The following is a 120,755-nucleotide window of genomic DNA, read 5'->3' on the forward strand; positions in this document are numbered from 1 at the left end:
GAGCTGCCGGGATTAGAACCGGCGCCCATATGGGATCCCGGGGCTTTCAAGGTGAGGACTTTAGCCACTAGGCCATGCCGCTGGGCCCAAAATTATGCATTCCTAATATGAATGTAAGTGTGCCTCATGGCATTTTAATGCCCATTCCTGAAGTTTTATCGCACTATAACTCAAATGCCATGGTATTCATGCAGTTAAGGGGTACAATTCAGTGATTTTTAGTATCCTATATCAGAAGGCAGCTTCACCAGAGTCAGTTTCAAAAATGAACCTATACTTATTAGTATCAACCTTCTAGTCTCTCCTTTTATTGTTCCTTCCACTGGTAAGTGATGAATCTTTTTTCTTTCTGTACAGACTTCTCTGCTGTGGATTTTCAGAGGAATGGGATCATAGAAAACATGGACTTCTGTGGCTGGCGTCTTTTGCTTAACAGGTTTACCAAGGTTTACCAAGTTGGAGCATGTCTCAATCCTCATTCCTTTTTATGGTCGAATATTATCCCATTGTATGGATGGACCACACTTTCTGTATCACCATTCATTAATTAGTTTGTTGCCATTTGGGTTGTTACCACCTTTTGGCTATTGTGAGTAACACTATGTGTCCACACTTTTTGATATATGTGTGGCATATGTTTTCATTTCTCTTGGGTATGCATTTAGGTGTAGAATTGCTGGATTTAATTGTTTGAAGAGTTATCATACTGTTTTATGAAGTACCTGCAACATTTTAGAGTTCCACTAGCAGTGTATAATGGTTTCAATTTCTCTCCAGCCTTTTTAAAAATGATTTTTAATTTTTATTTAACAGATTTACAGAGAGAGAGAGAGAGAAGGTCTTCCATTGGCTGGTTCACTCCCCAAATCGTCGCAATGTCCAGAGCTGAGCTGACCCAAACCTAGGATCCAGGAGCCTCTTCTGGGCCTCCCACATGGGTGCAAGGTCCCAAGGATTTGAACCATTCTCCATTGCTATCTCAGTTACAAGCAGAAAGCTGGCATGAAAGTAGAGCAGGTGGGATACCGACTGGTGCCCATATGGAAAACTGATGCCACAGGGTAAAGGATTAGCCAGCTGAGCCACAGCACCAGCCCTATCTCTCCATTCTTGCTAACAGCATTTTGCTGACTTCTTAAAAATTCTAACTATCCCAATAAGACTTGATTTTGGTGGCCCAAATGTCTACAAATTAAAGCTTGATTTCCCTACCCAACTAAAGTGCTCTATTGGCTCTCTCTTTTTTCTTATATAATATATATATTTTTCTTACATAATATTTATACATATTGAGAGAGAGAGAGAGAGAGAGAGAGTTCTCCAAGAGATATAGATATATGATATAGATAGATAAGTTTGTATAAACACAGAGAGATCGCAATACTTAGAGTTCTTCTCATGGGGATGGTCCATCCAGTTAATCATGATATTATTTAAAGTAGAAGTCTGTTCTTTTGTTCCTTTGGTTCTTTATATATTATGATTAATAATCTGTTTTAATTATACATACTGCAAATGTCTTATTTATTTCATGTGGTTTTTTCCCTTTTAATAGTATTTCTTAATGAATGACGTTCTTATTTGTTGGGGTTAGCACTGTGGTACAGTGGGTTGAACTGCCACTTGCAATGCCAGCATCCCAGATAAGAATGCAGATTCAAGTCCAACTTCCTACTAACGCACCTGGGGGAGCAGTTGAAGATGGCCTACCTACCTGAGCCCCTGCCTTCATATGGGAGACCTGGACAGAGCTCTCACCTCCTGGCTTCAGTCTAGCCCAGACCTAGCTGTGGTGGCCATTAAGAGAATGAATTAATGGATGGTAGGCCTCTCTCTCTTTTTCCACTCTTTACTCTTCTCTCTCCCTCTCTCTTTTTCCAAGTAAATAAATAAATAAGTCTTTTTTTAAAAGAGAGAGATGGAAAAGGAAAGCTGCCAAGTGGGAAATGATTTGCATATGTACATCCCAAAGTACTCAGGTCAGTAGCAAACACAAGAGCCACCAGCTACAAGTCCAGCGGAACAAGGTCCTGGAAAACATGCAGCAGAAGAGGTCATCCAAAGAGCAGTTACATGTATTCAACAGGAAATCAATAGAAAGAGGAAAAAATTCTTGGTTATTATATAGTTAAGTTCATGAACCTGTTCTTGTACCATATCATCCCTCATACCTATTATAAGAATTGTATGGATGTCATATCATTTGGTCTCTAGTTGTAGATAGTGCCTTAGAAATTCATACCATCTTTTTCCGTGTCAAAAAAATGGATGGGGAAGACAATGAGGACTCTTGGACTAATAATGTTTTGTTCTTCATATAAGTTTGCTCAGAGTGCCAAAATTATTTATCTGCACACCTACATACACATTTCTGTATATGTGTATTGTATTTTGGTAACATGTTTAAATAATCAAAAATATTGGGCCCTGCGGCGTGGCCTAGCGGCTAAAGTCCTCACCTTGAAAGCCCCGGGATCCCATATGGGCGCCGGTTCTAATCCCGGCAGCTCCACTTCCCATCCAGCTCCCTGCTTGTGGCCTGGGAAAGCAGTCGAGGATGGCCCAATGCATTGGGACCCTGCACCCGCGTGGGAGACCTGGAAGAGGTTCCAGGTTCCTGGCTTCGGATTGGCGCGCACCGGCCCGTTGCGGCTCACTTGGGGAGTGAATCATTGGATGGAAGATCTTCCTCTCTGTCTCTCCTCCTCTCTGTATATCTGACTTTGTAATAAAATACATAAATCTTAAAAAAAAATAATCAAAAATATTTCTATAAACGAAGTCATGGGAAACGAGAATCATTGCTTTTCCTCAGAATGGTGAAAATGCTCTCACATACCTTTTCTCCTGTATGTTTTAGTGTCTTGCCATTCCTATATCAACCAGCAGCCATGTGAGTAAAAGTAAAGTATGTGAATCGAGATTCAGTTTCATGATTGTATTCATATAAAAAATGTCTCCCAAATATTTTCTGAATATTTCCATCTTCACCAGCGACATTTAGTGCCATCCATGCCATGTGTCTGTTTTTATATATGAGGTCTCTCTTCTTTTTCTTGTCTATATTTATCCATCTAATCCCCAACACTATATTGTTCTATAAAGTATTTACAGGTTCATACCTTAAAAAAAGGAATGCCACTAGCCACTTGAGTTATTTGAGTTCTTTTATTCTTTTATATATTTTAAACCAGTGCAAGACTTCTTGTAAAATGTTGCTGAATTTTGGTTAAACTTGCACTGAATGTGCAGATCAATTACCAACTGACAGCTTTTCTTCACCAAATCTTTCGATCCCTGAATAGGCTCATTTCTTCAGTCTTATTTAAGTCAGACTAAATTCCTCTGAATAACATTTTAGAATTTTCCCCACAAATATTCTTCACATATTTTCTGAAAATTATTTTAGTAAGTATCTAATCTTTGAAAAAAACCATTTTAACATAGCATGGTTCAGAATAATATTTGCATGTTTGTTGTAAATACCACTGTAAGGCTAATGGGATTCTTTGTTACATAACTAAAAAGGTTTTTAGACATCTGCTAAATTGCATTAAATAAGCTGATTATAAATTTATCTTTGAGATTAATCTTAATCTGTGAAGCTTTGACAGCCTCAGGTGACACTTCCTCTGAGGTGGGAGGTGTCCCCTTAAGCCAGAAGCCAAGGCCCACAACAGCTTTCATCTAGCTACTCAACTTAATTCAAGAAGTTTTAGTACATCATCATCCTTGTGGAAAATCTCTGAGCACAAAGTCTAGTCTCACAAGTGAACTCAACATTGACATTAGCTCCAGAGAAGTTTTTTCTGCAAAATGCAAATGAATCACTTCAACCTCAGCAACACTGAGATCTTTTTATTGTCCTTATTGACATCACTTCCAATATTTTCTGAATTCTGTATAATATAAGTTATAAAATTCTTCTAATGCACACTACCACCTATGGTCTGGGCATACTCCAATGGTTCAGATTAAACACCCAGAATGGTCCTGTTGGAAGGTGCTGAGACCGTTGAGCAATGGGTGGGTCAAAAAGAGCATGCCCTTAAGCAGGGTCGTGGGACCCCAGTCTTTTCTCTGACATGCTGTTTGGATGATATAAGTTTCTCTCTCTTGCTAACCTGCTTGCTCTCTCACTCTCGCCTATACACACACACACACACACACACGGCTTCTACTGGGCGGTATAGTCATCAGCCACCTTTAACAGAAGCCAAAGCAATGGGCTGCTAGGCCTAACACTCAATCTCTAAATTCCATGAACTAAATAAATCATGTCTCTATAAAGTTGACGGCAGCTTAGTGACAAAAAGCTGATTAAAGTACATACTTAAATGTACTAAGTGTAGTACACAGTGGTAAAACTGTAGAATCTCCATTCACCAACCCTGATGGAACTGATACATTTCTACAAAACCTTTCCATTGGATGTCCATCGTATACCTGGAAATATTAGTAACACTGGGGATCTTGTCTTTATGAGTGCTACACTGTACAGAGAAACACAAACCATCTCACTGAAGAGGTGTTCATGAGTAAACACTGGAGATGAATGAGGGAGCTGGCTCTTGGGATCTCCAGGAGAAGAACATTGCAGGAAAATGACCTCAGTCAGAGCACAGCAAGTGTATTCTAGAACAGCAGAGGCCACTGTGGTCAGAGAGACAGGAAAAAGAGTGAAATTAGTAGAAGGTGGACTCAGAGTGGTTAAGGAGAAACAGGTTACATTGGACTAAAAATTGGGACACTGTTTTTCATTTGAATTAAATAAAAAATATTGGAGGAACAGAAGTTTAAACAAGGTTATTACAAGATACTTGATTTCAGGACAATTGCAAGCAGAAGACTCGGGTTTATCAGGTTTATATGTTGGTAGGCAATGTTTATTTACAAAAGAGTACATTTTGAGGGGTGAGAAATCATTCGTTTTTGGTGCTTATTATACTTATGTCCCACATCCAAGTGCCTAGATTCCAGTTCCAGCCCCAATTTGGAGCCAGGTTCCTGTTAACACAAACCCTGCAAGGCAGCAGGTGATGGCACCAGTAACCGAATCCCAGTCACCCACAAGCCAGACTTGGATGAAGTTCTAGGTTCCTGGCTTTGGCCTGGCTTATCCTGTGCTACTACAGGCATTTGGGGAATGAATAAAAGTTGAAATTTTCTTTCTTTCTTTCTTTCTTTCTTTCTTTCTTTCTTTCTTTCTTTCTTTCTTTCTTTCTTTCTTTTCTTTCTTTCTTTCCTTTCTTTCTTTCTTTCTTTTCTTTCTTTCTTCCTTCCTCCCTCCCTCTCTCTCTCTCTCTCTCTCTCCCTGTGTCTGTCATTCTCTCAATCTGTCTTCCAAATTAAACACATACACACAGAACATATATTTTTGAAATCCAGAAAAGACACAGGAATAATCCCCAAATGTATCAGGAATCTAACAGCAAAATAAGGGAAATGATTCAAGTGCAAGAAGAAAACATGGACAACTTCTGTTATAACCTGGGTATATATAGAGAGACAGATAAAGAACTTTGAGTGGTTGCTTCTAATCATGACATAAAGAGGATCAACTTGATTGTGTAAAAATAGAAAATGTTTGCAAAGCAAAATCACACCACAAACTCAAAAGGCAACTGGCAAACAAGAAGAAGCACCCACAAATGACATCACAGATGAAAAACCAATAATCCTGTAGAAATGATGAAACATGCAAATATGAAGAAGGGAAGGACAAAAATACATGACAGAAAAAAAAGATGAAAGATTGACCATGGAATTCACAATAATAATAATAATGCATATTAAACCTATAAAGACACGACCACATTTACTTGTGGTAAAAATGTAAATTAAATTCCACAGGATGCAATTTCTTTATAAATCACCCAATCTGTGGTTTTCTGTTACAGCAGCAGAAAACGGATGGCGACCATAGTGAAGTGAAAGACATAAAAACCTAAGTACTCATTTGAGCAAAGGCAAAGACAGATTAACCAGAAACTACTGGAATTAAGTACAAATAAGGGGTGGATGAGAATCAAAGGGCTGGTGAGAGGTGACACTCCAGTGATCCAATCTCCGTATGTGTCTCTGATATTGCAAACTATGTTAATGATTCATTTCTATAAAATAAAAAAATTAGAAAAAGTAAGGAAAACTATACTGGAGAACAAAGAAAGACACATCAATCTGAGCATACTGAAATATTAATCTAACGAAGTTTCAAATGAGTAAGAGAGCTACACCAAGGGAGGTATAATTAAGTCACTTTTGAACATGGTGATGTTTTTATACTTCCAGGCTGTAAAAATAAAATAAACCTTAAAAACCCATTAGGTTTGGTTTCTGCCATGGTATGGAGTTAGCCATACTAAGCCTTCTGCATATTCCAGCATTGAGCAAATGAGTGAACATACTGTGGCCCTAGGGGTCTCACTGTTGGAGAGGGAGTTTAACAAAAAAGAAAGAAGGACAGAAAGAAATTCATGGTAACTGACTGAAATTGGAAGAGTATGTAATTTCAGATGGGAAGATTTAATAGATATAGGAGTGGCCGTGTGACATACATTTCCTTGCTCTGCCTAGAAGGCATGGAAGTGGCAATCCATCAGTAACTACAAACACAGTTCGCATCCAGATGTTGGTTTCCAAATTTCGTTCTCTGCCAGATGGAACCAGCAATCCCTGCAAGAACAGCAAGTTTTGGTTCTGAAAGTGCGAAAGTACAAGGTGAGCCTGGGGCCTCACATCAAGACCTGTTTAAAAATGGCAAGAACAGGTCGAAATGACACGGGAATTCTGAGGGCTTCCTCTCGCCACATCAGGGGCAATATGATCATTGAAACAAATCATGATAGCAACGACCGAAGAAATGAATAAACTGTATATTGATGTCGACACTGACACAGATATATATATGCATAAACAAGCAGAGAAGAAGGGAGAGGTGTTTATTTTTGTGAGAATGCTAGCTAACAAACCTAGAAACTGCATAACAGTAATTACTGATTCAGGGAAGAATGAATTATGGATGGATGCTAACGAGAATGGGGGCAAATATGATGAACGATGAGGAATTGGTACAGTTTTAAATGACTTCCTCGCAAAATACTAAAGGAAAAATAGCATCTATAGAAAAATTATATAGACCACACAAAACACAGGTCCAGCATACCACATGTGGCTACCACTGGGACCACAATATTCCTACTTTGGGGTTTCCTGCCAAAGTCCATATAACCTGAGGCAATCATGAAGAGACAGTATAGACGTACTCCAGTTGAGTGAAGTGGCAGCTAGCCTCCAGGACGGTCCTCAGGGATCCTTGCTCTCCTACATCAGAAAGGGATAATCAATGGAATACTCTTCAGATCAGAATACGAACTCTCAGGCTAAGATCACAAAAGATATGCAGTTTCTGCCTTTCCTGTACGGGAAGAAGCCAGCTGCCATGCACCATTCACACTCAACGGCAAGTTCCACTTGGTGGAGCCCTGTGGTTGAGCTGACTCTGACCATGTCCTCTGGCCCGGTCAACAGTTGAGATGACTGCAGCTCTGGGGGACATCCTGACCATGATCTCATGACATTTCTCACATCTAACCAAGCTGCTCTCACACTCCTGACCGCAGAAGTGGTGTAAGATGACAGATGTTTCTTACCCCTGCCACTCAATTAAAGGTAGTTTGTGACGATGCAATAATTAACCCATTTAAAAGGCGTAGCAGCATTAAGTCTCCACTTGCAGTGACAGAGGCACAGGTTTGAGTCCCAGCTGCTCTACTTCAGATTCAGCTCCCTGCTAATGGGCTGGGAAAGCAGCAGAGGACTGCTCCACGTGCTTGGACACCTGTACCCAACATGGGACACCCAGAAGGAGTCCAGGCTCCTGGCATCAGATTGACCCAGCTCCAGCCGTTGTAGCACTCTGGGGAATGAACCAAACGGATGGAAGATTCCTCTCTCTCTTTCTCTCTGTAAATCTACTTCTCAAGTAAAAATAAACCTTTAAAGAAAAGTCATTCTACAAAAATGTCCTTTTCAAAACTGCCAAAGATTAAAGAAGAAAAAACAGAAACTGCGATCAAATGGGACACATGTTCTTGGAATGATTCTGAAACCACACACACACACACACACACATTGGCTTTTGCTGTTCTTTTAATACAGTGAAGTATATTGAGTTGAATATTGACATTTAAATAAGCCTATAGCTTATAAAAATAGCTCTGGATCAATTGCACCATAGATGAGGATGAGCATTCCCACGCTTGTGGCAAATACATGCTGAAGCATTTGGTGGAGGCAAAAATGTCAAAATAACAATTATAGAATTATAATCAAAGGCATATATAGCTGCCTGTGTGTATCTTTATATCTAGAAAGAGGGAAAAGAGTGGTAAGAAACTTATGGCAAAACGCTAACATTTGGAGACTGAATGGCAGGTTATGGGAATTTTTCTAGTAGTCCTGGAATTCACCTGAGGTATCCAAGGTAAAAACAGCGTACAGCACGGTGAGCTGCTAGCCCACAATTCCACAGGAAGTAAACCTCACCTGTTCTCTCAAGCCACAAGCTGCGCTCATTAATGGATGAGGACAAAGCCTAGGGCTGGATAGCATTGCACAGCACAGCATAGCAACACTGCAGACTGGGAAGAATGAACGCTATTGTGTGAAACTTTTGTTTCAGTTCTAGAAAGAAGCAAAAGTTTCCATACAGCGTGGCGCGCTCCAAACTGGAAAGCCACTGCTCTTAGGTTGAATTTGAGCCAGATTAACCTAGGCTTCCCGTCCGCCGCGGGGCTGGGGCGCCCCTCCTGCCACTTCCACCTTGGCGGGGCCCTGACGCCCGCCCCCAGATCACCTGCAGGTGTGAGCGCAAACCTAGCACACGTGCCAGACGCTATTTAAGGGTCCGCCTGTCAGCGCGGCTTGTAATTGCCGGCTGCTCCACTCAGTGTCCGCCAGCTGTCCCAGGCTCGAGGGTCCCAGAACGCCTCCAGCAACTAAGGCTATAAGTTGTGGCATGGGCGCCAGGATTCCGCTCTGTTTTTTCTGGGCTGTCGTCGTTCAGGGGGTCTTCGGTGTCTTGGAAGGTAGGGACGCGCCTGGGGCGGGAAAGGGCTGTGTGCCGTGATGCATAGCAGAGAACCAAAAGGGAGATATGGGGTGGGGTGTGAGGAGCGGAGAGAGGGAGGCGGGGAGTGCCGGGCACCTGCTCGCCTCCCGCTCCTTTGCGGATCGGCTGCGATTTCCAGGGACTGAACTCCCTGCTTTGGGGACTCGCTGCTCTCGGAGTGAGACAGCCAGATTTAAGAGACTACACAGAGCACACTGGGTGAATCTCCCAGAGCGGCCGGTGGGTAGTGAGCTAGCTCACTCCTGTGTGTGCCCCTGGCTCCCTGGCTGCCGCAGGTGCGCCAGTGTCACGCGGTGGAACTGAAACCCAGGCAGACTGAGTGTGAAGATAGCTCTGCTTTCTTCCCACAAGGAAGGTGATGTTTAAGCACAGTTGTTAGAGTTTTTGTTCTGTTTTGTGTGGAAGTTTGATGTGGCAATTGTTAAATGGCACCTAAACGTTAGACTTTCAGAATTACTTTTGAGAAACTGAGACGTGAATTTTAACTGTGGTTAACTTAGTGTTAGGTAAACCTCGTGGAATGGTGTGGGTTTCAGGACCTGTGGCCGCCGCCGCCGCCGCCGCTGCTTATTCTTCTTATTCCTTCTGCTCCTCCTCCTTCTTTTCTCTCTGCCTCCAGATTGGATTAGTTTTAAAGTTTTCTAACTTGTTCAGATTGGTATCTCTAGGCTGTCAGATGGGGCTGGGTTGGTATCTACACAGCACAGTGAATTCCCGGTTTATAAGTAGCTGGGTGATGTGGGGACAAGTCACTTAGCCCCTGGTCTTTGACATTAACATGAAGCCAAAGGTGCACTGCCTTGCCCCTTTCAGAGTTGCCCAGAAAATGGAGTGTTGGTTACTATCACAGCTCAGTCTAAGTTTTTCATAAATCCAGTGTCTAGGTGACCATCTGACAACTTGTCAAGGCACCTGGGATATTGCAAGTACAGGCTCTGTTACAATGCACCATTTGTTCACCCAACATTTATCTGTTGTTGGCCCCTAACTGAGCGTTTCCCTCCAATCATTTTCTTCATTTTTCCCTTTCCCACCTGCTGACTCTCTTAGTAGCAATGTCCATCCACCACTTTCTGTCCCACACCTGGATTCTCCCAGCACTGCATCCCTGCATCTAAGTTGCACAGAGGATGTTATCAGAGAGGATGGAAAACACATTCCTCCCTGCCCAGCCAACTCATCATCCTCTCCAAGTCCACACAAAGCACTGGAGCTGGGACATTGTCCAAGCCCCTGCACTCCAGACACATGAGGACCGACTGCTCAAGCTGGCATGCTGCACTGCTCCTTTTATCCTTCCTATGCCAACATCCTAGCCCCAAGCATTGTAAGTATCCATTAACAGTCCCCTTTCCCGGGTTAGCTACCACTCTCCAACCTCTCTAATCAAGAAAAAAAAGTGTGTGTGCGTGTTTATGTATAAATATATAGTCTTTAGTCTGCATCTTTGCTCATAAACCTAAACTGGCCCCCTGCTACCTGTGTGAGAAACTCCCTGCTCTTCAGCCTTTGAGGCCTGTGACTGGATCTCATCTAAGCCTGCTCAGCCCCCACTCCCTTCTGTGCATGTGATGCTCATCCTCTGACCCTCTTGTCACCCTGTTTTTCATGCATGGCCCACCAGCCCTTGCTTCCTTTTCCTGCTGCTATGCACCTTCCACATGTCACTGCATGGCTCCTAACCAGTTCCTGTAGAGCATGGCCCGGGGGTGCAAGCTCGAGCTCTAGAAGATCCTGAAGGAAATATTTTTGCTGTGCATAGCTGTAAGCAAGGCCAGGAGGATACAAATGGCCTTTGGAGAGTGTTTTTCTACCTTTTGTTTTTGTCTGTTTACAAAAATGGATTCAGATTTCCCAAACTCTTTTATTTCTTCATGTCTTTGCCAACAAGCTAGCTTTATCATACACCAAGAAAAAAAAACCATAGAATAGGAAAACCTTCATTTTCCGACTGGTTGCTCTACAAATCCTCCTCCATGTGGAATCAAATCCCTCTCAGCCTGCATAAACCTGCCCAGGTCTCCCCATCATGCCCAAGTGAATTCCATTCCCCCTCTGTGACCGTATCTATCTCTGGAGTTCTCCGTGTGCCCCTCACTGCCCCTGCTGCAGCTGCTCTGGCATAGCGTGTCAGCTGGCCGCCTGCACCATGGAGCCTCCTCTCACAGGGAGTTCTTCCAGCATAGGGTGCCTTGCCTGGCCCCTTTTCGATGTTCAAGTCTCAGCTCACCGTTACTCTTCTCTGACTGCATCCTAAGTAGTCTGTATCTCAAATCGCTATGCCACACATCACCCTGTTCTCCACTGAGTGTCTATCACCCATCTGAAACATCCTTATTTATTTATTTACCTACCTATGTCTGGCTTATTCCCTCGCTGGAATATATGTTCCATGACAGCAAGTTTTGTCAGTCTTATTGTCTCCTCTGAATCTTGAGCACTAAATTCAGTAACAACTGGCTGAACCATTGTTTTCTTCCTTTCTGCAGCAATGGAAGACATATCCTTTCCCTTGCAAGGTGACTCCTCCCTGTGTTCAGGGGCATTCCCTCCTGTCTTTGCAAGGACTTAACTCCTGTGTTGCCTCAGTCATTTTATCCTCTCTGTTGGCTCAATCCCATCAGCATTTAACTATGACCCACAGCATCCTTTGTCAGGGAAGGCTTCTCACACCCAGTAGTATACTATTCTCCCATATCCCATCCTTCTCAGCAAAACTTCTCAGTGATTACTTGCTCATGGTACCTAATCTCCTTAACCTACTTCAAACAAGCTTCAGTCCCCTGAAACCACTATTGGCAAGGTCACTACTGACCTTCTTGCTGATAAATCCAGTGGTCATTTCTGTCTTTGTCTGTCTCAACCTTTGAGTGAAAGTGGGGTACTTCTTCAGTATTGAAACAGTTTCATTCTCATTTTCCAAAACAGGACACTCACATCTGTTTTTGTTTTTTTTTCTACACCACCCTGGTTACTGTGTCTCTTTTGCCTGTATGATGGAGGTCCTGAAGTTCAGCCCTGGGCCTCTGCCTGTTTGGTTTTCGTCTGAACTCATGGCTTTCTATACTATGATATGTTAATGACTTATTATCTGTAGCACTGACCTGTCTCATGAACTGCAGATTTGTACATCAGATGCCTGCTGGAAATCTGCATTTAGATGCCCAGTGAGTGTGTTACATATACCCAATCTGAAATAAAACTGAGTCTGCACACATGCCCCTTCCTCTATAACCTGTATACATGTGTGTACGGCTTATTCCTTTGCTGGACCTTCCCATCTCAGTCCACGCTATTCACATCAAACAGGTAGTTCAAGTTAGACTCCTAGAAAATCTCCCCCTTTTCTTACCCCATATCAAAGAGAGCAGAATATCATGCTAATTTTAATTCTAAAATGTTTTATGTTTTCCAAAATCATTCATTTTTCTAATTACCTCATTTTGTTTTTACTTGAATTTCACTCTAACTCATTCTCCCTGCAGGTGCCAGAAGAGTCTTTTAAGGTAAATTGAGTCCTGTGACTTTTCTCCTTGACCCCACCATGTTCTCAGTTCAGGATAATCCCCAGCATCTTACTATGGCCCAGGAAAGCCTACCTGATTTCAGCTACCAAAGTTTCTAACTTGATCTTGAATCGTTCAGTTTTGCCTACTATGCTCCAGCCATTTTCACCCTCTGTCCATCCATAAAGCATGCCAGAACATTCCTTCTAGGAGAATTCTGCCTGAAGCATTTTATCTAGTGGTTTGCCTGGCTGGTTCCCACTTATCATTCAGTCACAACTCAAATGTCACCTCACACAGGCCATCCTGAACTGTCAGGACCGAAGTTGCCTGCTATGCTGTTTCCTCCTGCAGATCATTCTGTTTATGTGACTAACAGCGCTGTTTAGTTGATATCCTAGTTTTTTATTGATGGCTTGTCTTCCTCTATTGGAACATAAGTGCTCTGAGGGCAGGAAGCTGGTCTCTGAGGACCACTGAGGCATCTCCTATGCTCAGAACCATGCCTTGGTTAATGTGCATAACTGCCACTCAAATTTGTTTACCAACTAGCCAGGAAATCCAGTATTATGGTATTTGACGATCATTCTTAATGGTTATTTCCCTTCTTATCTACCTTTTGGCCAGCTTTTTTGGTTTTATGTTTATTACCATACATATCTATCCTTCATTTCAAAGTAATTTCTAAGTTGTTCAAGAAAATATCTGTTGGAAACAAACTGAGTCTGGTGCTCTGCCAAGTTAGTTTTTCAGCATGGTTTGAAGGGTGTATGTGATGTCTCACCATCGTCTTCTATTTAAACCAAGTCAGGAGACACTATGATTGTTACTCCTGGTTTAGGAAGACGGAAGGAGCTTGCAGTGACCCACAAGAAAGCACTATATCACCTAGTGGATTGACCTTCTCTTGGCTGATAGGATAAAAAATGGTCTCCACAAATTCTGCGAGCAGCAGTTTTGGAAGCCTCATTACCAGCAAGGGCAAGTGTCACCTCCCCACCCCCCCAAAAAACAGATATTTTCCAAATCTCCTAATTGGAGATGACACGCTCACTCAGTGTGTCTTGTCTCTTCCTGCCATGAAAAGTCATATGTGGTGCATTCCGCCTTTGCTGTTTCTAGGTCTCACCCTGTGTCACTGCTTCTGATTAGATCTTGTGAATTGAAAGTGTTTTGCCAAAATTTGTAGGATCATTTAGTATTGATCTAATTTGCACTTTTTAGTTATTGGTTCTTCTACTTTTTAAAAAGATTGACTTATTTATTTGAAAACCAGAATTACAGAAAGAAATACAGGGCCCAGTGTGGTAGCCTATTGGCTAAAGTCCTTGCCTTGCATGTGCTGAGATTCCATCTGGGCACTGGGTCATGTGCCAACTGCTCCACTTCCTATCCAGCTCCCTGTTTGTGATTTAGGAAAGCAATGGAGGACGTCCCAAAGCCTTAGGATCCTGCGCCTGTGTGGCAGACCCAGAAGAAGCTTCTGGATTCTGGCTTCAGATCAGCTCAGCTCTGACCATTGAGGCCACTTGGGGAGTGAACCAGCAGATGAAGGATCTTTCTCTCTGTCTCTCATTCTCTCTCTAAATCTGCCTTTCCATTTTTTTTTTAAAAATCAATAATTTTTAAAAAGAATTACAGAAAGGGAAAGACAGAGATGTTCCATCTGTTAGTTTACTCCCCCAGGTGGCCTCAGTGGCTGGAGCTCAGCTGGTCTGAAACCAGAAGCTAGGAGTTCTCTCTGGGTCTTTCATGTGGAAGCAGGATTCAAGTACTTGGGGTATCCTCCACTGCTTTCCCAGGAGCATTAACAGGTTTGGAAATGGAGTAGCCAGAACTCAAACTGATATCTGTGTAGGATGGCAGAACTTTGCCAACGTGCAGCCCCTCATGATTATGTTAAATCATCTATTTGGAGGAACTGGTAGCAATGGTGTCAGGACCTGAAATCAGTCTTTGTTGAGATGAAAACTCGAGTTTTTGCGTAGAATCTTGACCTTTTTTTTTTTTCAAGAGTGTGTATTTGGAGATATTAGACAGTATTCGTGCAGGAAATGCAAGGAGTGGAGACACAAATAGAAAGGGACCTACAGTGAAACCTGGATCCAAGAGCAATGGCAATTCTCAGATTCAGTCTGTGTGATATCCCCTGTTGCAGGCTGGCCTATGGAAAGGCTGAGTTTGGGTACCATCTTGTGAGCTCTGTGCATGCCCTGGTGCCCATGCATCCTTGACTTTCACCTGGACTTGCCTCAACTTGGTTTGGCAAGGAGGACAGACAGCTCTAAGCTTGACATTGGAATTTACTGATATTCTTGGAGGGCTCCACAGCTTCATATTTTATTTGCTTGGACTAGCATCTGAAGTGCATAGAGATGTAGGGAGTTGAAATGTGAACCTCTCTGCCCTATCTAGAAAAATAATAACATCTCTAGGGACTTCTTGTAGCATATGGTTTCTGAAATTTCTTGCCCATATCCTAGACTAATATTTATTGTTGTTGTTAAGTCACAGGAAACTGTCTGAAAATATTTACTTCCTTTTATCTTGTGCCCACCAGTAAGTATTTACTTAGCCCTCTTTGGAGGCATATTCTTGTAATTTGATGCAAAAAATACTGGAAAAAAATAGGTTTTTTTTCCTCAAGGCCCTGAAGTTTTAGTGACCATAATAGTTATGTAAATTCATGAGAGCAGATTTGAGGGGCCACGCATGCATGCTGCTTTTACAAGATCTCTCATGTACTGTAGTTTCTTGTACTATCCCAGAAAAGTTTCAACTTGTAAGATTTTTACTTATCAGTTTTTAGTCTTTACTTATGAAAAATTAGTATTTTGCTACAAACTCATTAAACAGTATTATGCTCTGTATACCAATTACAACTCAATAAAGCAAAGAAACAAATATTTTTCTTCAACCCCATTCTCCAAATAAAAGCAAAATAAATTATATCACAGCATATGTACCCATTGCTCAAAGTCTTTGCCACTGCTTTTCCTGTCTACTCCAGACTCTGACAGAAATCCTTCACCTGTTTCACCTCCCAAGATCCTAAGAAGATGGATTGATCTCAGGATCTTTCTGGAATTTTACGGAAAAAAAAATGACTCTAGTCCTTCTTTTGAATGCTATCCTAAAAATTCTTTAAGCTCCTGTGCTAATTTCTCTGCACATTTTCCCATGCTATCAAAATTTATATTCCATGTTCCAGAAAATGTTGCCCCATTTATATTTACTTTGCAAATGTCAAAGCTGTCAGAATCTTTGTTGATAAAACAAAAGCAGAGGCATGTTAGCTTCTTTTCACTTCATTTTAATACCATGTGGGTTTTTGTGTTCTTTATTTTTGTCTCTAGGTTAGTGTACATACCTAACAAGGTAACCTTCTGATAAGCCTGAAATTCAGAGTGCTCACTCTGCCTTTGTTTGGGACATGTTACAAATAAAATGGTCTTTCCGTGTGCATGACAAGACCATTCTTGATCATCGGCTTGTAGATCCATAAGTGCTTGGATGCCCAAGAGCCCTGCAAACATGAGCCGTCCTGTCATGGATGGAGCATCTTTGGGCCCATCAGTGTATCTACATGGAGAACCTGTTAATTTCCATTGAAAGACCATTGACTCAACATCATACACCAACCAAAGCAGACACCTTGATTCTTTTACTCCTAATGACTAGGATTTGTGGGTATTACACTGTTACAATGGGTCAACCCTATTAATTCTGTACCTCTGTAACTTGCTCCTATAGAAGTCACTATAGAAGGAAGGCTAGTTTTACATCCTCCTTTATTCAATTAAAGAAATTTTTTTATTTAAATAGTAGATATGAAGCCTTGGACTAGACAGTGAGTCTTGGGAGAGACATAAAATTGTTTCTGCCTTTGAAGAATGAGTTTGTACACTATCAATAGTGACTCTTAAATTTGTACTTTGTCATCATTTATTTACTGGTAGAGAAAAAGGACTGGGAAATTGTTGAGAAGTAAATAACACGGGTGATTTAGGAAGAATTACAGAAATCTAGGCTTCTTGTGTAAAAGATGTTTGTGCATATACAAAGGCATAGAGATATAAAACAAAATCATGTATTAAGTTCGTAGAAAAAAATCAATGTGGTTGGAGTATAGGATGTAGGGTGAGGAATGTAATGGGTTAGGCAGACGTAGCTTAATTATGAAAGGCCATTCATTATTTTTTCCTTGTAAATAATGGCAAGATGTTGTATATTTTTAAATACTGGGAGCAGATTGACTACATTTGTGCCTTAGAAAGATAATCTGTGTAGTAGTATAGAAGGTGTACAAGACCTGGGAAAATCAGAGATAAAAAGGGATATGTCATTCAATAATCAGATGAGAGATTAGAGAAGCAACAAACTAGTTGATTTGGAAACACTTCCAGATTCCAGTCTTAAATTTGGTGACTAATTAAAAGAAGGATCTGTAGTAGAGGGTGAATTAATTACAGAAACAACATTATGCCTCTGGGGTTTTTTTAAAACCAAGAGACTTGGCAGATGATGGCATCAACTGGCAGAATGTAAAAGGGGAAATGGAAATGGTGAAGTATAACTGTCCACAAGTAAAGTGCACCTCCAGTCTCAGAAGTGTAACTGTGGACTTTAAACAAACAGCATTCTAGAGTTGACTGATCCTTTGGAAGGCATATGCTTTGTAAATGTCAAAAGTTTCTTTGAGTGAATGTAAATAAGCTTATCATCAAGTCCAATCAGGTTAGGGTTTATCATCAAGTCCAATCAGGTTAGGACCTGTGTCACCTAGGGTCCACAGCTTCTTATGAAAAACATGATCTCTAAAGAGAATTCATGTTTTGCTTCCTGATCTTTTCCTCTCTGTTATTCTTAAAATCAGTAAAACCAGCTCTGAAGGAATGATTTAGGGTTCAAGAAGAGGAATTGGGTTGAACTTAGAGAATGAAGTCTGATTTTTTTTTTTCCTCTGGGAACTGAGGCTTACTTCTTCAAGCAAGTAATGATAATCTTGGAAGTTTGGATGCTAAAGTGAAAAAAAAAAGTGTGTTTTTTTTTAATTGTAAAAGAATTCCCTTGTGAAGGCTTTCACCAAACCTGAAGTCATCATATAGACAAGCAGCCTTTGGCTTTTTCCTTAAGCCAGAAATGCTTAAAAATACTGATCCTATGAAAATCATATATTTTAGAAAACTTATTAATTCCATATAACCAAGAATTGGTTTGTGCTAATGAAGATTTGCTACCCACCTGCACTCTGAAGTTCCGGGTAAATGGCAGACCTTACAGTGTGCCCCGGAAGGTAGAGGAGTACTCAGGATTAACACATTTCCTGCTTGTGAACATGAATGGAAAGCAAAAGTCATCAAATGCAGACCTTGCCTCTTGATCTCTGGTGACTGTACATTAATATGACAACACTTATCTTTGTGTGCCTTGAGCATGTATTTGCCTCTCTTCTGTACATTCTAGAATGGAATATTTGTTTGTTTAGTTGACAATACATTACTCCACATAGTCTGTATTTATAAATATCAAGGCTTTTGAAAGTGTCCCTACTAAAACCACATATAGCAGTGATGTGCTGAAAAAATTTGCTTGGATTTTCCTATGCCATTTTTTTTATCCAATCTGGAGGATGGCAATTTTCCCTTTACTCTGAAACTATCCAGAAAAGGTATGCATACACCAAAGGGACCACAAAATGAATATCCTTCACACCCATTAAGAATACGAGGCTATGATTTAAAAGTTCTGCTCACTTCCTATGGCTTTTCAAAGGAGTTCAGCATGAAAGGGTGACAGATGACCCATAGTGAAGCTGTGGCATCATTAGTGGCCGCATCAGATATTTTCACACCAGTTGGGCTCCAGTTGTGCGACTGTAACGGACATTGTTGTGTGGGGGCTTGGGCACTGTGGTTGAGTCACCACCTTGGATCCTCATATCCCGTCTCAGAGGGGCTGAGTCATAATTCTAGCTCAGCTCCAGATTCTAGCTTCCTACTTATGCCCCTCCTGAGAGTCGTAGATGGATCAAGTAGTTCAGTCCCTGCCATCCACCTAGAGGACCTGTATTGAGTTTCTGGTTCCTGGATTTGGCATGGCTCTAGCTGTTGTAGGCATTTGGGAAATGAAGCAGTAGATGGGAAATTTGTGTGCGCGTGCGTGCACATATGTATATGTGTATCTGTCTTTCAAATACATAAAATTATTCTACTCATTTCTTTTACATTTTTTGTCTCTCTGGATTCTCACATTATGAAGTAGCTTGAATAATATCATGAACTTGGAAATTGAGGCTCACAGACGGTGAAACTTGCCTGCTGTCACACAGCTATTAGATGACAGCGGGGAGTTGAAACCAGTTCTACTGAGCCCAAGTTTTTCATTAATCTGTGGCACCTCCCCACATGTAATTGGCATGTCATAAATGTGTCATTTTCATTTTTCTATATTTGCTTTGTATTGTTTAAATTGATTGGACTTAAAATAGTTGAATAAATTTTGATTTTGTAGATATTGTGATTAAGAAGATTCATATTGATTTACTTACTAAGGCTCAAGAGAGAGAAAAATTTAGGGTTTTGGGAATAGGGACGTGGGACTATAAGTAAGAAATTTGCAAATTTCTAAAACTCTTCCTAGAGATGTGATATGACTTATATTTCAACCTTTTATCTAAATTTTACTCATTTTATTGTCATGATCAGGTTGCCTATGAGCTTCTTTTCTGCTTTACAGGGCCTTTTTGTGAGCCTCTTCCTCCTATCATCAATGGTCGAAGGAGTGAACATTCTAGACCAGTCAGTCTGCACACTGTAGTGAAATACTCTTGTATGTACCCTTTCCGCCTCATTGGAGAAAAAACCCTTACTTGTGTAAGTGAAGACAATAATAAGGCAGTCTGGAATAGAGCTCCTCCTGTGTGTGAATATTACAATAAACGTGCCATGTGCCCTGATCCCAAAGTGCCTGGAGGATACATAATACAAGGAACCAAGCCACCATATATACACGGTGATTCTGTGACATTTACCTGTAAAGCCAACCTCACTATGAAAGGAAGCAAATCTGTTTGGTGTCAACAAAATAAAGAGTGGGGCCCAACGCCACTGCCAAAGTGTGAGAGTGGTGAGTACCAAAGGGAGTGGAGATGTTGTGTCCTGGCTTCCCTACACACTATCCTATAACCTCCTAAGCAAGGACAGTGTTGTGGTGTGAGTACTGGGGGTGGAGGGAGGAAGCCAGGGAAAAGGTGCAAACTGTAGTCTCCTGTTTGCTTTCTTTTCTGAGTTGTGGAGGAATAAAGCTTCATTCGAAGTGCATACATTAGGTATAAGGGGAAAATGCAATTGAACTTCCCTTAATTACTGAATGGAACAAGTTTTTACACGCGTTGAAACAAGTTGTGGGAATTGTGTAGTTTTATATTGCATGTATTAGTTATGTAACAATGAGAAGAAATCAGTGGTCAATAGCAAAGTGTACACAAAGGAATTAAAAATTATTAATAAACAGCTGTTGCTGGAGGCTGGCATGGAGGATGCTCTGCTCCCTATGACTTGTGCCATGAGCCATCATATTCTAAATCAAATTACTGAAAACCGAGAATCCTGCAAACTCCTTATTTCCTTACTCGAATAGGTTTATGTGTGTGGCAAAAATCTGAGTCTGAATTTCAATGACATCATTATAAGGATGCTAATGTTTAATAAAAGTTATGTCATAAAAATCAGGCATATATTTTATTAATAAAGAACAGTATTATGCCAGCCTGGTGGCTCAACAGGCTAATCCTCCACGTACAGGTTCATGTCCCAACTATTCCACTTCCCATCCAGCTCTCTGCCTGTGGCCTACAAATGCGGTAGAGGATGGCCCAAGTCCTTGGTACCCTGCCCCCATGTGGGAGACCCAGAAGAGGCTCCTGATACCTGGTTTTGGAGCTACTCAGTTTTGAACCTTGCTGTCATTTAGGGAGTGTCTCTTCTTTTCTCTGTAAATCTGCCTTTCAAATAAATAAATAAATTCAATTTTTAAAAGAAAAGAACAATATTGAGCAATTTTAAGTGGATTAAAAAGCCAAAAAGCTTTTGGCTTTGAAATATAATCCCATTAGTTGACAGTAAAAGATATTAAGATAGTCTTAAATGAAATGACTCTAGAAAGCAATGACGCTTTTATAGAGATGTGGTTAAATCTATATAAAGATATCCTGGACATACTCACTGTATAAGAAAAGGAAGCAAGGTATAGAATAATGTATCTCAGTTACCCTCAATATATATGTGTGTGTATGTATCACACATGAGTCCCACAAAACTCCAGTATTAGTCCTAGAAGGAAAACTTGTAAATGATAATATGCTAATTTGGGAGCAGAGAATAGACTTAATAATAGAGTATGAAAATGGAACTTTTTGTAATGTAATTCATATAGTATTACTAAAAGTGAGAAAAAAACATACTAGTCAATGTAGAAAATGGAGGTAACTAGGCAGCATCTGTTTGGTCTGTAAAAGGCTGATTTGACAGTTAGTGGTGATTGGCTGCCATAGATTGTGTAGCATGGGTTTGCAGTGCTGTCCTAAACCAACACCTGGATTGTTGAGGAAGTATCTAACTATTGCCTGATGACTTTTTCCCTGTTGTGTGTGTGTATAAAGATTTTCCTATAGACTGTCCACCACTGCCCATGATCCCCAACGGACATCACACAGGGGAGAATGCTGGCCCCATTGCCTCAGGATCATCTGTGACTTACAGCTGTGAGCCCGGTTACTTGCTTCTTGGAGACAAGACCATTGACTGTTTGTCTTCGGGAGAATGGAGTGCTAATACTCCCAAATGTAAAGGTACTCTAAATTATCCACCTGTTTTAGGGACTTGCATTGCTCTGTTGGTTGTCATGTTTTTCTCTTCTGTGACTGTTCATTTAGAGGCACAATGTGAATCTCCCCGAGGGTTACACAATGGGTATATCAAACAGCCTCCAAGCCTTCTGGCCGGTGCGATTGTGAACATTTCTTGCAATGAAGGGTGAGTATCCAGAGGGCTTGTGAGAGTTAATTTGCTTGGATTGTATTTGCATGGTGTGAAAGTGCCTGCTGAGTGCTCCTCTGTGCAGATGTATGGGTAGTATAGTGTGAGGTGCTAAGAAACTGTGCTGATCAAAAGAACTGGCACACATCAAGGACACTTGCCGTGTATGTTTCAGAAGGAGCTATTCTTTCACACACCCTGCCTAACAGTTCTAAGTCTCTGTCAAACCTCTGCCTCCAGGTATCGATTAAAAGGCTCGCCATATAGTCAGTGTGTGATTGCTGGACAGCAAGCTGTTTGGACCAAGATGCCAGTATGCGAAGGTAGGAAAGGCCATTATGATTTTGTCAGAGGCTCAGAGAACCCCGTGTTCTAAGTTGACTAAAAATCTTGGTGCAGGTGTTATTGTAGAAAATCTTATAGATCCAAGAACTGCTTGGGGACTTTGAGAGACCATTTTCACTAAGGCGCCCTTTGGTGACCTATTTATGTTCTGTTTCCTCTGGCTAAGTGAGGTCCTAGACTTTTCCTTCTCAGAAAGCAAAGTAGACTTTCTCTTTTTCTTCTTTCTTTTACAACTTTTCAATGTTTTGGCACGTTCACTTCAAATGTTGATACAACATATGTCCACGCACACACTTTTTCTTGAAATCCCACATACTAAAATATTGCAGACTGAGGGTCTGATAACAATGATCATAACATAAGGAAAAAAGGGTGTAGTGTCAATTGCATGGTGTGGTCCAGTGAAACAATATTAACAACTATATACCAATTGATACAATACTCACACAATTTTTATACTCTGTATATTCACTTCCTGACATTTGTGACAACATGGACAAGACTGGAGATCATTAAGCTAAGAGAAATGAGTTAGTGCCAGAAACACAGATCACAGAATTTCTAAGTTACATCAAGAAAGTTGTGACTTTTGGTAAAAGAAACCAAGGGTCAGCAGAGTGGAATCACTCAGGAATGAAGCTGCTAAATCACACTTTTAGATCAGCTTACATTAGTTGCCTTGATTGATTCATTATGGACTGAAAGATTGCTAACCTTGGACTTGGGCGTGGAGGGTGGTATCAATATCACAAAGCTTCTTTCATCTATAGCACATCTGTGTTCTTATCATTTTTCTCTGTTATTTCTCTAGAAGTTTTTTGCCCACGGCCTCCTCCTATTCTCAATGGAAGACACTCTGGCAGCTTTTCAGCCACTGTTCGGTATGGAAGCACGGTCACTTACACTTGTGACCCAGGCCCAGAGAAAGGCGTGAACTTCATCCTGACTGGGGAGCCCACCATCCGTTGTACCACTGATAGTCACAATACTGGAACTTGGAGTGGCCCTGCCCCACGCTGTGTGCTTGATACTGCCACCATCCAGTGTCCATTTCCAGAAGTTCAAAGAGGTCAAATGTTAACTGTTCAGAAAGAACAATTTTCCTATAATGACACCGTGGTGTTTGCTTGCATATCTGACTTCACCTTGAAGGGCAGCCCGCGAGTCCGCTGCAGTGCCCAGGGCACATGGGAGCCACCAATACCAGTCTGTGAAAAGGGTAGGTGTTCCAGAACTCAGAAATGTCAGAAATGTACTACTGATCCTACCTTGTAAGAGGTTATGGGCTTTACAGATGGCTTTTCCTAGTTGTTATTCCCCTCATGCATACCGAATAGTGAGAGTTCCATGGAGGACTCCCCTAACATCCTCCCCCTGCTCCCAAATACACACACACACACACACACACACATACACACACACACACATACACATTTCATTTTGTGGAGCTATGTGTGGGACAGAATATTAGGGATCACATAGTTGCCTGCTACTTTGAGAAATAAAAGATATGAAGAGGAAAATGCTTATTGGTCTAAACAGTGATTTCTGCATTTGATCTTAGCTCCAAAAGGCTGAAAAGCGATCAAACAGCGATTTCTTTAAAGAGACCTCATCAGAGCTCTCCTCCCAGGGGTGTGCCAGAATCTTCCATGGTGGGAACACAAAAGACAAGAGTTACAGCACCAACTGGGAGTTGAAGGGAACCTGCAGGGCCTGAATGCAGGAAAGGACCAAAGACTGAGAAAAACTCACCTGCAACTATTCAGAGTGGGGCCACGAGATGCTCTCTGTACTATTCAGTTATAACCAGAGGGGACTTGCAGCACTACTGGCCATGTCTGTAGTTGTTTCCTTTCTGTCACCATTTACTTCATGAATGTTTTCCTTGGTTTTGTTTTTCCTTTCCCTTAGAATGCCCACTCCCTCCTAAAATCCTTCATGGGCATAGTGAAGATAAACGCTTGGCCCGCTTTGACCCTGGAACATCTATAAAATACAACTGTGATCCCGGCTATGAGCTAGTGGGAAAAGAATCCATCCACTGCACCCCTGTAGGGGAGTGGACACCCAGTGCCCCCCAGTGTAAAGGTATTCATCCGTATATACAGTTGTTTTGATGATTTCAAGTTTGCCTTGAGTTAATTTCTCAACCTTTTTTTTTTCTTAGTGGCAAAATGTGAACCTATTGGACAGCAACTCTTTAAAAAGCCCCAGAGTAGATTTATCATACCAGATGTTGACTCTTCTTGTGATGAAGGGTGAGTGAAGGCTGTTGCAGTCTGAATGCTTTGACTGCCATGGATGGGCAGTGATGAGACTGGCTGTACTTCTGCTCCTGTTGCTTCCTGTCCCGGAAGTAGTGAGCCTGCTGTGCAGCCAAGAGCTCTTGCTTGGGCTACTGGTCACCAGATGGCCAAATGACTCTTTATCTCTAGGTACCGGCTAAGTGAGAGCGTCTATCAGAAGTGTCAAGGTAAAATTCCTTGGTTTATGGAAATTCGTCTTTGTAAAGGTGAGTAGCAAAGATGACAGATGAATTAAAATAATGTGAGATCTGTGCATATCCAGCGAGATTTGTATCAGAAATTAGTCTCAGATTCCATTAACCTTGTTGACAGAGGGCATAGTTTGGTATATCTTTTTTTTGTCACCCTTTTCTACTTTAACAAATTAAATGTACAGTATACACTGATTCTACTTTTTTGATTTAGGGTTTATAAGACTAATGATAGTTATAATATATGAGCTCCTGCCCTTAATTTGGGGTCTGTGATGGTTCAGTGAGAGATTGGGGAATGGTGTCAGATTTGAAGCCAGATTTTATTTCTTTTACTTAACTGTATATCCTTGGACAGGATGTCATCTCTTTGAACAGCAGTCATTTGTAAAGCTAGTACAAGCCTCCAGACATCAAAGCAATTAAAACTGAATATTACTACCCCTTCTTTTTGAAAGATAAAACTAACTGGCATGAAGCAGGCATAATCAACAATATATATTGTTAGCTAACCCCCAAAATGCTCATCTCACTTCAGCCCCAAAATGGTATTCAAAAAGCAGAATTTTATCTCCTGTGTCTTTTATTCCCTAATTGGATGCTTTAAAGTAATCATTTTTAATTAGCAATTGACTGTTGGGCCTTACTGCCTTATATCATGTTGATTAGCATGTTTGCATTTTAAAAAACATTTTAAGCATTATTTACATTTTAAACATTGAAAGGCAGGAGACAGAAGGGAGGGGAGAGAGAGGGATCTCTGTCATTGGTGCACTTCCCAGATGGTTGTACCTGGCCAGGGTTGACACAAGCCAAATATTAGAGCTTCATCCCAGGTCTCCCATGTGAACATCAGGGACCCAAACACTGGGGCCAGCTTCCACTTCTTTTCCCATATCATTAGCAGGAAGCTAGATGGGAAGTGGAGCAGCAGGGATCTATAAAAAATGCTGGCATTGTAAGTGGCAGCTTAACATTGTAAGTAGCAGCCACAAAACTGGCTCCAGCATATTTATTTTTAGTAAAGATATTCTATTTCTGTAATATCTGCTTAAATAGATTTCTGCATATGTAGTGAGTTTTGGCATAATTCACAGCATGTAAACTCACCCAAATCCTACTAAAATCACATGGTCTTGATCAGCTCTGTTTCTGTTCTTTGGGGTCTAACACAGCAACAGAATTGTACAGCTTCTTTTCCTCTCTGCAGAGATCACCTGCCCTCCACCTCCTGCCATCGACAATGGGAGGTACACAGGGAGTCTCTCAGGAGATATTCCATATGGAACCACGGTCACATATACATGTAACCCTGGGCCCGAGGCAGGAATACAATTTGACCTCATTGGGGAGCCCACCATTCGCTGCACAAGTGATGATCAAGAGAGAGGCACCTGGACTGGCCCTGCTCCTCTCTGCCACCTGTCCATCCCTGATATCCAGTGCTCACACATCCACGTGGCAAATGCGCACATGATATCTGGCAAAGAAGCCCCATATTCCTACAATGACACCGTGACATTTCAGTGTCAAACTGGATTTACAATGAAGGGCAGTGGGCAGATTCGTTGCAAAGCTAATAACGTTTGGGATCCTGAAATACCAGTTTGTGAAAAAGGTAAAAACTCCAATGAGGGGAAGACAGGTGCTTCCTTTCCTCCTCTTGTTTCTTATTTTCCATCTGATGTTGAAGTCAGAAAAGGCAAGGGTGGGGGCGGGACAGATGATCCCTGCATTTCTTCTACCCTGTAGTAGAATGTTCTGGATGTTTTGAATGTGTTGTTTGTGTAAGTGGCAGCTTGTCTCTGGAACATACTCGGGGTAGCTAATGGAAGGATCTTCTTCCTAAAGAGGCCTAGCATCTTTGAAAGAAAAGAATAACACTGATGACTGAACAAGAATCTCTCAGTTGCAGATGGCCTATGGTCAGATGTTTGAGTTGGAATCTCTCTGTGCTGGTACTTATGTTGGCGGCAGGATTGGGCCTTTTCTTCCCCCACAGGTGGCATACAGGTGGAAACACGGTCCTCTTTGTCTGTGAGATGACTGTAGATTACACTTCTGACCCTGGTTATTTGCTTGTGGGAAACAAATCCATTCACTGTGTGCTTTTTGGAAAGTTGGAGTCCTTCTGTCCCGTGGTGTGAAGGGTACTTTCAGTCCCAGAATGGTCTTTCCCTTGGCTAGGAAGCATGTAAAGGTAATTCCAACTTTGTCCTTCTAGAGGCATGCCAGCCCATGAGAGATATTCAACAGCTTCCAGATGATGCACTTGTGGAACTAGTTAACACGTCCTGTCAACAGGGGTGAGTCTGAGCAGATCCATTCTGAGACACAAGGCGCCTCCCCCAGGGCTGTGCATGAACTTCACCATCAGCCTCCCTTTGGAGGGTCCTCATTGTTGTACTCACAGAGAACGGGAGAGGTGGGGGAGTCTGACATCCCTAACCTGCATCTCTGACTTTTCAGTCCTTTCCTACTAGTGACTTTCAAGTATGATGCAGTTTTCTTTCTTGGAGGACTAAGAGTTTTAATATATGTGATTTGAAGGAACCAGGTTGTAAAAACATGGTATGGGAAAAGAAAAATGCATCATAATCTGTTTCTGTTTAGGTACCATTTGGCTGGGCACACTTACCAGAAATGTCAGGATGTTGAGAATGGAGTATGGTTCCAAAAGATCCCACTCTGTGAAGGTAGGTTAGAAAAATGCTGCACAGTGGTGGAAGGGGTCAGACAGCAGCCCCTGAAAAGCTGTTGACTGCAACTGTCTCAGTAATCCATGGGTCCTATTCAGTACATGAGGAAAAGTTCAGTGTTGAGTCAGCATTGATGCTGGAAAACAATACTGGCAAGTAGGAACTGGGCATTGGCCAGTACAAACTGCAGATTTTTGGGTCATGGGTACATAGCTGTATTCTTCTACTGTACTTTTTCTGATTTGCTTTAGAATGAGTATCTATTATACACGTAATGACATTTAATGTAACTATGTTTAATATAGCTATATCTTAAAAAGTACAATCTAGGTTCCAAAATTCAAATAACTTTCTATTTAGGTAAGGTATATGCAATTGCATGGTGCCACTGTACCTAAATAAAGACTGTCCCCTTGGATGGGATGCATGAGCTGAATTGGAATTCCTTGTATCTCTTTCACAGTGATTCTCTGCCCACCTCCACCCGAGATTATGAACGGGAAGTATACCAGCAGGAAGACAAAACAATTTCACTATGGCGATGAAGTGTCTTATCAATGTTATGAAGGCTTCAATCTTCTGGGCCAGAAAACTTTGCAGTGCAGCAATAATACTGAAGGACAGGGGTTCTGGAGCAGCCCTGCCCCCCAATGCCTCCACGATCCTCATTGTCCCGACCCAGAAGTCAGAAATGGATACAAACTCAGTAAAAGTGTCTCTAAATATTACAATGGTGACACAGTAAGCATTGCCTGCAATTCTGGCTTCATCCTGAATGGCAGTCACTTGATTAAGTGTCATAGTAACACTTGGGTTCCAGGCATACCAGCTTGTATTAAGAAGGGTAAGATCTTTTAAGGGATAAAATGTGGGAGGTTGTACGAAATTTAAATTTTCTTCTACCTGAAGAAAAGCAATGAAAGTCCAAGAGAATTGTATTGTCTATGGAGCTCTGCCTTTTATCTTCTTGTGTGAACATTTCCTTTTCATCATTCAAAGTGTTGAGTCATAGTACATAAAAGAACATCAGTGTTCATTTTTCCAAACTGTCAGTCTTCAAATATAGTATTCTAATGATTTTTTCACTTTATTTTTAAAAATTTTACTTCTTTTCATTATTATCATTTTATGATACAGATCCCAAGGCCCTAGGATTTCCCTTATCCCCTCCCCTCTAATGAATCTTTAAATTGGAATATACACAGGTTCATTTTGGGGCAAATGTTTGGAGTAATGTTGCTTGATAAATGGATTTTGAAGGCTGTGATTTCAGCCAGAAAGGGAGTTTTGGTTGTTCTGGAGGCTTAAGTTAGCTTTCAAACTCATTGCAGTGTGTGTGTGTGTGTGTGTGTGTGATATTTTAGTTATCAGTTGGCAGCCTTATTCCTGTGAATGACCATTTATGATACAGGCTGCCTGTTGGTGAACCAAGGAGTGAACTGCACTGCCCAGAATGGTTTGCTTTGGCTGGTACAGTGGTCTTCATTTATGTGACAGTAAACGGCCCAAGCTAATAAACCTGTGAACAGTGAGGGCCCGCTTGCTTTCCCACAAGCCACTGGCAATGTGAGCTGAGCAGTGGCTACCAGGTTCACGAGGATGGGGCTCTCTGATTTGTCTTATGTGGAATCTTCCGATTCCAGCTCTGGGAGACATTTGAATGTGTGACCCTCAAATGCAGTCTGTCAGCTATTTAAAGGAGAAAGAAGAGAATCTTGTTGCTAAGATTCCAAATGTAGACCACAGTCATCAGCATTTTAGTATCTTAATTTTGACACTTTTCTTCAGATCATACCTGATATAGTTCAGAAATGCACATCTCTATAAGTATTGCCCATCTGGCTGGAAGGAATGAGTGTGTCTAGATGCCAATTCGGTATCACTCTTGTATCACTACTAGTAGTATTGGCTAGATATTCCTCTGTGTTTAATTAAAGATCCTTTCTTATTGGTCTCAAGCTTCCTTAGGGTGTCAACCTGCATCCAAAATCCTCAACGGGAATCACAATGGTGAAAATATAACTCGATTTCCCCCGGGAAAATCAATCACATACAGCTGTGACCCAGGTTACCTGCTGGTGGGAGAGGCGCACCTTCTTTGCACCCATGAAGGAACATGGAGCCACCCTGTCCCTTATTGTAAAGGTGCATTGTCTGTTTTTTTTTTTTTTCGCTGTTCTTTTTATATCAAGTTTGTCCTAATTTGATATATCCAGTTAGGTAAGCTTGTTTTTAACATAAAACAAAGAAATGTAATCATCAGATCATTCAATTAAGTTCATTTAACTGAATTCAATTCAAACAAGAACTTTTCTGCATCTGTTAACCTAATCATGTAGTTTTAAATTTTCCTTCAATTTGTTATTTCATTGAAAGATAGTCATTGCTGGTCTAATGGTAAATCATTTCATTATAAAATGTTTTAATTAAAAATTAATTTAAACATTTCAAAATAAGAAGAATGACTTAGGCTATTAACTATCTGGTAAAGAATCATTTATGTAATCATTTATATTTAGAATGTTGAAGTACTTTTGCAAAGTAAACAACTAAAGTAAGGTTGTATTTATACTGTGGTAACCATTATGATAAATGTGCATTTGACAAAATACTGATAAAAAGTGCAATGATATTTTGATTATATTTCCTATAAGCTGTGGTATGGATATAGGGACAATTTTACAAAAGAAAAATTCAGAAGTCATTCTCATTGTCATAAACAATGTAGATGAAAAATGAGCAATGCATTAGCTCCCAATATTTGTTGATCTATGTTTACTAAATGTCAGCCGTGGTACACAGCATTATCCATGCATTACCTCCTTAGTCCTCACGAAGACCACAGGAGGTTAATGCCATTATCCTCCCTGTTTTATGGAGGAGTTCCAATACCAGGGAAACACTTGTGACCTACACAAATCACACAGCAAGGATGCACTAGAGTCATCATTCAAATCCAAGATCTCACATTTTTGACTCCTACACTGAAAACATGGAAAAGAAATAAGAATGTGTATGTGAAATTATGAAGAACTGGAGTAAGACCAGTAGCAGTAATTCAGAACAGCAGTTCAGAGAACATAACATTACCTATTCAGCCCTAATCATTTCTCTAGGAAGCTGTATTATTCAGGGAATACTAATAAATAAATAAATGATAAATATGAGAGAGGCAGCCGCCACTAAAAATGTGTCTAGGATGTTGTCTGATGTCATTGAACCCTTGTTTATCAAGGATAAAATCCCCTGGTATCAGAAACCTTCCTATGCAGGAAAGGCTCTGCTTTCTTGGTAAAAGGATAACATATGGCTCTACTTTAACTCAATCCTTTAATTTCAGAGGTAAACTGTAGCTTCCCAGAGGATACAGATGGAATCCAGAAGGGGGTGGAGCCTGGGAAGATGTATCAATATGGAGCCATTGTAAGTCCAAAGTGTAAAGATGGGTATACCCTGGAAGGCAGTCCTCAGAGCCAGTGCCAAGACGACCACCAATGGAACCCTCCCCTAGCTGTTTGCAGATCCTGTAAGTACGGAGGGCTTCCCTGCAACTTGGACCTGACTGATGGGGAGAGAAAACAAGCAGGGCTCAACAGTTTGTGGATTTTTAATGACATAGATCATTGTGACTAAGTGGTACAGTAATTGATGAGCTTGAAGTTGATGGCCTGTTCTAGAAAAAGCACAGCTTTCATATGGCAAGGGGAATAAATAAAAAAGAAAAAGGGTGTGAGCAAGAACTGAAAGGTGCAATAAGGAAAAAAGATCACCTTACATTTTGCCACAGAGATTTACCTCTTTGGTGAATTTTGATTTGTAAGTGCTTGACCATTTGACAGAGAGCTCTGAAAATATGTTAAACTAACCTTTTAGAGAATCTAATATTTGCAAAAGAACCCATGGAACCACTGACTATGATGCTAATTCTGATTTGGAAGATGATTATGTTGGCACTTTCTCAGTGGTTAATTCCCATAATTTGCCTTATTAATGTGCAGGTGGGAACAGAATCCACTGAATTGTTACATGAGAAAAGAATGATAATTCAGGTTTCCAGGATCTTTCAAATAGGCTTAGAAGGAAGCTGTGTGATTTTGCTGCTAGACTGAGCTTTTCAATTATTTTGTCTTCTCTTTAGATGCAGTTGCTCCACGTGCTCCTCTTCTTGGTGGTAAGTTAATTTAGAAATTTGAAGCTCTTAGGATGTTTTGTACAACTAGTTGCTGAATGTTATTGTTAATGGTATGCTAAGTCTATGAGTATAGGGATGGACTTAGGGATGGACTGAAATTATGTTTTTGCAGAAATTAAAGGGAAAAGGAAGGAAGAAAAGGTGTTGAGGGAGAAAAAGATGGCAGGAGGGAAATATAGTTTTCTTCTAAGAATTGTACCTATGTGATACATGAAATCTGCTCTTTTATATTTTTAATAAAAAAATTTTAAAACTCAAGACAGCCAAAAATGTTAAAGGTGCTATATTCTACCTGTTAATTTTTTCAGTTTACCTCACAGGAACTTTTATTTTCTGATGTTTTAAGAAAGTTTTAATGTGTACCTCACATTACAAAATTTCCCATTAGCAGACAGATGAACAATTTAAACAACCAACTATTCCTGGTTTTTAAATTGTTATTTTTGATTAAATCTTGGTATTTTACATGCTCTACTGCTATCAAAATAGGCCAGTTTATTCTGCCACAGAAAAACAGGTTTCAGTAAGAGTTAGATGTAGTTATGAAAAATGCTGAAATTCTTGTGCACCTAATTTCACTGCAGTAATAGGAATGTCACTAAACAAAACTGAAACAGAAAATTTTAATAGAAAGTTTCCTGGAACTGATTAAACAGAGATTGGATCAAATAATAATAGCAACAAGCCCAAATATGATCCATTCAGGACTTCAGTCTTTATGGCTGAGAATGTTTAAGTATAAATGTCATTTAATATTTGCCCCAGAGTCAGTTCCAAGCAGCTTAGGCCACAGTTCTCTTGCAATTGATATTTGCTCTCTTTTTTTCCCAATAGGTATTATTGCAGGTTCCATGTTTCTTATCTTCTTGATTAGTGTTGCCTTATTCATGATATCAAAACACAGAGAACGGTAAGTTCAAATGCATGTTTGACCAAAATACAAAAAGGCACAGGTTGCATGAAATGAACACTGTAATGTGATAACCAAGTAGTGGGAGATTCATAAGAAGGATCAGAAAGTGAGGAACTAAGTTAGATTCAGTGATGTGTAATTCTCCAGTGCAGAGACTACATTGCTTCCACATTTATTTTGTTAGTGAAGATGAGGATGATGAGGAATGCCTTTGCATAAAATTTGTCCTCTATCTACTTATTTCCTTAGAATAATTTTCTACTTAACAAGGATGCATGTACGGGCATTTAATGCTTAGTAAATATCACCAAAGAACCTCCTAAAAAGCTTGTTCTTGCCTTATCACATATCAAATTTTAATATTTATGCTTCATTGGTCTGCTTATTCTTCTACTACAAATCATTTATACTTAATATAGTTTTATTCTACTATTAATATCTGGTAGGACAAGAATTCCCACTATAATTTTTTGGTTAAACATTTATTTTGAATGTTTGAATTTTATGGTACAATTCCATACAGACTGGGATTCCCATCCCCCCCAAATCCCACCCCCTAACTGATTTTCACCACGTTGCTACAATAGTATCATCCTTTATAATGAGTCATGATTCTATCAGTCTGTTATTTAAGTGTGCCGCTACATTGCTGGTACAGACAATGTCAGACAGCCCAGCATCCCACTGTCTACACATTTCCAACAGTTTCACTGGGAGTCCATCTTTGATTTGGAAGCAGGGATGCATATTGCATTGTATCCCCATGTCTAGATATGGTAATCTGTATTACTCCATCACTATATTATTTTAAGGAATTTCATCTCTTTTGTATTATTCTTATAAGTGCATTTTAGAATCATCTGTTATTCCCTAAAAGCAGAAATATTATGATTATATTAAAATTATAAGTCAATGAGAAATTGACATCTTTCCTATGTTTCTCATTCTGAAAGATGATACACCTATTTGTTTAAGTCATCTAACAGAGATATGAAAATAGATTTTGTTCAAATTGATCTGCCTGCCTCTATGAACCAGAGATGCTCTATTAATAATCACAGTATTACAATGATTTTCTGAGATAGTTCAATTTTTCTCCTCTATTTAAAAATTCCCTCTACTTACTTTTTTTGTATAGATAGGCTATAGGGTTGTTCACACTGTAACCTCTTCCTCACTCACAGCAAGAACAAGATTCACTTTCTCAAATAGGGCTTTTCATGTTACTGGTGTGCCCATTTAGCATATATTAGGGAAATCTGAAAAGGTCAGCAGGTGCCTGATCATCCTAAGACTCTTGCTCCTGACAAGGAGCTGTAGTTTATTCTGTAGAGTCTAAAGCAAGGTGCTCAGGTGTTCAGATTTGCATGTTCGAAAGCAGAGGCCAGACAGGGCTCTCAACCAACAGTGGCAGGGATGGGAATCAAGAAGATGGAACAGACGCAGGAGTATCTTTGCTCTAAGAGGACAGGATTCCCAGGACGTGGTGATCTGCTGCACGTAGGAGAAGGGGCACACAGAAGGACTCACATGAAGGTGACTGGCTAGACCCAGTGATTCACCCAGGGAGCAGAGGGGCAGCTCTGTACAGGAACAGCTCAGTTCTGAACTATTACTGTGAAGCACCATGATACAGGACTCAGGATAGGGGCCTGGACTCAAGTAGGTGATGCTTAACCCACTGCAGATGCCTTAAGACCAAAAGGCACAGAAAAGGTAAAATGGGGGCTGAAACAAGGGGGAGCAGAAATAGTCAGAAGTAGGAGGAAAACTAGGAGAGCTTTGCAGAATTCAAGAGAGCAAAGGTCTCAGAACAAAAAAAAAAAAAAAAAAAAAGAGGGTGCTATTTGCATAGCCTTCCTGAAAGGAAGCTAGAAGATAATTTTAGTAAAGAGTAATTGGAAATTTAAATAAATAGAAAATGTGGTCTCTATCTCTTTCCTTCATGTGCATGTGTAGGATGTTTAAAAGCAAAATGGCTAAGTTTGTGTTGCAAATATGGCAAATGCCTACAAGTTCGACTAACTTAAATATTTTGGTTTGGTTACTATTTGTTAACATGATTATATGCTAATCATGTATTTAAAAGCTTAAACAAACACAAATCCAGAGTGTTGTTAACTTAAATTCCTATATTTCACTCACTTTTATTACCTGTTATGAGCCACAGACTTATGGCCATTAGACTTGGCCTACCTGACAACCTGTTGCATTGCAAAGCCTGCCTTGGGCAAGCAGGGCCACAGCAAGCAGGATATTAGGCCAGAACATCCTGTGTAGAGCAAGCAGAATAGAACCTCCACCTTTGTTCCTGTTCAAATAATTAGTTCCTCCCCTGTTTCAATATAGATGATTAGTTCCTTCCCTGCTTCAATGAAGATAATTACTTCCAGGAAACCCCTCGCCTTTCCCTCCTCCCCTAGAGAAGAAGATGTATATATATGAGGAGTAAAATAAAGAGCAGGAGACACTCCTTTCCACCAAGTACGTGTGTCCGTGTGTTTCTTGGGCCAGCAGCCCGGGGGCTAGCAGCCCGGCATTCCCAGTCCACCCTCGTGTTTGAGCATCATGTCCTGCAGGTCGGGACAATTACCATTTTCCAACTCATTTTCTGATTCACTGGCATAGGCATTTGAACTTCCTTAAATATTTTATAAATGAATGACTAACTCATCTTTTAAAAATGAATGTCTAGTGGGACCAGCATTATGTTGCAGCAGGTTAAGTCTCCACCCGTGACACCAGCATCCCAGTTGGTCAGTTGTTGTTTTCACAGTAGTGAGGTAAAGTTCCCCCAGTCTGCTGACTTAGACACTTCAAGCCTACCAAGTCACTGTTTTGTTATTTTTCTGTGCCTTTTTTGAATAGTTGAGTCCTAGTTTACCTCATGAGATCCTTAAAATAACAAAATGAACTCAACTATGCAAATTACCTGCTATAGGGAATTATGAAAGGGAAACAACTCTTAAGTCTTAATAAAGTAACTGCAATCAATAAATAAAGATTTACCTTTTCTCTCTCTTCTCTCATTTAGCAATTATTACACAAACAAAAACCCTCAAGGAGCTGCTCATTTAGAAAACCAAGAAGCATACCCTGTTGATCCATACAACCCAGCAAGCTAATCAGAAGACTGAATGGTACCTACTGAAATTGAATTGCTTTTACTAATTTGTCAATACTACCTCCACTGTGTCCTTATGAAAAGCAAAGTACTAAATATATGTGGTTCTGAGTATTATGTAAATCTTTGGTATTCATGGATAGCGATTGCTAATTTGCTTAATATTCCTTGCTAAAATAATGTTTCAATTTTCCTAAATTCATTCAAAAAATATTTGACTAAGGAGCAAAATGATTAAAGTAGATAAGAAGATGCTAAGCACTGGAAAAGAAAGAGTATAGGCCAGAGGGATAACAGGAACAAGGGAGATGCCAGGAAGTCCTTACTAAGAAAATGGTACTGGAACAAAGATCAGAGGAAGTAAGTATTCAACTATGTAGGTTTGAGGGAAACAATATTCCAGAAAGAAAGAATAGGATGTGCAGAGAGTAAACACAATGTGCACCTGCTGTGTTGGAGGTACAGAATGAGGTTAGAGTGTCCTCCAGCAGGATGACTATGGAAGACAGTGGTAGAGATGAACTCAGAGAAAGAAAGAAGGGATAGTGAGGAGGAGATAATCGTATATAGGTCATGCTAGGTCAGTGTGTTGAGTTGAGCTGGGCTTCAATCCTGAGCTGGGAAACATTAGAAGATTTTAATAGAGAAGCATTACAACAATCTTAATTGCTGTGATAAGTGAATACAGGAAGCAAAGGATGGGAGATGGGGTGTGTTGGGGGGAGTGAAGAGTGAATTGCAATAATCTAAGCAAGAAATCATGTGTGGCTACCACCAAGTTGAAGAGGTCAGATTCTGTAGATAGTTTCAGAAGAGTGACAAATGACCCATCATTGTTATACTAGAATCTGAACAAAAGAGAGTCCCATTGATAATGCCGGGGGTTTTGGTCAGATTGAGTGGAAGAATAGAAATGTCTTGATTGGGAACATAAAGAGCAGGGTTGGAGGGAAAAGACTTGCATGTTGGAGAAGTTGAGATGCTTAATAGACACCCAAGTCAAAGTATCAAAAAGGTAGCTGATACAAAGCCTGAATTTCAAGAAATAGGTCCAGGCTAGAGACACTATGGAGCCTTGCCAGCACATGGCTATACCTAACAATGACACTGAGCTAAGGGGGAGAAAGAAGCTAGATAGGAGAAAAAAGATCCAAGTACTGAGCCTGGATCCTTCTACATTAGAAGCCATGGAGGGCCAGCAGAGGAAAGGAGCCACAGCTGCTGGTACAGGAGAAAACCCCAGGGCAGAGCACCAGCAGTCAAGTGCAGAGCTCAGTTAAGCAGGAGTGAGGAAGCAACTGTTTCAAATGCTGTCAACAGGCCAAGAAAGATGAGTAGTGAAAACTGACCACTGGATTCACCAGCACAAAATGGTTCACTAAACTGTGTAATAAGAATCATTCGGCATAGAGGAGGGATATAGGAGCCTGGCTAGAGTGAGCTCAAGAGAATCAAAGAACAGAAATTGCAGGTGTTAACTACAGAGAGCTCTTTCAAGGAGTCTTTATTTAAAAAAAAAAAAAGATGATCAGATAAGTTGAGTGATAACAAGGGCAAAAGGTAAAGTCAAGGAGAAATTTTTTTTGTTTAACAATGGAAACATGATGATGATGAACTTGACTTAGAGACTAGGAAGGAGATGTTAGAGGTGCAGGGGAAAAGCAGAATGTACTAAATGAATGTATTCAGACTGAAGACTGAATGATAGGGAGTAGAGTGAGGTGGTCAGGTTCCACCAAGATTTAAAGGAGAAGATAAGGAAGAACATCGTGGGGTTCATTGTGCCAAATCATTATACCAAGGCTCTTTCATATCTCATCTCACTTAGTCCTCACTAACATCTTGAAAGGAGGACAAGATCCCCAGATGATTCCAAGACGCAGATACAATATCCAAGATGGGAAAACCACAGCTTGACCAAAATCTCAGGACTAATACTTGGCAAAAGTGGAATTCAAACTCAGCTCTGACTTCAAATGTATTTCTCCCATGTAATCTGTAAGACATAAAGTTATCTTAATCTCTTTCATCTTAGAATTGACTTGACTAAGAGTGGAAACCTTCAACAAGGCTCTAGAACACTCCTGTGGTCATTAAGGAAGAAAAAGGTTACTTGTTGCGGTGCAAAGGAAGGGGAAGAACAAGGGATATCATGCCAGCCAGATCTGCAGTCCAGACCAGAGAGGGCTTGAGAGGCAAGCTTTAGATACACAAGTACTGAATGAAGGCACAATATGAAAATGTTGCTTATATACCTTCATAACTAGTTTTATTAACAGTCATCAACATAAATTATACTCATTATTTGTTCCAGATCATCATATTTGAAGAAGGACCTCCTACTAGAAGGACATCTAATAAACTCAGTATTTCATTGGATGATAGCACATAGAGAGCACATTAAGAATCTCATTGTTTAAACCTGGAGCTGCACTGCTGCTATTGATGCTGCCTCCTGAACACAAATGATCTATTTCTGTGTACTACATGCTTGAAATCCAGCTGAACACGATTGGAAAGAAACCTCGCTAATAGCAACTCTGTGTGGTCTCAGCATTGATGAAATCACTCATAAGCTGTAACTGCCAAATGCACCTTTTCTCAAGCAAAACAGAAGGAGTTGGCTTCATAGTGGAGGGGGAAGTCTGGTTTCACTGCCATGTGTTCTTCAGGGACTTTCTGAAGTGTCCCACCTGAAGCCAGCAATTAACAATTGTATGGCTCTAGACATGTCACTTTCTGAAGGAAGACATGGAAAAGAGATCTGCTCAAATATAAAGTCTTCTTCTTTTCGTAAAAAAAAAGATGCTTACTACTACCATAGGCTTTGACTTATAATGTGGTTGCAATTGTTTAAATCAAGTGTGAGGTGTTGCCCATGGTTATGGAGATCATACTCTTATTGGGAAGTGTGCCTGGGTTTTAATAGCAGCTTCCTTCTCCAAAATCACCAAACATTTCATTTGTATTTCCACTTGATCCAAATTTCCTCACAATATACACTTTGCCTTTCTACAATCACTCAGTAATTCTGATTTGCACAAGCTTTGTGAAATTATGGAAGTTAAGTTTAAATTCTAAAGATTTGACATAAATTTAAGCTTTGGATGTTTCCTTAGCAGTTTTGTCATAAGCTCCACTTGCTTGTAAAGTATCATTTAATAATGTGCATATTAGCCATTCAAATAAATTATATTCATTAAAATTGCCTTCCATGATTTTTTTTTCTGGAGCCAAATCTTAAATGACAACAATGGTCATGGGGTTTTCAGTCTTCATAATTTAATATTCATTCTGGATCCCACCACTTGTTCATTATAGCTTTACTCTTAACTCTCAAAGTTAAATTTCCTTGCCTTCAAGATTCTCTCTTAGGGTTTTCCACCCAACACCTTCCCCTAGCCATCTTTTCCTCCTCTATTGTATCTGAGATCCAGCTGCTAAGTTTGTCCCAGCACAAACTTATATGTAAAATTAAAACTTTCTCACTGGTAGTCACAAATTCACCCTCTCTACCTTCTCCTAGATTAGGTATGCAGTCATCATCTACTTTTGTTTATGTGATAGAAAATACATAGCATCTATCATCTTGCATTTTTAAAGTAGAAAATGTTACAGTTCAGTGGGGTTAAACACACATGCACATAGTTGTGCAACACATCTCCAGAATTGTTTAACATCATTTAATATAATAAACTTGATACTGTCATTGTCATACTAAAATTACATACATTAAATAACAACTTTCCCAAGTTCTGAAAACCATCATTCTGTTTTCTGTCTACAAGAATTATTTGTAAATCAAATCATACAGTATTTATCTGTGGCTGGTTTATTTCACTCAGTACAAAGTTATTCATTTATGCTGTAGCATGCGACAGGATGTCCTTGCTCGCTGAGACTCAATAATTGTTCATTGCTTGTAGCTGCCACGTTGGGCTTATCCTTTCGTCCACTAAAAGACCCTTGTGTTGCTTCCACCTCTTGGCCCTTGTGTATGAGGCTGCTGTGATCATGGTCATGCAGACACCCCTCCAGATGTTGCTTTCAATTCTCTGAAATGTCCACCTACAAAGGGAGCACTGTTCAGCCCTTTTATTCTTTGACAGCACCATTTTCAATTCCCAACATTACCTATTAACTCATCTCAACCCACGTACTCCATTCTGCCTTTGTTCCTCCTTCTCTGAGCAGATGTGAAAACATCGGAGGACAGTTCTCCAAGCTTCCTTTCCTTTGACCTCCATGCTTGCCTGCTGCATGCACCATCCTTCCTTTCTCCCTCCCATCTGTCTCTCCCAGTTCACCACTTCATCAGTGATACCCCTCCCATCTCTAGCTCCTTCCACCCACAACCTTCTTAAGCCATAGCCTATTCAGCTGCAAGTGACAGAAACCCATCTCATAATGGCTTAGACCAGATTCTAATATTACAGCACAAGACATAATAAAAGGCCAAGAGTGAACGTGTCATATGTCAAATGAGAATTAAATAGTCAAACCATGTCCTTAATCTGTTCTATCTCTTGCTCTCCTTTCCCTTGACGACTTCATTGTTTGACAGGCACTTTAAAAACTAGCAAAGTATTTGTTGACCGTGTTAAATTTATAGCTATCAGCTTAGCATTTCAGCACAAATAGCTTTCTTGTCTAGTGTTTCCTGTAAAAGTCACTTCAGCAGCTCATTTCTCCAAACAGGGTCCCATTCCCCCCAATGAATCAATGATTAATACAGTGACATAAGTAGATGACGAGAACTGGGTTGCCTGCTCTGTCATGGAACTGTGGTTAATTTTGGTCCCATCTCAGTCATTTTCAAATATGGCAGTTGTGTTCCCCAAAGAACAGCTGGCATCATCTGGAGGCATATTTGGTTGTTAATGGCTGGCAGAAGAGAAGGGACTGGCATCTCACAAGTGGAGGCCTGTGGGACCATGAAACATCCTACAGCTCACAGGGTACCCCTAACAACCAAGGCCTATCTGCTCCAAAATGTGAAGTGAACTGAGGCCAAGAAACCACAGTGGACTTGACCCACACTAAGCCACAGCAAAGAGGGGTATTTCCCAAAGGAAAAGTCTAGGAACAAATTTCAGAGAAAAACACTAGAGATATCCAGAGATATCCACTACATCCCTCCACTCAAATTCTTCCCACACCATACATGTTTCTGTCTCAAACTAAACTTCTGCACCACCAAAGTATCTGAAAGAATGTTTGACCTCAGCTGTCTCCGCCATTGCAGCCAATCATTTATTCAGTAAATGCTCAGGTAAACTCCCTGTGTGCTAAGCCCTGATTAGATCACAGGTGGTGACAGTGTCAGATCGATGCCTCCTCATGCAGCGTGTATTCCAGTGGGTAGACAGGCATGTTGTCAGATGGCAATGGAATGAAGAAATATGCTAAACATAACCCAGGGGAAGAGCAAAGGAAGTTCTGCATGAATGTATCATTTTAAACAGTGGCCCCAGGAAGTTTTCATTGCTAAAATAACATTTGAGCAATAGAATTCAGGCATGTCAGGAGAGGGTCAGCCATTTGCACAGAGACTCATATAAAGAGCTGTCCAAGTGAAAGGGACATTAATCATATTAGAAGATATGGCTTGTTTCCATGGCAATGGTAGATCCAGAAGAACAGAGGGAATCAGTGATGCTGGAGAGAGGAGAATCTTTGCAGTGATCTCTTTTGGCATGAAAGAGTATACTGAATCCAGTTCATGAGTTCAGAGGTTATTCTTGGAGAAGGGTGTGAATGCAGCATCATATGAATGAGATGAACAGCTATATCAGCCAAATACAGGTATAGGTATATGGGGGCGTGGAGGGGTAGTGGTGCTAGAAGATTGTAGAAGTTCTTTTTGATTGCTTCTGTTTTCTCAGTAAAACAAGCAAAAAAAAGCGGCAAAGTTGTAAACAGAGATTAAGAATAATGGAGGCAGTGTGAGCATTGAGTGCCAAAATTATTTTTAAACATTCCTTCAGGAAAAAGTGAGAATAAGTAAATTAGATAATAGTAGTGGAGCACCAGACAGAATGACAATGAAATGAGGTGTCATTGAAGTAAGACTGGTCATTGTGCACATGTTTTTTTCTTGAACCACATTCAGTTTCTTTGGTCTAGGGGTATCATACCAAAGAACTGGATGCAACTAGGATTGCTGTTTTGTCTAACAAATAGTGTAAGAGTGAGAGAGCTGAGGATGTGTGCAGGATAATGCCTATCCTGAAGGAAGATGGCATTTAACATGATGGGGATGAAGGTGAAGTACATAGAGCGGTGTGCATAAGCGTTTGACCTCACGATGAAAACGTTCACCTGGATTCCACATTAGAGCTTGTCCATGTTGTAGTGCCTGGGCTCAGTTTCTGCCTCAAGGTTCTTGTCAGTGTAGTCCCTGGGAGATAGCAGATGATGGCTCAGGCAGCTGGGTAACTGACAACCATGAAGGGGAAATCTCAATTGAGTTCCTGGCTCCTGGCTCTAGTCTCAGCTCTTACAGGCATTGGATGAATGAACCAAAAAGTGGAAGCTTTGTCTATCCATCTCTGCCTCTTCAATAATAATAACAGAAATAATAATAATAATAGAATATGAAGGAGTTGGAGATTGAGAAGTGGTAACTGGATAAATGGGTTACAGGTACTGAGAGATGCAAAGATATTTGGATCCAGAATACAAGGGAGTGAACTCAAAGTGTATTTGAAACTACCACGGCCGTGAGTGTACAAATCAATGAGGACTGTCACAGGAGTAATGACAGAACAGATGCTCAGGAGTTGGCTCAAGCTTCAAGGAATGATAAGAGCAGATGATAGGGGGTGTGGCCAGAAGAAGAGGTCTGTTCTGACAGAATATGACATAAGACATTTTCTTCTCACCCCTTTTCCATAGCCATGTGAGTGACTTGAAAGAAGAGGCTCAGCTCCCTGAGGAAGGGTATTGGATGTACTGAAATGCAAAGGTGATGAGTGATCAAATCAAAGTACAGATTTCTTAGAATTAAATCTCCATAGAGATGCTAAAGGAGATTAGTGAAAAACGCAAAACATACTAGACCTTTGGCTGATGGTCCCTTCTCAGTGAGTGAGGGGAGAAATTTAGACTCAAATAAGAGGGCTGGATGAAGCCAGGCAGTATTCCAGAATGTTTGGGTAAGATAGGGCTGGGCACTCTAATGGCACAGGTGCTCCGAACTGCATACACGTGGATCTCCATATGTGAAGATATGCTGAGCAGAGAACTTCTCTGCCTTGGGCATCTGTACTCCTCCACAAGATACATTTCTGTGTAGAGTACAGTGGAATGAACACATTTACTAAAATACTCTCTACACCACTCATCTCTGCTCCACCCTCACCTGTCCCTTCCAGAAGAAGCTCCTGGCTTTGGATCAGCTCCACTCCAGCCATTGTGGCCACTTGAGGAGTGAACCAGCAGAAGGAAGATCCTTCTCTCTATAAATCTGCCTTTCCAATAAAAAATAAATCTTTTAAAAAGTAGTGCCAGACCAGGTGTGGCTAGGACAATACACATCAGTGAGAACCAGAATGGGTGTGAGCTGGCTGAACAAAGTCACCGTTCCTGCTAGGACAAGAGATGGACAAAATCATCTGGGGCCAAGGACCCACTGTTGTGCGCAAGATCTTCCACTGGGAGGAAAATTGACAGAGGACCCTGGAAAATTCCTTTGTAAGGACACAGTTCATGTAGGTGAACACAAGAACCAAGTCAAGAAGCAGCTCTGACCATGCCAGGTTATAGTATCCACCAGCCTACATGTGGCTCAGGTCTGGTGACAGACCAGGCTGGGCCAGTTCACAACACCCACTGGCAGATTTGAGAACCAGGATAGGGTTCCAGGAGGAGCCAGGTCAGGCCACAACACCAGCCAGCTCACAGTGGGGATGCTGAGATGAGGCAAGCAATGCAGGTCTGTGGGAGCCGGGTCCGTGAGCTGCAAGGGCAGGTGATCTGGTGGCGTTCAGGTCACCTGGCCTGGGTCCTGGGGCCCCCTTGCTCAGTGGGTGCCAAGTTCATGAGTCCTAGGGGTGGGGGTTCTGGTGGGGTGGGGTCACCTGGCCCAAGTCCTGGGGCCTGCCTATGAGGTGAGTGTGCTGGGTTCATGAGCCCCAGGGTGGGGATCCAGTGGGGGATCCAGTGGGGCTTGGGTCGCCTGGCCTGGGTCCTAAGGCATGCCTGCTGGGTGGGAGCCAGGTTCGTGAGTCCCAGGGGTGAGGGAGCCTCACCTCTGAATTGGTGAAATTGACAACATTTCAGAACTGTCCAAACCACTTGGTCAGAACCCTCAGAACAAGCTTTGCATCAGGACCCTGGATTGATGTTGGGTTGGTTTTCCATCCTCGGGTACTGGGACAGTTGGGAGGCTAGGTGGATTCCCCCTTTAACTCTCCCCTTCCCCCAGAGACAAGAAGAAACAGAGAATTTGGAAACAATGATTTCACCCATTTTTCCCTAACCCTCAATCCTTCCCACCCTAGTCAACCATGTAATCATTATTAACAATAAAATTTAAAAAAATTAAATTAAAAAAAGTAGAGTCTATTCATTTCTAAGCCTGCCTCCTTTCCCTTTCTGGCATCATCTTTAACAATCAGAGTAACTGAAATCCACTGCATGAGTAAATCTGCCCAATTCCATCTCCAATGTCTTTGTCAAGGGTCCTTTTCATCAGTCCTGGTAAAGCCAGCACTGAATGTCAATGGGTTGATGGCAAACGACTTCTTCCGGTCCCCCATCCACCACTGCACTATTTGAATCTCACTTGCAGAGGCTTCTATTTTAACACTGTACAAGTGTTGGGTCGTGCCCTTTCAGGAACCTTTGAAATCTGTGCCTCCACCAGGCAGAAACCTCCTCCGAGAGCGCGTCCCCAAGCCCTGCATACCGGGCAGGCAGGCAGGCAGTTCAGCTGCACATCTGCCCACACGGATTCCTGCCTGGACAGCACCGCCTTTGTTGTGACCAGCGGGTCTTCAAGTGGAGCTCAGCTGAGAGATGGAGGCACGGGTCTGGTTTTGCGCCTGCACCTGAGTCTCTAAAGCGATCTCAGGGCGTCAGCCTCCCTAGAAACAATGCAAATGGGGAGTAAACAGCACGGTGCTTATTAAGGGGAAGCTGTGGTCGAAAGCTTTGTGCCCCAGAACCCTCGGCCCTTTCCAGATCCCGGGCGCAGCGGCCAGCTACCGCCTCCCGGCTCCACCACGCGCTCCCTCGCCTTCCATCGACTTGGTGAACGCTCCGCGCCCGTAGTAGCGCTTGGAGAGCATGGGAGCCGCTTCCCCGCGGAGCCCAAAGCCTCCGCCTCGTCGGTCCTGCTGCAGCGGAGGAGCCCTTCTGGCGGCTGCGGCGCTGCTGCTGGCGCTGCCGGCGACCTGGGGTGAGACGCAGGCGGGCAGGGGTCGCGGGGCTCCGGGCTGGTGGGCAGGCGGGAGGCGCCGCACTGCTGGACCCGGATTCAGCGTGCATTCGTTCTGGGTGGCAGAGACAGCGGCCTCTGGGTGCCAGTTCGTGGCTGCAAGGACTCCAGAGGCTCAGCGAGTGCAGCGTGGCCATCTGTGGCTTTAAAAACTCACTGCCTGGGACCGCTGCGGCCCAGCATGCTGCTGATCCTAGCGAAGGAAATGGGGTTTGGTAATTAAAAGAAAACTGCGTTTAACCTCAAAAACCTCACTGGGAGAGAAGTTACCGCACCAGTTGGTTTCCTCATCCTTAAATGAAGTGTATCCCCTTGCGCATCAGTATCACTACCTTAAGGGCATAAAACATGTCAAGTGCCTATCATGGCACAGATCATTTATTTTCTACCCCATCCTGGACCACTGCCTTTGCCCAGCGTTCCAAGGGTGTTAGGATAAACACTCCCACTCCTCCTTGGAGTGTAATTATCACCTGTTAATAGCCCTGCCCTCCCTGGACTCACTCCTCAACCACAAGTGCAGCCAATAACAACATACACTTAATTGAACTTGGATGCTGAGACTCCAGGAGTCTGGAGCCTGGAGCAGGTGCAAGCACAAGGTGCAGTGGGGTCTGGCGGTAGGGGGAAGAACCGCAGAGTCACTTACACACGGCATCTCGGCCACGTGTGGAGTGCAGAGTAAAGCTCATCCGTAGCTAGCAGGGGGATTTTCAGGCTATGTCTTCACTTCCTTCCCCAGAAATTAGTAAGCATCTTCAGTCCTACCCTCCTGTCACTCTTCCGGGCCGCCTCTGAAATCATTCCTTGTCACAGTCCGTGGAAGTGACAGCCTGGAGCCTTTCCCTAGCCATGGGTTTCTTCTCCACTGCTACATCCGTGTGGCACACACTAGTTTCCTTGATCCTTGTCAGAGAATAAGGAAAAACGGGTTTTCACTGAAGTGATTATGAATATTTTATTTCCTTGGACATCAGAAAGTAACCCGCTAAGGGAATACATGTGATGAAGGCATAATTTTCATTGTAGACACAAACCATGCTAAAGAAACACAGCAATCTGTTGTCAGGGCTTAGCAGTGCCTCCTTCCTATGGGCACTTGGTGGTAGTTTGCCAGTGTTTATTAAGTTACTGCTATAAACAATCCCAATTGCCATTAACTGCAATAATAACAATAATGAGATTATCATAATGGCCCTCAAGTGTGAAACAGCCTACACTAAATGTAATTTGGATGTGAAGGTAATTTTAATAAAGAAAATGCTGCTGGGATGTCTCCAGCGCACCACTTTGAAACTGAAAAAGACGGATGGGAGAAAGCAACGCCTGCAAGCTGTAGCAGTGTGGAAGTAGGAGGTAGGGCTTTATGCATGCACTCTCCTTAAATATTAGGAGGCCAGAATTTTGACTTTCCAGCTCAGGAAACTTACTAGCATGGGCAGCACGAGTGTTTCCACTCTTCAAGACAATGCACAGCACTGACTCTCAGAGTCCACTTGCATAACATGAACACAATTGGCAGGTTGCGTGGAGAAGGCTCTTTTGAACATCAGATGAAGTAGCACATGTGACAGAGTTTGTAATCTGAAAACCCCCATGCAGAGCTTTAGAAACTGACAAGGAAGTCATGCAGAAGAGCCCAAGTTTACAGCATAATTGGGAAGAAAGAAACTTTAGGTCCAATGATGGGAAAGGCTGAGCACAAGAGGCATGGCTTTAGCAGTGTTTAAAGAGTGAGCCCAGGAACAGGTTGTACACAGTAATCCAAAGGGATATTTATTTCTACATAAAAGATAACAGAAGTATGAAGATCTTCTTGCTGTTATTGCACTATCTATGAGATCATAATGTGTTCCTCTAAAATGGACTTCGATTAGTTATACAGACATATTACAAACTCTAGGGCAATCATTGAAAGACGGAAAAGAGAAGCAGAACTGATCTGCTAATAAATTACGGAAAATAGAACCCTGTAGCGTGTTCAATTAAAAACACAAAGGAAAAGGAATAGAAGACAAAGATAGGAGCAAAAAATAGGGTAAAAAATAGAAAATCATAATAAATATGGCAGTGCTCAAACCAACTATGTTGATAATTACTTTGAGTTCCAATGTTCTAATTATTCAATTAAAAGATAGTGATCGTCAGAACCAAGTCTATGCTGTCTATAATAAACCACTTGAGACATAAAGAACCTTGTTTGTTAAAAGGCAACTGAATGGAGAAAAATGTACCTGAGTGATATTAATCTAAAGAAAACAGGAGTTATCAATTTCAGACATAACAGACCTCAGAACAAGGGCAGTCATCAGGGAGAAAGAGAAGCTTAAAGAGTGAGTTATTCAGGAAGACACACAGTGTGTATGAAACAAAGACAGAACGTCAATACATGTGAGGCATGACAGAACTGCAGGAAAAGGGAAATGAGTCCACTTGGAGCTGGAGATTGCAGCAGCCTTCTGCCAGAAACGGCAGGTGGAGCAGACAACCGGTAAGGTCACACTTGAACTCAGTGGTGCCATCAGTCAGCTGGATGTCATCGACTAGTGTCAGTTGTTTCATCTAGCATCAGCAGAATACATTTCTCTCTGGCTTACCGGGAACCTTCACAGATAAGGACACATTCTGGACCATGAAAGTAACAAAATGAAGCATTACTGGGCCATCATTTTAAAAGGGGTGGACTCTGGCGCCCTCTCCTGGTCCCCATGAGAATTACCCTACCCTTGCTGAGTAAAGAAGCAATGTGAAGAGGGTGGAGATCTGCTTTTTGTGCGTTGCGATGTGTTTCTGTTTTGATGTACTCACACAAGTTGATATATGGTTTGCATCATCTTTAAGACAAACATCGCCTTTTGACAAGTAATTTTCAAATGTCTTGTATAAAAATTCAGATCGAAGACAGTTCTAGCAAGGTTAACAGCAGCAAAGAAAATGGCAGAGCTAACAAGCCCCTGTCCCCCTTCAAAATAAGCAAAAACATACAGGCTTTATGACAGAGCAGTGAAAATGAAGGAAAAAACCTAGACAATATCACCAATCCCAGTTTAAATATAGCCTTACACACACTGGTGATAGGCAGACCTAGGGATTCCTTTAGATGTTAGTTAAGATGGTTCTTCAAAAAGAAGAAATGTGTATTATGGTAAAAACTACACAGGCACTTCAAATAATTCTTCACAAGAAACATATATCTTTTTTTGTTTAACTTAAAAACAGTTTATTGAATAATTATTCTCAAGATCACAGCAATATTCATTCAGGGAAAACAAGAAAACATACTGCAAAACAATAACAAAGTTTACCGAACTCATAAATTGTATTTGAAACAGACACTTTGTTTCTGAATTTGAGTAAGAAATATAATATTTTCTCTTTATGACAATAGGATAATATGTATGTTAACATTAATTATACTTTCAGAATGTACAAAGAACAACATTTCTTTGGATTACAGTCTTTATAATTATTACCTTACAAATCTGTCCCTTTGGGTGATTATTTTAAGTTAATTTTGACCAAATTAAATGCCAGAAATAATATATTTTATTTCATATGCTACTTCCTACTAAAATCATAATACTGATTTATTATTGTGATTTCCTATTTAAAGCATGAACAAGAACTATTAAACTCTCATTCCAGAAGGGAAATTTTTATTATTAACAGAGAAACATATATCTTTTGCTCCATTTTTTCTGTGAGCCTTTTTAAAGTTCCCACATATAAAGGCAATGTGATTAAAAAGCATTCAAAATGTTTATTTCATCTGTATCACATTTCTTTAAATTATGTTTACAGATATAATCATCATAATATATTGATACACATATATAATTTACAAATTTAAATTCTTGAAAGTGCTATTTCTAAAATGATTTCATGGTATGTATATGTGTTAAGTCATCAAATTATACCATAGTCCATAGGTGAGACAAACACCAAATTATGCTCATCCCACAAGCCCAACAGGGACAAGGAGAAGGAATAACATCTAAACCCACAGCATCTGAGTTTTGCCAGTGGAGCTTCTTTGCGTTTAATTCAGTGGCTTCCAACGTGCTGGTATCTATCAAAGTTACTGTGACTTTTAAAAAAAATCAATTCCAAGGCCCATTGAATCAAGGATTCTGGGGAATGTATTCTAGACTCTTTGTGGTTAAGATTTTATAGGCAATTCATCATTTACTTGTTCATTACAACAAATATGCACTGAGTGCTGGTGGTAAATACCTGGACTGGGCATAAATTTAGAGAGACCAAAACAAAAATAAAACCATATAATTCATGTCTAATGTCTATTAAGATAGTTTCAAAAGCACACAAATTTAAAGGTGTATTATCATAAATTGTAGTAATTAAACAGTCCTGACATAAAAGGGAAAGAAAAGGTTATGATTAGAAATTACCATGGTGTGAAGAAGAGGAAAGTAGTTTAGATTCAAAATCCCCAAAAGGTCAGAAAAGACTTCAATAAGGAAGTGGCATTTTAGCAGAGACCTGGAGGAAGAGAAGTTGGAATGAAGTTGGAAGAGCATCACCCAGGACTGTCCCAGACAGGAGAATAATAACCTTCAGTAAAATTAAAGAAAGAGAAGGGCTCCATCCTCCTGAAAGGACAGAGTGGCAAAAGATGAAGCAAGAAGCACAGGCATGCATGCCCTTGCTATGAACTGTGGGTTTAATTAAGACGATGTGTGGTCACAGGACAAACAGCCTGTCGGAGAAAAATAAACAAGAAGTCTGAGCTTCCCGGAGCATCGTCCCTTGCTTACAGCAGTGCAGAGTTGCTCTCCTATTCTGAATGAAGCCGTTCTGCACAGGTACAGAGGTACGCACTGGAATCCTGATGTGTGCAGGTGCAGGAGGTCCTTGGCTGAATCTGGGACACACTCAGAGCAGCTCTCACGTCACCAGTCACTGAACTGTAATGCTTCCCTGACAAAATGGGCTCATTTTCTGCCCAGTTGGACAGAAAATTAGTTCTTGGAAACAAAATGAGCATGCCCACTCTAGCAGAATATTTGAATCTGTTAGCATGTTTCCTTTTCAATGAATGACAGTGCTAAGGAGAACTTACTGGGTGCCTTCTATATGTAGCATGGTGCTAGCTGCTTTCTACTTGCTACTGTGATCCTCTTGTCAAGCCTGCCATGTAAAAATTATCTTCCCCTTTGTGAAGCTGCAGCTGAGGCTTGAGACATCAAATGATACAACTATGGCCTCACAGCTAGCTAGAAGGCACTGAGTTAAAAGTCATGTCTCTACAAATCTAGAGATGCTGTGAGTATATACCATTTTATTACTTGTATTAGTCTTCTGTTGCTAATAACAAATGATCACAAACTCGATGGCTTAAAACCACAGAGATTTGTTCTCTTACAGTGCTGGAGCCAAAGTCAAAATGCATGAGTAGGGCTCTGCTGCATCTGGGGGCTGCAAAGGAGAATGGGTTTCCCAGCTCTTTTTGCTTGCAGAGGCTGCTACAGCCATTGGCTTGTAGCTTCCTCCCTCTACCATCAATGCCAGCAGAGTAGCACCTGCAAGTATTTATCTCCTGTCTGCTTTGACCCTCCTGGCTCCTTACAGTAAGGACCCTTGTGATAATATCAGGATCTACTAGATAATCCATGACAACCTGCTCATCCCAATCTTTCTAGTCACTTTTGCAAAGCTCCTTTACTTTAAAGGAAACATTCATAGACTCCAGGGATTAAAACATAGATATCTTTGGGAGGCCATTACTTAGCCTATCACACCTTTCTATATAGATTTTCACAGATGACATAGCTTTAATTGCTATGTAATTCATGCATAAGAGCTGGTGTATGTGTTTACAATAGAAAGGAGGAATATTTTTAAAAATTAAAAATATGTTAGGCAAAAACAAACTACCAAGAGAAAGCTTACTTGGCAAATAAGCTGTCAAAAATTGTCTTTAAAGCACCTTTGTGCGATACTGTGTCATTATTTTACATTTAAAAATTATTGAATGTTATAGCTTTTAAAGATACTATACTGTTTCACATTTGTCTTAACAAATACAGTAGCAAAAGTCAATTAAGACAAAACTTTACTACTAGAGATAGACTAATATGATGTTAGAGGATTAATTTGCCACCAAACACAGAAATTAAAAGCATGATGATTTAATAAATTGAACTCAGAACATGTAATATGAAATAGAATTGGAAGGAGAAATAGAAAAATGTAAAATGGAATGCTTTCACACAACTCAATATTTGGTAGAATAAGAAACCCCTAAAAGTCACTATCTATAACATTTTTTAAAAATTTATTATATTTTTTATTGCAAAGTCAGATATGCAGAGGAGGAGAGTCAGAGAGGAAGATCTTCCATCTGATGATTCACTCCCCAAGGGACTGCAACAGCCGGTACTGCACCGATCCGAAGCCAGGAGCCAGGAACTTCCTCCAGGTCTCCCCACATGGGTGCAGTATTCCAAGGCTTTGGGCCTTCCACAACTGCTTTCCCAGGCCTCAAGCAGGGAGTTGGATGGGAAGTAGAGCTGCCAGGATTAGAACTAGCACCCATATGGGATCCTGACGCATTCAAGGTGAGGACTTGAGCCACTAGGCCACCGTGCCAGGCCCTATCTATAACATTTGAACAAACATGATTAACTTACAAGACCTCACTGGCATACTCAAACCACCATAACACACTTCCAACACTGTTTTGTACAAGCACACAGGCTGAGAATCAAGATGGTGGAATAGAATAAGAACACATTTAAACAGACAGAGAATCATTAGCCAGGGTGAAGCAGAAAAGGCAGATTCCAGGAAATAGCAAAGGACAGGCTGACCTGGAGACGGATGCACACGGAGAACAATGGAGTGGTCTTACAGTGACCAGATACCCTAGAGACAATCAGTGAGTGGCGACCCAAGCTCCATTGGCAGCCAGGTGGGAAGAGGAGTTCACTGGAAGCTTAGGTGCCATTTTGTGTGGTGAGGTAAAAAGTGTGGGACTGGAAAGACACCACCAAGCTGTGTATGTGCTAAGCTGGGAGCTTGGTGCATTGCCCTAGTCCCACAAGGAAAATAGGACCGACGTGACATCCTACAGGTTCCACCAAAAATAGGTCCAAGTGGCCCTAAGACCTAACAGACAGCAGGTTCTGGCAAGATCAGCACCACCAACAACTCAGTTATTTAAGATACCTGGCATCTCCCTAATCCTGGGAACTGCTCAGACTGGAAGCAGGAGAAAGATTAGACAGGCAATGGTGCAGCCACAGTATGGGATCACAGGGGGTGAGAGTAGTGAGCAAGGACCTGAGCCTAAAGAGACAGTGGTGGAAGCCTAATACAAGAACCCAGACCTGAAACTCGCAGGAGGGAGTGGCACAAGTGACTACAAATGAAGAGCCGGGTGCCAAGCTCAATCAGTAAAATTAAACTGTAGACCTGTGGGTGACACAGCTTAGAAACCTACCCTAAGTAGAAGAATCTACTAACCAGAAGTGAAATGGCCATGAGCAAAAAAAAGAGAGAGGCACAGTGAATATTACTGAAGACTCCCCTGCAAAGGAGCAAAAGCCTTTGCCAAACTCAAAGTTAACTGAAGAATATATTGAAAAAATGTGGGATAAAGAACTTTAAAAACTTGAGATAAAGCTTCTTGTCAACAAAAAGGAGCACATACAGAAATTTAATGAATATGTCACACAGGAAATACCATCACTGAAACAAAATCAAGCAGAATTATTAAAAATGAAGGACATAGTGGAGCAAATTTAAAATTCAGTGGAAAGCCTCAACAATAGAATGAAAGAGGCAGAAGAAAGAATCTTAGAATTGGAAGATATTTCTTGCCACAATGGTGAAACAATCAAAAGCTGGAAGCAGAGCTTGGATAAGCTGAAAAAAGTATTCAAGAATTAAGAGGCATTATTAAAAGGTCAAAGAGTTATGGGAGCACCAGAAGGCACAGAAAGAGAAGTTGAGTTTAAAGATGTATTTAATGAAATAATAAGCAAAAACTTCCCGATTCTGGAGAAAGAATTGGGAAACAACATCTAGGAGGGGCACAGTTTTCCCATTACAACTGACCAAAAGTGATTTTCACCATGACATATGATAATCAAGCTCTCTTCAGTCAAACATAAAGAAAAGGACATATTCCAGATTCTAAAAGGAAAAAAATTGTCACCCCAGAAAAACGTACCCAGCAAAGCTTTCCTTTGTCTTTGAAAATGAAATAAAATTCTTCCACAGTAAAGTTAATAGAATATGCCTCTTCCAGATCTATCCTACAAATGATACTTAAAGATGTTCTCTTGACAGAGAAAAAGGAACAGCATGTACCAAAACCAAAGGCAAATGTGGAAAACATCCCAGTAAAAAGACAACAGAAGACTAACTCAAACAATGAACAACCTATTGCTAAAATTAGAGGACCAAATTACCACCTACTCATATTAACTCTGAATGCAAATGGCTTAAACTCATCAATCAAACTTCATAAATAGGCGGACTGGATCAAAGAACAAAACCCATTAATCTGTTGCCAAAACCCATTTATCTGTTGCCTACAGGAGATACATCTCATCAACAAAGATTAACAGAAACTGTATCTCATGGATTTTGATATTTTTGTTCTTATTTTCATTTCTTCAAAACAGTTTTTTTCTTATATTAAAATTTTCACTGACTTATAGATCATACAGTAGCATCATTTTCTTCAAGAAGGTTCTTGATTTTCTTTTTCATTTCTTCAGTGACACATTGGTCACTCAATTGCATGTTATTTAACTTCATGGTGTTGTGAATTTTCTATTTTTCTTTCTGTTGTTGGCTTTGATCTGTGGCTTTTCATTTAAGGGGATGTATAGTAACTATGTAATACAGAATATCATATCCAGATGTGAGGATAAAATGCATCATGCATCTCTACTTCCAGATCAACGATGAACTCCCAATGAAACTGTTACGCACATCTTGACAATAAGATGTTGGACTGTCTGCCATTGTTCACGCCCACAATGTCAGGATACACTTAAATAGCAGAATGATGAAATTATGACTATTTATGAATAAGTATACTACTGTAATAATAGAGGGGAAATCAGTGGGGAGAGAGGGAACTTGGGGCAGGTGTAAGGGAAATCCCAGCGCCTATGGAACTGTATCATAAAATAATGAAAAAATGAAAAAAAATAAATAAAGCAAGTACACAGGCTACCATTATTGCTGCTGGCCATAGGTGGAACTATAAAATAAAGACTCAATAAAGTTAAGAAACTGATAATGAATACCATCCAAATTCTTAAAATGTAAATATACAAAAACATTTCTAAATAGATCAGAGATCAATGGAGAAACTATAAGAACAATTATGAAATGCGTTCAGCTGAAAACACAAATATGACATTTTGAAACTTCTTCAATGCAGTTAAATCTATAGTTAAAATAGAAATAATAGTTTTTTAATAATTATTTTAGGAAACTGACAGGTTGAAAATTTTTAAGTCTCAGTAGTCTCAATACGTTTTTTAAAAAAGGGTAAATAAAATCAAAATAGAATAACAGTGAAGATAATACAAGAGCAGAATCAAAAAAGATGAAAGTTGGCTCTTTGAAAAATAAAAGAATCTCTGGTTTCAATGTAACCTCTATAATTTGAACTAACTAAAAGGGTTGTGAGGAGGAAAAAAAGCAAAAATAAAAGCAATAGAAATTTCCAAAACTAAAGTAAAATGACATTTTCCACCAGACAGTTCTTCGTTATAAAATGTTTCTTTTCTAAGTGGCATTTTTAAGAGTCCGTCAACCTACAAAACCTGAAGGAGAGGTATCTAAGTCTATTATTTAATTCAAAATATGAAACAGAAAACATTTGCTTCCCTAAAGTTAAGTATAGAATTGGCTGCTGAGTCTTGGCTGTTTTCCCCCTTGACAATAGACTTCCACCAATGCTGTTACTAAGGGCCCTGAGAAGAAGGTCATACAGTCTCATTGGATGGGAGTGGGCCACTGGGAGGGAAGATGGATCATGAAATGCATGGGTGGGTCTTGTTCCAGGATAAGATGGTCCGTGAGTTTGACATAGAGGAAGCACAAGCAAAAGCAGTTTCTGATAAACTAGAACTTGAAGCTGTGAATTGGAGTTTCCCCTTCAGTGAAAGACTGTATACAATTTCCAAAAGTTTGTAGGGAAAATGAATCAAAGGATAAGTCTATTTTGGCAAAAAAAAAAAAAAAAAGTTCAAAATCCATGCAGAGTTTTCTCATAATATGCATTTCCATGAACTTTTTGAAGTACCCTACAATATAGCTTAATTGTCTTCAAAGCAGTAGAGACTTTTCAACATGTGAATACTCATGAAAGAGTTTTAGAAAGCTCCTTTCTCAGGTGGTGACTGAAGCAATTTTTGCCAGTATGAAAGTGTTACCATTCTACTTGGATCACATACATAAATACTGTTGGAGAGCAAGGGAAAGTGGAACAGAAGATTCTCTCTTAACTCTAACGTTGCTGTGATGTTGATCTCAAGGTCAATGTGAGACCCCACAGTGGCTTCCCTTCGCCAGGCCTACAAGTCCAATGGATGCATCTGAGTTTCCCATTGGGACATCTCTGAAGTATGAATGCCGTCCTGGTTATATTAAAAGGCAGTTCCTTATCACCTGTGAAGAAAACTTGGTGTGGACAGGCGCAGAAGGCAAATGCAAACGTGAGTAACTGAGTAGCTCTGGATTGGAAAGTCCTTTCTGCAGGTCACATATTTGTAATATCTGGTTCAATTCATTCAAATTTTACAAGACACATTTGATGTAATCACTCTGTCCAAGGCAATAATGTATGTTATTCTTGTAGATCATGTTTCCCTTGTGTTTTGAGTTCCTGAGGCTTTTACTGTAGGCTCATTTCATCAGAAATGACCATCACAAGGCATGATGGGAGCAAAACCCCCATTTATAATAATAATAAATAATAAAAATTCCACAGACTCTTAGACCTTTGAATTGCAGAGTATAATACTTCAGTCATAAATGACATTGAACATTTTTCTGGGAGGAACAATGTAGGGATGAGACAGAACAGAAGGGAGATCTTTTGGAAAGTGGTACCAACTAGTGCCCAGTCCTAACACTGTCTAGTGAGATACACAAGGTAGTAAAATTTTTGAAGTCATCACAGCTGCTTAGGCTTTTAAGAAAACAATAGACAGGTGGGGATACTGCATACTTAAAGAAAAAAGGATCATATTATTCTGCCTGCTTCCAACATTCTGTTCCTTCCTCATAGGAAAATCATGTGAAAATCCTCCAGATCCTAAGAATGGCATGGTGCATGTCATCACAGACATCAAATATGGGTCCAGAATTAATTATTCTTGTGATGAAGGGTGAGTTGGCAGCAACAGCTCTTGGTTTGAGAAGAGCCCTGATACAGAAATGCTCCCTTTTAGTCATAACTTACAGTGTACTGCTAGGCTACTGCCACCTGGTCTTAAAAGGCTTGTGCATAGGTGTTTAACTCCTGATTGAAATTATTTAAGGTATCACAGGTTAGAAGAAAAAAAAAAGCCTGCATCCTTGCTGGAAGCTAGGGCAGTGCACTGCAGACATGTAAGGCATTTCCGGGGTGGGAGGGAAGGAAATGAGGGGAGGGTAAAGTCAGAGCACAGCAAGCACGTGAACCCAGAGTAGGCACTGCCAGGAGAAAGGGAGCTCATTCAGCAGCCATGGGGAGACAGGTCCCTGATCACAGCACTGCGAGAGTCCTAGGGTTGCTCTGTGCAAGCACCACAATATGATGCTTTCAAATGACAGAAACCCTCGGAGCTTGGGAAGTCCAAATCAAGGGGTCGGCAGGACTGTGCTTTTGATCTCCTGAAATCTTCCTTGCCTCTGCCAACTCCTGTAGTCACAGACCATCTTAGGCAAGTGAAAAAATGCTGTGTGGATTTCAAGCTTTTTTCCCCTCCTAAATAGACTTTCCTTTGATTCCACCTTCCCCTCAAACTTTGGAAGCTGTATACAGTCTCCCACTGAAGGGGAAATTCCAATTCACAGCTTCAAGTTCTAGCTCATCAGAAATTGGTTTTGCTTGTGCCTCCTTTCAGAGATTAGGAACAGGGGCAAAACATCAGGAACGAAAAGGAACGGGGTGAGTGTGATCCCCAAAGGACTGTTCACAGATCCCTGCAGAGCAGCTGCTGTAGTTCTTACTGTAGCGGTGGGTACTGAGCAGTTGCTGTAGTTCTTACTGTAGCGGTGGGTACTGAGCAGTTGCTGTAGTTCTTACTGTAGCGGTGGGTACTGAAACCTATGCATATATAAACCTGCCAGGTGTCCTTTCTTATATACCAGCAATAAACAACTGGAATTGGAAATTAAAAACACAATACCATTTATATTACTACCTCCCCCTCTACAATGGCAAACTTAGGTAACACTCTAATATGTATGTGATCTCAGGTGAGATAAATGTCATGATTGTTTCAAATGTAGATAAAAGCATCCATCTGCCCATGAATCACACACTAATACAAGGTGTAAGAAATGCCTACAATGGGAATATACATGTGAATGTGAGTAGGTATGTGATATTTTGCCTACACTCAAGAAGTTTGGACAGCTTTTTTTTTTTTATAAATGAGATTTGTAGGAAATAAGTATAATTTACCTTAGGTTATACAAGATTGCATTGTTTGAGTTTTGAAGAAAAATCCCATCAGTTGAAAAGTCACAAAGAAGGAAATCAGTAAGTCCAAAGGAAGATTTCCAGTGAATGGAAGTGATAGCAATAGGAAATGTGGAAAATCTGAACTCTCCAAGATTGTAATCCCTTGGAAGTAGCAATGGAAGCAGGCAGGTTACCTGTGTATTTAGATGATAATGTCCCTTATTCTTTGCTTCTAGATATCGCCTCATTGGTTCCTCCTCTGCAAAATGCCTTCTGTCAGATAACGGTGTCTCCTGGGATACTAAAATGCCCATCTGTGAGAGTGAGTTGAATTATTTCTTATTATTTTCATTGATAGAGTCTGGTTTTCCCTTGGAATTATAGAAATATTCATTGCATTCCTTTTGTGCACTCTGTCCTCAGATAAATGAAGAAGCTATCATGCTCACAACCGTGTTCTTGGAAACTATTTCCTCATCCTTGCATGTAACCTTTCTAAATCTGAGCTTTTAAATGCATATAAGCCTTCCAACCTTAGTTTTACATGTTGACTTGGAATTGTGTGGCTCTACCACACTTAGTATAATAATCAATCTTTCTACTTGCAAAACCAGTAACGAGTTCTGAAATCGATATTCATCAAGTTTCATGAATTTATAGAGGAGCCAGCACTGTGATGTACTGAGGGTGAACAATGATGAATACCATTGGTTTGAAACACTATTTCCTTCATAGTGCAATGCAGTAACACTACAGTCATAGGTTAGGTGATGCTATGCATTAGTCTCATTCCAGACAAGTTTCTGTCCCACTGGTTTAATTTGATAGCTTCTAATTATGTACTTCTTCAACATTTACTTGGCAGTTCTTGGCTGTTTGTATTCCATTTAAAATTTTGAATCATTTTGAATTCCTATTCAGTTTCCTGCTAAAACACACCGTGGCAGGCAGCAAATGATGGCCCAGGTATTTGGTTACCTGCCACCCCTGTCACCCACACAGCTCATGGCTCCTGGCTTTGGCCTGACTCCTGTCCTGACTACTGTGGGTATTCGGGCATGGAAGATCTCTTTATCTCTCTGTTGCTTGTCTTTTGAATAAACAAAAACAAACTTAAACCTGCTTTTCCCTTTCCCAGGAATTCTTTGTTCACCACCCCCAGCCATTGCTAATGGAGGCTTCCACAATGTTAACAACGAAGATTTTCAGTATGGAATGGTGGTGACCTATCACTGCAACGCTAACACAGCAGGAAGGAAGTTTGAACTCATCGGGGAGCCCTCAATATATTGCACCAGCCATGATGACCAGGTTGGCACCTGGAGCGGCCCCCCTCCTCAGTGCATTGTACCTAATAAATGCACACCTCCAGACGTGGAAAATGCAGTCATGGTATCGGAGCACAAGAGCTTGTTCTCCTTAAATGAAATTGTGGAATTGAAATGTCAGCCTGGCTTTGTCATGCAAGGACCCAGAAAGGTGCGGTGCCAGGCTCTAAACAAATGGGAGCCAGAGCTGCCACTCTGCTCCAGGGGTGAGTTCTTCTGGGGCCTAAGAAGGGTGAGTTGTTGCAGGCAAATTCAATGTTTGTTCTGGGGAGGTGAACAGGCTGGGTGAGTAAAGTTTCTTGGGAGAGAATATAAAATCAAGGAGTTTATGTGCATTTATGCATTGTGTATGTGTGTGCCTGGGTCTATGTACACATGTGTTCAAATTGAGAAGCAAAGCCGAATGTGAGCAAGAAATGTGTTTGCTTGAAATTCCGATAGAAAATCTGCTGCCGAATGTCCAACTCCCACCTCCAGCATCTTACCCATAAGCATAATAATTGTGAATACACAGATGCAATGAATGGGCCTTCTGGCCAGGGACTAAACACAGAGCATGTGTTTGCTTCACTCCTAAATCCATGTTATACAGAGAAAATGAGTCTTAGGGTAAGTACTTTGATGAAACTGACACTGACCTGTACTGCAGGCTGCAACTCCAGTTTGCCAAACTTCAAAGCCTGAACTGTACCACTTAACAGCCCATCAGGAAACCTGAGCCACCCTAGACCCTACGAGAAATGAGGTGTTTCATGCAGGTCATAGGGTATATAGGTATCAGCAAGCGAATGGAGGAAAGCAATGATGCCTGAACTGCTGCTTCTCCAGTACTACAGCACGGTAGTCTACATTCATGGCTGAACTGCCACTACTAAGCTGCCAGAATATAGCTGCTGTGTTTGAGGCCAAAGTCACTGACACTGCTAGAGCTAACACTGCTGTTGAGAGCCACCAATGCTGCACCTGCCCGAGCTGCCCCCTAAAATAGAATCACTTTTCTTATCTGTCCACCCTTTAATGTGCTGTAATGTGCTTCTAACTGGTAGAGTGAACCAGAGTCCAGCTGCCTAGGAAGGTAAGCAATTGTAATGTTCAGGTTTGCAGCACTATCAATCAAAAGGGAATGTAGAAGTGTGAAGTCGCAGGGCAGGGCAGCGGGTAGGAGGGATTGGCTGGCAATCAATGGTGCAGCACTTGAATATCCCATGCCAGTGCTTGTCAAGGGAAATGCTGCAGCATTGTGCGCTGAAAATGGAGCCCCCCCCCCTTTTAAGACCTATTGAGTTTTATTGGAAAGTCAGATTTACAAAGATAAGGAGAGACAGAGAGGAAGATCTTCCATTGGCTGGTTCATTCCCCAATTGGCCACAATGGCCAGAGTTGAGCCAATCCAAAGCCAGGATCCAGGAACTTCTTGCAGATCTTCCACATGGGTCCAAAGTTTTGGGCCATCCTCAACTGCTTTCCCAAGACACAAAGAGGGAGCTGGACAGGAAGTGGAGCAGCTGGGATACAAATTGATGGCCATATGGGATCCCGGTGCATGCAAGGCAAGGACTTTAACCACTAGGCTACCATGCTGGGCCCTGAAAATTGATACTATAGCATCAGAATATTTATAAACTGCCTCAAGAGCTCATTTATTCCAAGCCAATATCCCATTTTTTACTGGGCAGAAAAAGTCCAGAGAAAGGAACTAACCTACCCAAAGCAAAAATAAAATGAGTTTTCATTTTACAACAGCTTTAGGCCATTTTCTTGAGACCCAAAGACATCCTGATTCTTGGAGTTCAAATCAACTCTGTAAAAAGACAGACTCAGTACAACATTCCGTATTCAGTGACTCTAGGTCTAATGACCATAGGTGTTCAAAAGAGTTTGTTCAGTGGTTGCCCACCTTCTCACTCCATGAAATAGATGGCTGAGGGGCACCTTGTTCTACAGAGCATGCGAGGAGATTGAGATTCCCCCACCAACCTGAACTAGACAGCCACTGAGAGAGGACTTTACTGAAGAGATGGGAATAGATGTACAAACCAGTGTGTTGCACAGGGTATCGCAGGAAGTGGGGAATCTGTTAGCTGACACAGACATAGGCACCCCTTACTGCCTCAGCTATGGAGCAGTACATTGGTGATGCCTTCCTTGAAGAGAAGTATCAAGACTTGATGCTTTGGCAACCATAACATGTTTTTTTTTAATCTGCGGAAGCAAAAATGAAACATTCTATAAAGTAGTATCTGCCGTGTACTGTTGGATGTATACTGGTACTTCAAATGGAAATCAATGAGCTAAGGATTCTGATCCAGTGCTACATGTTATCACTTCCATGAATTTTACAGACACGCTCATTATGTGTATATGTGTGTGTATTTATTTTGTCATCAGTAAAATAAGGGTGTTAGGCTACCAGATTTTCTTTTTACATATAGAGCCATAGCTATCATTCTCTTTGAGAAGTTACTTTCACACGATTAATTGTACTTTGGTTCACTTTCCCCAGTGTGTCAACCACCTCCAAAAATTCTGCATGGTGAACACACCCAAAACAACAAGGACATGTTTTCCCCTGGGCAGGAAGTGATCTACAGCTGTGAGCCTGGCTATGACCTCAGAGGAGCTGCTGTCCTGCGCTGCACACCACAGGGAGCCTGGAGCCCCATAGCTCCTATATGTGCAGGTGCCTTGACTCTCACCTACCATTTTTAGCTCGTGTTTTTTATTCTCCATGTACCACTGTCACTTCTCCTTGTTTTTCTTTTCCTCTTAGTAAAATCCTGTGATGATTTCCTGGATCAACTCCCTAATGGTCGTGTGCTACTTCCATTTAATCTCCAGCTTGGAGCCAAAGTGTCCTTTGTTTGTGGGGAAGGGTGAGTGTGGACTTTCTTGACTACCAGGGCATTGAAATTAAGGTCAGAGGTTTGTCAACAAGGGAGGATCGTTACAACTTTAAAAAAACTATTCAGAGGCAATCATTGAGATGCAGAAGGTTGACCCACTGCTTGGGACACTCACATCCCATATCTGAGTGCTTGGTATTGAGTCCCTTCTCTGACTCTAATCCAGATTCTTATTAATGCACAACCTGAGAAGCAACAGGTGATGGCTCAAGCACTTGAGCTTTCGCTATCCACATGGGAGACCCCAAAGGAGATCCTGCCTCCTGGCTTCATCCTGGCTGTTTCAGGCAGACCTCTCTCTCTCTCATCTGCCTTTCAAATACACAGAGTGAAATAAATAAAGTAAATATTCAGGGAGATTAAATTTTTGTTGGGTTTATAGTAAAAGTGAAAGACATAGAACATGTGAGATCTGAAGGAAAAGTTACAACATGTATTAAATGGCAAGTTCAAAGTCAAATAGCATATTATGTGTATATCATATGTATAATAATTATACAAATACAGATAGCACCTTATGTGAAAAAAAATCAACTGTGAAAAAGAAGAGTGATATGTGACAAAAAGCTTACTTAAACTAACAACCTGAGATTATGTAAGAATTACTTCAGTGAAATTTTTGATGGCAGTGAAAGTGCAAGCACAAGCTTTTGAACAATCCAGTGACACATCACATGCTTGGAAACCAGCCATGGGCTCACTCTTGTAAATCTCACACACAGAGAGTGTGTGCCTCTGCCTGGGAACTATCAAGCACAGACAGCAAAGTCCCTGAGCTCAGGATGCTGCAAGGAATCCACAGCAGCCTCCAAGTACCAGCACCCAATCACATTCAGGAAGGTATCAGGCCCAACATATATTGCAAGATTTGGATGATTTCATAAAAAGTGATTGCCTTGCTTTTTTCCCTTTCCTCCCTCTAGAATGTTCAAACTTATTCTTTAGCAACCGAAGTAGCTGTTGCAAGCCCTCTTCACAACCAACACAAATATAGAGACCAAAGAACAACCTCTCCTCTCTTGCCAGTTATTCTCTGCTTTTCCAGTCCAAGCTGGGAGCTGTTTTGCTTATTTTTCTAACATCTCATGAGTAAGTTTACCAGATTCATTATGGGATGAGAAGGTCCAGAGTAGAGGAGATGGCAGTTCAATCAGGTCTACCTTCTTTGGGGGCAAGCAAGGACTTTGTGAGACCAAATTGCTGTGCTTTACCATTCTTTGTTGTTCCTTCAGGGTAGACTGCGATTTTCCCAAAATGACACCTGCTGGCTTCAGATTCTCAAACTCCTGAGTTTTTTGCCTGGGCTTCAGACTGGAAAATGAATAGCACTTTGACAAAAACCAGCTTGCCTATTCATGACCATTTTCTTCTGTAGGTTCAGACTAAGGGGCAATTCTTCCAGTCATTGTGTCTTAGTTGGGATGGAAAGCCATTGGAATAGCAGTGTTCCTGTGTGTGAGCGTAAGTAGAAGAAATAACGTTTCAGGCCACTCTCTCCACTTGACTAGTTAAGTATTTTAATCTATGACCTACCTTGCTTTTGTTCCTTCTATTTCCTAGTCTGTATAACTGTTGGAAATGAGTTATTTTAATAAGACTTTGTTGTGATTCACTGTGTATACTTCCTGGGTTGGGGACATCACCTTAGTCTGTCAGATGGAATTACATGTTCTATATGACACATCTTATGTGGTTTGTCAGCAAAGGCAGAAGAGTTGAGAAAATGTGAAACTTGGACAAATTTCTTTGTCTTGCTTTTTCCCTTCTTTCCTTCCTTCCTTGAAGCAATATGAGAAATGGCTATTACAGTGCCATTGCCATGAGAGCTCAGTTATTAGTCAATACTCCTACATTTTATCTGTCTTTTCACAAGGCTTACTGGTTTAAAGCTACTTCTTCCAAATTTCAAGCCTAATTATACACATCAATTAGAAATAAGGAAGGGATTGTCCTAAACTGATACTGAGAAAACAGAACAATTTGAAATCTGGTAGGAAATAGGAGAAAGTAAATCATGAACAAACCCAGAAATCTTGAAAACCAAACACATCTGAATCCATGTTTGTTTTATGTTGACGGTGTCTATGTCAAGTCATTGTAATTGTCATCATTGAGATTGAGATTGATGACCAATATAAATAAATTGTCAAGGCAAGGCTTCAGGTAATTTGTATAAATGAAATGCAGTGTGGAAACCTTGTCCAATAATGTAAATTCTCTGAAGGACAAAGACTACCTCATGCGAGGGCCTTGTTGAATGACTCAGACAAGATAAGTGCTCAATTAATAGATGTTGGAAGAATGTATCATCCTTCATAATGGTTATTTCTCCTTTAAAGTTTTGATATTTAATTTTTTAAAAATTAACAATGTTCTGGAAGATTCAGTCACATTTCTTTTGTACTTTTACAACAACTTTGAATGAGACCTCAGTTCATTCAGTCCATCTCATTAAAAGCCTAATGGGTACATGTTTCTCCTTAGACTTATTTATTTATTTATTTATTTGACACCAATCGTAACACCTCATGACTGCAGATTCTCCCTGGTAAAATCTTTTGATGAAACCCACCTTCTTTCCAGAAATCTTTTGTCCGAGTCCTCCAGCCATCCTTAACGGGAAACACACAGGAAAACCTTCAGAACTCTTTCCCTTTGGAAAAGCAGTAACTTACACATGTGACCCCCACCCTGACAAAGGGCTGACCCTCATCCTCATTGGCGAGAGCACCATCCACTGCGTAAATGACAGTCAAGGAAATGGGATTTGGAGCAGTCCTGCCCCTCGCTGTGAACTTCCAGGTGCGTGTATGATTCTGCTTATCCCAGACCCACCACTTCTCCATTCCTGTAACTACAGGGTGGTATTTAGTCATGAGTTCCAGTGACACAAACACCAAGCCAGTAATAAACAATTCTAGGAAAAGTCAGCACAAAAAGTTCTAATAGCCTTTGCTGCTGGGAAAAGGTGATGATAAACGGGATAGGGTGGTAGATGGTAGGGAGGTTCTTAGAATAAGAAATAATATTCTTGCAAATTATAGAAATTGAAAAGAAGTTTCCATGAGTCTTAACTCACATACGTTAACCATCTTCAGAGGTTGTAGGAGGATGCAAGGCCAGCACAGAAGAAGGCCAGACAAAATCACTTGCACTAACCTATATGGCCAAAGACCCCTGTGCATTGTCTGAAAATTTGGCCACATTGTCAACAAACCAGGGATTCATTTGACCCCTTTGGACTAAGTTCTAAATTAAAATGAAGCTTATTTGCTTTTGCCCTTGAAGAATTTAGTAGAGAAAAAATAAAGAGAGAATGCAAATAAAGAGAGTGTATATTTATAGGTTCTGGAGAAAATTGACTAAGACACACTCTCCCACCAAGACACCCACATTCAGGAAGTGAAAACAGGAAGGAGAATTTGTACGAGTGACCCTATGCATGATATAAAAGTGACCACTGGGGAAATCTGAGTGAGAAGAACAATTCTAAAAGGAATAGAGAACTCATTTTTGTTCTTACATTCCTTTTCAACACTATGTTGGTTTTTTTTTTAAAAAAGGATTTACTTATTTTTATTGGAAAGACAGATATACAGAGAGGAGGAGAGACAGAGGAAAATCGTCCGTCCGATAGTTCACTCCCCAAGCTGCCACAACGGCTGGAGCTGAGCCAATCCGAAGCTAGGAGCCTCTTGCGGGTCTCCCATAGGAGTGCAGGGTCCCAAAGCTTTGGGCCGTTCTCGACTGCTTTCCCAGGCCACAAACAGGGCACTAGATGGGGAGTGGAGCTGCCAGGATTAGAACCGGCGCCCATATGGGATCCTGGCACGTTCAAGGAGAGGACTTTAACTGCTATGCTGTCACGCTGGGCCCAACACTATGGTTTTTAAAAACACAGATAACCTGGCCCAGCTTTTCTGAATCAAAAGAGAAACAATGTTCAAGTTCTATCACATATATATTTTTTTAATCAGAACCCTATTCTGAGATTACAGACCTAGTTGAATAAGTTATATTGCAGAATAGGGGCATGCCACACTAGCATTCTGTATGAGTTGCCCTAAGATCATTTTTTTAAGATTTCTGTTATTTTCATTAGAAAGTCAGATATACAGAGAGGAGGAGAAACAGAGAGGAAGATCTTGTGCCCGTTCATTCACTCCCCAAGTGGCCACAGCAGCCAGAGCTATACTGATCCAAAGCCAGGAGCCCAGAGCCTCTTCCAGGTCTCCAAGGCAAGTGCAGGGTCCCAAGGCTTTGGGCCATCCTTGACTGATTTCCCAGAACACAAGTAGAGAGCTAGATGGGAAGAGGGGCCGCCAGGGTTAGAATCAGCACCCATATGGGATCCTGGTGCAGTGCATGCTGAGGACTTTAACCACTAGACTATTGCACTGGGGTCTTTTCTGGGTTTTTTTTTTGTTAGTTTGTTTGCTTTTTTAATAATGATCTGGACTCCATGCACGGAAGCTAGTAGAGCTAGCATTCAAGCTGTAAGACCAAAAGGAAACAAGCATTATAGGTAGTTGAATTTCCCTTAAAGACATCTTGGAAATAAGAAAAAATCAACTATGATCAAGAGATGATAGTTGCTGTTTACTCTTTATTGAAAGAGATAACTTGGGAATCAGAGCTAGAAAATTGGTGATATCTTCCCTGTACCAGGAAACAATGAGTTTTTCTCCTATGCTCTGGACCCTGCTGATAGACTTCTGATACACTGAAGTTACAAGGAAACCAGACAAGCACAAGCGAATCTGAGCGGGGTATACTTTAAGGTTCCTAAAAAATGTGACATGCATCCCTATTTTCAAGTCAGAGATGAACTCCCAGTGAAACTGTTGGACATGTCTAGACAACGGACTGTCTGACATTGTCTGCATCAGCAATGTCGGGGCACACTTAACAGACTGTTAGAATTATAACTCCTTCCATTATGATGATATGGGTAAAATCAGTCAGTGGGTAGGAATGAGGGGGGAGAGAGAGGATCCCAGACTCTACAAAATTGTACCATAAAATTCAAAATTTAAAATAACAATTTTAAAAATGTGAAAAAACTGAACCAGAGCTATCTTTACACTAAATGGTATAATTGGAAAGACCAGATAGCAGACAAGTCTTCTGGGTAATATATTTTCTGATGAGTCTGTGCTTATTGAATTATTCCTACAAAAAATACTAGGAAATGATGAGTCCACATCTAACAAACTCACTTTCTCCTTGCATAAAATTCCACAAGAAAGGAAAAGCACTGGCTACCCTTTTGTTCACGCACACGTGTTCCTGATTTTTTCTTCTCTAGGTTACTGTAAAGCCCCGGGCCATTTTCAATTTGCTGAGTTGAAAACCCAAACCAATGAATTTGAGTTTCCTGTTGGGACTTCTTTAAAGTACGAGTGTCGCCCTGGGTACATGGGGAAGTCGTTCGTCATCAGGTGTTTAGAAAACCTGATCTGGTCACAGCCCGGAGATGTCTGTAAACGTGAGTAACCTGTGCTAGAGCTCTCGTCTCTGTAGGATCTTCATTGTTTTCAAGCTAGGGATACAAGAAATATTTTCAAAACAAAACATTCAGATGCATGCATGTAAACATGGGAGTTGTGAACCAGCCCTAATTGAATATTCTGTTTGAATAACTAAGCGAGAAGAAATGCTTTGAGAGCAGTAAAACTTACTGGCTGTTAGAACCAGGATGGGCTGCAGTACTCATTGGTTCCAGTGGAGGTCGGGGCTGAGAATAGAACCAACCCAGCAGTTGCAACCACCAGCTGATGGGGTGATGGATTGTGGCGGGCACTGTGCTTACTAGTACATGTAGGAACCTGGTCTGGAAACACCTCAAAGTTTCTTTGGGAACTCCCTTAATCATAATGGAGGAATTAGAACATTAACCAAGAAAAGATGGAAGATGGAATAGATCAATCAACCACCTCAGTTATATGTTGGCAGCGAAATACTGGACAAGGGGAGACGCTATGATGGTCTATATCAGTCAGTGGACTCTGCACCAGCCTCATCACACCTGGATTGTTGCTGATGATATGTTGGAGCTTCTAGTTGATCGGGATGACACTCTGCTGGCTCTGCCTTCGGACCTGAGAGGGCCTCCCTAAGAGGTCGCTGAATTTGGTCAATGGAATGCTGGACTCTATGTATGGTATATGCTTGCAATGAGGGAATCCCAGTGGAACTTGAGCTGTGGCTATGCATCAGGATGGAGGAATCCACCGGGGGGGAGGGAGGGTTTGGGGTAAAGGGGGAAGAATCCCAGTACCTATGAAATTGTGTCGCATAATACATTGTAATTAATGGGAAAAAAATAATTAAAAAAAAGAAGTGAAAAAAAAAACTTACTGGCTGTCTGTAAAGCCACCAATGTCCTTCACATTTGATAAAAGTTGGAAGGTGGAGGTAAGACAGAGCTGGAGGGAAGTTTGGGGTACTTAGAAGGTGGCTGATTAGAAGGCTGTCTGGTGAATGAGTTTTCTCTGTGAAATTATTAAATGCATAGACTGGAGACATTTTATACTAAACAAACAAAACCCTCATTTTACTATGCCTGGTTCCAACATTCTGTTCCTTCCTCATAGGAAAATCATGTGAAAATCCTCCAGAACCTTTGAATGGCATGGTGCATGTCATCACAGACATCAAATATGGGTCCAGAATTAATTATACTTGCAATAAAGGGTGAGTTGGCAGCAAAAGCCCTTGGTTTTAAAGCCCTGATACAAAAATGTTTCCTTTTAGTCACAGAGAGGACTCTTAAGCTAATAATATTATCTGGTCTTAAAAGGCTTGAATATAGATGCTTAACTCCTGATTGAAATGAATAAAGGCATCACAAGGTTAGGAGAAAATTTTGCACCCATGCTAGAAGGCAGTATATTCCAGACAAGTAGCACATTTCCTAAGTTGGAGAGAAGGAAATGGCAGAGGGTGAAATGACAGCACAGAAATGGTGCTAACGGAGATTGGGCATTGTTGGGTAAAAGGGAATTCATGAAGCAGACTAATCTTCCTGAAGGCACGGTTATGAATTTGTTAAGGCACTGAATGGATAGCATAAAATAACAGACATTTTCAGAGCTTGGTTCTGGAAACTAGACATGCAAAATCAAGAGTCATCTAAAGAGAATCCTCCTTGCCTCTTTCAGCTCCTGGTCCTCCCAGACCATCCTTGGCAGGTGACAGCATCACGTTCATATGGCCATTTAAAATGTGTGTGTGTTTGTTTTCACCTCATGCTCTCCTCTGTGTGCAAGTTAATGTTCCAAGTTCTCTCTTCTTGCAAATACATTAGTCATAATGGATTAGGGCCCACTCTAATGGTGTCATCTTAACTTGATTACATGTGCAAAGACCCTATTTCCAGATAAAGGTCATATTCAGACAATGTCATATTCAGGGAATAGGACTTCAGTCTATAGTTTGTGGACACACACAACATGCATATGTATGAAAAAGAAATTCCTGATGGAAAAAGAATGTTAACTTCCAAGTGATTGAAACAATGAAAGAAGTTGAACCTATCTGAACCATGTAACAAAGGGAAGAGAAGGAAAAGGAAGAAATTTTTGCAAGAAATAGAACCCCTCATGTTTGGAGAAGATCATTATTAGTCATTGTTTCATCCTCATTATTGGATCTTGTGAAATGAATGAAAGAGGTATTGAACAGGATGGTGATGAGGCAAAAGCAAATGTATCACTTATTTCAGTAAATTTGGTGTACTTTTTTTGTTGAAAATCAAGGCTTTCAATACAATCAAAACTTGTTCCCTACAAAAAACATGCCTCAAGCAATATGACATAGCACTGTTCATTTATGTATGGGTGTGCACATTTAAACCCCAAAAAGTGGCAACAAGAATTTGAGAGAAAAACAGAGTTCAAGAAGAAAATTATCAAACTGGTATATGAAAAATTGCCCTGCATTGTAGTGCAGTGAATTAAGTCTCTGTCTGCAATGCCAAAATCCCATACTAAAGTGCCAGTTCAAGTCCTGTCTTGTCTATTTCCAGTTCAGCTCCCGGCAAATCTGCCTAGGAAGGCAGCAGAAGATGGCCCAAGAATGCCCAGATGGAGTTCTGGGCTCCTGGTCTCAGCCTAACCCAATTCTAGCTGCTGTAGCCATTTGGGAACTGGATCAACCAATGAAAGATATCTTTCTTTTTATGTGTCACTCTGCCTATCAGATAAAATTTTTGAATTGTCTAATTTTCGTGCCTAATACAATCTACAACAGTCAAGGAAGTAAAAACTAAAGGTGGCTATGAGTTGCTGGAGAAGAAGCATCTTGTCTATGGCCAGGCCACTCTGAACACACCTGTTTTTGCCTGATCTTGGAGGCTATCCAGGGTCTGGATTGGCTAGTACTTGCTGGAGAGAAGTATATCCCTTTCAATGGTGAGAGGATAAGACAGACAAATGAGAAAAGCTGGAAACAAGAGGTGATGTTTAGGCTAGGCTTTAGCCTTCTCCGGCATTTTAATGTTTCAGATTTGCCACAAATGTGTGTTGTAGGAATACTGGTAAAATATGCATACAATAATTCTTTTTCATGTTTTGCTGTTAGGTACCGACTCCTTGGTCATGCATCTGCTGAATGTGTTCTCTCAGGCAAGACTGTCAGATGGGAGACAAACCCACCAATCTGTGAACGTGAGTTTAAGTCTCTTTGACCAAATCCTGGAGTTGACCCCTAGAATTGCAAATACTAAATTCTATTCTTCTTGGGAAAGGTCTCCTTTTGAGCAATGCAATCATGTTCTTATAATCAATCTGTGTCCCAAACATCTAGATCCATATGGTGTTTTCTTCATGTACATAAAATTTATTCTAAAATACAGTCTTGAGCTTATTTCAAATAGCCCCATACTTCCCTTTTTGTTTGACTGGACATTTCTCAGTTTGAAGATCATTCTCTTGAGTAAAATAAAGTTAGACAATGGAGCCCCACTTCTCTGGGACTCCATCCTAATGTGTGTGCATCTCTCTCTTCCTTCTTGTTCATTGTCAGGACAGTGATACCATGTCCTCTGTGAGTTGTTTGGGAAACTTCCTACCTTTTAGGAAGCATATAGTCATGAGAAATTGCAAATTAACAAAGCATGTAAAAAGATATAGGCCTGGCTTGGTGATAGTACGGGGAAATCAACAACTTCAAAACCAATTGTTTTGAAGGCCAGCATTAAATCTAGATGAACACCCTTACCTGTATAACATGCCTTTAATCCAGGAATTCAGCTCTTTTCAGTATTTCTGTATCTATAACTACTGTGCTTTTTACATGTAATACTGTGTATTTGTGATTTGTCTTCGTTATTCGTTCTGGCAGAGTTGTTGTTTTCACTTATTCAATAAGATGCTAGGCCTTAAGATGCTTTACCATAATGAAGAGAATAAAGCTAAATGCCTTCTATGTAGAAAAAGAACTGAATCAACAATGGTGAAATAACAATTAGATCTGCATTTAAAATGAGAAGTAAATATGTAAATTATAGAGGGACATAGTTATTGAAATAACATTAACCAATAAGAGAAAAACACATAATTTAGTTCCTGCAATTATAGAAAATCATGTATGTCTATTAGCAAAGATAACAGCTGTATAATTAACATTTACTATGCAGTAATTGGAGTTTCTCCTTAAAAACAAAAAGCTACCAAATTTCATAATTAAATACAGCTTTAAGCAAGCAAAACACTGCTTCTTTTCCCAGGTATTCCTTGTTCACCACCCCCAGCCATTGCTAATGGAGGCTTCCACAATGTTAACAACGAAGATTTTCAGTATGGAATGGTGGTGACCTATCACTGCAACGCTAACACAGCAGGAAGGAAGTTTGAACTCATCGGGGAGCCCTCAATACATTGCACCAGCCATGATGACCAGGTTGGCACCTGGAGCGGCCCCCCTCCTCAGTGCATTGTACCTAATAAATGCACACCTCCAGACGTGGAAAATGCAGTCATGGTATCGGAGCACAAGAGCTTGTTCTCCTTAAATGAAATTGTGGAATTGAAATGTCAGCCTGGCTTTGTCATGCAAGGACCCAGTAAAGTGCGGTGCCAGGTCCTGAACAGTTGGGAGCCAGAGCTGCCACTCTGCTCCAGGGGTGAGTTCTTCTGGGGCCTGGGAGAGGCTACGCATGGTGTGTGTTGTTACAGGTGAGCTCAGTGTTAATTCTAGGGGGAGAGCGCATGGTGAGCAGGTTGGATAAGTCAATGAAATTAAGAAGGGAGGATATACTTGCATTTCAAAAGAGATTTATTTCTATATTTGAAAGGCAGAGTGACAGGGGATTGAGGTTCTTCCCTAGCTGGTTCACTTCCTAAACGGCTGCAATGGCTTGGCTGAACTAGGCCAAAGCTAGCAGCTAGAAACTCAGTCCAGATCTCTCTGGTGGGTGGCATGGATCAAGCACTTGGTCCAATTTCTGTTTCTTTCTCAGGTATATTAGCATGGGAGTGGATCAGAATTAAAGCAGCCAATGCCAAGTTGAATCACCTATGGGCTGCCAGTGTTAAAGGTGGCAGCTTAAACTGATGCACACAACCCTGGCTTCAGGTGTAAACATCTTTAAGATGTTTAGCCAAGAAATGGGGATATTTATGACCCTCATAATGAACAACTTAGGCCAGAGTGCCAGCTACAACATCTCTCAACTATCTTGAAAACTGACAGAGACTTTCTCTATGGTCACTTGTGCCAGAGGCGCTTTATACACATCATCTTGTTTATTCTTTGTCACACTTCAAAATAGTGCTATGCTTTTATGCATTTGACAGTGAAGTTACCTTTATCACTCAGAGGTTTAACAAATTCTACAAGTCACATACCACTAAATTACACCTCCAGGATTTTAAAAGGAAAGTATGTCAGACCCCAAAACCTAAATACTCTGATTCTTGCCATATTTCTAACAGCATCTCTTGGTGAAATAAAAATTGATTCACTGAAACAGATATGACATTATATTAGTACCTCCCACATTATAAAGTAAAGTAATTTTTGCTAATTTATTTTCATTTTGTTAAATGACAGAGACAGACAAAAATATTCCATCTGTTGGTTCAATCTCTAGATGCCCACACCATCTAGGACTGGGCCAGCTGGAAGCCAGAAGACAGGAACTCAATACAGATCTCCCATGTGGGTAGCATGGACAAGTGTTTGAGCCACCACTTGCTTCTTCCCCAGATTTGCATTAGCAACAAACTGGACTGAAGTGGAAGGAATAAGACTCAAATATAGCACTCTAATGTGTGTCATGACTTCAACTGCTATTCCAAACACCTAACTCTCACCTCCCACATTTTATCATTAAGATGCTGAAGCCAGGGCCCTGTGCAGTAGCTTAGTGGCTAAAGTTCTCATCTTGCATGTAATGGGATCCCATGTGAGTGCCAGTTCATGTCCCAGCTACCCCATGTCCTATCCAGCCCCCTGCTTGTGGCCTGGGAAAGCAGTGGAGAACAGCCCAGTATCTTGGGACCCTGTATCTGTTGGGAGACCTAGAGGAATCTCCTGGTTCCTGGCTTCGGACCAGCTCAGCTATAGCCATTGTGGCCACTTGGGGAGTAAGTCAGTGGATAGAAGATCTTCCTCTATGTCTCTCCTCTACTCCGTAAATCTGCCTTTCCAATAAAAGTAAATAAATAATTTTTTTAAAAGATGCTGAAGTCAGGGCTGGCTTTGTGATATAGCTAGTAAAACCACTGCTTTCAGGGGTGGCATACTGTATGGGTGCCAGTTCAAGATTCAGCTGCTCTGCTTCCAGACCAGCTCCCTGCTAATGTGCCTAGGAAAGCAACAAGCAACACCTAAGTGACTGGGCCTCAGCATTCATGTGAGAGACCCAGCATAAGTTTGGGCTCCTGGCTTCAGTCTGGCCCAGATGGGCTATCTGGGGAGAGAACCAATGGATGAAAAGTCTCTCTTTGTCTTTCTCTCTCTCTTTTATTTGTAACTCTTTCAAATAAAAATAAATATACCTTAAAAACTAAAAGAATCTAAAAATCTGAAATTGAGAATGAAAGTAATCTCAGTCTAACAGACTTTCCATTCATCTCTAACTACATATACACCCAAGTATATATATTGTTAATGGGTTCTGGTGCCATATGCACCCACTAAAGTGACTAGGAATGAAAATGGATTTGAGTCAAATACCAAGTCCTATGTTCTTTTATTACAAGGGTTGTCTGAATTAGGGGATCCTGAATAGCCGGCTTAGCAGTACATTTGTAGATATTGAAGCTAGACATAGGGAGAGAGTCTATAACTCTTCTATCAATTTATGGCAGTCTTGTGCAAGCACTGAGAGAACTGCTGGGATGACAGAGAAGGAGATAAAAGTGGGGAATGTAGCTGTACCTTCATCACAGGACTGCAATGACAGATAAAGGGAAATTCATTGGCTAAGATTTATGCCCAGGCAACTTTGACATTATCTAAACAATGAAACCAAAAACTAGATTGCTTTCTAAGGAAATATGTAGGGGAAGAATGCACCAATACTAACAACTCTACTGGATAGCTACAGGTAAAAGAAGGAACTGCAGTGCTTGGAGAACTTCAAGTCAATTGGAACTTTGTGCTGGGGAAAGCTAGTTTGTCTTTTTCTACCTTTGGTTACATGTCCTCCTTATTAATTTCAAAATCATGAAGTGAGGGTGTAGTGTATTGTTTGACTCCCTCTGTTATGCCTGAACCCTAATAACTATGATTCTGTTAACACCCTGGGAAATATGGGGGTTCTGAAGACATTTTCCCTTGACTAACAGATGCCCTGGATCTGTCCTTTCCACAGTGTGTCAGTTGCCTCCAGAAATCCTGCATGGTACACGCACTCCAAACAACAACAATGCCTTTTTCCCTGGGCAGGAAGTGATCTACAGCTGTGAGCCTGGCTATGACCTCAGAGGGACTGCTGCCCTGCATTGCACCCCCCAGGGAGACTGGGACCCTGCAGCCCCAACATGTGCAGGTGCTTAGGCCATTGTCTGGTTTCCAGATCAATCTCCTTGCCCTTCCCACCATAGTCTTACTCCTGTTTTTCTTTTTCTTTTTCCTTTTAGTGAAATCATGTGATCATTTCCTGGACCAACTCCCTAATGGCCATGTGTTATTTCCACTGAATCTGCAGCTTGGGGCAACAGTGTCTTTTGTTTGTGATGAAGGGTGAGTGGGGTACAATTTAGAGATCTAGAACTCAGTACTGGATGTTGAAACCCTAGATAATGGCAGTTTACCCACAAAGGGGACTGATCTAGTGGCAAAGAAGAGCAGAATAGACTAATAGATAAAGAAATGATGGAAAAGTATGGTAAGAATAACATGGAACATGAATATATACTAAAATATAATGAATAGAAAAACTACAACAAATCTTGAGTCTATATCATGAAACATTAAGCATATGGATGATCAGTAAGAAGTAAATAGGATATTAAAACTTTTGAATAAAAGATAAAGGTATGTACAAAAATTATTTCCAAAGCCTCACAACACATTAATGGTGGAATTTGGAATAAGAATGAAAGTGCAGGTAGAAATTCTGAAAATATACTTATTATATACTTATTATACTTATATACTTATTAGAGAGATCATGAAGACTGATGTTCATATTTCAAGTGACATTATCAGTCTATGGGACAGCAAAAATCCTTAGTTTTATGTCCCAAGACCACTGGTAGACAAATAGCACCTTGATCACACAGCACTTGCTCTCAGATTAGTTTGAGAACTCTGACATCAAACCTCGTCACTCAGTGCACACCTGGAGATAACTCTGGAAGCCACTGATCTCACAATAAACCCCTCCTTCTGGGATTATTTCCTTCCAGAGTCTCTTCTCAACTCCTTTTTCCCAGGACATGGCTTTGCCCTTCAATAATCCAAGGATGCCTTGGGTATTTATTTTTCAGATGCAGTGTCAGAAATCACACACAGTCTCTAATATCTTTTCTGGTGATTTTCCAGCCCAAAGCAAGAGAGTTTTCTCTGACTTACTGTCTTAAAAGAGGAAGAGCTAACCTGCATCAGAAGATAAAGTTCTGGTTAAGACTGCTTTTGGGAGGACCATATCCCTTACTAGATGTTCCTGAGTTTGAGTCTCGGGGAGGCAGTAGGCGATGGCTTGAGTACTTGGTTCCCTGTCACCTGTGTCAGAGACACAAACTTAGTTCCTTACTTCATCTTAGTTGTTGCAGACATTTGAGTAACAAGCCAGAAGACAAAAGATTCTCTATCCTGTCAAATAATATAAACATAAATGATAAATTTAGAATGGCAACACATTCCCTCTTTGAGGAGGTGGGTACTCTGAGAGAACATTCAAGCAAAGGTGACCTCCTGAAACTCCAAAGCTTGCCTGTGTTTTTCACTGTTTCCTTCTGTTATGCCTGAGGTGTTGTGTCTGTCTGGTTACTCAGCTTTACCAGTTTTCACTTTCTGCCTCATTGAAAACTGTGCATTTCCCCAAATGAACTGGTTCCCGACCTTGTTTCTGTGAGGAACCAACCAAGCTGCTTAGAAGTCCAGTTGTTAATGTGCAGGCCTTTGCAGGAAGGAAGCTGAGATCCTTCAGTAAAGAGAAAAGAGGAATGATGTGCTGTCATCACTGCTTTGATTCTTCAGGTTTCATTTAAAGGGCAGTTCTGTCAGTCATTGTGTCTTGCTGGGAACAAGAAGCCTTTGGAACAGCAGTGTACCAGTGTGTGAACGTGAGTAGAACAGCGCCTGCCCAGATCTGCATCTCCTTCTCTTAATTTGTTTCTCCCCATGAAACAACAGATGTTTGCCCCTCTGTTTATGTCTACTTTTGATAGAAATGGTTCTTTGTTAGAATCCTTAGGAGGAATGCTTCTAAGGAAAACAAACCTGAGCATCAAATGTTTTGAAGTCATCCTATAAAATATTAATGAACATAAAATATTTACAAGTGCTATAAATGAAGAGAACTATGTTTCATAGATACAAAATTATGGTATTTGCCATGCTATATTTTTCCTTTTTATTTGCTGTCAAAGGTAAAATGTTCAACTTTTCTATCCTCTCATAAATTATCCTTCCAGCCCTGTATTCACTCTTTCAGCAAAGCTTTTTAAGTAACTATTTTGTATGACAGTCTTCTAGGCACTTGGAATGCATCTGCAAATAAGACAATGAATGTCTCTGATGCAATGTTGCTTAGATTTTTGTGCACGGATAAAGGCAAATAAGCCTAACTTTTTCTCAAATAATTCCAAGTATTAAGCGAAAAACAGAGAAACTAATAAAATAGTTATGTGAGGGTGTGGGGAGTTAAGGTATCCAAGGAGTGGAATAAATTTTCAATGATAAATAAGGAGTCCTGTCTGAGAAACATGTAAACTTTGAAGGATATTAATTCCCTACCAGTGTATGTTGATAGGAGACAAACTTGCCATACACGTGGAACTTACATGCTGAGGCCCTGAGACAAAAATGTTCCTGGCATTTTCTATAAGAAGCCCTCTGGGTAGGTAGAGAATAGACAGGTAGAGGAAATTAACTCAATCTGGAAATTAGGTTTCCATACTAAGATTGGAGTGTTAACAATAGAATAGAAATAGGCTCACTCTGACCACTCCAGGGGAGCTGGGTTGGAAGGAGATATTTAAGATTCCCACAGAAAACAGTGCCAGAACCAAAGTTTAAATTGTAATGCTGTGTCAGAAAACACAGACCCTAGGGCGGCAAGAGTGAAACAGAAGCAAATGGGAGGCAGGAAAGGAAGAAATAAAACGAAACAAAAAAATATGTTGCTGAGATGCCCATATGTTTCATATGGAAGACAGCTGGGTATTTGGTCATGTCTAGCGAGGTTGAATGAAACCAGAACTATCAGAAGAAGAACAAGAAATCAACTGCAGGATATGTTCTGGGTCATGTCCCTGCCTTGGTATTAACCCCCTGATTGTTGAATCATATTATTTGGTCCCTCTTGGCAGACCTGGGGGCACTAGAGCCCATGTCCTGTTTCACATATATCAGGTAATCCCAGAGGTAGTCAAAGGAGGTTAAGAGTCAATGGATCTAGTTGTCTTGGGCTAGGATGCAAAAGTTGTTCCATCTTCCATAGCTGAGGACACAGCTGTGGCTGTGCAAGAGATCGTCCCTCCCTTTGGGGAGCACTGAGACAGTGTGGTTGGAAATCAGGTAACAACGGTATTAACACCCTCAGCTGAGAAAGCAACTTAGGACCTGAAGGCAAGCGGGGCCAAGCAAATCTGGGGATGTGGCTGAGGGAACAAGTCGGGAGATTATTGTAGCAATCTCATGAGCCATGTTGGCCCAAGAAAGCAGTTGGGGAGGTAAAAAAAAGTTGTCAAATTCTGGACATATTTTGAAGATAGAGATGATAAATAGAATGTGCTGACTGTTTAGGTAGAGAATGTAAGAAAGAGAAGAGTTATGGATAATTTCATGGTTTCTGAGCCCAAAACCACAAAGGAATAATTTTATTAACCTGAAATGGAGGAAGAAGCTGTATGAAAAAACAAATTTTACAATGGGAGAAAATAAAAAAATTGAGATTGGGATATAAAGTTATTACCATTTCTGTTAGATATTCAAATGGGTATGTTGGAGATATTGGCCGTGATATTCAGAAGCCCTTGATGTATCTAATGTTTTAAGTTGGTATTAAGCAAGATCACTCAGGGAGTGAGCTAGAGAACAGACACATGGGTTCATCCTTGGCATCCAGCATTAAGAAGCTGATAAGACAGGAAGGAATCATAAAAGGGGATTAAACTGAAGCAGCCACTAACTATCACAAGAAAAACACAAGAATAAGGTATCCTGGAAGAAGAGATGTTCTTCTAAATAGAGAATAATTAGTGATGTCAGATTCTACATAGAGATTAGATAAGATGAGAACAGAAAATTGACTAGATCTCACTCATTCTACATTTAATAATTATATGCTATTTATATATTTTCATTCCTCTATCACCTGTATTGCCTTTTTCATTATTTTATTATGAAACTTGTATAAATACAATTTTGTTCCTGTACTGTTTTGGCATAACATAAAGTCTGTGAACTTGAAATTTTAATTTTGTGTTAGAACTTTTTTGTTGTTAAGTCTTGTCTCAGATTTTATTATGTAAATCCCATTATTCAAAGTTGCCTAAATCTTTAAAAAAAAAATTGGGGATTCTTAAGTTGAATTTATTGGCTTTTCTGATCCAGTTTTATTTGGACCAAAAACTAATATTGTACAAAGTATTAAGCATATATTTTTATATTTACTGAAATGGACTGTGGTGACTTTGGATAATAAGGAAAAGTTTACTATTAAAGCCATGTTTATTACAGTATAATTAACATGTTAAACCATGGGATAAATGCCATCAATAAAAAATTACGAAGCAAAAAAAAAAAAATAAGCTGCCTGAAAGAGCAGGTTCAAGTGCCCGAGTGGAAGGGAGAATACCGGGGAAGGACTATCACATTACAGATGACATCTGAAGAGTCTTCCCGTAGAGAAAGTAGACAAATAGGACTATAGCTGGAGAGGGAAACAGGATCAAGTGGGTCCTTTTTTATTTTTAAGATGATAGTAAAATAGCATATTAAATATAGAACATTACCAATATATCCAATCTTTTTCTTCAGTAAAGCAAACAAGATGTTGTTCTATCCTCTGGTCATTGCTGTTTTTAAAAATGCATGTTCATGATAGAATTTTGCTCAAATGAATGCTTCACTTTGAAATTTTACAGTTGAAGTATAAAAATCTTTGGATTTTTCATACTGAGTTATAAGATGAAACCTCATAATTTCATCTTTCATAGTTGGAAGTCAACTATGTAACATTTCTAACTTTCCTATAACACTTATTAAGCATGAAGGAAAGAAAGGCATTGTTACAAAACTGAAGATACACCTATCATCACTTGTTGGTGTAAATGTTAGTAAAACTTTTGCTTTGCTTATCCATAATTATTTTTAATTCTCTTAGTATCTTTTTGCCAAATCCAAATCAAGTTAGCAAGGGGAAGGAGTGTCTCCAAATAAAAAAAAAAAATCAAAGGAATAAATTTGTGTTTCCTCAATGATACTCGCCTTCTTACAAATCATGGTATTCTTGGGGACATTTGAAATGTGTAGAGTAACATTTAATTTCATTGTGACAGCATTACTGTAATCATTTGGATCTCAAGAAACACAGGCTGGCATTATCAACAAGAAATTAAATCACTGATAAACCAACGTCAAAGACGTGAAAGTTAATATTCACTTTGTGCTTTCAGTTGTACCTGACATTCACTTGGTGCTCCAAAAATGCTTTAGCAATTAAATAATACTTTTACTTTAATATGCTAGAAGAGTTTCATTTGTTTTAAAGCAATGCACTCTAAAATTCCATCCAGAAATTCTAACTATCTGAAGAATTCAGGATGCTTAAGCTTCTTTCAGGCTTTTGTAATATTAATTTATGTTTCATCTCATTTAATTCTATTTCATCACAGGCCAACATTTATTTCCCAGTTTCAACTATCTTTATGCCCAAATGGATTGTTGAAGGGGCAACACAATCACAGCACCCCACAAATGTACAACCACCGCAGCTTAACATTTTGAAATTGTAATGAAACCTAATCTTTTGTCTTCTTCCTAGAAATCTTTTGTGCAAATCCTCCAGCTATCCTTAACGGGAAACACACAGGACCTCCACTGGGAAATATTCCCTATGGAAAAGAAATATCTTACACATGTGACTCCTACCATGACGGATGGACAACCTTCAAGCTCATTGGGAATAGCACCATCCGCTGCATGAGTGACAGTCAAGGAAACGGGATTTGGAGTGGTCCCGCTCCTCGCTGTGAACTTCATGTGTCTGCTGGTCAGTGCCCATTTCTTTTTTTTTTTTAATTTATTATTTATTTGAAATGCAGAGTTAGGGAGAGAGACAGAGAGAGAGAGAGTAATAGAGAGACATAGAAATATTCCATTTGCTGGTTCATTTCCCAAATGGACTTAATGGCCAGACAGTACCCACCTCTGTGCCTTAAAAGTGTTCCAGCTGGGCCCGGCGACATGGCCTAGTGGCTAAAGTCCTCGCCTTGAAAGCCCCGGGATCCCATATGGACGCCGGTTCTAATCCCGGCAGCTCCACTTCCCAGCCAGCTCCCTGCTTGTGGCCTGGGAAAGCAGTTGAGGACGGCCCAATGCATTGGGACACTGCACCCGCGTGGGAGACCCGGAAGAGGTTCCAGGTTCCCGGCTTCGGATCCGCTCGCATCGGCCCGTTGCGGCTCATTTGGGGAGTGAATCATCGGACGGAAGATCTTCCTCTCTGTCTCTCCTCCTCTGTGTATATCTGGCTGTAATAAAATGAATAAATCTTTAAAAATAAAGTGTTCCAGCTATCTAGTCCCAATTATTAATGTTTTTAAGAATAATAATTGGATCTCTCTCTTGTCTACGGCCATACCACCCTGAACACACCCGATCTCGGAAGCTAAGCAGGGTCGGGCCTGGTTAGTACTTGGATGGGAGATCTCTCTCTCTCTCTCTCTCTCTGCCTTTCAAATAAACTAAACAAATAATTCATTAAAAAAAATAATAATAATAATTGGATGCGTGTTCGTGGGCCTAACTTTGTAACAAGTTAAAATGTCAAAATTATACACCCTAGCTAAAACATATGGCTCCCAGATGCTAGTGTTGTGGCAAAGATGTTAAAGCTGCCAGTGGCAATGCTGGCATTCCAGATCCAGTGTGAGCCCTAGCTGATTCACTTTTTATCCAGCTGCCTGTTAATTCTCCTGAGTCGGCAAAGGAAAACAATGCAAATGCCTGGTTCCCTGAAACTCACATGGGAAAGCAGGATAGAGTTCTTAGTGATATTTGAAAATGCTATCATTGTAACTAAGTCTCCATTCTGATGTTCTGGGTGCATGTAACACCCAGCACATGACAAAAGGTAACTGTCCTTTAGTGTTGGGGAGGCAGCCTGCGGTGGGCATCCTGAGTGGGGAGCAAATGGAAAAGATGGACAATTACTTCCTGCTACACACAAGTGCACCAACACCAACAGAAGAGGGATGAAGTGACTAGATGGATCTAGTCACTCAGACAGAAGCCTGACATATGAAATTAGAGCAGAAAGAACAGAAAGCCAAGTGGTCTTCCAGATTTTTTTTAAAAAAAAATTGTTAATTGGAAAGTATCATCCTAAGAGAACTTGTACAGGGGAAAAATATTTTGACATTATTCTAAGTCCCTTTGTTTCTGTGGTCCTATCTACCAACCTGAATGGAGAGTAAGTGGAGGTGGGATGGGTGTCAACCTGCTGATATTCCTGTGTGTTTGTTCTCAGGTCACTGTAAAGTCCCAAAACAGTTCCCATTTGCTAGTGCTACACCTCCACTTGAGGAGTCTGAATTTCCAGTTGGGACACTCTTGACTTATGAATGCCGCCCTGGGTACTGGGGGAATGCCTTCTCTATCACCTGCCTTGAAAACTTGCTCTGGTCAAGTGCAGAGACAACTGTAGACGTGAGTGATTGTGCTGCTAGAATTGCTTCATCTCTGGAAAAGCACCTGTGTGACCTGATTAATGTGCTCTAACTTTGGAGACAAAGCAGCTGCACTTTCCAAAGAGCTCTGACGGAGGGTGGTCTTGCAGATCACTCCTTCTTTTGACTGAAGTTTCTAAGCCTCAACTAGATATTCATTTCATGGGGAAATGCTCTTATGGAAAAATTTGGAAAGAGAATCGCCATTCAGTTAAGATAAACTTTGATGCCTTAAATCATGAAAAATTAAATAGAGGAACAAAGAAAAATTTTATGTAGGACACAGTAAATTATGCTTGTTTAGCAAAGGATAAAGGGAAATTTGAGGCTGGTAAGATGAGAGTACAACTCTGAAGTCATATTTACCCTACTGGGGGATGCATGGCAGCCCTTTATAAGTGGTGCTCTGTAGCTGCTGCATTCTGAAGTACAATGATGAGTTCTCTCAGGATGATTCTTTGAAACAGTTAGAATAATATAGACTGTTCAGTGTACTGAAGTCTAGTTGGAACCTCATAATCAAAGGTAAATTGGAGCCTATAATTTGTTCCCAATTCTGTTTCTTTCCCCTAGGAAAATCATGTGGAACTCCTCCAGTACCCTTTAATGGAATGGTACATATGAACACAGATACCAAATTTGGATCCATTGTCAACTATTCCTGTAATGAAGGGTGAGTTTAGAACACTACTGCTTGAATATAAGTTTCAGATAGCATGCTAACCTCTAAACTTTTCATGAAATATTGGAATTCAGATATTCAAACACTGATAACCACTGCATTATTTAGAATAGCCTAAAAGTGGAAGCAACTCAAGTCCCTAACAGATGAATGCAGGGATAGATAGATAGATAGATAGATAGATAGATAGATAGATAGATATTAAATGTATTATCCAGTCATACAAAGGAATAATGTTTTGGTACCCAGTACAAGACAGGTAATTTTGAAAACATTATGCTAAGTAGAATAAGCCAGACACAAAAGGAAAAATATTATGCAATTTTACTTGTATGAGGTACCTAGAATGAGCACATTTATTGGAATAGAAAGTGGACTGAAGAGGTGAACAGAATCCAGAGGAATGCAGAAAGTATATCATTTATTGTTCAGTGCAGCCGATTTCTGTTTGCGGTTGTGGAAACTTTTGGAAATAGTGAAGATGGTTGCATAGCATTGTGATGACACTAACCCACCCACTTAAAAGTAGTTTGAAACCCTAGCAGGAAGTAGATGATAGAAAAAGCAACTGGACCCCTGCCACCCACCTGGGAAACCTGAGTTGAGTTCCAGTTTCTGATATCCAAGGTCCTTACCCTGTGACTTGTACAATTGGAAGTGAGCAGAAAATGGTAGCACTAGGTTGCTGTCACTGTCTGTCTCTCTCTCTCTCTGCCTCTCATTTTTTTTTTAATAAAAAACATACAAAAGTGGTTTAAATAAAATTTTAATTTGATATCTCTCTTGCACCAAATAAAATATATAAAACTTTTAAAATATATGATGCAGACAGCAGGTAAGAAAAAGAAAGCGGGGCTCTCAATTTAAGAAAAGTACTTAATTCAAAAAGTATCAAATAAGTTAAAAGATGTTATTCATTATGCTATTGTTACCTGCTCTACAATAAGAGTATGCCATATGTCAAACGAGAAGGTTGAAAACACACAACATTTGATCATCAATGGACAACATAATATAAATGAGCAAAAATACACACAGGAAATTCACAAAAAGGAACAATAAAAATGTCTACTAAAAATCTTTAAGCAAAAATACTGAATCTCTTGATGATTTGGGGAAATTTAAATTAAACCAACAATACCTTGAGTTTTCATGGTCACATTAGTAAATTTAAAGCAACAATGTGATGTAAACAGGAATGGGTGCCCTGTCACCATGGCTTACTGGGATGTGAATTGCTATAGTCTTTAGGATAGTACTCTCATCACTCACAGAAAATGAAGGCACAAATATCTGAAAAGGAGAAAACAATCCTGACATTCTTCTATTAGTAGTTGATTGAATAAATTGTGAGATAATCTGTAACAAATATTTTGCAGCAACTGAAAGATTTATTCAGATCACTGTTTTGTGACCTGAATGGATGACTATGACATAATGTTATTTTGGAAAAAACAATTTCCTAAGGAATATATGGAATGTCTTTCAATTTTGAAAAACAATGACACATTTGTGTGTTTAAATGGGCTTATCTTAAAGAGGGGTAAGAGTGAAAAAATACATGAGGAGTGAGCAGCAGCTTTCCTGAGTCCCATTTCCATTAGCATTCATAGTGCAGGAGCTGAGTAATACAAGGTGGATCCTACCAGCTTCTGAGGCAGGCTGGCAGTATCAGAATTCTTTTTTTTTTTAGGAATATAAAACTATTTATTGACCACTGTTCACCAGTATTTACAATAAAGTAAACAATATACAGTTGGATAACATTCTGATTACTACAAAGTTATTGGTTTTTTTTTCCTGGCATCTGCTGAACCAGTAGCCCAAACAGCTCAGACTGAGCCTCCATGTAAGAAATGAGACGTGACAAACACAAACCATGCAGGTCAATGATGCAGATTACAATAGCCTGATCACCCACTGTGACAGCAGATCCTAAACTGGCAAGGTCACTAAGCCAAGTTCTAGAAATCCCATGAATCATGACACTTTAGTCAATAATAGCACATGGATTTTGACCTTGTCAGAGTAATGGCTCACAAGAAGAAACTGTCCAATATTCGTTTATCTTAGTTTTTTACAGGGCAGCAGGGGGTCTGCCTTTCTCACCTGAATGGGGAGACTAATCAGTAACAATGAAGATGGAGCCACAGCATTTATGACTGTCGATCCAGAGACAGATTCTGATATGGCTTCTCCTCGACTATCTAACCTGTCCGAGAGACTTACAACATTATTCCAACAGCTATGGCTTCATGACAATTTTTCCAGTTTAACTTGAAGGGATTTATGTCTTAGGTTGCTCACAATGACATTTCAGCAACAGAGTCTCATGGTCTTCCTTTTGATGAAATTTAAAAAGAAACCAGTTATAAAAGTATCTTATGAACACACACAACCACCCAGAACAGTTGTTGGGCATGAGTTGAGAAATCAGGTTCTGACACTGAGAGCAATGTTTTAAAAAACTGTTCTGCAAGGCAACTGTTCGCTGATGAAGGAAGCAACTACAGAAAGCTTTTTCAAAACTTGTTAGAAGTAACCGGTGCTACTGATGCAGTTCTTTGGATTCACTGCCTGAGCTCCCAGTAGCCGTCCCTTCCCACCTTGTTGCTGGTGGAGTTCGTTGAATGCCGCTGGAGTATCAGTCACTCAACGCCATGCCACTGTGTCCGCTGCTTTCCTGTGTTTGTCAGTCTCCAGGTACCCCTCTGCTGTTGTTCTGTCCTCTCCTGTTTCCTGGATAGTGCCCTCTGTTGTTCACACTGGCTAATATTTCTCTGTCTATTTGAATGTGTCCTTACCCTAGTCTGCCATCTTGATTCTCCCCTACAGCTTTGATTTCTTAATTTATCTTTTTATCAATTTCTAGATTCATTGCATTGCATGAAGAGAATACATCTATTTTCATCTGTTCTATGAGTAAATTTGTTGAGGTATAAGCTGTGGTGTGACAGATGGACTTTTTAAAGCCTTTTTTCTTTAATGGGAAAGATAGGTATACACAGAGAAGGAGATATAGAAAGAAAGATCTTCCATCCGCAGGTTAACTCCCCAAGTGACTGCAACAGCCAGAGCTGACCCGAAGCTAGGAACCAGGAGCATCCTCCATGTCTCCCACATGAGTGTAGGGTCCCAGGGCTTTTGGCCATCTTCTACTGCCTTCCCAGTCCACAAGTAGAGAGCTGGACGGGAACTGGAACAGCCAGAAAACCAACTTGGAATTCCGGCGGATGCAAGGCAAGGATTTAACCCAGAGGTCATTGCACTGGACCCCAGATTGACATTTATAACTGCTTTTTATAGCTTTTATCAAGGAGAAGAAGTTGAACACATACGAATAAAATCAGTTTGATTTTTCAACTTATTTTTTTGTTCATGTATATTTGCCTAATCTGAAGTTTTCAATTATTTATTTCACCAAGTCATTTTTCACTTTGCTTAAGTACTTTTATTCTGTTTTATGTTATAAAAGTCACTATTATAACCATTCACTAGATATAAGTGGAGTTTATTTGCATTGCATTAATAACTAATGATTTTGAGCATCTTTTCGTGATTTTTTTTTGCTCACTTACATGTTTTCTTTGGACAAATTTCTATTCATGGCCTAAATACATGCAATATTCTGGGGGAAAAAGCAACATTCACAATAGCAACAGAATCATCTAGACTAAAATTTAACAAGTATGTAGGACTTATAGTAGAGAATTTTTGGGGGTGACAAAATAGTTGAAGTATATAGGACATAAATATTTAATGTGGAAATGTTAGCTGCCCATGAATTAATAGACAAATTTAATGAAATTTCAATCAGATTAACAATAGTATTTTTTTCAATCTGACAAATGATTAGAAATATCATGAGATTCATCAACAGAATTTCCTGAAATCATAACAAAAGGGAGTAGGAGGTGATACCATAACTTACTACATAATGGAAGTACTGCTAAAATATGGCTATCTCAAAAAATTTATAGAAATGCACAGCATGAAAAGATTATGCATGGATTTCAAGATTAAACTTTTAATTCCATTTTCCAGGAACATTTTGAAATACCCTCATATTTTATTTTCTTCTTTTTTGTAAAGAATAAATGTATTTAAGAGGCACAGAGTATATGCAATCCTATCTTCTGTTTTCCTCTAAAAGTTTGATGCTTTCTGGATGCGAATTTAGGCCCTTTGTCTATTTAGAGCTGATTTTTGTACAAGGTGACAGATGTGTGTGTGTTGGAGGTGGTCTTGCTTTTTACCTATTCAGGCTGCTATCCAATTGTCCCAACAGCATTTGTTGAAGATACCGGGCTTTTTCCCTGGATAATTTTCAGTTTTCTTGTCAGGATTAGTTGGCTGTACATGTGTGGGCACCATTCTGAAGTTTCTGTTTATTATTAATTTCCTCAGTGACACTGAGGTCATGAAGTAGCATCATTTTATTTAAGAAGGCTTTTGATTTTCTTTTCCATGTCTTCAGTGACACATTGGTCATTCAGTAGCATGTTATTTAACTTCATGATGTTGTGAATTTTCTATTTTTCTTTCTGTTGTTGATTTTGTTCTGTGGCTTTTCATTTTAGGGGATGTACAGTAGCTGTGTAACACAGACTATCACATTCAAATATGACGATACAATGCAGTATACATCTCTACATCCAGATCAAAGATAGACTTCCAACAAAACTTCCAAAATTTCACACACACACACACACAGACCAAAACCAAAATATCTGGTGATGAATAAGATAAGTGCCTTCTTCAGCTGTGAGGGACTACGAATAAAGATGGGTTGAGGAGGTAAAAAATGAAGCTTGTGGGCTAGGCGCGGTAGCCTAGCGGCTAAAAGTCTTCGCCTTCAATGCACCGGGATCTCATGTGGATGCCGGTTCTGGTCCCAGCGGCTCCACTTCCCATCCAGCTCCCTGCTTGTGGCCTGGGAAGGCAGTCGAGGACAGCCCAAAGCCTTGGACACTCCACCTGCATAGGAGACTTGGATAAAGCTCCAGGCTTCTGGCTTCAGGTTGGCACAGCTCTGGCCATTGCGGCCGCTTGGGGAGTGAGTCAGCAGACGGAAGATCTTCCTCTCTGTCTCTCCTCCTCTCTGTATATCTGACTTTCCAATGAATAAATAAATCTTTTTTTAAAAAATTGAAGCTTGTCTTTGGAAACATAGGGCTCATTTGCAGGTAGAGATTAGAGTTCCTTCCTTCTGAAGCCTGCCATGTTGTAATTTGTCCTCTAATTTGTGATCTGCACTTCTTACCCTTTTCTGAATGGTAACTTAAGTGCTGAATATGATGGGAGCATAATCATTGTCCATGCTTTGCTGTAGGTATCGCCTCGTTGGTTCCCCATCAGCTGCTTGTCTCCTGTCAGGCAGTAATGTGAAATGGGATAAGGAGGCTCCTATCTGTGAGGGTGAGTTGAAATATCCTTCCCACTAAATCCTCCTGCTTGATCAATGCTCGTGGAGTTAGTCTTTCACAAAGCAGTTATTCAGCTATGTGGAAAGAGGAGTCATGTGATCTAGGGTCCTGTTGGCCGGGTTTGTTTGTTTGTTTGTTTGTTTGCTTGCTTGTTTGTTTTTCTTAAATCCTCAAAGCCAAATGATCTGAAACTGGACTTGAAGTCAGGTAAAATGATTCTACTTTCCTACTTTGATCACCAGCACTGTCACTGTCCTTTGTGAGTAAAATTTAAACATGCTATACAAAATTACATATGTGTTTCCCAATTCTTACCACATGTCACAATTCCAAGAAATGAGCTACTCCCTGCCTTAATATTCTGATTCCAAATAATGAAGATATCTTAAAATTCCTAGCAGGTTTCCCCAGTGCTCTAGCCCTTTTGAGGTCTGATCTTCCTTTGTTTATTCTTGATTAATTGATCCTCCATCTTTCCCACGTGATACTCCAAAACACGTTCCCACATGAACCTCCAAAACTTTAATGAACACAGAAGAATGCGTAATTGCAAATTGAGAGTGTTAAGGCTGTGAAGAAATCACCATCACAGAGTTGATGAGAAAAAACCTTTGGAAGGCTAATGACCACTAGACACAAAGTATAGAGGCAAATATCCTTTCACCTGACAATTCCAATTCTCAGAATTTACTGAAAAAATATAACCAGGGAAAATTTCTCTAATTTTGGTCCAAATGTTGAGCACAGTTTGAAAATAGGTAGTAGGAGAAATGAGTCTTATATAAAGTGGCTATATAAAGCGGCTGTAAGTTTTTGAAGAAGCTTAGAAGTATGAGATATTAAATATTGAGATGCCTCACCTAAGTGGAAATAGATAGTATGTCTATATGTCTACCCGCCTATCATTCAGTCAGCAAGTATATTATAGAAAAACACGTATTTATATCATCTTATATGTACCTATATATGTATCAGAAAGAGTATACATTAAATTGTTAAAAAACAGTTTCTTTGCACCATTATCATTTTCTTCTTTTGTTCTACATACTTTGTATTTTATATATATTTCTCACAGAATAGTTTTACCACATTCACCAAAAAAATAACATTGAGTTTTAAAGATTTAAAAACATGAATGAGAAATTATAAAATGTGATTCTTATACATGGCAAGAATTTTAAATCTTTCAAAAATTCAGTTAAATAAATTATCAGTATACTATAATTTTTCTTTCTGGATCTTTTTAGGGGTTTCTCCTGTGAAAGTTATTCCACTACTATTTCACTTGAAGTCATTATTGATGATCATGCATATGCATGTACACAGACACTTACACCCATATTTCAACATTGTCTTCTGATTGAACCTAGTAGATTAGTTAGGTTCTCACTACTACAATGAAATGCCTGAGGTAGGTTAAATTATGAAGAAAAGAGGTTTATTTAGCTTATGGTTTAGGAAACTGAAAATCCAGACAGCGTGGATCAGAGTCTTGCATAACGGCCTCTCTTGCCTGTGTTACTTTTAGGGTGATGGATTGACAGAGTCCTGGAATCATAGACAGCATCACATTGCAAGGGAAAGAGAACATGCATATGTTTATTTGTCTGTTTGTGTATTGCTGTCTCCCAGGATTCAGCCATGGGAGCTCTACCTTAAACACCATCCTCGGATTAATTTTCCATTCTCTTAACACTATTAATGTATGATCTTCAGGATTAAAATAATACATGTGTCAGGAGAGGGGTAAATTATATTCAGACAACACACAGTGTTCATCTAATTTCCCCTGATTCTGTGATCATTTCTTTCTCATGCTTTATCTTTTATAGTTCCTTTTCTCTTTTCCTGATAAGCAATGCCAAAGATGGTGTGTTTAACTTGCAAAGATGTTATTTAATAACCAACAAAAAAAGGGTGGACATCGTACCACAGCAGGTTTAGTTGACATTTGGGATACCTGCCTCTTATTTCATAGAGCCTTGTTTGAGTCCCAACTACTCTGTTTCCATCCAGCTTGCTGATAATGTGCATCCTGGGAGGCAGCAGGTGATTCTCCAATCTCTGAGTACCTGCCACTACTGTGAGAACCAGGTGGAGTTACAGGCTCCTACCTTCAGCCTTGCTCAGTCCTGGGTGTTATAGTTGGGCAATGAGCCAGCAAATGGCTCTATTTTTCCCTCTCTCTATTTTTCTACTTTTCAAATAAATAAAAGTAAATAAAGATATAAACATAACCAAAATAATAAAAATAATGCAGCAGATTTAAAAAAAAAACTTTAACAATCTATGACAAAATCACACAGATGGGTCCAGCACATGGTATAGCAACCTAATCTTTCACCTGCACTGCTGCCACCCCCTATTGGTGCCAGTTGGAGTCCTGGCTGCTCCCTGCTTATTACCTGTGAAGGCAGCAAGCAATGGCCCAAGTGCTTCGGCCTCACACCCACATGAGAGACTGGAAGAAACTCATAATTCCCAGCTTATGACCAGCACAGCTCTGGATGCTGCGGCCATTTGGAGAGTCATCCAGTGATGGAAGCTCGCTCTCTCTCTCTCTTTCTCTATCTCTCTCCTTCTCTTTCTATAACTCTGCCTTTCCAATAAAAATAAATAAATCCTTTTTTAAAATCACACATATTATCCACTTAAATATGTAAACTGTAATGTTACAAGGGATTTTCTCATGGATTACTTATTATGAGCAGAATCCACATCATATACAGACACAACTATGTAAAATAAGTGTCTGATTATTAGCAAGTGTTAGAAGAAAACAACAAATGTTAAAATTAGTCTTGGTTTAGGAACTCATTGATTCTTTGTTATTTGCTACTTAAATCCACAGTAAAATAATTTATAGTGAAAAAGAAATAAATAAGCTATTGTTTACTATGCCTTCCCTTTCTCCTAGCTATATCTTGTGAGCCACCTTCAGCCATATCCAATGGAACATTCTACAGCAACAATCAAACATTTTTTCCCTATGGGGTGGTGGTGACTTACCAGTGTCACACTGGGCCAGATGGAGAAAATGTGTTTGACCTCATGGGAGAACCATCAATATATTGTACCAGCAGAGATGGTCACCTTGGTATCTGGAGCAGCCCTCCTCCTCAATGTATTGCTACTAATAAGTGCACGGCTCCACACATTGAAAATGGAATCAGAGTCACAGGAAATAGGAGTTTATTTTTGCTCAACGAGATTGTGAGATTTACATGTCAACCTGGCTTTGTCATGAAAGGCTCTGATACCGTGCAGTGCCGCACCAACAACAGATGGGGACCTGAGCTGCCCCGCTGCTCCAGGGGTGAGTGTGACTGACTGAGACCAGAGAGCATAAATACTAGGAGCTGAAATTAGCGAGGCAATGTGTGTGTGTGTGTGTGTGTGTGTGTGTGTGCACGCGCAAGAACTAGGGAATTGAAATAAGAATAAATATAATACCAGCCCTATTTATTATATGTGATGATAATCAAAGAGTAATATAGACATGTTCTATGTCTATTACACACATTTTATGTATCTTGTTTAAAACACATATATGAGAAAGCAACTATTCTGATCTCTGAGTCTTGGTGATGTTAAGTTTTTCAAGGTCAAAGAGCGAGTAAAAAACTGTAAGACCTATAACTCAATAGTGTTTCTGTCTCAAGACCCAATGATAATGTGTAGTGGAATATCTGAAGAATAATAACATGTAATAAAATCATTTAATCTCTATCAGTGGATGGAGGTCAGTAGGTAAATGAGCCCTGGTGACCAAAATAACATCAGATTGAATGGCCTTGGATTTCACTCATTCTGTTCCAGCTCCTCCAATTTAATGCCAAAAGAAGGAAGGAAGGAAAGAAAGAAAGAAGGAAGGAAGGAAGGAATACTTTCCTCAAATCCCAACAAGTATCTCTGCATTTTGTTTCATTTTGCGTCAATAATACATAGTTCAGTTCAAAGCTCAGTTGCATGCTGGTGCCCTAAGTACATGTCAATTGGGTTGTGTTTGGAAACAGCCAAAATGTGAATCAAAAGATTGTCTAAGCAATACACTCTCTTGTTGCAAAGACTGCTCTGCATCCCTAGCTTCCTTGTCAGTAAAACTTGGATGCCAAACTACTAGATATTTTTCTCCAACAGCTACTAGCATACTCTGCAATTATTATTTTTAAGCCATAACTACTGTCAGGTCTAGGGCACAGCACATAATTTTAAAAACACTTTGGATTTGTCCTTTACTGATTATGTCAGCCTTCTTTAGAAATCCTACATAGTGAGTGCACACTAAGCAACAAGGTTGCCTTTACCACTGGGCAGAAAGTGATCTTCAGCTGTGAGCATAGCTACCATCTTGGAGGGCACATTTTCCTGTGTACCCCAGAGAGATCAGAGCCCCGCAGCCCTGACATGGGCCTCCACTTGTTTCCAGATCAATCTCTTTGCTCTTACTTTGCAGTCTTATCTCCTGCCTTTGCTTCCTCCTAGTGACATCATGTGATGACTTCCTGGACCAACTCCCCAATGGCCATGTGTTTGTTCCACTTAATCTCCAGCTTGGAGCACAAGTGACCTTCATTTGTGATGAAGGGTGAGTGCGACCCGTAGAACAGGACAGACGCTGAGTGTCCAGACACTGACTGGTCCAGAAAGGAGGCCAATTTCCTAGCAGAAAACAAGTATCCATGGATATTAACTTCTGGGAAGAGTGATTCTGAAGTATAGGTGGAGACTCTGTGGCACCAGTCTCAAGAGATAGGGAGAAAATGACACACATAACTTAGAGTCAACATAGGAAGTTGGAGCTTGAAGTGAATTGTTATTTAGAAGCCTTAAAAGTTTATGGAAGATTTGCTAGGAAAAAAGTTATGATGAATAAGACAAAATTATTTGTCCACTAGAAAATCATGGAAGGCTTATTTCAGGACACTAAAACCTGTCAACAAGTGTGACATTATGGTCTAACAATTAAAGTACCACTTGGGATACTTGGATCCCATATCAGAGTGTCTGGTTCTAGTCCTAGCTACTCTGCACTTCCAAAACAACTCCCTGTTAGTGTGTCTGGGAGGCAGCAGGTGATGGCCCAAGTTTGAGTTTCTGGTACCCACACAGAAGAACTGGAGGTCCTGGCTTTTGGCTGGCCCAGTCATCATGGGCATTTGGGGACTGAACTAGCATATGGTATGTCTCTTCCTTGGCACTCTTCCCTTCAGTTGAATAAGTAATTTAAAAACAACAACAAATAGTGGAATTGTAATACTGCATAGATAAGTATGTTGAATTCAATGATGTATCTGCATGTCATGATAATGACTAATATTACTGTCTCAGAGAGTGTTACTAGTCCTTTATGCCAATCTGCTCTTCTTGAAAATTTGCATTACCTATCTATAGGAGGCACAAAAGGATTGATCACTCATGCAATTATTTTTAGTAATTTCCAAGAAATCTTTGGTCTACCACTCAATGATTTTTTTATTCAGAACAATTTCAAGAGGAGGATAGGACCCAGTGCTAAGCTGAGCATTTCAGGATGGCAAACACTCTGCCTCTTGCCCTTCTTTTTTTCCCCTAGAATACAGCTGTATTGGCAGTGTGTTGTTTTGCGCCTTCCCCTGATGCCATTACAAAGGTAGCAGCAATAGCAAGTGCTTTCTACCTTGTTCACCAAAATCAAGAGCTGTTCTTCCTCATGGTCAATTCTTGAGATTAAGTGGACATCAGGGGCCTTTGGTAACAGGTACCCTCACAAGAGGATGTCTTGTAGGCATAGAGCAGCCTGTGTTCGGTCCCTCTGTAGATGACAGTGGCTTAGGAAGTCTGACAATGAGGTACACGAGCATTGATTGCTTTATTATTTATAGGATACTGTGATTCTTCAGAATAGTCTCTATCTACTAAACTGAGAGTTTCAGCTGAGCCTAAACCTAAGCAGCAAAGGTTTTCAGGCAGATGTGAGGAAGCTGAGCATGTCATTCAGGAACTGAAGGGAGAAGCAGGAGCTGCTCAAACATTTGCTGTTGCTCCTCTTCCTTTAGGTTCCGATTAAGGGGCAGCTCTGCCAGTCACTGTGTCTTGGTTGGAATGAAATACCTTTGGAACAGCAGTGTTCCTGTGTGTGAACGTGAGTAGCAAGAAAGGTTATGTAACCTGGATTTCTCTTGTTTATTTGTTTGTTTTCAGTATGTTTTCAGTATGTTTTTCCTCATGGAATTGCCTGTTGTCTAGGTCTTTAACTCAGTTGCTGATAAAAAAATTTCTTTATTCAAAAATTTCAAAGAAAGTCTTATAGGTCTAATAAATCATGTTCCCATCACTAGTTTAATTTTCTGGGAAGAAAAAGATGACATAAAGGTATACCAAGTGTTCCTTATTTTTTTCTTTTAGTTTTGTCACCACAAAGTAATTTCTCTTAAATTTTCATATCCTTTTACCCCTTCACATGTTTACACTATCTGTTGTTTAGCCTGAGAAATTTGCTGATAATGGCTTCCCACATGATAGGGCTTTCCAGGTGTGGAAAGAGTCAGAAATAGGAAAGGTTTGGCTCTGCTTTCATGGGGTTTGTTTTATGTAAACCAATACATAAACCAATTTTGAGAAAGTTGATTATATAAATACTGTGCTAAACAGTGATATGTCATAATAATTGTGTGACAAATTAGCATAGTACAGCGAGTTGGACTGGTAAGTTAGTTTATAAAATGAGATGCCCTAAATTTACATACCTCTGCTGAAATAAAACATGCTAAGAGCTCAGTATTTGATAAAGTACACATTTTATATGCCAAGGCATTTGATTTTGCTGCTCTGTTTACTACAGCAAGGTGAGACTTATTTTTAACAAATTTGATATTAGTTATCTGAGAGAGAGAGTGAAGATGAGAATGTATGTCTAGCCTTTGGTTCGGCCCCAGACGTCCACAATGTTTGAAGTGAGCCAAACTGAAGTCAAAAGCTGCTAAATTAAGTCAGGTGTTCCACATTTGTGGCAGAGACCTCATTACTTGAGCTTTGGCTCATTGCCCTCCAGGGCCTGCATTAGCTGCAAGCTGAAATGAGCAACTAAGAGGCTCTTGAACTCAGGCACTCTAATGCGAGCTGCAGGTGTCCCACTAAGTACCCAATCCAACAAAACATTTCAAAAAGTTCCTTTTTCTTTATGAGTAAATGGTGTTTATTTTAATTTTTTGTTAAAATATCTTGGTAGAATCTATTTGGATAGTAAATATTATGGTAAAATTTTATATGAATATCCAATACAAGGGAAATCCAGATACCCAACAAACTCAACTTTCCATAGACTTGTAAAGCTTAAAATAAAAATATAATTAAGCTTCAGATAAACATGGATACAATTAAGATATGGAAAAAATCAGCCATTTCTTGATATATTAACACCCTTATTTTGTTTATATACATAATTTTATGTATACAGAATGTATATACATAATTATTTTTTAAAGATTTATTTATTTTTATTGCAAAGTCAGATATACAGAGAGGAGCAGAGATAGAGAGGAAGATATTCCATCTGCTGATTTGGCCACAACAGCCAAACCTGAGCCGATCCAAAGCCAGGAGCCAGGAGCCTCTTCCAGGTCTCCCAAATGGGTGCAAAGTCTCAAGACTTTGGGCCATGCTCGACTGCTTTCCCAGGCAGATGGGAAGCAGGGTCGCCAGGATTAGAACCGGCATCCACATGGGATCCCGGTGCGTTCAAAGCAAGGACTTTAGCCACTAGGCTATTGCACCAGGTCCTATATACCTAATTCTGATGAACATTGGAATGTATCCCTATATTCACAACAGGCTAGAAGCACTGAATTGCTTCAAGAAAAAGAATTACTCTAAACAGATATATTCAAAGCAGGAAAAAATAACAACTTTCTTCTCCTTAGGACAGAGATAAGACCAAAAAGCTCTTTGAAGTTATTTAATCTGAGTATAAAGAGCTCAAAAGGTACCCATAAATCCTGGTGACACAATTGAATACCTAGCATTATCACTGACAATAATTGCTTCAAGTCACCAAGGGACACTTTTTTCTTCTGAAGATGACAGTACCTGCTTAGCAAACTTTGTAGCGGTTTCCCTGGAACTTATAGCCTCAGAGTCAAAATCTGGTTAGGCTTGTAACCTGAAACTCTTAATGTATGCCAGGTGTAAACAGATAATAAAATAATAGATAAAAGGAAAGTTGCTTTCCAAATTCATTAAAACCTTAGCCATCTAGACGATCCAAGGGAACTGCAAATTCACTGTAATTTAGATCTCACCTCTGTTAGTTCCTGCTCAGCAAAAACCTTGCAGATTTAAATTCTTACCCATCTTAATTATGTTCTTTCTAAAACACTATCTCAGAGTACCATTATTGTATAGTTATCTTGACTTGTATGCGTTTGTCTTCTTCCTAGAAATCTTTTGTGCAAATCCTCCAGCTATCCTTAATGGGAAACACACAGGACCTCCGCTGGGAGATATTCCCTATGGAAAAGAAATATCTTACACATGTGACTCCTACCATGACGGATGGACAACCTTCAAGCTCATTGGGAATAGCACCATCCGCTGCATGAGTGACAGTCAAGGAAACGGGATTTGGAGTGGTCCCGCTCCTCGCTGTGAACTTCATGTGTCTGCTGGTCAGTGTCCACTTTCACATATGCTAAATATCCAAGCAAGAATGCCCAGATTTTAACGGTAACAATCATCTTTGTTTATGAACATGGTGGTACTACCTCACAGAACACAATTGTCTCCTGGGTAGATGACAGAGGGGTCTAGAAGTGCCATCTGGGTTCCAATTGGCAAACCAAGTACTCCAATAGCTCTTCCTGTGGGGTGAGGAGTATGGGATGATAAGGCAGAGATTGGAAAGATGTAGAAAATTGGAGGGGTTCAGATTTTACAGATTATATTTTTCAACACTGAAAATAAGTGGCAAAAAATTCTCTTACTTGAAAAAAATGGTACATATTGATGGCCTAATAATTGATGTAAAGTAATGTAAAAGCAATGTAAAGAAACTAAAGTGTAGGCATTTATCCTGGTTTGTTACTTTAATGTATCTTGGCCAAGCCACTGACTGCTCATGGTTGGCCTTTCACCTCTCCAAAAACAACACAGGACATTACAGAGAACTGAAGGTTAAGGGTGTGCTTTCAGCAAAGGTAGCTTTCATTGAACAAACTAACCTGGCCTCCAGTGACAGCGCCTGGCTCATTTGTGGCTGTGACTGCCCACTTGAGTTCAATCCACCAAGATGGACAGACCAGCATTGAGTTGTTAGGTTGCAGATATCTTCCTGTCTGAGTTGATAGGCTGAGATTACAGAGCACTGTATTAAGTCCTCAGAGTTCTGGGTTGAAAGAATCAGTATTTCACTGATCAGCTAACAGTCATGTACCCCTGACAGCCAGAGACAGTGTCAATGGGTGTGTTGGCATATCCACATGTCTGCTTAATATCTCTTCTTGCATTTGTGTGGGAACTCATTTCTAGCATGCTCAGATCCACCAAAGATCCAAGGCGGGCGCCACAGTGGAAGATATAAAGCCCCTTTTCTCCCTGGAATGATAGTCAGCTACACCTGTGACCCTGGCTACTTATTGGTGGGAAAAGACTTCATTTTCTGTACAGACCAAGGAACTTGGAGCCAACTGGATCATTACTGCAAAGGTGCCTGACTGCTTGTTGAGTTGTTATGGGAAACTGATGTATGAAGCTGAGAGAACACTGAAATCATGGTAATTTAATAGAGAGGAGAGTGAAATGAATATTAAGAACAAGAAAAAGCAGAATAAAAGGTAGAAAGGAAGGCTGCTGAGGTATCTCCAACTCTAGCAAATAAATGGAAGTATCAGATGGAATTTCCCATAATCCAATAGACAACACCATGCTTAAATACTTTACTGACATTTAACTGATGACCCTAAAGTTGCTCACTGAACTTGGAGTGGTCCTAGCAAGTATTCTTAGAAGGTAAATAAGGAACTAGACGTCCACCTTATTGTGGGAGAAACTGAAGCTGGGTGAGGTAATGCCTTGTCTACCACATAGCAGCAAACTAATCAAGAGCAATTGATTCCTGAAATTACCAGGAAAGGAATCTCTTTATAGTTTTCAAGACTGAAGATCAAATATTTCATCTGCACTATGCAACAAGGTACCAAGAACTAGTTCCTTTATTCCTGTCTACATTTGCAAAAATGACACATGAATTTAAATACTTCCTTCAAAGTTTTAAAAAAATCTATAAATATGGAATTAAAAACAATATTCCATGACTAGTCAGGGTTCTGAGGTCTTTGAAAAGCTCATTTCTGTTAGACTTCAAAAACTCTGATGAAGGGGGATTATCATCCTTGTAATTCTGCAGAGAAGGAAATTATGTCAGCAATCTAGCAACTTAGTCCTGCCTGGGACCCAGCTTGTGAACAGAGATACAAGATAAATTCCCCAATGAGCCCCTGCTTTTGAACACTGTGCTATATACTGTCTTCTTTTACTTTACTTTTTATTAATTCATTTGAGACTGAGCACAAACACTCCCATTTGCTGGTCTGCTTCCCAAATGTCTGCAACAGCCAAGGCTGGGTTGGGACCAAGGCCAAAGCCAGGGGTGGGAAACTCAATCTAGGCCTCCTATAAGGGCAGGGAGGCAGGAACCCAACTACTTGAACCATCTCTGCTGCCTACCAGTGTCTACACTAGCAGAAATCTAGAGTGAGAAATCAAACCCAAGTAATTGGGGCTTGTTTGTTAGCACAGTAGGCTAAGCATCTACCTGCAGTGCTGGCATCTGATACCATTTGCAGTCCAGCTCCTTGCACTAGCAGAGTCAGTTAAGAAATTTAAAGATTTATATATTAACTATATGAAAGACAGAGTTACAGAGAGAGAGGAAGAGACAGGGAGAGATCCTCAATCCATTGGTTCATTCCCCAAATGGATGTGATGGCCAGGGCTGGGCCAGCCTGAAGCCAAGCACCAAGAACTCCATCTGTGTCTCCCATGTGGGTGGCAAAGACCCAGAGAATAGGGCCGTCTTTCACTGCTTCCCAATCACATTAGCAAGGAGCTAGATAAAAAGTGAAGCAGGACTCAAACTGGGACTCTTATGGAATTCTAGCATTCTAGGTGATAGCTTAACGCAATGAACCACAACACCAACTCCTAGAAGGATTTTTAAACCACATTCTATAGCATCTATGTTTTGAGATAGGATCACCAGTCTATTTTTAAAATACCTACATACTAAAATATTTTGGCATAGGAAGACCACAGATTATACTTCAAGAAATGCCTTTTTTTATTTTTGGACGTTATAAAGGGAAAAATATGTTAGGCTAGTTTTGAGACTATTGCACCAGAAAAGCAGGCTTCACTTAAAGTTGAAGGAGGTATTGGATGGCTTAACAGAAAAAGCTGAACAAGGATGAATTAAATGAGATAAACTAGTAAAAAATGTTACTTTAAAATCAGAATTATGTTTATGTGCCATAAACATGAGTTTAATAAAGAGCAAAATCTACAGTATCTGCCACATATATGAAGAAAATGAAGAAGACATATCTTTTCCTGCTTAGGATGAAGGCTCAAAACTAGCACATGATTGTATGAATTTCTGCTAGTCTTTCAACAACTTTCCGACTGTAGACTTGTTAATAATCAAAAGAAGATGTTCAGTATATCTCACATTCCCTTAATTTATCTAAGAAATGAAAATCAATATGATGGGAGAGGGGTCAGTCTTTCCTGATGGAAAACATGTTCCATCTTTGCCCAGGAACATAGTAGGTCTGGGCATTCTATTATGTGAATTTTAGCTAATGATAAAATATCAGTTTCCCTCTGATTTTCCTAACTTTAGAAGTGAAATGCGGCCTCCCACAGCTCATGGATGGCATCCGGAAAGAGCTGAAAATGAGACAAATCTATCACTATAGAGAGAACGTAACTTTGGAGTGTGAAGATGGTTATGTTCTAGAAGGCAGTCCCCGGAGTCAGTGCCAGGCGGATGACAGATGGGACCCTCCTCTGGCCATATGTACAGCGCGTAAGTGCAAGTTAAGGGAATACAGGCCCTTCCCAGTTATGGTTACTATTTATTCATTCATCCCTACTGAAATCTAGCATGGTGTGGTGTCTATGGAGTGTGGTAGGAGCTAAGGAGTACGGAGCTTCCCAAGGAGCCAGTTGTCTTTACACTTCTCACCAGTCCATCTTGCCTCAGGCTCCTGTGATCTTTCCATCCCTATCAATCTATGGTTGCAAGCTTTACACTCTCTACAGCCTGTGAACCCTGAAAGCCAGAAGCACATAGGTAATAGACTGGGAAAATGTTCTCAGCTTGGGTCCAAGCTGCGGAGAGCATCCCCATGTCTCTCTCACTGTTGCAGACTGTAGAGTTTTAAGCTACTACAGCTGGATGCTGCATGTTTAGACATCAAGAACCACTGAGCTCTGTAGGAGAGTGGCCCTCTGTTGACAACTGAAAGGTAATGCAAGTTAGGAAATCTTGTTTGTATCTAGTAGCAGATGAGCCAAAATGAATAAATAGCATTCTTTTTAAAAGATTGATTGGCTTACTTAAAAGGCAGAGTTACAGACAGAGGGAGAGGGAGAGAAAGAAAGACAGAAAGACAGAAAGATAGATAGTTTGATTCTCTATCTGCTGGTTCACTCCCCAAATGCTCACAACAACAGGAGCTGGGCCCATTCAAAACCAGGAGCCAGAAGCTTCTTCAGAGTTTCCCATCATGGGTTCAGGGAGCTGGATTAGAGGTGGAGCAGCTGGAACTTGAACCAGCATCCATATGGGATGCCAGTCCTGTAGGTGGCACCTTTATTCACTATGCCACAACAGCAGCTCCAAATAATTTTTTTAAAAACATTTATTTATTTATTTGTAAAGGCAGGAAGATAAACAAATAGACAGAGATCTCCCATCAGCTGGTTCAGTCCTTAAACTCTCATAACAGATGGAAAATAAACAACAATACTAAACATATACTCGATTAGAGAAATTATCTCAGTAGTAGTCATAGTGACATGAAACTCTATCAGACCAAGGTCCCAAATGCCAGACAGTAACTGATTCTTCAGGCAAACTAGGGAAGTATCTGTGAAGAGTAAGAAAGGGCTAAATGACTATTAACCAATGGGATCTTAGAACAAAAAAACTCAGTACAGACTGCTTGCTCATGATACAGGCTGGGTCTCATGTAGACTAATTTTGTCCCTCCAGGCTTTATAAAGACTCAGATTAAAAATAGGTCCATTTGCAGCCTTTCCTAGTCTGTTTATTCTATCTAGTCTTTATCTTTGACATCTTTCTAGAAGAAAAGGCCAAGGAAGATGAGACCCTGGAAAATTGAGGGGAGGAAAACACTGATTTTCCTAAGACTTAGACAGAGTGTTCAAGATATCCATCCTAGCCCTTCCTGAGGAGGAAGTGGAGAAAGGATGTTATGGAAGTGCTTCAGGCTGGACGGACCATGCCACAGGGAATTTTTGAGAATAGCTGTTCAAAATAGGTCAAGAAATCTGAGTCCTGGCATCACAGAATGAAGAATTTCCTGGAATGATCAGACCCATGAGACATCCCCAATTCAGTGGCCTGATTACGTCAGAGTCTTCATTCCTAGTGACAGCTCCCTCTGAGTCAATGATGGTCTTCAATTCCCTCTAAGGCCAGAATTTCAACACATCACCCATATTTAACTGTGTTGCTCCAGATAAGATGTTCACTCAAAAAAAAGATAAAGGTGTAAAAATGAAGAGATATCTTTACTGGACTCTTAGGGAGCCTTAAAGGGGAACTACCCACATTACTCAATTTTGTCCCCTTATGTCCCATTCATTAAAGCAACTGCTCTCCCAGAATCTAGCTCCTCTCTCTCCTGCCTAGACCATCCTTCAAAACCTCCAACCCATGGTGACTTTTCTCCTTATCCCCTCACATTCTGGATCCAGCTTCACTGTCCCACACCATTTCTAAGTGGAGGTTCTCCAGTTCTGCTCAGTTCAACACTACAACGCCCTGGAAGACAGCAGGGATAGGCAAAAACTATACTATAATGTGCAAGTTGGAGGCAGAGGTATAAATACCTTTTTCCTTGTAACATAAATCACATGAGAACTGAAGAAATGTGAAAGAAAACAACAAGGTATCTTGTTTTTTTTCTGTTGTGCCCATTAAACTAACAACAAAAAAAGTTTTTAGGGGAATACCCTACATACCCAATATAAAGCAATGTGATGAAGCTGAGGTCCTCAAATGTTGAAGGTTTCATTGCAAATTGGCAAAAAAAATTCTTATGTAAAATAACTATACACTGTAAACAGATAATAATATAAACACCCATGCGAGCAAGCTCCCCCTAAGAATCAAATATAATGATTTAAGGTGAAATATCAAAACATTTTATGTTGTATTAAGGTTTTCAGGAGCAAACTAAAAACATATGTTTAATCAAAATTATTGACTACACAATGCTACATTCACCAGAACAAGTTACATTAGTTTGTCTCTGTTATAATTTGTCTTCCTATTATATAAACATGTAAAAATGTAGATGCAGAGAAGCAGAATGGAAGTTGCTAAAACATTTTCTGGGATGAAAATAATAGGTGGTAGCTTTGTGGTTTCTTATAAATTGCTATAATTATACTGCTTCTATGATAAAAGCACTAATAAAAAAGAAAATATTTTTCATTGAGTTTATGAGATAAAATGAGATTGTGTGAGTGAAGCCAATGGCTTTTTATGCTAGAAAGAAAAATTACATTGTGTCCTAAAGGAAACCCAGGATGGACTGTCCTGGCTTGGTTCCTATTCAGTGTATTGGGTGCCAGATGATGTTTCTTCTTGCTTTCAGGCCAACATTATGCTGTCATATTCGGTAAGTTGTTTGAAGGGCTTTTGGAAGAATTCTAGCTTCCTGAACAGTAAGTGTTCAAGTTTAGAATGAATGAAATATAAAAAGAGACACCAAACTGTCTTGTAAATTCAATTAGAAAGAAAAGAATAAGTTTAGGCCAGAGTGTGGGAAAATTGGCATCTTCCTAAGCACCGACAGAATCCTTCATCAAAGGTCCTTTACTGTTTGTGAGCCATTATGAATAAAGAAGCACCCTTTTATTTTCTTTTAATGTAGCTGGAAACAATAGCTTCCTCTTTGGCATAACAGCCTGGGAATATGTTTCTGGATATTGGACATATCCATTTGCACAAACTGAAAGCCACAAGACCAGTTGGCTGAATCCATGTTTATGATTTCCCTGTATAAAAAGTTCTTGTAATAGATTTTTCTACCAAAAGGATTTCTCTTGTATAGAATACCTCATACCATATCTTACACAAGATATTTGGGCAAGGAGGGAGGAGAGATGGAGCCTACAGTCCCATTACTGGTTCTTTTGGGCGAACTTGCCAAGAGGCTGCTGTTGGATTAAAGATAACACAGAATAATTTTTCTCATCTCTTAAATATATCCCTGTAGTAGTAAAATTAATGCTGAAGGTTAAACCTGACATAAAGTGCAATTTAAAATTACTTCTGAAAAGAACAATCATTGGTAATCTCTAGTCGGAACAGATATCAAGATAGAGTTTTAAGACCTCTGGGTTATGTGTCCCATGAACTTAATTGCTTTGTTTACTGCCTAGGCATGTCTTTTGGTGCGGTCATATTTCTTTTATCCATCATTGTTCTCTGTGGGATGATTCTAAAACGCAAAATGGGGTAAGTACAGCCATACTGCCTTACGAGCTGTAGAGGAGGCCAAAGCAAGGAAAAGAGAACCTCAGAAACAAAGCAGAAATAACCCAACCAGTACTAGTAACAGATGTGGCAGTTCTTATAAAGAAAACTCTTGACACACATTTTACACAGAGAAGTATTTAGAGGGAATATAATATAAACATATAAAATGGAAATGTGGTATCTTAAGAAGAAAATTTGTTTTCCAGAAAAAGAAATTAAGTGAGTTTTTCATTAAAAGCTAAAAAGTACTGATGAGTTAGATCTCCTAGTTCTGCTGACACATTGCAAACCGTTTGTTACTTTGAACACAGATCCCACCAAGGGAGTAGGTGTTAGTGCACCCTAGTGGCACCTATACCTCAGTCTTCCAGTGCGGCAGGATGAAGACTTGGCACTTGGTATTTTTTTTTTTTTTATTTGAAGGTTAGAGTGACAGAGAGGAACATATGAAAGAGATCTTCCATCCACGAGTGACCACAAAGGCAGGAAATAGGCCAGGAGAGTGCCAGGAGGGCAGAACTCCTTCAAAGACTCCCATGTGTTTGGCAGGGATCTGAGTATGTGGGTCATCTGTTGCTGCTTTGTTTTCCTTGGTATGTAAGCAGAGAGCTGGATTGGAAGCAGAGCAGCTAGGACTCAACCCAGTTCTCTGATATGGGATCCCATACGGGTCACAGCCTAACTCACTGAACTGTCACAACACCAGTCCCATACACTGGGTGTTCCTAAAATTGCAATTGTTTTTAACATATTGGTTACTCAATACTATAACTATTAATTACACAACGAAGTTAATTGTTGCTGAGGGTATGTTGGAGCCTTTAATTGATCAGGTTGATGATCTGATGGTTCTGCCCTTGGACCGGACAGGGTTTCCCCAAGAAGCTGAGGAACTAGACTGGACTATAAGATGTTGGACTCTATGTTTAGTTTATGCTTGCAAAGAGGGAATTTCAATAGTACTTGATCAGTGGATATGCAACAAGGCGGAATATTCCACATGGGGGGAGGGTGGGGGGAGGGGTGGGGTGATTCCCAGTTCCAACGAAACTGTATCACATAATACAATGTAATCAATGAATAAAAAAATAAAATAAAAATAAATAAATACATAATTAAAAAAAAAGAAATCTAAGGATGGGTGTTGTGGCACAGCCAGCTGAACTGCCACTTGACATGCCTACCTTCCATGTTAGATTGTGGGTTTGAGTCCCAGCTGCTCTGTTTCTGATTCCAACTTCCTATTCCTGGATTGGAATCATGTGATAGCTCAAACACTCTGAGTCCCTCCTATTCACATGGGAGATCCAGATAGTTATGGCCTTCTGCTTTAGTCCCAGTCTTGGCTGTTGAAAGCATTTCAGAAGTGAACCTGTAGATGGAAGATAAATTTATCTGTCTCTCTCTCTCTCTGCCTTTGAGTAGATGAAAATGAACAAGCATTTAAATTATTCGTAAATGTACCTTTTGTAAAAGCCATTTACTTTTTAAGCTCACAGAAACCTTGCAAAAAAGTCAAGCTAAACGTTTTTGACAGGGAAGAGAACATTCCCAGCTTTTGTAATGGATGACTTAATTAAAATCAGTGAGTTCAAGATCAATGAGATCGATGGTATAAAGATAACATGTGCAATCTAGATGCTTGAGAAATCAAATTTATGCTTTTCAGTGAACAATTTCCCATACAGCAAGCATCCCAAACAAATGCAGTTTCCTACAAGAATCTTTATGGGTGCTGAAGTTGTGATATTTCACATGATCATTGGTAAACTTTTATTTTCTAACTAATGTTCTGCATATTTTGTGACTTGAAAATATTATTCCCCATGCTCTCTATGAGGAGAAAATTTAAGTCAATTGCCTGATGTTTCACATTGACAGAGTGTGATCTTAATACATGCTTCCCCATATCATTGCTCATTTAGTGTTATTATAATCTGTGAGTTAATTTAAAAAAAATAGCTAGGGCTGAATTGAAGTAGTTGGGGTTTTTAGTTCTGTTATATCTGTACCAATCTCTAGCTTAAACCATCCAAAGAATATGGTATCTCTTTCTCTTGAAAATATTTAGTGTAATCTCCTACCTCCTCCTTCCTGTAACTACAGTCAAGGGTGGCTTAATGATAAGATATGTTCTGAGAAATATGTCATTAGCAGACTTTGCTGAGCAAATGTCAATTGTACTTACATAAACTAAGATGGTTATAAAGTCACCACGCAATCAAGTCTATGGACCACTATTGGTTATGTGTTCTGTCTTTGACCGGAGTTCATTAGGCAACATTTTATTTCTCTTCTGTATGGCTTGTTCGTTGTTAATCAACCAGAGGCTCAAATTCCCAGGTTTAACTCTAGATTTGTTTCACCATTTTCTAGTATGTAAGCATCCTTGGGTAAAAATAAGACTAATAATTTCTGAAGATTGTTGTAGAAATCACTGGCTTGTCTAATCTTGGCAGCAACAGAACATTTATCTTTCTTCACATTTTCTGTTAAAACTTGCCCGTTTTTTCCAAATTCTTAAAATATAATATTCATGGCAAACCATTCTCTCTGACCTGTCCCACCATAGAAATGGCAGGAGAAAAATGCCTATCCCTGTTTAGCCTCAAAGGTCAGGAAATAACTCATAGCAAAAGATAGTTTGCTTTTTCATGATTTTTTCAAAACATTTTCTAAATTTGCATTTTAGGCCTCTTTCATTTCTTGGGATAAAGAGTGCATTAGTGTAACAAAATACTATTTATTTTCATTCTTTTTTTAAAAAAATATTTATTTATTTGTTTATTTATTGATTTATTTATTGGCCAGGATTACAGAGAGAGGGAAGGGAGTAAGTGAGAGATCTTCCATCTGCTAGGTCACTCTCTAAATGGCCTCAACAATCAGGGCTGGATCAGGAGCCAGGAGCTTCTTCCAGGTCCCCTATGTAGTGTCTGGGCTAAATTCTGCTGCTTTCCAGGCACATTAATAGAGAGGTGGATCAGAAGAGAAACAGTTAGGACTCAAACTGGAACCCGTGTGAAATGCCAACATGGCAGGCAGATGCTTTAGACCACTATGCCATCATGTTGGTCCCCCTTAACACCATTGTTTTCATATAGAAATAACACAAAACTAAAATTAAGGGGAGATGGTTTCAAATTTAAATACCCAGAATGCAGAAGCCCCTTCTTATGGCAGCAGTGGGCTGATATATCATTCAATTGCATCCCCCTGAGTGGGTGGAGCCATAGCTTTGTGGATGTAGCTAAACTGGGAGGATTTTTCATTATGCTTTATGTGGAGATCAAGCTTTCCTCCCAGGACAAATAGAACACATGATCCTCACATGAAGAGGAAGCAACTCATGTGAGAAACACAGAAAAGTAGAGTGTTTAGTGACTGTCCAGACAAGAGAGCCATTTATCCTGGAGCTAAAAGACTGGCAGACACAGAAGGATGCAGTACTGGCCTGTTCTGCAGGAGCCATGAGTAAAGTGGGCCTGGAAGCATGTAGGCAGAAGTCTTCCTTCACAGGTGAGGTAATTCAGAAACTGCAGAAGCAATCTGAAGATTTACCAAGAAACTAAAAGGAGACAAAGACTGAAAGACTGCACTCCCAAATGCCTGCTCAGAAACACACCTAAATGAGGCCTGCTTTAATTATTAAAGACTGCATGTTCCCCATCCCGTATTCTCAGTCTCACTTGGTTCTGTATTTAATAGCAGACCCTCTTTTATTATAATTAATTAACCTATTTATTATATTTCTTATTTCTTTTCTGTCCTTTTAATAGAATGTAAATTCCATGAAGTCAGGAAATTTTGATCACAAATATGTACCAAACTTGAACTATCCATGGCACAAAAGCATACTTAATAAATGAGAGTCCAAAACACCACTTGGAGTGTTACCACAAAAGGCAGCATTCTGTTACAACTCTCTGTCAAATTCAGCAGTACATCCTATCCCAGCCTTACCCTCATTTTCTGAGCTGTTAATTGTTCTGATATATTGTCTTAGTTCATTTGGGTAGCTCTCACAATATCACAGTTACACAGAAAGCATTTATTTCTCAAGTTCTGGATGCACCTACATGAACTAATTAATTCCCCAAAGTCGCACTTTATAATACTAACAGATTGAGGGTGAAAATGTCAGCATGTAAAATTGGAGGGTGGAACACAAACATTGCATCCATTATACCAATGCTAAATTTGGAAAGCAAATCAAGCTAAACTTAAATCATACTACTGATCATTTCACACACCTTCTAAGTCCTCGACTTTCCAGATTTGGCATGTATAATTACTCTGTGTCCCTCCCTCTCCTAAATCCAGCCTTACCCACATGATTAACCTTGTCTCTTGTTATCTTCATCTTCACTACATTCCTATACTCTTGACTGTGCATTCTCCCCATACTGAGCAGGGACCACATGCATCCATATAAAATAACTGCTATTTATGGATCTTTTAAAATCTTGACTTATACAGTAATCAAGATTAATAGTAAGAGAGCAACAGTTCACATGTTTTCTACAATACGCTTTCCCACTTATTACCATCTTTGTAAAGTAAGTAAATCCATTTACATTGGCAGAGAAGATTCCGGTGCAGATATTCAGTGACTTGCTCAGGCGTACTAGTAGGAAGCTGTTGGGCATAAGGACTTTGGTCTTGAGTATCTGATTCAAAATACTGAACCCCTTAGACTAGTTGACATTAGTTACTCATTTCTGAATCTCAATGTATATTACAGAAATTTAAGGTTCAAGAGTCAGCACTGTGGCATTGTAGGTAAAGCCACCATCTTGTGATGCCAGCATCTCATCTGGGTGACAATTTGAGTTCCAGCTGCTCCACTACTGATACAGCTTCCTACTAATGACCCAGGAAAAAAGGCAGGGATTGCCCAAGTGCTTGGGCCCCTGTCACCTGGCCCAGCCCTGGCCCTCACGGCCAACTTGGGAGTGAATGAACTAAAGGATAAAAGATCTATCTCATTCTTTGTCTCTCTGTCTCTCTCTTTATAATGCTCTCAAATAAACAGATAAATCTTAAACAAAGAAAAAAAGAGGAAGAGAAGAGGAAGAACTCTAATGTCCATAACATATACTATAAAGCTAGGATTTTTTCCTTTCAATATTTCCCCCTTATATTTTACTAGATTTATTTTAGCTACCCTGATACCTTGAACCAGTATCTTTCTAACAACAATATGTGATCTCTCCTGTTTGACTGTATTCCAATAGAACCCGAAGAACCCTAAAAAGAAAATAAAGGTATTTCTTCAAGGGCATGTCTCCACATTGAGATTTAATGAAAGCTTTCCTGTTTATTCACACAGATTTCCAAGTTTTTCCTGTGATTCTACCTCTCTAGCTTGACATTGCACAGAAGAAAACCACTGTCATCTGCACCTTTTGAAATTTCACTGTATTTTTACTATGACAGTAACTTGTGATAAATGTTACCCAAAATAAATCATGACTAAGCATGGAGGAAGAATGGTGCTAAGATTTCTCCAGCAGAGCCCATTTATCCTGGCCTCTTGTTGCTGCTGTGACCCAGCCCCATTTTACCAAATAGCCCTCTTTATCCATAGTCAGAAGAAGCTCTCACTGGTATAACACCTGAAGAAACAAAACTATTAAGGCCAGCCTGTTTAAATGCTGTTGCACTTTCCTATGTTCACATTCACATCAGCAACCAACCACACAGCTATCCATTCAACATATATGCACTCAGGCCATACTGGCCCACATCCCATGTAGCAGTCCTTACCCAAAACCACTTTCACACATTACTCATTCAAACACTCATCTACCACTCTGTGGAAGCCCATCCCCCCTGGTTACATAACCCTCTGCTCTTCCTCTCCATGGTGTTCTGGTTTGGCCTCTGACTCACAGTCCTCTCTGTATCAAGTCCAGCCCTCATTCTAAGTTCCATGAGAAGGTAAAGAGTAACTGAGTGATGAGAAAACAGGGATTGATAACTCTCTGTGCTCTTCTTAAATCCCAAATTCTTAAGTCCCTAAAACCAACTCATGTGTAAAATCTAAAAGTACTGGTATTATAGTGCTATTTCATTTATGAAAAATGAAGTGCTTATTAAATAAGCACAAAGGGGCACAGTGTCAGCCCAGCAAGCCCTGGCTCATAGTCACTCACTAGCTATGAGACCCTGAGCAAGATACTTAACATATACATATAGATAGAGATAGAGATATATCACTGTTACCAATGCTATTAAAAAGTTATTAAACACTTCTTTTTACTGCCAGTTATTACATACAGTCATGTCTTGATATCCACAGGGGACTGGTTTCAGGACATTCTGTAGATAACACAATCTGCAGTTGCTCAATATAAGTCTTTCTCTAAACTAGTACGTATTTGTGTTTAACTTACACATATCCTTCCATAAACTTAAATCATCTCCAGATTACTTCTTAGACATAATGTGAATTATATGTAAATGGCTGCTGGCTGCATTGTTTAAGGAATAATGATAAGGAAAAAAGTCTGTACATGTTCAGTACAGATGCAGGTTGTTTTTAGTCCAGTGTTTGGTTGATGTGTAGAAGCAGAACACAGAGCTATGGGAAGTGAATTGTAATTTTATGACATTTGTTATTGTGCAACTGTTGGCATTTTATGGACACACAGCAGAGCATACATGTGCACTGCAGGAGACAAAGGACGTTGTATCTAACGCACAGTGTGGTTGTTTCTGTTGTGAGCTCAAAGTGTCGAACTCTTGTGGTAAGCTGTATTTACTAACCAAACTTATCTGGGAAATACTCAAATGTGTTGTTCTGCAGCACAGGTACCTGTCTATAGCACAACTTACAGGATGGTTTTAATATTATTGCCTAATCCAAATTTGAAACATAGTGTTGAGAGATGAAATTTGGCTGTTTTTCTATTCAGATGTCTTGCCAAAAAAAAAAAAAAAAAAAAAAAAAAAGGAACTTGGTGCAAATAATCATTCAAATCTCAAAATTAAGGTTACTGATTTCTTTCAAAACCAAAGCCTGAATGATTAAATCAGTTGTTTTTTTCTCCTTTACAAATTAGCAATAATACGGATGAAAAATTGGAAGAAGTGAGAATCCACTTACAGCCTCAAGAAGGCAGCTGTGCTCATCCTCAAACTCTGCTATCACAACACAAGCATAGCAGGTAATTGCACTTAATTCAAAACGTTTTTCAATGATCAAATCCCGAAAATGGGAACAAAACTTGAATATATTGTGCTAGGAAGGTTGTTGATACCAAAGGAGTTAAATACTTAAGGAGCTGGAAATTCCTTTGTCACTTTCTCCTGGACTGTGGCTATTTCCAGTCATTTAGGGTGATGATTCTCTTAGTGCTGTGCACAGGCACTGTGTTTGAAAAACATCCCCCTATATTCTTGTGTGTTTATGAGGTGAGATTTGGGAAACAGTATGCTTTTCTTTTTCTTGGGGAACCCAAAATTTTGCTGTGAGGGCTCGGGTTTTATTTCAATGTACAGGATCTATCTTCAAAAGATTATATTTTTATTTCTTTGAAAGGCAGAGGAAAGGGGTAGGAAGAAATCTCCCATCTGCCTGTTCACTTCCCAAAATGCCTCCAACTGCACCAGGCATACTAGCAGCCCAGCTCAAATCTCCCACGTGAGCGGCAGGGACTCAGTCACTTGAGCCATCATCTGCTGCTTCCCCAGGTGCATGTTTGTAGGAAGCTGTGAGCAGCTTCCTAGCTGGAAATGGAAGCAGAGCCAGCACTTGTTTGCTAGGCAAATGGGAAGGATCTCTTAAGGGCTCTGGAGAATCTCCTTCCACCTTTCCTCCAGATTTTTGACTTTCATAGAATTCTCCAAGACAGGCTGCTGCCCCCTGCATGATAGTATATTATCATATTCTTACTCTCTCACTTCCACCCTTTTCCCAGGCTTCCATCACGCTCACTAGATATACCTCCCAATTGTTCAGATCTTGACTGCATTCTCAGTACCTCACTCTGTCTCTGCAGCCTCTTGTAAATTCAAAATTTCATTTTTGTCATCACACAAGACCATTTGTCATTGCTTACTCTGACTAGACCTAGGAATCCTAAAAGGTCTTTTCCATAGGTCCTCAGGATATTTTCAGAAACCACAGAGACATATACACCCTAGGATGGAATTAGGCTGCTCCTGTAGAAAGTAGAAGTAAAAGTGTCATATCTGTCGGTGAATGTCCTTTATCTATGTACGTTCATCCGAACCTGGCGATTTATATCTACATAGATGTCAAACGTACTAAATTCAGTTGAGGACATGGAAGGGGCCCCAGGAAAATGAAAAGGGGCAGGAAATACATGTTGTAGTCAGCCAGGATAGCAGCAGAGGCAACTCAAAGGTTGCTAAAGATCAAAAGCACTGGTTGTACTAGTTGCATTCTATTTTTTCCTGTAACAGAATGAACTTTCAATACCCTTCATCTATTTTCTGGCTTCCCAGTCACTTTGCCTCTGCTTTATGACTTGTTTTTTCACTACTATTTACAAAAGCAAGTGACATACGCACTATTTTCTTTAAGACTTCAGAACAGATACTTTGACATTTTGAAGCTTTAATAGTCTATCTGGTTTGAACCCTCTCAAATGGGTATACGCAATGACTTGGGGTGGATGTTGGTAATAAAAAGAGGATTATTATTACTATTCCTGTGAGAATGTCTTTTTCTGATGCTATTTCAGTAATTTGAAAGGAAAATGTCACTGTTTCTATAGTAGCACAAATATGTTTATAAGGAAGTGAAAAGAAAATAATGCAGATTTCAGGATAACATAAGACTGAGAGCATTGCCTTCCCAGGGAAGCTCTAAGTTACATGTCCAAGTTCTCGGATGAGGCACTCATTTTCCTCTGTCCCTGGAGAATTGTGATAGAAAAATCATGCAAAGCTGATGCAAGGCCAGCCACATTACTATTAATTATAAACAGATAAAATACCATCAGACTGTGAGTGTAATGATCCACTTTACAAGAGTTCCTTTTAAAATATTCCACAAGGATGCTTAAAATATCTTTTGACTTAGATGTATGCCTGCCAAGATACCTGCCTAAACTCTTTTCCTTTTTTCTATCCAAATTTCATTAGCCCAGCTCAGAATTCACTCATCCAAGAAGCTCTGCTCAACAATTCCAGTCCAAAATGATATCTCTTTGAATCTCGTTGTTTTCTGACTACACTATCTTTAAATGTTTTTAAGAATCATATGTGCTCATTATTGAAAAATGAGATACAAAAAAGATGAAAATGTGATAATTATCTGCAATAGACTCTATAAGTTTGCATTGTTAAGTTTCTTTGCATGTTAGTTAACATTTAGAGGATTATACTTGGGGATTATATTGATTGTATAATATTGACTGTTGCTTTTTTCTTGCCAAATGAAAATCATTTCTCTAATCATTGCAATTGCATATAATTACCCCGTAGCATTCAACATGTTATACACATTTTTTGCCTACTCTGTTGTATTTGCTTGTTTGCTCATTCTACATTTATTAGACGTGTATAATACACCAGGCATTCTACCTACGTGTGCTTTCTTTCCCATGTCAAATTATTTGAGTAAAAACCACCATTTGTTAACACTTCTCAAAACCTCTGGATCTAGAGTACATCAAATCATAAGTAAATACTTAGACATGCATTTATCAACATTTCATTGTGATAGAGCTTTTGAAATCATTCTTTTACATTGATTCTTTACATCTGTGTACACCAACTGTTGAGCATCTGTCAATATAAAGGTAGGAAATCCCAAACATTTTTGTTTGAATTTTACATGTGACATTGAAAAAAATTTAAACAATTTATTTTATTTTTATTGGAAAGTCAGATATACAGAGAGGAGGAGAGACAGAGAGGAAGATCTTTCACCCTCTGATTCACTTCCCAAGTGGCCGCGGAGCTGAGTCAGGTCTCCCACACCAGGGCAGGGTGCCAAGGCTTCGGGCCATCCTCAACTGCTTTCTAGACCACAAACAGGGAGCTGGAAGGGAAGGGAAGGGAGGCTGCCAGGATTAGAACCGGCACCCATATGGGATCCCAATGCATGCAAAGCAAGGACTTTAGCTGCTTGCTACTGCACCTGGCCCATGATTGGAATTTTAACACCTAAGTGTCACAGGAGTAAGGTTAATGATTTGTGACAACATATTACAGACAAGGGATGAGTAAAAAGTCTACACAAAACATACTATCTGTGTACCCCAGGAAGTTGCTGGGTCAGAGTGGGTCATACAGGCAGACTCTGAAGACACAGCTGTGTGTTGTGAGGCAATATGTGAGATAAGAAGTGAATAATGATAAGGAATAGCCTGGCTGTAATCACTGGGGATCTGGTGAGCCTCACCAGGAGGTCTATCTATTGCAAAGACAAGATTCCTGGCTTTAGGAAGTACGGTTCCAGCAAGATCAGGAAGTATTGTGGTATCTTGGGCCCAATGTGCTGCTCTGATGCATGCTTCACTGTACTGAGGGGAGGAGGACTTTCTGTTTCTAGTAGACCCTGCTCCAAGACTACCAGCCACTCGACTGCTGCTGTCCCAACCATGGTTCAGGAGAAGGGATTTCAGGGAATGTTTTATGTGTAATGAACTACTTGTATGTGTTCTAGAATGAGGTTATGTTTCAGTTGCTCAACCAGAAAAAGTTGTTTACTTTTTCATTGACTGAGAAAAAAAAAAGTCAAGTTACTCTTTAGTCTCTCTCTTATCTGTTCATTGTCTCTACTTACACCATACTTTCATGTGCTCTACATAGCAAGCATAACAGAGAGCAATAAGCACTTCCTGATAAGCTGGAAATTTATATGTAATGTCAACATTGTGATATAAAGTAAGCTTGGAAATTCAGTGTATAAATTCTCAGCTGTTGACTATGCTGACATCTAAATAAAAATACCGTTGTTTCAGTGTCCTTCCTTGGCAGAGCACTGCTGCCCTGGAGAAGACCTTGAATTAAATGCTGGCTGGAAAAGAGCCACCTCTTTGTTATTTAACAACGAGGTCTGAGATTCATGAAGTCTTCGAAGTGACTTCCCAGAAATACAGAAGATGCTAAAGCTTTCACCTAACTAGCGAAGCTTGCATTACTGTCACTCCCTCCTCCTTGGCACTGTTAGCACGTTTATCTACTCAGGAGGAACCCTGCTCTCGGGACAGAAAATGCTTTCCATTACTAAAGGAAGAACCAGCACAGAAGAGCTATGGATTACAAGTTTTCTGTTTTCCTTAATTTAAAATGTTTATAATATAGAGTAGGCTCCTTAATAATTTGGAAAATGCAGGGAGAGGTGAACAATGTAAGTCACATGTAATTACAATTACAGTAACAACCATAAAATTATCTGTTAATATTTAAACTCATTATCTGCCAATGTTCAGTCATGTAAGTATTTCTTATACATACATGTCTTTCTTCTTTAAAAAATTCCCTTATATTTTATACAGCAAAATCTACTTCTAAAAAACACTGGAGTACAATATATGCTCTATCAATTTTCATTTTTTCCAGAAAAGGTAAATTTTTTTTTTGCTAATACATTGAATGATAGCAATATTAAGGCTACTCAAGAAAAATATGTGGAAAAACAATTAAACTATGGATAGTAAAGGATGGTATTTCCTGGTCAGTATTTCAAAAGCACTTTATACCATGTAACGAATTAAAATATTAAAAATTAAAATAATTGTTAAATTTAAAAGGGATCACCTTTAAAAATATATATATATATAATTTTTTGTTTGTTTGTTTAAAATTCAGAGATATAGAGACAGAGATCTTCCATCTCTGGCCTACTATCCAGATGGTCACAACAGCCAGGGCCGAGCCATGCCAAAGCCAGGAGCAAGGAGCCTCAGCAGGGTCTCAGACATGAGTGGCAGGGTTCCAAATACTTGGGCTACACTCCTTTTCCCAAGTCATTAGCAGCACAGTGGAACAGCAAGGACACAAATCAATCACCCACATGGGATTCTGGCCTCCACAGGTGGCAACTTTCCTTGCTATGCCACACCAGCCATATTAGCTAACCTTTATATGATTCAGAATATACTAAATTAACCAGAAAAAGTACAACTGTTAAGAACTTATCAGTCAACAGGTTCTAAGTTAATTAGGAGAAAGTGAGCTCAGGTGTTCTATTGCACAGTGGGATGACTTCAGATAATAAGAATGCATTAAATCTTCTTTAAAAGTTAGAAGGATTTTGTATATTTCACCACAAAGAATAAATACATATACCTATAAATATATGCAATGTTATGTATCAATTTAAAAGAAGGTATCAAATTAATACACACATGTTGACACTTAAGTAGCCCAGTAGTCTTTTAATTTTAAAAAACATTTAAATTTTATTTTAATATTTATTTCAAGGGTGAGGGAATTGCAGACCCATGTGAGCCTCTGATTAGGATGGAGAGGGTCAGGAGGCAGTGAGATGGATAACTTAGTTTTCCTTCCTATGTCCGGGGGCAGGAAAGTGGAGACAGTATACAACTCCTTATTGTTATATACTACATCAGCACCAGAATGGAGATAGTTGTTTATTGTCACCTTTGAGGTCCTAATGTGGGGAAGGATGTCCCGCGGGTATTACTCTGGGTCAGACCGCATGTTTATGTGATTCCCCCTGAGGTCGGGATATAGGGCAGCGATCTAGTCGGGAAGCCCCCTAAGAAACCTCACTTCAGACCTTGCATGCATCAGCTGGTGCAGAGTCAGGGTCAATCCACCCTTTGCCCCAGTCAATGCAGGTACCAGAGGGTGCAACTGCCTGGTGAGTCCCACCCTCCAGTCCTGACTCTCACACCAATGGACAGGTGCTGCAGCCTAGTCTAGGCAAGCCCACCCCCAGGTGACCCCAAAGAACTCCTATCTGCCTGCCCGTAGTCTCAGTTTTCCTGCATGTTAGCTGGTGTTGCAGCCTAGTTTAGCCTGATCTGTCCCAGCCCCAGCTCTCACACACACTGGTAGGTGCAGCTCTGGTTCTCTGTGATCTTTAATCAGGCCACACCTTTATAAATAAAAATTATTTATGTCATTATAGACTACGTTAACAATCTCTAGAAAATATCAGAGTCTCTCTGGGTATTTAACAACAGCTTTGCATATAGCCATTGCTAATTTCTATTGGTTTTTAAAAACTATTTTTAAAGATATTTTATTTATTTGAAAAACAGAGTGACAGAGACAGAAGGAGTGATAGGGAAAGAGATCTTCTCTCTGATGATCCAATCTTGTAATTAAGCCAGGAGGGTTTTCCAAAAGGTTGGTGAGGAACCCAAGTAGTTGGACCATCTTCCACTGCTTTCCAGGAGCATCAGTAAGGAGCTGGGATATGAGCCTACATTCCAATATGGGATGCTAACACTGCAGGCAGTGACTTAACCTGATCTGCCATAATGCCAGCCCCATTCTGGACTGGGGACTGAGCAGGACATCAGTCTGAATTTCAACGTAAAGTCATACAAGATAGAGAAAGAAGCAACTTAAGCAAAATCAACAGAAAAAAACTGCAGGAGAAAAAGAACTTATTTTCACAAAGGGCAATTGCTTTGTTATTTTACATTTAAGAATTCAAAGACCAAACTCCAACACACATACCAAAACAAACAACAACAACAACAAAAACCCTAAATGACATTTGGCCAGATCACTAAGAAGGAAAAGCAAGTAAGTCGAGACTGCAAAAGTACATCAACAAGTCTGTGGCCAGTAGAATTACAAGATGCTTATGTGGGCACAAAAATGTTCTGAAATTCACACATTTTCCATGAACGTTTAGAAGACTTTTCATACATGAAAAGATATCCAATGACAGAATTTTTACTTAGCTGAATTTATAGTGAATTTTTTATTTCCTAGGATTTTGAAGAAATAACTTTTAAAGCAGGACTAGAAACCAGTTGTATAAGGATTGGCTTTTCCATCGGGGAAAAAAATGTGGTCTTTTTTTCCCCTCCAGAATAGAGTACTGAGCAATAAGATTAATAAGTATCTGATGCCTGTGAGTTTAAATGAAAAAAAAGCAACACAATTTTTTCTATTACATCAGCTACTGTGGCAAATAATACATATAGTAACTATGGGAAAATGCCATTTTGCCTAAATAGCTTGTTATTAAACATCTCTATTAACCTTAGGCTTTAACTTCTCATCTGAAAAGCATAGGCTGAACCAACTACTCTCAAAAGATATTTCTAATGGTAACCATTGTAACCTTCTTTTATTTCATTTTTTTTCTTTCTTTACACTGAAATGTAAGCGGTAAGTTAGCTAAAATATTTGACATTTAAATAAAGTTTTCTGTTTCCCCATTATAATAAGAACAGAGACTTCAATTTTACAAATCTATGGGATATATATATACTGATATATATGTGTATATATGTATATATGTAATATATGTATATATATACATGTATATGTAATATATGTATATATATACATGTATATATAATATATGTATATATGTGTCTGAAGCCTTTCTAAAGGCTTTAATGGCCAAGAAGAAACAAAATAGCTACATGTACTTCTGAGAAATATCCTAGTTGTCATTGCCTGTCATCAGAATCCCTGTGTCGGACATGGCACACCACAGAAACACTCCTCCTGGTCAAGTGGAAGAGATTCCAACACAGCTGAGCAAGAAAGCCACTTAGATGGCTAGTACTCACCAGGTACAAATAGATGTCCATTCATGCTGTGACACCCATTTCTGAAACGTATAATGTAAACAGGTTCACTCAGGAGGCAGAGAATTATTTAGCATTAAATTTTTAAGAAGTTGGCTACCATTTAATGACATAACACATCACCCCCTACTCCATTGCTGTTCATCAAACCTTACAGACTACATAATGGTCTAAGTCTGGTCCACAAACATGTATATCCTCCATTCTCTTCCTCTCTTTAGCAATCAGAGAAAATCTTTGAAGGGAACTAATACATAATTCCCTGCTTCTCTCAAAGCTTTAACTCTTGAAGTCTATTCTTATCAGGTGGTTCACTCTCAACACTCTCCCTTTGAACTCAGTCACTAAAATCGTCTTAAGGCTAAAGAGCTAGACAGTAGCTATATTCTAAAGTTAGCTTATGATGGTTAGGTTTCTGTGCAAACAGGTGGCTTTCAGCGACAAACCCTACTTTGTCTCCCAGTGTCTACAATTTTTACAACAAAAATCCCTCAGCACTTTTCCAGCATTTGACAAACTTCATGCTGGATGAGAACTGGCAGGGATGTGTTAACTACTGTTTATCTCATACAGTGTTTACCAGATGTTCTTTGGTGAGGAACTGGCATTGGAGATACGGCAAGGAAACTCTTTTCCTGACTCACTGAACTTGCCCACAAAAGCAGCACACAAGGCTCAGAATTTTCAAGTGGAGCCTCTACTTGAGTCAAATCAGCATTTTAAAAGGTCCAATATGAAAGTACAGTAAGCATGGCTTGAGGAGCAAGAAAGATGTAAATTCTACTGATTGGAACGAAGTTCCAATAAGATACATCTTAATGCAGTACTCCAGGGATCTAAACATTAGTCATATTTCTATCTTTTTTAATTTTCCTAGAAAAGAGAAATATTATTTCCGAGACTGGCTATAGCTAGGACAGTCTCAGTATTTACTGTTACAAAGAATCACGGGTTGATTCTGTTTTTACTAGTAAATGCGAACACTGAGGCAGAAGACATATTTGTTTTGCACAACTCAAGGCACTAATATAAATAATAATTCCGCATACCGCCTTTGCTTATCATTGAGATATGTCAGTGTTTTATCCTCCAGGATACTCAGATGTTTATTTGTTACACCAGTTTCAGCCTTCAGGACCTCTTAAAGCTGTACCAAATATAAACTCCTTCAATTCCACAAGACTGTTTGGGATTTACGTAGCTAGCCTCTATTTCCTTACCATCCTGTCCTACGTATGTCAGCCCTGTGTGATTCAGTTTCTGTCACATGATTTCAGAAACAATGCAGTCTTTAACAGACAGTCTGAATTTTCTTATTTGATCCTGGCCAAAAGCAATACGTAGCTTAATTAAAAAAAAAAATTTTTTTGTTATACTTTGTTCCAAATGTAACATAGGATCCACACAAGACTTAGAAAGCTGAAAAGATTAAAGAAAATGAAACATTTACAATCCTATCAGCTAGCATTAATTTTGGTGGATTTCAATGTCTCTTATTTTAAGCACAACAGGATACAGTTGTTTTCATGAAAGGCATGCACTGATTTGCAGTTGATTTTCCGTGTTGCCCTGAATTCCATCACATAAAGACACCTACCAGAAATGCCTTAATACTTCTGGGGTTTCTATTTTTCCCGAAGTTATAAAACTTCGCTCACAGCTCTCATGATTTCTTCGGGATAAACTAAGTAAGGCACAGGTGGCCGACGAGCCGTGTTCGCTTTAAGGCTCCTCAGAAGCGACAAGCTCGCATGCTGCTCCCCCCAGCGGCCACCGCGTTGCTAGACGT

General features: G+C 40.0%; 1 protein-coding gene across 1 annotated transcript; it reads left to right on the plus strand.

Moving 5' to 3' along the window:
- Nucleotides 1-8,777: 8,777 nt before the first annotated feature.
- CR1 (complement C3b/C4b receptor 1 (Knops blood group)) lies at nt 8,778-113,501 on the plus strand. Its single transcript, XM_058669695.1, is given in 51 exon segments — nt 8,778-9,089; nt 19,378-19,767; nt 21,302-21,490; nt 21,575-21,674; nt 21,918-22,000; nt 22,834-23,241; nt 23,937-24,113; nt 24,193-24,283; nt 24,461-24,537; nt 25,733-26,140; nt 26,747-26,828; nt 27,136-27,218; nt 27,685-28,065; nt 29,181-29,366; nt 30,562-30,747; nt 31,360-31,392; nt 32,248-32,323; nt 35,361-35,446; nt 44,292-44,488; nt 44,730-44,853; nt 55,416-55,595; nt 56,171-56,270; nt 57,790-57,875; nt 58,692-59,087; nt 61,385-61,561; nt 61,652-61,754; nt 63,160-63,245; nt 64,368-64,586; nt 67,093-67,272; nt 68,381-68,480; nt 70,368-70,453; nt 71,515-71,910; nt 74,608-74,784; nt 74,876-74,978; nt 76,440-76,525; nt 80,452-80,679; nt 82,159-82,317; nt 82,320-82,337; nt 82,931-83,030; nt 88,372-88,457; nt 91,383-91,781; nt 92,709-92,876; nt 92,951-93,053; nt 94,504-94,589; nt 96,883-97,110; nt 97,970-98,146; nt 100,341-100,526; nt 103,351-103,374; nt 104,141-104,216; nt 111,305-111,409; nt 113,355-113,501. Coding segments are annotated over 51 exon segments (8,103 nt in total). The 5' UTR covers nt 8,778-9,019; the 3' UTR covers nt 113,413-113,501.
- Nucleotides 113,502-120,755: the final 7,254 nt, after the last annotated feature.

Source organism: Ochotona princeps, chromosome 10 (assembly GCF_030435755.1).
Source record: "Ochotona princeps isolate mOchPri1 chromosome 10, mOchPri1.hap1, whole genome shotgun sequence".
Classification (NCBI taxonomy): Eukaryota; Metazoa; Chordata; class Mammalia; order Lagomorpha; family Ochotonidae; genus Ochotona; species Ochotona princeps.